The sequence below is a fragment of the Terrapene carolina genome, unplaced genomic scaffold (genome assembly GCF_002925995.2).
Source record: "Terrapene carolina triunguis isolate 2854851 unplaced genomic scaffold, T_m_triunguis-2.0 Scaffold137, whole genome shotgun sequence".
NCBI classification, from domain to species: domain Eukaryota; kingdom Metazoa; phylum Chordata; order Testudines; family Emydidae; genus Terrapene; species Terrapene triunguis.
The window spans coordinates 722,561-855,565 of NW_020664488.1; the positions used below are offsets into that span (position 1 = coordinate 722,561).

General features: G+C 54.5%; 1 protein-coding gene across 2 annotated transcripts; it reads left to right on the forward strand.

Moving 5' to 3' along the window:
- Window positions 1-28,537: 28,537 nt before the first annotated feature.
- Window positions 28,538-120,153, forward strand: KLF8 (Kruppel like factor 8). 2 transcript variants are annotated; one of them, XM_024219900.2, is made up of 6 exons: window positions 28,538-28,580; window positions 29,057-29,181; window positions 111,631-112,183; window positions 115,286-115,388; window positions 115,920-116,062; window positions 119,972-120,153. In XM_024219900.2, exons 2-6 carry the CDS (start codon window positions 29,155-29,157, stop codon window positions 120,151-120,153), a joined length of 1,008 nt encoding a protein of 335 aa, XP_024075668.1. In that variant the 5' UTR covers window positions 28,538-28,580; window positions 29,057-29,154. The 2 variants fall into 2 exon arrangements, with proteins under 2 accessions (XP_024075668.1, XP_024075667.1); XM_024219899.2 differs by lacking the exons at window positions 28,538-28,580; window positions 29,057-29,181 and adding an exon at window positions 94,384-94,945.
- The last annotated feature ends 12,852 nt before the right edge of the window (window positions 120,154-133,005 follow it).

The following is a 133,005-nucleotide window of genomic DNA, read 5'->3' on the forward strand; positions in this document are numbered from 1 at the left end:
GCCTTCCATGTCGTGAGCGCTTGGTGCCGATAAAGCTTCCTTTAACAGAAACCTGGAACTGCTTAAACGCTGAGGGTACATCCACACTGTACACTAAGCCCAGGCTATGACCCAAGTTTCAGCTCAAGCCCCCATTTGGTCCACACACAGATCAGTCTGACTCGGATCAGCAAGCACTCAGAACCCCTACAACCCCGCTGGAAGGGAGATGTGGTGGGCAGAACATAAATCTTGCTATGACTTGGGTCCAAGCCCTGTCATTTTGCAGTGTGCACCAGGAACAGCGGAAACCCCCTAAAACTGGGATCCACCAGGGCCTGAACTATAGCCCCACCCCCCATGCTGCTCCTTCCCCTGAGACCCCGTCCCCACACTGTCTCTTTCCCCAAGACCCTGCTCTCACACTGCCTCTTCCACCCATGACCCCACCCACTGCTTGCTCCTCTCTGCCCCCTCATCACAGTACCTGATCCCCCCCACAATCTTTACAGCTCTGCCCCCGCCTCCAACAGCTGTGTGAGGTAGTGCTCCCTGAGGCTCCATGGTCCCTATTGTACAGGTGGGAAACTGAGGCACAGGGTGGCTAAGGGACTTGCCGGTGGTAGAGCAGAGAACTGAACCCAGGTCCTCTAATTCCCACCCTACTACCCTAACCACTGGATCATCCTACTTCAGGACAGGAGATATCAATCACTCACTGTGTGACTGTACAGTGCCTGGCACAATGGGACCAGATCTGGGTCAGGCCTCTAGGTGCTACTGGAACATGAATACTACCAGCACTATCTAGGCAGCGACTAGCCAGGCCATCCATGATGTGGGTCAGTGGTTGCTGGCTTTGCTGCCTTTTGTTCCACTCCCGGCACATGATAGCCGGACAGCCACCAATTTCTGCTTTTGGGTTCTGCTTTCCTCCCCTGTCCAAGTCACACAAGAGCAACCCAGGGGGTTTGCATCTGATGAGTGGCCGCGGCTGGGAATTTCCAACTCAGCAGCCTCCGAGGTGAGAGCGTGCACGCAGCCGAAATGCAGAAGCACCCGCACCATTTCCTGGAGCCCTGCGCTCGGTGATGGCCCTTATTGGTAAATAACTCTTCACGCTGGAGCGGCTGTGGAATCAACGGGGGAGGGAAAGGAAACAAGGTCTCCACCACCCACAAACCCTCCAGGCTTTGGGGGAGTATCAAGGTGAATGAGGCAATTCCCACCAGACCACCCACCCACACATTTGCAGCTTATAAATAGATCAGTGTGGCTTGTTCCGCTGAGCTGGGGAGTCACTCCCCTCCCCTGTCTTCTAGCAATGCCGCAAGGGGAGGGAGGGACTGGAAGAGTCTTGGCCTTGTTTTTTATCTGTGTGTAGATATATATAAATACAGACACTTTGTATTCACATTTAACCCTTTCTGTCCTGTTCCTCCAGCTGTGTTTGGGCCCCGCCTCTTAAAGGGGAATGCCATTATTTCTTCTTGGGACCGGATGGACATTCAAGGCACTGCATTCTCTAGAGCTGATTCTCAATTACTCCAGTACTGCTTGGGGCAGGGAAGCCACCCTGTATTCTGGGCTGTGCAGGAGCCTACTCAGGCCCTGGTGCAAATTAGAGCAGCCTCAAGGCTGCGCTAACTTACACACCCTTTTCGTGGTCCCTATAAGCAGAGCTGGGAAAAGCCATAGTCCAGTGCATCCTGGCCATGTCCGCAATCCCCCCACCCCACTATGCCAGGGGCTGGTGCAGAGCCTTCATGCCAACTCTGTGCTGGTTGGGGACGTGCACCGGGGGATCCTTAGGGAGCCATCTCTGCCTACCTTACATTCCCTTTACACTGCTGGAGTGGCATAAAGGAGCCTCATATAACTGAGACTCAGTCCCTAGGCTTGTGGACCCAGAACTGCAAAGGTATTTAGGCACCTAACGCCCTTTGATTTCAATGGGAGTTAGGTGCCTAAATATCGCTTGAGTATCTGAGCCATGCTCCTTAGCACAATGCCCCTACGACCATCTCAGCTGCTATTCAGAGCACAGTTCAAATCTCCATGGATCTGTCCCACCTACTGGGATCCGAGCTTCCCATAATCCCAAGTGAGTGTTGCGAGGCTGTGTTGTGACAGTGATCATATGAGGGTGGCATGCCCATAGGCGACCAGGCATAGTCTGTATCATAAGATTCCAGGAGTGTTGCTGTGTGTGTCACTCTGAGGCCTAGAATGTCTGTTGAGTCAGTGTGAAGCGATGGAAACAGTTAGCAGCATGGCTGAGAGCTCTTTTTGTTCTGAATATCACCAGGTTCAGTCATCACTGGGATCACGGTCTGGGCTTTCAGCTACAGTATGGCTTGAGTCTATGCCATGCCCAGAGTCCTAGAGCACTGTGATATCACAGGTGACTCCACCAGGCACCACCCTGACTCTAGAGCTAATTTGGATGCAACACATTTCATTGGTTGTGTGAAGGAGGCTCTCCCAGATGATTGCTTGACCCAATTGCCACAGTTCCTGCAGCATGGCTTTCAGTTCCTACACTTCAAGCGCTGCACCCAGCTTCATGCAGTGCTAACACTTTGTGCCAATGCAGTTATTTTGTCCACTGTGGGAGAATTACCTCTCTGCAATCCAAGGCACAGAAGCAGCAAGACCTGATTCACAAGTTGCATGGTTGGAACTTGATCCCTAAGTCCCAGAGATCCCTAGGCAAGTCTTTCTATCCCACAACACATTGTGAAACATTCCCAGAAGGCACTGCACCAGATGGTTGCACATGGCACACTGGGATACCTATTCATGGTGCACCACACTTTGCGTCGACACGAGCACTCCTGGTGAGTACACGCAGTACCAAGTGTGCGATATGCTAACTGCAGCGGCTGTACGCCGATCTTAATTGTGTCACAGTCTGTAGTGTAGACGTGGCCTCAGAAATGCTGAGCAGCTGAAACTCCAGTGGATTTCAGTGGGCGCTAGTGAATGTGCAGCACTCCTGACAATCAGGTCCTTGACTAATGGCAGCTGTCGGTCCCCCACTGCATCCTGCAGCCCAATCCTCCCTGCTGCTCTCTCCTCCTACCTTCAGCTCTGGATTAGCCTCATCCCACCTGCCTCCAGAATCTGAACCCCAAGGCACAAAGCAGCTGATGGGATCCCGGACTGCAGCGAAGTGAGGTGAAGACCTCCTGGAAGTGGGAATTTCCCAGGGAGATCTAGGTCTGTGCTGAAGGCCAAACCACAGCTCCTCACACAGATTCAGACAGGGAAGTGGGTAGCTCACCTTGGAGCTGACACTAAATGTCTCTTGCATGCCAGAGCTCAGCAGAAGCCATGCTTTGCCAAAGCAAAGTTTCCCCCACGGCATGTGATCTGGCCTCGGTCTGAACAGAAACCAGGCAGGCTTCTCTGGAGTATTTCCAAAGGCAGTGACACAGAGGGGTGATTGTTAGCCGGTGTCGAGATGTTAACGAGTAATTGACGAGGGGACCCACACTTCATAGCCTGTATAGGCCAAGCTCGTGGCACATATTCTTTGTATCCCTCTGTTCCACCTGCACATGCTCCCCATGTGCCATCCTGCTGTCCCCCTCTATTTCAGGGACTCCCTGCAACTCCCCTACCCTATCCCCCATGCCAGGGGCTTTGTGTGTCCCCCATCTCTCCTTCTGTGTGCCCCTCCACCACATGCCAGGGACTCTGTTTTCTCCATGTACCCTTCCTCCATTCTCCTCCCCTGTGAGGGATTCTGTGTGCCCCCCATTTCCCCTTCCTCCCCGTGCCAAGGACTCTGCATTCCTCCTCTGCCCCCCCTGCCATTAAGGCTTGTCTATGCATGGAATTATTCCAGAATAGCCACTCCTGATTAACTCCATGTGTGGACGCTCTTATTCCAGAATAATGGTGCTTTGTTCCTATTCATCTTAGCCTGGTTCAGCGGGGGGAGGGAGGCATTCCTCAGTGGGTTATTACTTTGGAGTATAGTCAGTGCGAACTCAGAAGAGAGAGCCCCATTTTCTGGATCACCTGCCAGCCATCATCTGGCATAGGATTTCCCCTGGAGGTCTCCCATACCTATCCAAGGCCTGGCTGTGTACAGGGAGAACCTTAAGTGAAGGCACTGAGACCTGCTAGGAACTGGCATCCTGGATTAGACCAATAGTTTATCTTGCCCAGAGGCCCGGCTCTGACAGCAGACAGGCCCGGCTCTGACAGCAGACAGGCCCAGCTGTTTCAGAGGAAGGTGCAAGAAAGCCCCCGAAGGGAGTTATGGGATAACCTGTCCCCAGGGAAAGTTTCTTGCCAACCTCTCTTAGTCAGAGGTTGGGGCTTATGCCTTGAAGCAGGCGAGTTTATATCCCTTCCAAAACAATTGCTTTGTTAATCCTTCCTGTTATAACTCTGGATGTTCCTATTAGCCATATAAAAACCCATTCCTTTTTAGGGAGGATTCTGCTAAGCTTTTGGCCTCCAGGAGATCTTATGGCAATGAGCTCCATTTGCTAATTATGTACCGTGTTTAAACATCCATCCTTTAATCAGCTGCCGATTTGTTAGGAGCTTTACTGATCACAACTGCACTGCCTGGGGTAGCCATGCAGGATGGATTGCTCTCCCTAAATCCTGGCTCAATGAGCAGCAGGCTCAGTGTAAACCCAGAGGTAGATTCTTTGAGGGCTGGTAAACTCCCAATCAAGATTCTGGAAAGAACACTCCCTAGCTATTAGGTAGGAAGCATGGTCTACTAGGTAGGGCACTTAGCCAAGACTTCAGAGACCTGGGTTTTATTTGCAGCTCAGCCACATGTCCTCTGTGTGGCCTTGGACAAGTGAATTAAGCCACACAGTGGCCTTAGTTTCCTCATCTGTAATATGTGTACTTTCCTACCTCACCAGGCTGTTGAAAGGCTAAACTCCACTAATGGCCATACGGTGCTCAGCTGGTGATGGGGGATGGCTAGGTGTGATGGGTTCAGTCACAGAGACCTCCTTGGGACTGTCACCTGACGTGCTGAGATTACCTCTGAACCTGTTTTCCCTGCCAACTTGGGACTCCAGAACCCTGCCTTGTTGAGCCAGACACGTTAGCCTGCTGCAACACAGATCCAGGTCTGGTCCATGCCCCAAAAGCTGCAGACTTTAACCAAAAACTGCTCAGCAGGTCACCTATCTCCAGCACCCAGACACCCAGCTCTCAATGGGATGCAAACCCCAAATAAATCCGTTTTACTCTGTATAAAGCTTATACAGGGTGAACTCATAAATTGTCCGCCCTCTATAACACTGATAGAGAGATTTGCACAGCTTTTTGCTCCCCCAGGTATTAATCACTTACTCTGGGTTCATTAATAAACAAAAGTGATTTTATTAAATATAAAAAGTAGGATTTAAGTGGTTTCAAGTAATAACAGACAGAACAAAGTAAGTCACCAAGCAAAATAAAGCAAAAAACACACAAGTCTAAGCCTAATCTATTAAGAAACTGTTTACAGGTATCAAGTATCAGGCGGTAGCCGTATTAGTCTGTATCTACAAAAACAACAAGGAGTCTGGTGGCACCTTAAAGACTATCTGTTAGTCTTTAAGGTGCCACCAGACTCCTTGTTGTTTTTGTTTACAGGTAAAATCTCACCCTCAGAGATGTTCCAATAAGCTTCTTTCACAGACTAGACTCCTTCCTAGTCTGGGCCCAATCCTTTCCCCTGGTACAGTCCTTGTTAACAGACATCTTAGGTGGAAACTAGGGGTTTTCTCATGACTGGAAGCCCCTTTGTTCTGTTCCACCCCCTTTTATAGCTTTGTCACAAGGCAGGAATCTTTTGTCTCTCTGGGTCCCCACCCCTCCTTCTAAATGGAAAAGCACCAGGTTTAAGATGCATTCCAGTATCAGGTGACATGTTCACATGTCCTGCGAGACCCCAGCCTCCATTCTTCCAGGGCTGGCCTGCACGCACCCAGGAAGGTTTGCAAGTAAACAGACCATTTACAACCAATTGTCCTAGTCAATGGGAGCCATGAAGCTTCCAAACCACCATTAATGGCCCACACTTTGCATAATTGCAATAGGACCTCAGAGCTATATTTCATATTTCTAGCTTCAGATACAAGAAAGATACATACGTAGAAATAGGAGGAATATATTCAGTAGATTATAAGTTTTGTAATGATACTTTACAAGAGATCTTTTGCATAAAGCATATTCCAGTTACATCCTATTCACACTTATAAGCATATTTCCATAAAACATATGGAGTGGAATGTCACACTAGGTACCTAGGGAGATAGCCATTGCAATGCTAACCAGCTGTGACCACATCCCAAATGGGTAGGACTGGTTACAGAGGCTATACTAACTCCAAGCCCTACGTAACAGCACTCCCAGTCCCTCTGACAACAGGACCCTGGAGCAACGCAGCAGGTAAAACCACGCTGGATCTTCTGTAGGAGGAGATGACCAATGCAGTTGGTCGTGGAATGTGGAATCAATATAATTAGATTTAAAAATACCCCTAATTACACAACAGGCTTCAACTGTGTGGCTGTGTTTAAATTGGACTGGGAGACAGAAATAACTTTCTGGGAGATCAAGTCAATCTCTGCTGGGGATTCCCCCAAGCTAGGGGATTTTCCATCCCAGCGGCATTGGCTCTAGTAATGTCATCATTTTTAAAGCCTCTTCCAGACGCATGAAAAATACTGAATTAGATTAGACAGAAATCATAGGAACGGAACCTCATCAGACCAATCTGGTCTGGTATCTAGTCAGACCAGGGGGCCATCCAATGTGGAATTCCGCCTCTCACAGTGGCGCTGATACCTTTGGCACAAAACCTCCCAATTTCCCAACCAGGCATCTGGGCTGCTGTGTACTGCTGTGCTGGGGGGACTGGCAAGGGGGTTGTACATTCCTTCCTGACCTCCACCATTGAGATGGTCAGCTGATGATGCCCTGAAGCATCAGGCTCGTTCATCCCATTCTTAACATGAATATCTATAATGGTCTTTTTAGAAAAAAAATCCAGACACAGTATATGGCTCTATCACTTCCTCCGAATGAGCCAGACGCTCTTCAGGCCTCTGGCCTTGTCTGTATTGGGAATTACCAGCAATCAGTGGTCAGCACTGATATAGTTACACCTGTGTCTCTCCAAGCACAGACAAAGAAAACTGTGATTTGAACTGGCGGAGTTCCCTCCTGCTTGGAGCAGAAACAGTCTCTCACTATGTATCTGCAGAAAGCCTAGTGCAATGCAGTCCTAATGTCAGTTAATAAAAGGAGGATGCACTGATGCAGCTATGTCAGTTGCCAGTCACTGATTGCTGGACTCAGAGCAAGTTCCCAGTGTAGACAAGGCACCTACTGAGTACGTGCTGCCTGTAGGGGCATGTCCTTGGATTTCTTCTTACTGGTGGTGGATTTTATCATGGGAAACCCTCCCCCTCCCTCCACCAGGCAGCTTGGCCAAGGATGCAGCAGAGAGAGGGCCCTGAGGATGGCTTGTTCTTGGTAAGGACTGAACAGACTATTAAGCCAAAGGAAAGGCTGGAAAATTAGTTCTGAATTAAATGGTTACATGATGTTAAAAAACCAGACTCCACAAGGGGAGGGTTAAAGCAAAAACCCCAGTTGTGGGGCATATGTTTGACTGGGGCAGAAGGTAAACTGAGGCAGTAGATGGTCCTAATGCCAAACTGAGTAAACAGTAATGCCCATAATATTCACTGAGGAGTCTGTTATGGAGACAGTACCCTCCGCACTTGGTGATGTACAAGTGGAGTCTACACAACCCAGTACAGATGGGCCCCACTACATGTCTATTGGCATTAGATCAGCATGACATCTAGATGGCAAACACGTCTTGTCTTGCATTAATCACTTTAAAGAAGACAACCTATGAGTGGGTTTGTTTATAGGGATAGAAGTAGGGACCTCTGGATCTAAAAGTATGATTCTATTTCTTGTGCTGAAAACCCAGACCCATTAGCTTGGAGGCAGACTTGGGGCTTGTCTAAACAGGACAGGAAAATTAATCTGAATTAAATTTTAAAGTGGATTAGTTAAACTGTATTAAACCACTGTGTGGACTTTCTTACTTAGAATTTAAATGGCCATGATTCAGTTTAGCTGTATTCACTGAAATAAACTTAACTGAGAAAAGGCCACTTTAATTCTGAAAAAGAGTGTCCACACAGGTATAATAAGGTTTAACTAATCCACTTAAATTTACACCTTTAGTTAATTTGGATTAATTTTCCTGAGTGTCTCTGTGTAGACAGTCCTTATAAACATCTTTATAAAGTCCAGCCACTAAAGGGGAACAAAGACACAGGGGTCAGATGCTGGAACGCAGAGTCTCCCAAGGACCCCACCCCAACACCCATAACTGCTGTTGTCTATGCATGGAGGAGCAAGTGTGCGTCTCAAAGCTCCCATGAGCAGCTTTAGCTGATTCCTTTTTCACACAGCTCTTGGAAGTGATCTGCCAAGTAAGTTGTTTAGTTCTAACCATTTCTCCTTCCTGGGAACCCACTCCCACTTCTTGAATTGTGCCCCTGAAAGGTGAGCCACCAAATGTCTCCCTCTTTGCTCCCCTGAGACATCCCCTGAGACAATGTGGTAGCATCACTTTGGGTGTAACTTACACCCTGTTGAGATGATCAACATCTACTTGTTTGTCCAGCACACTCCAACAGGCTGTAGATGAGTTGTGTCAGATCCATCCATCCATCCAAGTAGCCCTTCCTGGCCACTCCCCCACCCCCATCTCAAACACCAGCTTTTTCTTTTTGAAATCTCTAATTCTGAGTGGTTGCCGGTGATGACCGCAAATCTGTGTTGTCCGAGCTCAGCAGAATTCCCCAGTTAGGCTATGTCTACACTACAGAATTAGGTCGGATTTATAGAAGCCGGTTTTATAGAAACCGGTTGTATGCAGCCGATTGTGTGTGTCCCCACCTAAAATGCTCTAAGTGCATGAAGTCGGCGGACCGCGTCCACAGTACCGAGGTTAGCGTCGACTTCCGGCGCATTGCACTATGGTACCTATCCCACAGTTCCCGGAGCCTCCGGCGCCCATTGGAATTATGGGTTGAGATCGCAATGCCCGGATGATGCAAAGCAGTGCCGCGAGGGGTTCTGGGTACATTGCGTCAGGCCCCTCCCCCGCCGTCACAGCAACGGCAGACAATAGATTCGCGCCTTTTTACCTGGGTTACCTGTGCAGACAACATACCACGCCAAGCATTGAGCCCGCTCAGCTCAGCTCACCGTCACCATATCTCTTCCGGGTGCCGGCAAACGTGGGACTGCATTGCTAAACAGCAGCAGCAGCTTACTGCCTTTTGGCGGTAGACGGTGCAGCATGACTGGTAGCCTTCATTGGCGATCTGGGTGCAGGCAGCCGTAGGGCTGCATTGCACCAGCCCCTTGCCTTTTGGTAGAAGATGGTATATTACGACTGGTAACCATCGTCATCGTACTGCAGTGGCTGTCGATCATGGGCACCCGGGCAGACAATGATGGTTATCAGTCGTAGTATGCTATTTTCTGCCAAGTGCCCAATATTGTCTGCTAAGCACCCAGAAGAGGCCGAGGGCTATCTGGGTGCTGGCAGACATGGGGCTGGCAGCCGTGGGGCTGCATTGCACCAGCCCCCTTGCCTTGATGATGATGGTTATCAGACGTATTATGCGCAGGATGGGGCAACATTGCTACACAGCAGCAACCCCTTGCCTTTTGGGCAGTAGATAGTATATTACGACTGGTATCCATCGTTGTCATACTGGGTATCAGATCGTGCAATAGACCTGAAGGCTAACTGCCAAGCGCCCAGTATTTGCTGCCAAGCACCCAGAAAATGCCAAGGGCTATCAGTCATGCTGCACCGTCGTCTTAAGATGTAAAAAATAGATTTATTCTGTATTCATTTGCTTCCCCCCCTTCCTCCTGCTAAACCCAGGCTTTTGAGTTCAATCTTTGGGGGGGGGGGCATTCTGTGTGACAGTTGTTTGTGTTTCTCCCTGATGCAAAGCCACCTTTCTTGATTTTAATTCCCTGTACCTGTACACCATGTCGTCACTCGCCCCTCCCTCCCTCCCTTCTTCCCCTGGTCCGTCAGATACTACTTTCGCGCCTTTTTTCAGACCAGACGCCATAGCCAGCACTGGGATCATGGAGCCCGCTCAGATCACCGCGGCAATTATGAGCACTATGAACACCACGCGCATTGTCCTGGAAAACATGCAGAGCCTCCTGGACATGCCAAAGCCAAACCAGGACCAGCTGAGGAGGAGGCGATTGCAGCGCGGCGACGATAGTGATGAGGAAATTGACATGGACCTCTCACAAGGCACAGGCCCCAGCAATGTGGAAATCATGGTGTTACTGGGGCAGGTTCATGCCGTGGACCGCCGATTCTGGGCCCGGGAAACAAGCACAGAGTGGTGGGACCGCATCGTGTTGCAGGTCTGGGACGATGCCCAGTGGCTGCGAAACTTTCGCATGCGTAAGGGCACTTTCATGGAACTTTGTGACTTGCTTTCCCCTGCCCTGAAGCGCCAGAATACCAGGATGAGAGCAGCCCTCACAGTGGAGAAGCGAGTGGCGATAGCCCTGTGGAAGCTTGCAACGCCAGACAGCTACCGGTCAGTCGGGAATCAATTTGGAGTGGGCAAATCTACTGTGGGGGCTGCTGTGATCCAAGTTGCCAGGGCAATGAGAGACCTGGTGATATCAAGGGTAGTGACTCTGGGAAACGTGCAGACCATAGTGGATGGCTTTGCTGCAATGGGATTCCCAAACTGTGGTGGGGCCATAGACGGAACCCATATCCCTATCTTGGCACCGGCGCACCAAGCCACCGACTACATAAACCGCAAGGGGTACTTTTCAATGCTGCTGCAAGCCCTGGTGGATCACAAGGGACGTTTCACCGACATCAACGTGGGCTGGCCGGGAAGGGTACATGATGCTCGCGTCTTCAGGCAGTCTCTTCTGTTTCGAAAGCTGGAGGAAGGGACTTTCTTCCCAGACCAGAAAATAACCGTTGGGGATGTTGAAATGCCTATCGTGATCCTTGGGGACCCAGCCTACCCCTTAATGCCATGGCTCATGAAGCCATACACAGGCAGCCTGGACAGCAGTCAGGACCTGTTCAACTACAGGCTGAGCAAGTGCCGAATGGTGGTGGAATGTGCATTTGGCCGTTTAAAAGCGCGCTGGCGCAGCTTACAGACTCGCTCAGACCTTAACGAAAAGAATCTCCCCATTGTTATTGCTACTTGCTGTGCGCTCCACAATATATGTGAAAGTAAGGGGGAGACATTTATGGCGGGGTGGGAGGTTGAGGCAAATCGCCTGGCCGCTGATTACGCGCAGCCAGACACCAGGGCGGTTAGAGGAGCACAGCAGGGCGCGGTGCGCATCAGAGAAGCGTTGAAAACCAGTTTTGTGACTGGCCAGGCTACGGAGTGAAACTTCTGTTTGTTGCTCCTTGATGAACCCTCTGCCCCTCCCCCACCACCCTGTTAACTCTACTTCCCTGCAAACCAACCACCCCACCCTCCCCTACTACCCTCCCCCCTTCGAGCACCACTTGCAGAGGCAATAAAGTCATTGATACTTCACATTCAGGCATTCTTTATTAATTCAGCACACAACTAGGGGGATAATTGGAAAGGTAGCCCGGGATGGGTGGGGGAGGAGGGAAGGAAAAGGACACACTCCAATTTAAAACTTTAAAACTTATTGCTATGGAAATCATCTAGGGTGGAGTGAGTGGGTGGCCGAAGGCCCCCCCACCGTGTTCTTGGGCGTCTGGGTGAGGAGGCAATGGGACTTGGGGAGGATGGCTGCTGGTTACAGAGGGGCTGTAGCGGCGGTCTCTGCTCCTGCTGCCTTTCCTGCAGCTCAACCATACGCAGGAGCATATCACTTTGATGCTCCAGCAGCCGGAGCATCGACTCTTGCTTTCTGATTACAAGTTGACGCCACCTCTCCTCTTCAGCCCGCGTTTCAGCACGCAACTTCTCATCTTCAGCACGCCACCTCTCCTCTCGCTCATATTGGGCTTTTTTAAAATCAGTCATTGACTGCCTCCACGCATTCAGCTGTGCTCTGTCAGCGTGGGAGGCAGTCTGAAGTTCAGTAAACATTTCGTCACGCGTCCTTCGCTTCCTTCTTCGAATATTCACTAGCCTCTGCGAAGGAGTAAGATTTGCAGCTGGTGGAGAAGGGAGAGGTTGTTAAAAAAGATACATTTTAGAGAACAATGGGTAGACTCTTTCACGTTAGATTTTGCTGTTCACAACATCACACAGCACATGTGCTTTCGTTACAAGGTCGCATTTTTCCTCTTATATTGAGAGTCTCCTGGTTTGGTGTGAGAGATCACTCACGCAGTGCCAGGACACAGATTTCAGCTTGCAGGCAGCCATGGTAAGACATATAGTCTTTGGGCTTTTTTAACCTTCTTAACATGTGGGGATGGTTTCAAACAGTTCTGCCCTCATTTCCCATACCAAGCACCCGTGCCATTTAAAATGGGTTTGCAATGTAAAAGGAGGGGATGCGATTTCAGGTTTAACATGCAGCACAAACCCAACTAACTCCCCTCCCCCACACACCCAATTCTCTGGGATGGTCACTTCACCCCTCCCCCCCACCGCGTGGTTAACAGCGGGGAATATTTCTGTTCAGCAGACCAGGAAGGGGCACCTCTGAATGTCCCCTTAATAAAATTGCCCCATTTTAACCAGGTGACCGTGAATGATATCACTCTCCTGAAGATAACAAAGAGCGATAAGGAATGGATGTTGTCTGCATGCCAGCAAACACCGGGACCATACGCTGCCATGCTTTGTTATGCAATGATTCCAGACTACGTGCTACTGGCCTGGCGTGGTAAAGTGTCCTACCATGGCGGACGGGATAAGGCAGCCCTCCCCAGAAACCTTTTGCAAAGGCTTTGGGATTACATGAAGGAGAGCTTTCTGGAGATGTCCCTGGAGGATTTCCGCTCCATCCCCATACACGTTAACAGACTTTTCCAGTAGCTGTACTGGCCGCGATTGCCAGGGCAAATTAATCATTAATCATTAAACACGCTTGTTTTTAAACTATGTGTAATTTTTGCAAAGGTACACTCACCAGAGGTCCCCTGTGTGCCCTCAGGGTCTTGGGTGAGTTCGGGGGTTACTGTTTCCAGGTCCAGGGTGACAAACATATCCTGGCTGTTGGGGTAACTGGTTTCTCCGCTTCCTTGCTGCTGTGAGCTATCTATGTTCTCTCCATCCTCATCTTCCTCGTCCGCCGAACCCGCTTCCCCGTTTGCAGAGAGGGACTCATAGAACACGCTTGGGCTAGTGGTGGCTGCACCCCCTAGAATGGCATGCAGCTCCGCGTAGTAGCGGCATGTTTGCGGCTCTGCCCCGGACCTTCCGTTTGCGTCTCTGACTTTGTGGTAGGCTTGCCTTAGCTCCTTAATTTTCACGCGGCACTGCCGCGCGTCCCTGTTATGGCCTCTGTCCTTCATGGCCTTGGAGATCTTTTCTAATGTTTTGCCGTTTCTTTTACTGTTTCGGAGTTCGGCGAGCACTGCTTCATCTCCCCAGATGGCGATCAGATCCTGTACCTCCCGTTCGGTCCAGGCTGGAGCTCTTCTGCGATCCTGGGACTGGGACTGGGACTCCATCATGGTTACCTGTGCTGATGGGCTCTGCATGGTCACCTGTGCTCTCCACGCTGAGCAAACAGGAAATGAAATTCAAACGTTCGCGGGGCTTTTCCTGTCTACCTGGCCAGTGCATCTGAGATGAGAGTGCTGTCCAGAGCGGTCACAATGAAGCACTGTGGGATAGCTCCCGGAGGCCAGTAATGTCGAATTCCGTCCACACTAACCCAATTCCGACCCCCTAAGGTCGATTTTATCGCTAATCCCCTTGTCGAGGTGGTGTTAGGAAACCGGTTTAAAGGGCCCTTTAAGTCGACAGAAAGGGCTTCGTAGTGTAAACGTGTCCAGGCTTAAGTCGATTTAACGTGGCTAAAGTCGACCTAAACTCGTAGTGTAGACCAGGCCTTACTCTCAGTCTCTGGGCTTGCCGTTGGAGGTCCAGCTCACACCACATGTTGGATGATGTCACTCCTTCCTCCACCATCCTAATTAAAATCACAATTCACAGAACAGAGGAAATGCCTGTCATAGCTGGGGGTGTGTGACATTCCCCTGACTGTTATCTGGACCGGTGATCTGCTAGGCCACTCCAATTCTTGACTCTGGGAGTGAGCCTTACCCTGCTGTGCTGTGAGAACCCCCATTCCTGGGCTGTTCATGCACAGCCTCTGGCATGTAACCTGCTTGGATTGTGCAACCAAATGACACCAGCCAATATCTCCGGTCCCAGACACAACCCTAGGAACCTCCGTCTTGCAGTGTCCAGTTATGCCCGCTGGATGCTGCAATCTTATATGAGTTTGTCAATTTAACAAAGAAATTGATATGCACCAGGCTTTTTATTCCAAGGGGAGTCTCTGAAACACTTCAAACCCAATGCACTGCTTCAGGTAAAATAAACAAACAGATTTATTAACTACAAAAGATAGATTTTAAGTGATTATAAGTCAAAGCACAACAAGTCAGATTTGGTCAAATGAAATAAAAGCAAAACGGTTTCTAAGCTGATCTTAACACTTTCAGTGTCCTTATAAACTTAGATGCTTCTCACCACAGGCTGGCTGGTTGCCCTTCAGCCAGGCTCTCCCCTTTGATCAGCACTTCAGTCGCTTGATGGTGGTGTCTGTAGATGGAGGTGGAAGAGAGAGAGAGAGCGTGGCAAACGTCTCTCCCTTTTATCATGTTTTTTCTTCTCTCTTGGCTTCCCACCCCACCCCCTTCAGAGTCAGGTGAGCATTATCTCATCGTCGTCCCTGACTGACCAAGGGAAGGGGGGGTGACTCACTCGAGAGTCCAACAGATCCTTTGTTGCTGCCTAGGCCAGTGTCCTTTGTTCCTGTGAGGCTGGGCTGGGTTTGTCCCATACATGCCCTGTTGAGGTGTGAACTGCCCCTCTGCTCCTGTACAGTTTTGCCAGGGCTTGTTTTAAGCCATGAGGACACGTTTTCAACCTCATAACTATATACATGAAATTACAACCTATAACATTACTATAACAACAATGCTCAATGCATCGTGAGCCTTCCGAAGACTCCCAACGTGACAAACTTTGCATTGTCATATTATAAGGATGAACATGGTGGTGTAGGGTGTTCCCTTGAAATACAGAGTGTCACAGGGTGAACCACAAGGCAGCATGTATGCATCTTTGTGGGGACATTCGGGGTATTCTGGGCACTGGGACAGTGACATTTGACTCTGCCTGTGTCGTTGCAACAAGGTTCTGATCTGGGGCTCTTCTCCAGTCTCTGCTTTCCTCACCCTTGCACCTTTGCTTTTGGCCAATGAAGCCTGTAGAGGTGTGGTTGCTGCATCCTCCCTACCCATTTTCTCTAGCACTGTCACCTCTCCCCAAGGTAGCGGTTGCCACCCTTACTGCCAATCCATATCGCAGGGCTGCAGGGAAACTATTTCTGCTCCAGCTGAAACATCCGTTACCAAGGAAACTACTTGCTCTGAGTGCTCCTTTCTCGGGAAATATATCCCCGCCAAGCTCTCTGGTTAATTATTGGCCTCAGGAAAAGAGATAGCATCTGCCCAGCTCCAGCTCAGATGCAGACCCTTGGGGGAGGTGGAGGGGGGGCGGGGTGCAATTCTGAATTCTTGTCACAAAATGAACCTCTGGTACCTGCCCTGTTTGGGAGGCCATGTTGTCTAGTGGTGACAGCCAGGTGGCCAGCTGTCAAGAGTCCTGGGTTCCATTCCCACTGACTCACCATGTGATTTTGGGCAAATCACTCCACCTCTCTGTACCTTAGTGAGCTCATTGGCAGAATTACTACATTCATTTAAACCCAGCGTTGTAGCAATTGGACACACTCAGTACAGTAATGCTGATGCTGCAGAGGGAATTTAAATGTCCACAGTCGCTTTTCAGCCTCATGGACAGTGGGATCTCCTCGCTAGCCCAGCGGCTCCTGGACTCCCTTATGTTCTGAACAACGCTGGTGACCCCCTGAGAATGGAAGGGCATTGTCGGGGCAGTGGGGGATGCCCTTGTGGAATGCTCTGTTAGCACTGATTCCAGGCCAGCATATGGCACATATCCTCCAGCAAGGGTTGACTGCTGGGATCTCCAAGCACAGTTCCAGGTGTATCATGGGCATTGGCACTGCCTCAGAAACATCCACTGTTGGAGACAGGAGACCGCACTAGAAGAACCACTGCCCTGCTCCAGAACAGCTGTGTGCCTATGCCCATCCTAGGTAAATCTATGTGGTTCAGATGCTAAAGCCAAGGAGGTAAGTCAGTAGCTAAGGACTGGGATACCCTATGTCATTGCAATGCACATGGTCTCTGCTAGGCCTGAGGTTACTCTCCTGGGATACGATGTCTGGGATATAGTTTCATGCACTTCTAAAGATAAACAGAAACCCAAACACATGGTATTACCCTGCCTGGCCCAGACCCCAGCTCTACTAGTGTCCGAGGATGCTGAAAAGCTACACCAGGCTCGCTCTGTTCTTGAAGCTGTGCTGCTCTCTAGTGGCCATGAGCATTAACGACAGCAGGAGACCTCCCCTGTGTGGAGATGGCTTGGTTAAGGACAAGAAGGAAAGAAGCTAAATGTGCCTTGGTCAGCCATTCCCAGGAGGCACAGGGCGCTGCCATGTCTAGCAGCAGAGCTTGCCTGTCCTGACCCATCACCATGTCTGGCGTAGGGAAGGGTCCAAACACCAGATCGGAATCCCCCTCCCCTGAATGTTGGGGAAATCCAGACCTGGATCCGGAACTAGATCTGACCTTTGCATTTCTGGCCATCTGAGCTCCACTGGGTCCAGATCTGCACTCCTTGACTAAGGGCCCATCGGTCCTAGCAGGCACGTCTTCGGGAGCTATTACACGGAGTTGTGTGCAGGGCCTTTCCTAACTAAGGAGGTAGAATACTCCTGCCCTCCCCTGGAGCTGGCAGGTGGCCCAGTAGAACCTGGGGTGAGCTCTGGGTGATGAAGGGCAGAAACCCTGACACTTGTGCTGAATGGTTGTGCTGTTTTTGAGGAATAACACCCCTCCACCCCCCGCCCATTGTACTGTAGAATGCAAAAGGGCCCAGGCGACAGGTTATAAACTTTCATGGCTAGGTGCTTGGGCTCAGGTGTGCCATTGGTCACATGTGGCTCTCAGTCTCTTCCTTTATCCTCACAAAACCGCTCCCTAGTTTATCACGGCTGCTGTTCTGTGCTCTGGACAGGTTTGCTGGGGCAGCCGGGCAGAAGGCCAGGCCTGGAAGAGCAGGGTCGAGGCTCCCACAGCCATCCAGCCGCAGAGTTGGGGCAGGCAGGAAGCTGAGAAGGAGGGGGAGTGCAGGGGAGTGCTGGGGTGGCTCACTGTGGCACATGCAGCTTCTGAACTGCACCTGGGATGTATGGGGATGATGTGGCTTTCCAGGGGGAGGATAGTAGGACAGAAGGTCTTAAAGGGAAGCCCAAGAGAGGAAGCCGGAGTTACCCTAGGAAGCAGGATGAGTTTGGACTCTAGCTCAGGGTCTTGTCTCCGCTGAGGATGGGTAAGGACTCGGGCCCAAATCCTCAAAGGTATTGAGGTGCCTAATTCCCCTTGATTTCAACCTTTGAGGATCTGGGCCTCAGTCTGCTCCGCAGGCCATCAAGCTGCAAGATGGAGCCTTTCATGTGCTTGTGAGCTGCGTGTGAACCGCAGCCTTTGCTGCTTCCTAGTTCATGGCCCTCCGCCCCCGGGATCCTGCAGTGAGGTGGCAACGCTGAACTTGTAACGGCACAACCATTTCCATGGCAACACCAGATACAATTGGAGCTCTCTGGTTGGCTGTCGGTGACATCACCTATGTGCAGTGCATGAATCTCCACATTTAGAGGGAGGTTTTCCCAAGTTGGCGCAACACGCCCGGCTTCTGCATGGCACGTGCTGATTTGCCAGGGTGTCTGCAGCCCAGTGCGGGTCTCTGTGTCTGGGATGCACAGAGCAGAGGAGGGCATTAGGAGGTGGGAATAAAGACAGTGTGGCAGGAGGAGGCCACAGACCCCTGTACAGAGATGGGCATGAACCTGCACCTGGATCCAAACCCACTGGAACCTCAGGGAAATTCAGATCTGCATGCAAACCGGGCAGCTATGTCCCATCTCTGGTTTCTGGGGCTGCTGAAGTGGGTACCTGGGCTCTTGAGAAAAACGTCATGCGCTGAGCCCAACTCATGTACTGTGACGGGTAGGGATGGGTGAAATGGATCAGTGAAAATAGTGCATGCCCCAAACGGGCCCCTTCCAGATGCCAGAGTCTGCAAACACAGGGAGGGGAACATGTGGCCTAAGAATTACATAGGGGGTTTCCAGGGGTTTGTTAGCCCTGGGCCATGGTTACCTTTATTCTCTCCTGGCTAATAATCACAGATGCATTCTCACATTCAGGACTAGTTACCTACAGGGCTGAGCATCAGGGGAGCTGAGGTGCCAATCTGGTCCCCATCACGATAGCATCACTTCACAGTCAACCAATGGATTTATCCTTGCAACACTCCCACCCCATGCTGCGCTATTATCCCCATCTTACAGACGGGCAACAGAGAGACTAAGGGACTCGCCCAAGGGCAGAGTAGGGAATTGAACCCAGGTCAGCACCCAAACCACTAGGCCATCCTTCCTCTCTACCTCCCTGTGCCAGGCGAGACCAGCATGCTGCTGTATTCATGCAGAGTCCACACTACAGGATGCAGAAAGGCAGAGAGCCTGAAATTCCTGCAGGCAATTTACAGAGTCTGTTTCCCTAGCATAAAGTGGGGAAATGGGACCTCAGCCCAGGGGTGCTGGAACAGGGAACCAGGGGGCCATGGCCCCCCACTTTTTATGGGTGGAAGAGCGAGTGATGAGCGGAAAGGGGTGGAGAGGAGCAAGCAGAGGCGGGGTCTTGGGGGAAAAGGCAGTGAGGGAGTGGTGTGGGGGCAGAGTCTTGGGGGAAGAGGTGGTGTGGGGGCAGAGTCTTGGGGGAAGGGGTGGTGTGGGGGCTCAGGGAGAAGGGATGGTGTGGAGGTGGGGCAGGGCCCCGGTTCAGGCACCTGTGGCCCCCCCACTTTTAGGATGCTTCCGCCTCTCCTCCCTCAGCCCTTCCCTGGGGATATTAAGAGGGCACAGGGACCGACTCGTCCTATATATCTGTGATGCCCTTAGAGTGGGGAAGGCACAATTGCTGAAACTGAATATTCCTGGCAAGACTATTGACTTTAAAATTGACTCAGGAGCTGATGTCACAGGACCATCACCTTGCCCGAAGTCATGTTCTGCTAAGCAGCAGTTCTGCAGAAAAGGACCTAGGGGTTACCGTGGACGAGAAGCTGGATATGAGTCAACAGTGTGCCCTTGTTGCCAAGAAGGCTAACGGCATTTTGGGTTGTATAAGTAGGGGCATTGCCAGCAGATTGAGAGACGTGATCGTTCCCCTCTATTCGACATTGGTGAGGCCTCACCTGGAGTACTGTGTCCAGTTTTGGGCCCCACACTACAAGAAGGATGTGGAAAAATTGGAAAGAGTCCAGCGGAGGGCAACAAAAATGATTAGGGGGCTGGAGCACATGAGTTATGAGGAGAGGCTGAAGGAACTGGGATTGTTTAGTCTGCAGAAGAGAAGAATGAGGGGGGATTTGATAGCTGCTTTCAACTACCTGAAAGGGGGTTCCAAAGAGGATGGATCTAGACTGTTCTCAGTGGTAGCAGATGACAGAACAAGGAGTAATGGTCTCAAGTTGCAGTGGGGGAGGTTTAGATAGGATATTAGGAAAAACTTTTTCACTAGGAAGGTTGTGAAGCACTGGAATGGGTTACCTAGGGAGGTGGTGGAATCTCCTTCCTTAGAGATTTTTAAGGTCAGGCTTGACAAAACCCTGGCTGGGATGATTTAGTTGGGATTAGGTCCTGCTTTGAGCAGGGGGTTGGACTAGATGACCTCCTGAGGTCCCTTCCAACCCTGATATTCTATGATTCTATGTGACCCAGCTCTGACTAGTCCTGGAGGTATTCTGAACTGCTTGGGCCAGTGTGCCACAGAAACAACTTACAAACACTTTGCATTCAGCTGTGCATCCAAACCGCTGGGGGATGGAAAATTGGGTTTCTGGCAAAGGGTGAATTTTTGCAGAAGGTGTTTGCTTGCCTGGAAATCTTCGGCCTTTCGTGGAAACAAGATTTTTCTGACAAAAAGCTGACAGTTTCCCTTGGGGAAACCCCCAATTTTCTGATCAGTCCTCTTTAGCAGTAATGAATTGCATGCTGACCTGATGGCATGGAGATGGGCACTTTAGGGTTTCTGAGGGAGAGCAAGGGCTGGCTCCTCGGTTGGTGTGAGTCGGGGTAGCTCCATGGGCCCTACATGAGTGGAATTCAACAGCACTGTCTATGGCTTCTCTCTAGATCTGTTTTCCTCATCTGTTGAGCTGGTTGGATTTCCCACCCGGTGCCCTCCCTGCAGAAGGCAGAGGCTGGGATTCTCCATGGGGGTTCCCTGAGGGCATGGAGGCTTGGTCACTTGCGTTAAAGCTTCCTCACTCAGGCCTCCAGATCCCATCAACCCTGTCAGCTAGGGCAACTGAGTCATCTCCATCAGGGTCCTGGGTGGAGACGATGCCCATCCAGCTCTGCTGCAGCCCATCACAAACAACGGGGACGGGGGCTCCCACAAATGCAGAGAACCCCAGGGAGCCACCAGATCAGGGTTTCCTTACTGGTGAGGCTTCTTAAGAGAAGAGATGAAGCATCTTCACCCAGCCTGGATACCGGCGTTCATTCTCCTTGTTTGCCTCTTCCCTCCATTTTGGATCCTGCCCCCGCCACTCCTCCTCCTTTGCCTCCTTGCTGTCCCACTCTCTGCCTTCAACCCAGAGCTCAACAGCCCCTGCACTCTCTGGCCCTGGTATAAATCAGGAGTGACTCCCGCTGGTGTAAATGGTAGAGTAAGAGCCTCTCAGCAGGTGAAGACTCTGTTTTTTAGTCCCACCTCTCTTCCCCATTCCCCATGTATTTGTGTCTTTTACCTTTTAAACTCTCCTCCCCCATCCGGCCCCAGTGCATTTGCACACTCCTGTGTTTCTCTTGTGCTATCTGATCATTAGCAAAAAGAATTTATAGCAACAGAGCAAAGCCAGGTGCTCTCTCTGCCCCTCCCTGCCCCACCCTTGCCCTTCCTCCAACCCCACAGCACAGACTAATCTCGCCCTCACCCAGGGCGTGGCGAGCTTGCTAGATAGCACCAGATCCCGGAGCAGCTGCACCAGACCCAAGGCTAAGTGGCTATGACAGGCTGGGCGTGGCACTGCCACAGCTGCCAGGGCATGGGGCTAGAGTGAGAAGCTTTCACTTCAAGAACAAATGGCAAACCAAGTGGTATGGGGAGGGGACAACAGTCAGAATACTTTTGCCCCGGCCTAGGTGGCACAGGCACTGACTTTTGTTTTTGCTGGTGGGTGCTCCTCTCTGCTCTCTTCTCTGCCCCCGTGTGAGTTGAGGGGAAGAGGCTGACTGGGAGGCAGGGCAGAGCATGGGCAGGGCCTCGAGGGAAGAGGAGGAGTGGGGATGGGGTGGAGTGCAGGTGGGGCCTCGGGTGTAAGGTTGCCAGGTGTCCGGTTTTCGACCGGAACACCTGGTTGAAAAGGGACCTTGGCAGCTCGGCCATTAAAAGTCCAGTTGGCGGCGCAGGCAGGCTCCCTACCCAACTCTGCATGACTCCCGGGAAGCTGCCGGCATCACGCTCTGGCTCTTAGGCAGCCAATGGGAGCTGAGGGGGCGGCCTGCAGGTGCGGGCAGTGCACACAGCTATGTGGTCGCACCTCTTCCTAGTAGCCGGTGGGAGATGTCACTGCTTCCCAGAAGCCGCATGAGGTAAATGCAGCCTGGAGCCTGCACCCCTCTCCCCCTCCTGCACCCCAACCCCCTGCCCCAGCCCAGATCCCCCTCCTGCACTGTGAACCCCTCAGTTCTGACCCCACCCCCAAGCCCACACCCCCAGCCGGAGCCCTCACCCCCTCCGGCATCCCAACCCCCTGCCTCAGCCCGGAACCCCCTCCCACAACCTGAACCTCTCATCTCCAGCCCTACCCAAGAGCCCACACCCCCAGCCGGAGCCCTCACCCCCTCCCGCACCCCAACCCCAACCTTGTGAAAATGAGTGAGTGAATGAGGGTTAGGCAGAATGAGCAATGGAGGGATAGTTCAGTGGTTTGAGCATTGGCCTGCTAAACCCAGGGTTGTTAGTTCAATCCTTAAGGGGGCCACTTAGGGATCTGGGGCAAAAATCTGTCTGGGGAGTGGGCCTACTTTGAGTAGGGGGTTGGACTAGATGACCTTCTGAGGTCCCTTCCAACCTTGATATTCTATGATTCGAGGGAGGGGGGATGGAGTGAGCGGGGGCGTAGCCTGCAAGAAGGGGTGGGGTGGGGCAAGGGTGTTCAGTTTTCTGCAAATAGAAAGTTGACAACCCTACTTGGGGGAAGACGCTGAGTGGGGGAAGAGCACGGGCAGGGCCTCGGGGGGAAGAGGCTGAGCAGGTGCAGGGCGGAGCGCGAGTGGGGCCTCGGGGGAAAGGCACGTGGATGTAGGCTCAGGACAGAGTGTGGGCGGGGCCTCGGGGAGGAAGAGGCTGAGCAGGGCAGAGCTGGGGGCAGGGCCATGGTCCATGCGCCGAGGCTCACAAAAGATTAAGCTGGCCCTGCAGGTGCTGAGTACTCCCTATTATTTTTCGGTGTGTGCATGAGCCCCAAAGTACCCACAGAGTCAGTGCCTATGCTAGGTGGTACATTCCAATAGGGTGGGGTAAGGGACCAATCTTACAACATTCCTCAGCAGATCAGTGGTCCAATTCGCCAGGTTTCCTGGCTCTGCCACTGAGCAGCACTGGAGGGTTCATGGTCAGGTGTATTATTTGTATTTCCATAGCGCTGAGCAGCCCTAGTCATGGAGCAAGTTTCCCTTGTGTTAGGCGCTGTACAGACATAGAACAAAAAGACAGCCCCTGCCCCCAAAGAGCTTGCAAGCTACGTATAAGATAAGCAACAACAGATGGATCCAGATAGATTGACTGGAGAGTACAAGACAACCCTGAGACACTCTTGGTCAGCATGACGGGCAGTGAGCTCAGCACGCCTGCAGCCTCACTCTTGTCAAGTTTTCTCTAGGTGTCACGGCAAAGGTGAATTCTAAGGAGGGGTTTGAAGGGATGATGAGGCAGCTTTGCAGAAGTGTATGGGGCGCTCCTCCCACACACAAAGGGGCCTGTTTGGAAATTTAACAAGCGGACAATGGAGGCTGCCATCATGGGCCCATCGGAAGTGAGCGTTGAGCGCACGTAGCCCCCTTCCCATTGCACCTGAGTGCAAAGCTGTCCCCAGGGGTGCCTCCCTCCTGACCCATGGCTGAGATCGCTACCATCGGCACCTGCCCTAGAGCACGAGGAGTGGGTCTCTGAGCCTAGCTGACCATGAATGCAGATCTGCTCTTGTGAGTGACAGGTCCTTTCTGGAATCAGCCCAAGCTATTGGTAGCAATGACTCCCTGCAGCAGGGAGTGTCCCATGTGAATGCTGTCCTCCTGAACGTGTCCCAGGGAGCTGACTCTGCCCGCCAGGAGGGGTGTGGGTCTCTTCACATTCTCACTGAACAACCCCTCCCCAATGCCCGCAGCCCCTGTTGTTGGGACATGGAAAGACCTGGAGTGAAGTGCAGGTCCCCTGCAAAGTGGTGCTGAGCACACAGCTGCACAGTAACTGGGGACTTTCACAGGCCATGATGTTGAAGATACGGTGTCCTAGGCTTTGTGGGACCTCTACGAATCTGTGACTTGAGTCATGAGCTTTATTAATCATGGCTATCCCCACAGCATGGACCCCTCCAAATCCCATATCATCCTACACCAGGCTCAGTGTAAAACCTGGGATGGCTTCACTAAGGGCCAAGATCTTCTTTGGTTGTTCCCAGTCAGGAATCTGGATGTGACATCTCCAAGTCTGGCTCATCCCACTGTTGCTGCTAGGATGCTGCCCTCACAAACACGGCTGGATCAGCAGGCCAAGAACACAAGATAGCTGATCTGGGGGGACAGGCTGGAAGGAAAGGGGAGTCTCTCACTCCAGACCCATGTTTGATCAACCTGCAAATATCATGCACTCTACTTACTGTTATGGCTGCATGGGGGGATTCGGAAGGTAGCACAGAGACCCACCCAAGAGCAGTAGAGGAACTTTCCTCCTTCAAAGCCATTTCAGTCCACTTGTTACTCTGCCCATTGCAGGCCCGGCCCATCTGAGTTGGCCTGCCTTTGTCAGACACACGTGCCCAAAGAGGGGAGCCATCAGATGAGCAGGCAACAGATGAACACAGGGTACCCCACAATCAGGGAGTGTGCTAAATGGAACCTCCCAACTAAGGTCTTCAACCATGCCCCCTGTGACTGTGATCTCAATAGACCCCAGGAGACTTTTCATAAACCTGTGGTGTAGGTAATACCATTGTCCTGCCTGGATTCTCTGTGTGATTATTACTTCTGTTGAGCTGAGATTCCCCCTTCAGTTTTACCTGGAGGATTTTTTATTTACTTCCCCTCTTGAAAATCATGGAGTGTCATTGCTGTGCTGCTATGCTCCACCCCCAGAAGTGGCTGCAGTTCAGTGCTTCATGCATCAAATGACTCCCTTTTGCATGCTGAAGGGGAGGTCTTCTGGCCAGTTAGTGCTCTGCCTTATTGTCCTGGCAGACGAAGTCCGCATCAGCGGAGATCTGGGTGAAGGAATGGGCCTGTTAATTACCCCAGGCAGGAGGATTTGGATGTTAAATGCAACCAAAGTTTCAATGGAGTCCAAGGGCAATATGCTGCATTAAGCGTCCGGTCCACTTAACAATAGTGTAGTGTTGGTGCCAATGCTTCCACCCAGTATCCATGGCCCATTCACTCCTTGGCCTCTCTACTGGTGTACCAAGAGAACTCCTTAGTGCCAGTAATTTTGTTATGGAGTCACCTGTCCCAGATCATTTCACATAAACTCCAAGCCGCTGCTAGATGGTCACGTCTTTAGGTCTCCATTCTCTATTGCCCAGGGCAGCAGCTGAACCAGTGATCTGGAGGTGAAAGGTTCTGTGTCCTATAGCCAATGACTGACTCCATAGTACACGGCCACTGAATGCAAATCTTTATATGAAAGGCTTGATAGAGGAATGACTGTGTCAAGTTCTCTGGCCTGTGTTATGCAGGAGGTCAGACTAGATGATCAGCATGGTTCCTTCCCATCTGAAATTCTATGAGTCTATGAAATTACAAGAAAAATTACAACAGTTTGCGGGGTTAAAAACATTTTCTCCTGCTGTGTCATAAACCCAGACAACACAGCCTGTTAGAGCTTGGTCACCATAAAGTGAGATGAGCTCCCGGTGTGACCTGGGGAGAATAGCTTACCTGCTCCTCTGAGCCTCAGTTTCCCCACTGACCACACCAAGAGAAAGGGGGAGCTGAGTTCCCACAGATCTGTAACATGTTCTGAGTTCACCAGAGGGTGAAACTGGAAGTGAAACTGACCATACAGCCCTGTCTGGCTTCCGCATCCCAGCCCAGCAGCTACAAAGAATAAACTCATGGTAGGAGCGAGAAGAGCGAGCTAGAGGAGTTTAAAGTGTGTTGGGCTTAATTACTAGCAGTGGCTGGTCCTGACATAGCCTGCTCCTACTTCTGAGTGCTTTGCACACAGCACTGAAAGCACCATGATTGACAGCAGTGCAGAGCATGGACAGATCTATATGCTGTTCAGCCTGACAGTGCCCCTTTAAGCCCTCACCACTCTTGCAAACTTCCTTAGAAAAGCAACTGAACAAGCACATCTCCAAAGGCCCAGGGTGTTTGCTCGCCTGGCCGGTTCCCCGAGCTCTCCTGGCTTCTCTTAGTGCGAGTTTCAGATGCTGGAAACACCCTTTGTAATGAAATGTGACTTGAGAAATGTATCCATGGCAACAATGAGCCCCCTCCCCTCACCCCACTCAGGGGCTCAAGGGCCTCCCCGCCCAGCCATGAGAAAGAACTGTTCCTAGGGGTGAGGCCAGCTTCCCCTCCCAGCCCCAGGAGCCAGAAACTGCACTGTCAGCAGCCACATCTGTTGCACCAGTGGGACAGGGTGAGAACTCCTTCCCCCCTCTACTCAGGAGCCAGATGCCAGGAGGACAGGGGAAGCAACCCAGCTGAGCCTGCACCTGTTTACCCAGGATCCAGACACCAATGAGACAGAGAGAGAACACTCCACCCTTCCACCCAGTATCCAGACACCAGTGGGTCAGGGGAGGTGGGCAGGAAGCTGGGGATGTGGACCAGTCGGACATTCCTGAGCCCTGCAGTTTCATCCCTGGACACCTCCTCAAAAGGACAGAGGTGGTCACAGAACAGAAGGGGCAGATGGGTCCCCTCTCCTGCCACTTCTTGTGGGCAGCCTCCTCCTCAGAGCCATTGCCAGCTGTCTGTCCATGCAGGCAAGCCAGCTGGCTGGGGAAGGAGAGCAGCCTTCAGAGCCCTGGGAACCTGTGATATCAGGAGTGATGGAGGGTGGAAGGGCCAGATCCAGAGGGAGGTGTGGAGAGGTCACCGGATAACTTGCAGGGGTGGCCATGCGGAGGAAGGACTATCCCACCCAAGATGGAAATAAGTGCCCCCCACTTACCCTTTGTCGAAAGGTAATCCCATGACCCAAGAGGACCTGTCTCATCTGATCTGGGTGGGCATTCCCTGTATGTCAGGGGTCAGGACCCCTCAGGGGGTCGCAAGATTATTACATGGAGGGTCACGAGCTGTCAGCCTCCACCCCAAACCCCGCTTTGCCTCCCGCATTTATAATGGTGTTAATATATAAAAAATATATAAAATATATAAAAAAGTGTTTTGAATTTATAAGGGGGGGTCGCACGCAGAGGATTGCTATGTGAAAGGGGTCACCAGTACAAAAGTTTGAGAACCACTGCTGTATGTTCTACCTCAAAGGCATGCTGTCATACCTCCTGGGCTGGGGTAAGCCCTCCTCTCGGCTAGATGGGAGACTTCTGAGGGAAACTCCCCTTGTCTTCCCCTTTCTGTGGTTCAGCTCCCATCTGTGAAAGGAGATTAATCCACCTCCAGGGGGGTTGGGAGGATAAAATCCATTGACTGTGCATGGCTCAGATTCTATGAGGATGATACCAATGTCTAGCTAATGGTGTCAGGGGGGTGGTGCTTCTGCCACCTTTCTGAGATGTAGAATTGAGGCGTCCTCAGTGGCTAATAATGATCCCTGGGCAATTAGCACCCAGATCCTCCATTGTGTGCTGGATGGATTCCAGTTTCGGTAGTTACATGCCACTTGAGTCAAGTGCCACCTGCCGTTTCAGGTGCTCGGTTGTCTCCTGCCTGAGACAACGGTTTTGCATGGAGCTTGCTTTCAAATAGCCACCAGGATGCACCCCGGAGGCAGGTGAAAGGAACACCTGCAAAGTGCCCTCTGCTGAAAGGGGCTACCATGGAAATCAAAGAGCTGCAGGAGAAGCCTTAGTCTTAGTACAGCTTTAACTAGAAAACCAGCTTTTAGCCCACAGGGAATTAATTCCCTCTGTCCTTCAGATAGGAGATAGATCGAGGTGCTTGGAGCAACTGTCCCTATTATTCCTCTGCAGATCTGATGGCAAGTGAATCATCTGCCAGGGATGTCTCAGTTGAACTGTCTGCTCCAGCAGAAAAACTAATAAAAGACCATATATGTCTAGCTTGGTCAAGAACAGTCGCATCTATAAGGGCACAAGAGCACTCAGGGGAGGCAAAGCAATTTTTGCATGGAGGGGGGGAATAAAAAACTCATCTGATCTAGGCAATTTATTTAGCTAGCGTGAGGGCACAAGGTTGCATGGGCCATACCGCACCAACCCACTGGGCTGGGGGGAGCCATTGGGAATCGCTGCCATCCAGCCGCTCTGCAGAGAGCAGCTCCCAAGCTAGCAAGGTGTGAGCGAGCAGCCGGGCTGTTCGAACGCAGGAGAAGCAGATGGAGCTAAAGGGCTGGAAAACAACGGCCCCTCCCTGGAGTTTGCAGACACCACCCATGAGCTGGGCACAGACCAGCTTCCTGCTCCTCCCACACCCAGCCCTGGCTTCTGCTCCGTCGCACATACCCCCTCCCCCCTTGAGAAGTGCGCTCTGTTAACGACCCAGATCGAGGCGGGGGGCTCTCCTTGGACACCCAGTTCCCCAAAGGGCGTGGGAGCAGAGTTCATTGTCCTGATCTAGGCTCAGCGGTGGAAAGTCTCTGGGCTCAGAAGTGGGCGTGGGGGGAGGAGGACGGTGTAGCCTTGGGGACCCACCCGCCCCCCAAATTCAGTGGGAGCCGCGTTCACCAGCCCGATGAAACTGAAAGAGGCCGAGCAAGGAGAACTAGCTGCTAGGGTGTTGCCGAGCCGCTCAGTCCGACTTGTGCACAGGAGGTAGGTGGAGTCAGGGAGGGAGTAGCAGCTCCATCCATGCAGCTCCCCCACCCCAAGGAATCACCCCCTACAGAGGCGATCAGGGGAAGGGGTGGGGGCTCCTTCCACCCGCCTCGGGAGGGTCCTGCAGCCTATGCGGACAGCGCTGGGCATTGGCCGTGTGGGCGGCCAAATAAGCCCACGGGGGAGCCCAAGTTGTGCATTGCAGCTTTAAAGGGGCTGATGATTGACAGGGCATGTAGCAGTGTATGGGGTGGAGCCGCTGGGTGGGGTCAGGGACAGGCAGCTGGTGAAAACGAAAAGAGAGAGAGGGGGGAAAAAACAACATTGCCCCCCCCAGCCCCGTCCTTGCCATCAGCAAACACAAGGCGAGGAAGAGGAGAGGGGGAAGAGGAGGAAGGCTGAGTGGGAGCAGAGCCTTTCCAAGAAGCCCAGAGCCTCCCCCACCCACCTACTCCACCCTCCCCTCCCTTCAGCACAGCTAAGCACCCAGAGCTCGCCCCGTGCCTGCCCGAGCCCAGGGGGAGGCAGAGGGAGGACCCCCCCGGAGCAAGCCCAGGGGGAGCAGGAGGAGATGCACTCCGAGGAGCAGAAAGAGAAAGTAAGTCCCTTTCATTTTGTCTGTGGTTCCCCCCCCCCATGTGGTCACAGGGTGGAGGGGGAGGATCCACCTTAGGAAACAGCCTCTTTCTTGCAGATCAGCGGGAGTGGGGGCTGCTTGCAAGCCTCAGTGTCCCCTGGGGAGCGGGGGAGGGCTGTGCACACCCAGCCAGGGCACGGGAGCCTCTACCGCCCCGCGCTCTCAGTCCTGCGGATCGGGGCGCTGCGAAGGGGGTTTGGTTTGGGGATTTTTTTTTTTAATGCAGTGGACAAGGCAAGGGCTCCATCTTGCCTGGCCTCTTAAAGGGGTAGTGCACCACTTGGGAGGGAAGGAGGGAGAAGTAGGTTGCGCTGGTTGGAAAGTCATTCCAGAAGCAGGGGAGAGGGAGTGGAAGCTCCGTTGGTGCAGAGTGAGATCTTTCCTTGCAGTCAGTGACATTGCTGGGCCTGCCCTGCACGGTAGAGTCTCCCTCTGCCCCAGGGGTGATCTGGGGTTCACTCTGAAGTGGGGAGTGCGCCCTGCCACGTTCCCTGCCCTCCCACCGTTTGAGCTGCAGATTTAGGAGACAGATTAACCATGCGTTGCGTGGTTTAACTGCTTCCTGACTGCTAGGCACCTATGTGTCTGCCTCTTGTTTGCTTTTGGAGTGCAATGTGGTAAAGCGTGTGCGTGGGTCGCTTATTGATCTGGGCAGTGGCCTGGCCTGACACCCTGGGGGCATGAGTTAGTCTGGCTAGGGTGTCTGGGCACAGAATTTCAGGAGCACAGGGTGGTGGCCACTTGCCCTCTTGGTGTAGATGGCTATTGCACGAGTTAGCTTTCAGTCTGGGTCTTTGCAGAGTGTGGCAGTCATGCTGGCAAAGCCAGGTGCCCCGGTCTTGGAGATGGAGCCAAGCTGAGGTGAGGGAGAGTGGTGCATATGGAACAGGTGCATCTCAATGGTATATCTTTCAGAGAGCTGGCTCTCTGCATCCTCTGAATTGAGGCCTGGGGATAGCAGTTTAAAGGATGTCAGTTGAAAGATGGGGGGAAAAAACTGACGTACATGTGTGAATAAATGTGGACTCTAGACACATCTCTTTTGGCTAAACACTGGTGGGAAAAGTACTGAGACATATTAGTAGAGAACATTTTATGTTTACATGCTGCCAATCAGTGCCTGGTCCATGTTCTGAAGAGCTTAGGTCCAGATTTTCAAAAGTGACTAGTGGCTTTTGGGTCACCAACTTGAGACTCTTGCAAAATGCTGAGCCACCTGCCCTCTGAAAATCAGTCCCCTTTCAGCTGGGCTCCCAGAATCACTAGTCACTTTTGGAAGCCTTGGTTTACAGTCTTTGTTCCAAATCCTGGAATGTGTTCAGAAAACTGGAGACTCATACAGCCATGTGTGTGCCGGTACTTGCAATGTTGTATAGTTCCACAGTTGGGGTCAACATGAGTTCAGACCTTCTTAACTAGACGTGTGGTCTAGTGGCTGGACTGAGACCTAGGAGCAAGTCACATATCCTCTCTGTACCACAGTTTCTCTATCCATAAAATAGGGACAATTGTTACCTCCTTGCCAGGGGGCTGATTGGGCAACGTAATTTAATTAAGTATTAGATGATGAAGGTGTTGTGTAAGCACATTATAGACAGTGCTGAAACTTTAGTTTTAGGGTTAACTTCTTGGAATTCTTCCATCACCTGGGTGGGGAGAGGGAGTTTGTACACAGAAGATTTGAATGGGATCAGAGGTGGGAAGCCTTCCTCCTTAGAAGAAGAGCATGGTGCCTGTTCTCGACTCATGCATCTGAAGATGATGTTCCATCCTAGTTCTAACAGTGTGTTGAAAGAGAAGTCTAAACTCCTGATGCAGCCTTTATGATCTCGGGGGCAAGTATCATTATCTCCATTTCACAGAGGAGTAGAGCCCTGCACTGGGATTCAGGAGATCTCGGGTCCATTCACAGCTCTGCCACAGACTCTCTGTGTGACCTTGAGCAAGTCAGTCTCCATGTGCCTCAGGTCCCTGTGGATGGTAACACTTCAGAGGGTGCTGAGGATCACCTCTTGGTACTATTTGGGTCTGGGTGCTTCACCACAACTGTATAAGTAGGCACAGAGAGATTGTGATTTGCCTCAGGATGCACAGGGACTCAGACTTCTGCAGTCCTTTTGGTCCACAGTGCTTCAGCTCCCAGTTAGGGACAGGTGGAACTAGTGTAAACAGGAACCAAAGAAATCTATATCCAGAGCAGTCTTAATTGCTGGAGAGCACAAAACTGGAATCCGGACTGCTGAGCCTGCTTGCCAGCATGTCGGATACTTGATGGTGTCTTTTGTGATCATTATGGATGTGTGTCTTGTTTGCACCAGTCGTCCTAGCCCAGTCACACCTGTCATCCCACCCTTTGTAATTCACATATACACCTCTGAAGACATTCCACTGTAGCATCCTGGGTTTGAATGAGGGACTTGCTACTAGGGTTTAGAATGGGTGTTACCAGAGTTGGTTTCAGTGACCCAGATTCCCTGGTTTGACTGGAACAGGTACATTTCTGAGCATAGTTGGCTCTTGGTGTATAGCGCTGTATTTGTTGGGTTAATTAAAAGGTGACTTGTAAAAGATTATGAAAGAAATAAAATTTTGGGCTCATGCCTTTTTTTTGCAGCTTTTTTGATGGAAGAAGGAGGTCAGCAAGTTGTATGTGTTTTTAATCTGTTCATTTTATTTTTACCTGTACAGCTTCCCTGGGTTTGCTGGAGGACTTGTTGGGAGATCTCAGAGATGGGCTCTATTCCATCTTCATTGAACAGATAGTGGATGTTTAATCTTTCACAAATACTTTTTCTCTAGAATATTAATTGGGCATAGAAGTTTAATGGGAGTCAACAAAAAACAAGGCTGTAAAACCTCTGCTGATCCCCTCCCCTCAGTTACTTGCCTTTCACACTTATGTGAGGTTGTCATTGCCCTGGTCCTCTCCAATCCTTGACGAATCTGCTCTAGGCAGTGATAGGTGCTGTGGTGGTAGCAAGGAGGTGGCTGGTCTATACTAGTTTCCCACAGTTGCTACTGTCAGTGAAGCTGTGCTAGGATGGTCACAGATGAACTGCTCTCCAGTCGTGTTATCTGCCTGGACATTTCCCAGTGGCACCTGTAACCTCCATTGGTTTTAACCCTCCTTCTTTCCTTGGTCATGCCAATCTGGTCAGGTGTCTTATCCATTCTTTTTCTACTCTAATCCTTCCACGTTTTACACTATCTGTTTTCCCCAATGTGACTGTCAAGCATCCTTCCAGCTGATATGCTGGGGTGGACATGTGTCTCCCAGTCTGGTTGGTTGGTACTGGCCTCCTGCATTCCGAATCCCACTCTCTAAATATGCATTTATTAGTCTTCACTGTCAGCTGCAGACACTCAGATCTTGCTCTCTGACTTCTAAGCATCGTGAAGCGTGGTTGCAAGAGGATGTGGCTTGCTTAATGAAATCCCCTCCATAGGAATTTGATTCTAATTCCCGGAATGCCATTGGCAAACAGGGCAGAACTGAGGCTTTTAAGTTGGTGTTTTGAGGAGCTAGGTTAGCCTTAAAATGGGTGCCCGATTTTATTTATCTCGACAATGTTTCTATCTGTGAAAGGGCTCATTCGGGAGATAGTATGGTCTAGTGGTTGGGGCAGTGGACTAGAACTTGACCTGGGTTCTATTCCCAAATCTGCCACTGACCTGCAGTGTGACCTTGGGCAAGTCATCTTCCCTCTCTGTGCTTTTGGGGCAAAACTGTCACTCACTGTGTCTGTACAGTGGCTAGGGGGGCAGTTGGGTGCTGCTTAGATACAAGTAATGGCTCTCATTTAGCAGGGCTGCCCAGTCATTTCCCCCAGAGACAGAAACCCAAGGAAAGCCTCTCAGTTAATAGAAATAGAGCCAATTCCAGCTCCCTTGGTTTTTTCAGAGGTTTTCTTCAAAGATCGATTGGGTGGCCTTTTTTAATCTCTCTGAAGAAGTCCTAAAAGGTACTGTGACAGGGAGCGAAATGTCCTTGAAAAACCTTACTGAATTAAAATATCTGTGGAGTCCAGTATATTAAATACAAAGTTGATGTATGAATGTGGGCTGGGATTGTATGTAACCTCTTGAGGGGGCAGATGGGATGTGAGCCCTGGGAAGTGTTAGGAACGTCAGAGGACTATACTGAGCTATGGGCCAGACAAGAATGGACTTTTGGACAGTGTCAAGTGGTTTGCCTGGGAATCTCTAGTGGGAGGGGAAGCGAATGTGAATTTTCACCTCTGGTTAGGCAAATGCCCAACCTTTTGAAGCTAATTCCTGAGGAGGGGTCCACTGCCTGCTGATTACCTGGCCCTGGAATCTGAAGATCGAAGGCCAAAGCTGAATGAAGGAAAGATTCATGGGGGTGCTAGTTCTGAGCTAAAACCATTCTGATCTTGTAACCACAGGGAAAACTCCTTGGTGGGGTTTGAAGGACCCGTGTTAGAGTTGGGGATGATTAATATGCGTGTAGGTTCTTTTACTGTTTTTAATACATTGTCTCTGTAATGCTTTCACCTTAAGAATAAACGTGCTCGGTTAGAAAGAGCTGTGTAGTAACACATAACCGAGGGCAATTACACTGTTCATAGCCTCTGCAGAGAAAGCAAAGTGCGGACGCTGGCCTGATTAGGCAGTTTGGCTTGCTGGGAATAACACATTGTAGGCAGGGAACTGTGCAACCTGGAAAAACCCCAGTCAGGAGGGGAGGGACATACTTCTCTGCCTAAGAGAGGTGATGCCTGGGGGGCCAGGAACCTAGAGTGGGTGCCCTCAAGCGACCATGGAGGGGGGACACAAGTGCAGTCACTCTGAATTGTGACAGGTTATTTTTTTATTTTTATATATATATATATATATATATGTGTGTGTGTATGTATGTTTGGAATATTGAGACTGTCAAATCTAGATTCTCTTAGTTTTTCTGGAGGACTCATGGTGCGGGGGGGGGGGAGGGGAATAGGTTGCTTGGAGATGTCTATTTTGAGTTCAGAGGAGCTGAATCTTTTCTTCCACCTGTGTTAGGCATTGGAGTTAAACAGGTAGTTTAAAAAAAAATATAAAAAAAATCCAGAGATTTAAACACTGCTCAGTCTCTTCCTCTCTGTTGCTCAACTTTCACTTTGTGGATTCGTGTGATGGGACTGCTTTTGTACTTCTCTATCACAGAGGCTTTCTGGGATAGACAAGACCTGAATGTCTAATATCTACCCTTCTCCGTTCTAAAGAAGCAAAACAAGGGCATAAGCCCAATTTTCCCGGGTCTCTTCAATAGCATTGCAAACCCTGGAGACTACACGTTCCAACAAGCAATGCTCCATCTTGATCTGTGCTGCCAGGGGCTGCATTGTAAAACTGGCACATGTTTGCAACAGATAAACCTTTTGAAAAACCCTGTGCCCATAGCACCATACCTATGGATTCATTCCTGGCGAGTGTAAATGCACATGGAAGTCGTCATTGGCTTGAATGGATTTAAATCAGTGTTTCTCAAACTGGGGTCGTCGCTTGTGTAGGGAAAGCCCCTGGCGGGCCGGGCCGGTTTGTTTACCTGCCCCGTCCGCAGGTCCGGCCGATCGCGGCTCCCACTGGCCGCGGTTCGCTGCTCCGGGCCAATGGGGGCTGTTGGAAGCGGCGTGGGCCGAGGGACATACTGGCCGCCGCTTCCAGCAGCTCCCATTTGCTTTCCCATCACAAGCGGCGACCCCAGTTTGAGAAACACTGATTTAAATGAAGGAGATCATCCCAAATGAGACCACTCTCAAGGCTGAGCTACTTGTTTAAGAATTAGATTGCTAGACGCAGTCTTGCCTAGCCTCATGTAGGCAGGAGAGGGAAGCTGGTATGAGAACCTTTGTTGAACTGCTGGCTACTCCTCCCAAGGCAGGTACCTCCTAGCCATCTGGATCTGTGGCTGCATGAACTGGAGCTGATGTTTGCTACAACATCTGGGGTATAATTCTTCCTCTGAGGTATGCCTTCTGGGACACGCCCAGCCTCTGTAGGCTTTAGGAACTGAGATCCTGAGCTTGTATTTTTTTTAACCTCTTCTCTGCATGGCTCCTTTGCAGTCTGTGGATGTTGAGCTATACCTGCTACATACCATGGCACTAGAAATGTAGCCACTTCCTCCTAAAGCATTTCACGCTCATTATATCCGAGAATTGCTTTGTACCTCACTGTGCAGCCACTTCTGGGATGGAGTCTGGTACCCAAGCGCCATAGGGATGGGCACACTGGAAATGTGTAAATATTATGGCAGCTTGGGGAAATGGCAGTGGAAAATGTGTGGCCAAGGGCCTGGGGGCAAATACTCTTACACAGCTGTTGATCTTGGATGTGCTGGCCTATTGTTCAGGGCATCCCAAGCTTTTTGAGGTCTCACTTGTGTAATGTGCATACAGGTTTCAGAAGGACTAAGAGCTGAACTGACCTTGTGGGGACTAGAACCTGTGGCTCCTGGGAGTCTCTGCATGCCATGCCTTAAGCTTGGGTCACTTAGGGCTTGCCTGTGCTATGGATTTTTGCACCAATGTAACTGCTGCAGGTCAAACCGTTAGTGAAAACACTGCATTGGTGATATATAGATCTTGCTCTGGTGTGGCTTATGCAGGTTTAAAACAGGTGCGAAACTCCCCGGTGCAGGCCAAATCCAAACTACCTCCTCCTGGAGGGAACAATCTGGCATGGGTCCCAGGCCATGGCCAAAGTGAACAAACAGGAAGCTTGTGTCTGACCCATGTGATGCTATGTTCTACGTGACCGTCACTGGCCAATGACGGCTGGTCTTGGCCAGTGCAGCCTCCAGGGGAGACACAGAGATTTCCAGCTGTTTCTTCTAAGCTTGTTGCTCCTTCCCTCCCCTCCACCCATCGGGCTCCCCACGTGAGCCCCGATTCTCCTTGAAGCATTGCTCTTCACTGGCTGGAGCAGCCCACCTCGGACCCTGCCCTCCGATTCCCCGCAGTGTGTCCATGTCGGAGTGGGCTGGAGTTCACGACCCCGGGATCCCTTGCTGGCATGCAGGGTAACACAGAACATGCCGTCCTGGGAAATCCGATCTCTGCTCTAAGCCTGCTGCCCTGTTTGCTCCGGGTCTTTTTTTTTTTTTAAGGGAGCTGAATGGAATTAGCCTCTGCCCCTCAACAAAAGGGCTCTTGTTGAGACATACCAGTGTGTGTCCATAGGGCCCAGTGCGTGCTGACTGGGGCTGGAGCGAAGGGAGCACCTTGGCTTTGCCAGAGATCACCGAAGGGGAACTGCGCTCTGTGGCTGGGTTTTCTCTCTGTGCTGCCCTGTCTCATCCTTGGGGATTCCCTGCCCCTTCCAGCCATTCCTAGTTGGTGCATGCTGAACTCCACAATCCCTGTGCATCAGTCGTGTCTGCAGGACCTGGGTCCTGGCCATTAGTTTGCTGCAACCCAGCAGTGGTTGCATATGCTTTTTTGCTCTGTCACCCCAAAATGGTGCCTCCTTTTTCTGTTTTGGAGACAGACTGGTATATAAATACACAGATCCGGTGTGACCTTGGGTAAAGGGGGCCACTTAGGATTCTTAAGCTCAACCTAATTTCTTTCTGGAGTGCCAGCCTATGGGAGAGTGGCTCTGTCTGGGGATTGGTCCTGCTTTGAGCAGGGGGTTGGACTAGATGACCTCCTGAGGTCCCTTCCAACCCTAATATTCTATGTATTCTATGTGAATCACTTAATCTCGTCGTGCCTCAGGTCCCCATCTTCTGCTTGTGGTTGTATCCCTTTCTCCCGTTCTGTCTTGTCGTCTTAGATTCTGTTCTGTATAGGTTCTTATACTGCGTTCATCACTGTAGTGTCTGAGCATCTGGGTTGTCGGCTCTTTGAGGCAGGAACTGCCTGACACTAGGGCCTGGTCTACACTAGGACTTTAATTCGGATTTAGCTGCCTTAATCCGAATTAACCCTTCACCCGTCCACACTACAGAGCCAGTTAATTCGAATTAAAGGGCCCTTTAAATCGATTTCTGTACTCCACCTCGACGAACGGAGTAGAGCCTAAATCGATTTTGTTAATTCGAATTAGGGTTAGTGTGGCCGCACACCACCGAATTAATGTGGTTTAAAACCGAATTAAGGTGCTTAGTGTGGCCGCGCACAATCGAATTTATACAACCTGTTTCCCAAATTCGAATTATCTAAATTCGGATTAATCCTGTAGTGTAGACATACCCTAGGTTTGTACAGCACGTAGCACAATGAGGCACTGATGTTGGCTGGGTTTACTAGACTAATATTTATTTTGGTTTTCTGTAGTGCCTAGGAGCCCCAGTCATGGACATGGAACAAAAGACAGTCCCTTCCCCCAAAGAACTCAGTCTAAGTAGTACCAACACTGTACTGCAGAATGCTCAGGTTAGGGAGGTGTAACCATTTGAAGGCAAATCAGATGAAGGTGCTGGCGGGTCCTGCTGGAGATATTCCGTCTCCTTAGACGTGAGAAGAAGCTCTTGGGGTCCTGGAGAGCAGAGTGGCTTTTGGGGATGTTACTGCTGAAATGCCCTCTCATTCATTCTTAGCAGCATGGGGCGGGGGGTTTCCTCTGGGGGGGGAAGGGGAAGACAGGCCCCAAACTGAAAGGGAAATTTAGACATGTTGTGAATATTTTGATTAGTTGGAAAATCCCCTGAACGAAATGAAAACCTTCCCGTTTCTTTGTCAGTCCGTGGCAAATCCGGACCCAGCTCTAGTTGAGGCGCGTTGGTGGGTAGCCTGCCTTGCCCCTGCTGCTCTGTCCCTGAGCTGTGGCTATAGGACATCGCTCTGCAGGACAGCTGGTCTCCGCCCACCATTCGCACTCTCCAATAGGCTGGCACTCCAGAAAGAAATTAGGTTGAGCTTAAGCTTCAGCAAAGGTGCTGGTTGGTCTCTTAGGGATGTCTTCATTACATAGTTAACGTGGACTCTTACCTGGATTTTAGTTCAGACCCTTTCCCTCCACTACAGTCCACATAGAAAACCTCTGACTTGGGTGTGGCGGTGCTTTAAGCCCCAGTTTGCTGACCCAGCTGGGGGATAGAACCTGGCTTCAGTTTAACTTGGGCTGGACCCTGCCCTCTTTGCAGCGAGGACACAAGCAAAAATCACTTAGGTGCTGGTACAGTTCTCCCCGGAGGACGGACAAAGTCTCCCACAATTGCCTGGGAAAGAATCCTGGAGTGTCTTAGCACGGAGCACCATGGGCCATGACTCACGCGGGCGAGTGCAAGAACAGGGAGAACGTGGTAGGTGGGTGGGCCTTTGCTATGGAGCGGCTTGCACCACGCTGGGCTAACCTGGTTGCGGATCAGCTGGGTTACATGTGCTGTGAAGACCTGTGTTTAGGCTAGGATTGGGAAGGTGTTAGCCAACATGTGTAGACAAGGCAGTGTGCCTTTTAACACACGTGTTAGTCAGGTAAACCCATATAATGCCTCCCAAACCTTAGTCTCAGCAAGGCCTTGCTGAGCAGGACAGTCACCATGGACAAGCTGTCACATTTCAAAGATGACTGGGTAACCTCTGCTCTGTCTGTGCCTGAGGCATAGGTGGATGTTCCTGGGCAGAATGGTCTCTTCCCGTTTCCAGCCACTCAGGGGGAATGCTCATGGAAGGGCACTTTGCAGAGAGGTGAGCGTTAACACCAGGCTTGGCCTGGCATATTTTTCCTCCTGCCATCAAATGAAACCTACAGGACTTGGTAACTGTCCAGCATGACTGTGCCCGTGCCCTCTGTACTGAGGCACTGGGCAAAGGCCACCTGGCTCCAGAATGGGGAAAGGCAGGGTGGATTGGTTGGATTCCAAATATCCCTACCCCCCCGCCCCTCTGCCCCGTCGCTTCACACCCAGACTGAACCCAGTTCAAACCTAGGAGGGGGGATAAGTAAACTCCATGAACTTCTCTGTTCATGAACTTTGCCCACCTTCATTTAGGGATCGCAAAGCACGTTTCAAAACATGACTATCCCCATGTTACAGATGAGGAAACCGAGGCACAACGAGGGGAAGAAACTTCTCCCAGGCTGTAGAGTGAGTACTTGGCAGAACCAGGCCTGCTAGCTTCCAAACCCACTAGGCAAGAGGGTCCCACAGTATTCGTCTCTGCTGCTCGGTGTCTGGCTGGGCTTGGAAATGCTTCTGCTCCCAAGACAGCAGCTCTTGCAGCCAGGTCAGATGCAGGAAGCAATGGAAGTAGCATAAAATATTTGCTTTCCTAAGCAAATTCCCCCCCCTGAATCAAGAGCTGGTGTGGCCCAGTGGCTAGGGCAGTGGTTCTCAAACTTTTGTACTGGTGACCCCTTTCACATAGGAAGCCTCTGAGTGCGACCACCCCTTATAAATTAAAAGCACTTTTTTATATATTTGACACTATTCTAAATGCTGGAGGCAAAGTGGAGTTTGGGGTGGAGGCTGACAGCTCGTGACCCCCCATGTAATAACTTCGCAACCCCCTCAGAGGTCGCAACCCCCAGTTTGAGACCCCCTGGGCTAGAGGATATGGCGGAGATTCAGGAGACATGGGTTCTTATCTCAGCTGTGCCTGCTGGGTGACTTTAGGCAAGTAACATCACCTCTCTGTGCCTCGATTTCTCCTCCCGTGCCCTGTCTGTATGGACTGTAAGCTCTATGGGGTGGGAATGTCTCTTACGCTGCCAGCAGGTACAGTGTTCTGCACAATGAGGCTCTGATCTTAGCTGGGAGCATCTAGGTGCGTCTGCGACACAAGTAAATAACAATGATTAATGTCCCAACCCTGTGACGCCTCCCTGAGAGAAGGCCAAACTCTGTCCCCGGTACCAACTGTACATGATTCCTATGCTGCACACCCGTGACTGTCTCTGGGCCTATCTGCAGCGGGCTACTCCAGGGCCTTTGCCAGCCTCTGCCTGAGCTGTTCATAGGCGTACGCAGCCTGTGTGACATTGAGAACTTGCAGCAGGCCCCCGTGGGGCTTGCAGATGTCCTTGGCGAAGGGGAACCCCAGCGGGGAGGCTGCTTCACTGTGCTCTGGCTCTTGCCACCGTGCCCGCCCCTTTACAACAAAGCACTTCATGCTGCAGGAGCTTTGGCATGGGGTGAAGAGGTGCTTCCTGCTGGCCAGCAGGGGGCGCTAGAGCTCCCAGTGCCACTCTGGGGCAGGGCTGGGTGTACCAATCCAGCTGGGTTCGTTGCCTCTGTGAAATATTGGGGCCAGGATCTCGGAGGATCTGACCCTTTGAGCAGAGCTGTATCCGTGTGTGGGTGTGTGTGTAGCCTAGATCCCAGCCTTGCAGTTCGAGTCATCTCCAAAATCCACCCATGTTGGTGTGAGATCCCAGCCAAACATAATGGCCTCAGCAGGGTTTCTGGAGTTGTTCGACCCAGGAGCGAAGGACCCAGGGGATTAGAAAAGGGACAGAGGGTCATTCAAGACTAGGTTGTGCCAGCCTGAGCCCACCAAGTTGCTGTGGCTGGGGGCGTGGGGATGGATTTGGTGGCCTCCGCCCAGTCTGCTGTGGAGAGGTGTCTGCCTCGTGGTTAACCCCTTGCTGGCTGTCTTGGCAGAGAGACCAAGGAGCTGGGTCTCACCTGGGGACGTGTACCCTGCCAGCTGTGCTGTATGATGATGTACCCCAGTAGCTCTCAAACTTTTTTACTGGTGACCCCTTTCACATAGCAAGCCTCTGAGTGCGACGACCCCCCCCCCCCATAAATTAAAAACACTTTTTTATATATTTAACACCATTATAAATGCTGGAGGCAAAGCAGGGTTTGGGGTGGATTTTGACAGCTCATGACCCCCCATGTAATCACCTCATGACCCCTTGAGGAGTCCCAACCCCCAGTTTGAGAACCCCTGATGTAGGGTCTCCTAAGCTCTTCATTGAGGACCTCTCGCTAGGGCTCTGCCCACTTCAACCTGGCCTCTTCCCAACCCTTGTGCTTTAGGGCACATGCTGCTGGCTCAGAGAGGGATTTGACACCTGGTGGGCTGGAGGCTGCCCCTTCCTCTGGTCAGAATTGGGGGGGATGGGGGGCAGCTGCTCTGATCTGATTGGGCCAAGTGGGCTTAGCCTCCTGCTCCTTACCGCCCCAGAGATGGGTATAAACTGGGGGCTTCCCCTCTCCCTTGTGCCGCTGCTGTTTCCCACTCAACCCCAGGCCCTGCACCGGGGGTGAGCGCCCTTCTCTGCTTCTGCAGCCACTCTTGGGGTCTGTCAGGCAGACGCGTGTGAGCTGCTGCTTATCCTGCCAACCCTGGGTCTGTGTCCGCTGTGCCATCCTCCCCACCCCCTCCCCAGCTGTCAGAGTTGAGCCTGGGCTGCTCTCTCCCCTCCACCTCCTCCCCAGCTGTCTTTTTGGGACCAAAAAAAAAGGGCAGATTTTCTGTGGCTCTGGAGCCAAAAGAAACCGTCCCCAGGAGAGCACCTGCCTGGGCCCCGTGCTCCCGCCCTCTCCTCCCAGCTGGGGATTAGCAGGGCTGGGCTGCTGAGGGGCCCTGCTGTTGGGCAGGGGTGTGGTAACCTGCTAACCACACCCAGCTGCGTCTCTGTGCCACAGCCCAGCGCAGGCCCCCCAGCTAGCATTGCACAATGGTCCCAGGTTCAGGAGGTGTAGCAGCCGACAGGGTCAGAGGATTAGGCCAAACAAACACAAAATCCAACACCCCCCCCCCCCCCCACCACCACCACCAAACAGCAGCTGCTCATTGCACAGCCCTGCAGCATGTTTGCCTTCCTCTCGCCTGTGGGCCCGGCTCTGGGCACAACAACTGCTCAGCTTCCGCAACTGGCAGCCTAGCTTCCTCCCCTCCTCCTCCCCCTGCTCCGCCCGAATTCTGGGAACGGGGGAGCAACTCATGGCCTTGTTCCCCCTGCCCCCCTCCAGGCACGGTCTCAGAAGTCATGCAGGGCTGTGGGGCGGCTGTGCTTTCCTCCTGTGTGTGGCCTTGCATCAAGGTACCTAATGCTGTTTCATAGCTAAAATTGTCCCTTCCAGGTATCACCATTGCTGGGCCAGTGCCCCCCAGCCAGCTGACTCGGAGCGTTCTTAGCATGTGGTTTCCTTCTACAAAGTCACCTGGCAGTGGTGAGACTGTGTTTATTGGCACTGTACAAATCCTGATCAGATCTGCTCCGTTCACACGTAACTGCTGCTGGCTTCTCTGTGCCTCACACTTTGCCAAAGTGCTTGCCAGCTGGGTTCTGCTGAAAGCTTGCTGTGTGAGTCACTTCCCCTCCCCGCACCTCAGTTTACCTACCAGTAAAATGGGATGGTAATGCTGGACCAGAATTGCAAAGTGCTGGACGAGAGATACCATAGAGTGCATGACTACCTGAGAACACAACCGATTGGTCTGGTCCCAAGTAGAGCACTAATAGAAAACCAACAGTGGAAGAAGGAAGGGTTGTGTGATGGTTTAACCACTGGACTGGCACATGCAAGTTCTAATTTCAGATTCCCTGAGTAACCCCAAGTCACTTAATATCTGTGCCTCAGTCTACCCATCTGTAAAATGGGGATAATACTACCTTTGGCTTGTCTGTTTAGATTGTAAACTCTCTGGGGTAGGGACTCTCTCATACAATGGGGCCCTGATCTGAACTGGGGACTTTTGTGATGCAATGAATGATTTAATTTGTAACCTAGGCCGTTTTACCAGGGTAATATAAGCCGTGTTTAGACTAGGATTTGCAGATGTGACATTAACATGTGTTAAATTAGTCTAGTCAGATTTTAGGGAAAGAAAGGTTCAATATGTTGCTAATTTGTTTTCTGTAAACAGTTCTTCAGAGCCCTGCATTAGCCATGTTGTGTGTAGTATAATCACACAATCAACTACACTAAAATCGTCCATACCTTAGTAGCCCATAATCTTAAATCCGATTTTAACTCCCTTCAGGAGCGCATTCCCTGGGATCACCTCCCTACCCTGCCTTTGTTCTGCATGTGGTCTTACCAGGACACGCCTCCATCTCCCCTTATCTCTGCCCCAGATCAGCCCTCATCCCTATATTAATCCGGCCTCTTTAGCACTCCCTTGTCCTTAATGCCCTCTCTGCTCAGTTGATCATGCTTTTAATTGCTGCTTCTAGGGTGTAACCTCTCCTGAGTGCATAGCCCTCCACTCACAGCAGCTATCCCTCACCTTTGGCCTGTGTGGACCATACACTATGAGTACGTGAATATTGGGTCCTCTCCTGGGAGCTGAATGACTGAGGTCTCCTCCCTCTGCGGCGCCTGTAACCTTCCCTTCTGCCTCGCCACCCTGCGCTGTGAGCCAATATTCTGTGACCTCTTTGTCTCCTTGGAACCTGCCTGTCCCCTCCCTCCTTTCAGTGCCGCTGCAGCTTCCCTTGGAAAGGAATCCTGGCACCAAACTACAAGTGCTGAGCCCATGGTAGTCCCTGCTGATCTCCATTCCTCCTTCAGTTCCCTTAGCCACCCCCATCATGTCCACTCCTCCTTACTCCAATGCCCCCACTCTCTCTTCTGCTTTGGCCATATTGTATGTGTCTGTCCCCATCACTGGCCCAAACCATCTGTGTGCTGTCTCCCCATCCACACCTGCTCCTCCTTCCAGCTGGCCCCTCAGCCACCTGCTCTGCCATTCCTGAGCCCCTCCTGCTGCTCGCTATCCCCTGTACAGCCTGCGCTTTGGCCTTCATAGCTCTGCCTGCGAGGAAATCTGGTTCTCGTGTCCCTCTTCCTGAGACTTCTCCCTAGGGTTCTCCCTTGCTGCTTTGCATCTGACACCATCTCTAGCACTCCCGTTGGGCAGCAGCCACCTCCGCAAACCACATCCCAAATCTTCCCTGCCTCCTCTCTGCTCCTGTCCTTCTGACATCTGCCACCCCCCTTTTTCAGAGACCGGGGGGTGTCAACTGGGAGCCTGAACCCCAAGCCCCGCTCTTCAGTGACAATGACCGGAGGATAGCTAATGGGATGCCAATTTTTAAAAAAGGCTCCAGAGAGATTCCCAGCAATTAGAGGCTGGTAAGCCTAACTTCAGTACCAGGCAGATTGGTTGAAACTATAGTAAAGAACAATTATCAGATACGTAGATGAACACTGTTTCTTGGAGAAGAGTCAGCATGGCTTTTGTAAAGGGAAATCCTGCCTCACCAATCTACTAGAATTCTTTGTGGGGGTCAACAAGCATGTGGACAAGGGGATCCAGTGGATAGAGTGAACTTAGACTTTCAAAAAGCCTTTGACAAGGTCCCTCACCAAAGGCTCTTAAGCAAAATAAACTGTCATGGGATAAGAGGGAAGGTCCTCTCATGGATCAGTAACTGGTTTAAAGATAGGAAATAAAAGGGTAGGAATAAATGCTCAGTTTTCAGAATGGAGAGAGGGAAATAGTGGTGTCCTCCAGGGGTCTGGACTGTGCTGTTCAATGTAGTCATAAATGATCTGGAAAAAGGAGTAAACAGTGAGGTGGCAAAATTTGCCGATGATACAAAACTACTCAAGATAGTTAAATCCAAAGCAGACTGAAGAGCTACAAAGGGATCTCACAAAACTGTGTGACTGGGCATCAAAGATGGCAGACAAAATTCAATGCTGATAAATGCAAAGTAATGCACATTGGAAAACATAATCCCAGCTATGCATACAAAATGATGGGGTCTAAATTAGCTGTTACCACTCAAGAAAGAGATCTTGGAGTAATTGCAGATAGTTCTCTGAAAACATCCACTCAACGTGCAGCAGCAGTCAAAAAAGCAAGCAGAATGTTGGGAATCATTAAGAAAGGGATAGATAATAAAACAAGAAATATCATATTGCTTCTATATAAATCCATGGTACACCCACATCTTGAATGCTGTGCGCAGATGTGGTCACCCCATCTCTAAAAAAGTATATTGGAACTGGAAAAGGTTCAGAAAAGGGAAACCAAAATGATTAGGGGTATGGAACGGCTGCCATATGAGGAGAGATGAATAAGACGGGGACTTTTTCACCTTAGAAAAGAGATGACTAAGGGGGGATATGGTAGAGGTCTATAAAATCATGACAGGTGTGGAGAAAGTAAATAAGGAAGTGTTATTTACTTCTCATAACACAAGAACTAGGGGTTACCACACAAAATTAATAGGCAGCAGGTTTAAAACAAACAAAAGGAAGTATTTTTTTCCACACAATGCACTGTCAATCTGTGGAACTCTTTGCCAGAGGATGGTGTGAAGGCCAAGACTGTAACAGGGTTAAAAAAAGAACTAGATAAATTCATGGGGGATAGATCCATCAATGGCTATTAGCCAGGATGGGAGGGATGGCGTCCCTAGCCTCTGTTTGCCGGGGGCTGGGAGTGGGCAACAGGGGATGGATCACCTGATGATTACCTGTTCTGTTCATTTCCTCTGGGACACCAGGCATTGGCCACTGTCGGAAGACAGGATACTGGGCTAAAGGGACCTTTGGTCTGACCCAGTATGGCCGTTCTTATGATGTGCCCAGACACATCAACTGCAGCAGGTCCCGCCTTGTACTAACCACACTGGTGCCAACCCTACCGGGCACTCCCTGCATTTCACCTCTAGTTTCTCCCAGTCTGTAACTTCCCCATCCACAGACACTGCTGTGCCTGGGATTTGATCTTCTCCTCCAGGATCCAGGGCTCAGGCCTCTTCAGTGCCTGGCCCTTGATTAAACTTCAGCACCACCACTGCCCTGAATCTGGATCAAGAAAGAGCCCGTCCCTCACAGCAAACTACTGCCAGATGAGCCGGGCAGCTTCCCCACTAGCCTCTCCCATTGCCAGAGGAGCAGGGATGCTTGCTCCTCCATCGCCAGTGGGGCAGGTATTCTACAGCTTCACCTCTGATTCCTGGTGGGGCTGGAGTGTTCCTCACCTCCCAGGTCTCCCACTACGTTGATGCTGAGGGGGTTCAGTTCTCCAGACCCAGCATGCACTGGGCTGAGCCATTCCACGCAGTGGCCGGGTCCCTCGTCCTCACTGCTGAGGTCATGCAGAGCAGTTGTCCTAAGGCCGTAGAGATCCCAGCGCCTCTAAGTCTGCCTCCCTCCGGGTCCGGAGGTGGTTTTTGACGCTGCTCCCCGGTGTTCAGGTTTCATTTCCTGCATGGGGTGAGGAAGTCCCCGCAAATGCATCCTCCCTTGAGTGTGTGAGGTGGGGGTGGGAGTGCATGGGGTGAGAGACAGCGTCCTGTGGTTTGCAGGCGTGTACGGCTGTGTAACGCATATGTGCTCATGGGGGAGGGCGATCTCGTTTTCTGTTTTGGATAATCAGCTGTTCCGGTGTATATCGTGCCTCTCATCTCCAAAGACACCCTCCCCCCCCATCTCACAGGCACCTGCTGCTGGGGTGGCTCTTCAACCATGCCCACATTTTGGTTAAGGAAACCAGGGCAAATCCACCCTGCTGTGAAAGGGCTCTCAGGTCACTAATGCCCTTGCAGTGGTGAGAACTTTGGTTTAAAAGCTCTCACCTCCCCAATCTCACCCCACTCAGCCCCATGCAAATAGCCTGGATCTTGGGGGACTTCTATCCGGGGAGGAGCAAGGACAGAGTCTCCCCATCCAAATCTGAACCTGTGGGTCCCGGGAGCTGAGATATTTGGAACCTGATGCACTTGGGGATCATGTATCTCAGGGCCTTGCTCGGCACTGGGGGAAAGAACCAGCATCTGTTGAGTGCATCCAGTCAGGCTGTAGGTCTGTAGAGAAGTAACCAAACATCCCTGGTGCTTTTTCACAGCCCTTGTCTAGACACAGGTGATCTTTCAAGGTAACTAATAGAAAGGGGGATTAAAGACACACTGGAATTTGAACTTCGCTGCTACAGAAAAGGCAGTGATATATAGTGGTTAGAGCAGGCATCAGGAGACCTGGGTTCTAATCTAAACCACCTTTGCTGCTGATTCAATGCACGTGATCTTGGGTAAGTCATTTCCCTTCTCCGTACCTCAGTTTCCCCATCTACAAAAGGTCATCCCTGTGTTACGAAGTGCTTTGAGATCCTTGGGTGAAAAGCTCTGTGTGAATGCACAGGACTGTTACAATATAACTTTTATATTTTATAGCATCTCTTGTGCAAATTCTGTCTCAGTCACTGGGTGATATCCCCCTCATAAAACTCCAGCCCACTGGGTTGCCCATCAGAAATCCTTATGGCCTATGTCTGGACCTGTCAGACACCAGTTGCAAGCTCATGATCTGTTCATAGAGGCTTTGGTTTTCCCTGTCTTCCCATTGATGACCTGTTGCCATGAGTGAGAGGAGAGGTCATGTGCGTTTCACACAACTCACCTGGGCCCACCTTTCCTTAGCACAGCCATTGATGGTAGCAGATCTTGTGGATGGAGTGGTGTTCTCTGCTGCCCCCTCATCCCGTCTCACTACCAGTACACAAGAGTGAGGAATAACGACTCTCCTGGGGCCCAAAGAGGTGGAATTAAAGGCATGAAAACACCACGCAGCCTAGCTACTGGCATGTAGGAAGAGACTCGCTGCATGGAGCAGCTGCAAGCCGTGGCTTGTTACTGATCACTTTGCCCCCTTCGTGGGACGAGCCCTTAGATCACATGGCCATATAGTAGAGAACAGAGGTGCTGAGACATTCAGAGGCCTTCAGATTCAAGTCCTAGGGCATCTGGTTTTACTCCAGTGGAGTCTGCCCCAGTTTTTGCCGTGAATTGCATCCCTCAGTACAGTGCAGCCGCAGGCCCTGTTGGTGCCTCTGCATCGCTGGCCGTAGCCACGTAGCTAGGAAATTTTCTCTGCAGTTGTGGGAAGAGCTGTAAATATTAAGAGTGGATCCTGGGTATGACTATGAAGCAAACAACCTCCTTCTGAGCCTAAACTCTCTTCCTCCCCTCTCCCCCAGCCCTGAGCCCCCTCTGCCAGCACAGGTGATTTTACGATAGCTCCTCATGGTTTTTTGGTACCAGTGTGGGGGGTTGATCCAGTGAAGGAATCTGTTATGGAGAAATAGCATTGGATCCCAGCTGGAGCTTTGTTTGAGGAAAGGATGCATCACAGCAGGGGGACAGCTTTTAGATGGGCTAATGCTTTAGTGCAAACAGGATACATTTCCTCTAGGGTAAATGTTTGCTACTACATTATAACACGAACAGATGAGTGAAAACAATGCAAGTAACATTCCACTAGTTTTCATGAAGTTTAAACATCTGAATACACTTTTACATTTACACTCATTTGGATCTATACTAATATGCAAGTGAACTGATCTGAATACTCTCCAGCATGACCTGGTGTGCCAGCATCACACCTGTATCTGCTCTAATGGGAGGGGCTATAGCAGAGCGCAGTGTCATGGAAGTCCCTGAGATGACTCTATAGGTATGTCTACACTGCAAAAAAAAAAAAAAAAAGCCCCACGGCAGCGAGTCTGAGTCCAGGTCGACTCACTTTGGCTCATAGGGCTCACGCGATGGGGCTTAAAACACCAGTGTAGGCGTTCCCACTCCAGTTGGAGCCCGGGCTCTGACACCTGGTGATAGGGAGGGTCTCAGGGCCTGGGCGCCAGCCTGAGCCGGAACCTCTACACTGCTATTTTTAGCCCCGTAGCATGAGCCCAAGTCAGTTAACCTGGGCTTGGAGCCTCATTGCTGTGGGTGTTCTTTGCAGTGTATGCATACGCTATGTGGCCTGTCTCCACAAACTTCCTATGGGTGTCAGCCAAGGCCTGGCCAGCCCTGCTAGAAGGGTGATGTTGGGCATTCCTGCCCCACATTGGATGGATGATGGTGTGTGGTGCATGTGCAACACCATGCACGCATCTGTAGAGTGTGTGAGGATAGGGAGGTTCTAGGCTGTCTGTGCTGCAAACACAGCGACTCAACCCTCACAGACCCTTCTCTGTTCCTGGGGGTCGGTGTAGTGGTCTAAGCAGCGGGTTTGGAATTTGCTGGTGTCACAGGTTCCGATCCCAGCAGGGCTGCCTCTTCCTTTTCAGGCTGATAAACTGGACCCCATGTGGCTGACTCTGAGTCTTTAGTGATTCCTGATAAACAGAAGTCCCTGGGTGGATATTTAAGCTCCCGGGACACACTTCCAAGGGCCATATCTGCATACATAAGAGAACCAGAAACTGGTTCAAAGACCTTTTTAATTCCCATGCTGCAAACCTTTCTGTGGACACTCTTTGCTTATGTCAATAAACCCAGTCCTAAAGAAGAGCTCTGTGTAAGCTCAAAAGCTTGTCTCTCTCACCAACTGAAGTTGGTCTAATAAAAGATATTACCTCACCCTCCTCGTCTCTTATGCAATTTAGTTTTCAGATCAATTTAGTTTAGAAGCCACATTTTAAAGCAAGATAGGTGTTGTGACAAAGTTCCTTTATCTTGGTGGGTCCTGCGCTTATTGGCAGATTTTCTTGCCTCAGAGATTCACCATGTGGGTTGGGGAACAGCCCAGAGACCTTCCCCTCTGGAAGAACCCACAGTCCAGGTCAATTGGGAGGAACCCAGGCCCGCCCTCTACTCCGGGTTCCAGCCCAGGGCCCTGTGGACTGCAGCTGTCTATAGTGCCTCCTGTAACAGCTGCATGACAGCTACAACTCCCTGGGCTACTTCCCCATGGCCTCCTCCAAACACCTTCCTTATTCTCACCACAGGACCTTCCTCCTGGTGTCTGATAACGCTTGTGCTCCTCAGTCCTCCAGCAGTACACCCTCTCACTCTCAGCTCCTCACACTCACACCACAAACTGAAGTGAGCTCCTTTTAAAACCCAGGTGCCCTGATTAGCCTGCCTTAATTGATTCTAGAAGCTTCTTCTTAATTGGCTCCAGGTGTCCTAATTAGCCTGCCTGCCTGAACTGGTTCTAGCAGGTTCCTGATTACTCTAGTGCAGCCCCTGTCCTGGTCACTCAGGGAACAGAAACCCTGTCTGACCTGGGACTAATAGATCACTCTTCTGTAGCCCTCTGGCCTGGAGGAAGGGAGGTAGGGGGCTGCTCCTCCTCTTTCTCTGCTACCTGCTTGCTGGCTGGCTGGCTGCTAGACCCACCCACACCCTTGGTTGTTGCTGCTCCAGCTACAGCCCCTTGGGGGGGGGCCTGCTGGCCCACTCCCCAGAGGAGGGGAGGGACAGACCCCAGCCATTGCTCCTGCTGCTGGGGATGCCACCACCACCTCCACCTGAGAAGGGTCCTTCCTGCTGGCCACCAGACTGCCGCCTGGAGCTGCTGCGTTTGCTGCTGGAGCCCTGAGGAGGAGAAGAGGACCATCTACCAGTGGGGGAGTGTGTAGGAATTCTACAGACCACCGTGGAGGGAGCCCTCCCGGACTGAGTAACTTTTGAACTGTGCTCTTGTGGTGGGGATCTAGACTGTATTTGTGGGGACACAAGGGGTGTGGCATGGAGCCTGCCCCCTGGTCCATCTGTGTGTCCCCCCCCCGATCCCCACCACCACCATCATCGTTGCCCCCTCCACCGCCCCCTCCGGCTACTCACCATCTGCCTCAAGCTCCTGCCTCTGGGACTCAGCTGTTCACCTAGGCTTGCCACGCCCTGTTGCCACCATTGGGCCTGATACAGCAGCCAGCCTAAACTGCCTTTCCTTTTTGTTACAAGTGCACGTGGGTGCACGTGCCCTCCCTCCTTTGGACTGACCCTCTCCCCCCAGCTTTACCCCTGCTACCTACCCATTTGCCCCTTGCAGCCTTTTGCCCCTCTCCCTTGCCCCAACCCCTCGCTAGCTCCAGTTTGTTTGCCTGCCCCGCCCTTTCCCTCTGCAGCCTTTCTTTGTTTGACCTGCCCCAGCCTCTGAAGCTAGCCCCGTGGTTCCCCTGCCCCATTCCCAGCCTGGTTGTTCCCTTCTCCCTGCGTCCCCTTGCCCTGATTAGCCCCTCCCCTCGTGTGCCCATGTCCCCTCCCATGCGCTTGTGCCTCTCCCCATTTTAGTTTGACCCTGTTTCACTGCACGCCCCTATGCAGTTATATCCCCCCTTCCTTGGTGCGACTAGAGGAGCTGGAAACCCTCTCCAAATCAGTGACTGACCCCTAGCCCTTGATAGCCCCCCCATCCAGCCCACCCCCTTTTTTGGTGCCCTCCTCCCCTGCCTGCAGCCTAGCGGGGAGGAGTGGTTGACCTGCTTCCCCCTTCCCTACCCCCCCTCCAGTGTTTGTTCTCCCCCGTCCTCATTATGGCAGGGGACGAGGCGAGTGGGACCCCTCGGGCAGACCCTGCTGCCCCTCCTCCACCCGCCCCACCATCGTCCCCCCCCTAGCCTCTACCTCAACCGCCGCTGCCGAGCCACCTGCTACCACCCCTGCTGGAACACCGGCGGGTAACAAGGTGACCTCAGCTGCTGCCACGTCCCTCGCCCCCTCTGACTCTGGGGGAGTCCCCCCAGCCGGCAGGAAGGGCCAGGGCACAAAGAAGGATAAAGGCCCCGCTAAAAAAACCAGGCCCTCCGGCCGCGGCGTCCCTCCCTGTTGTTCCCTCCACTAGCTCTGTGGGTGTCCCTCCCCCGGCCCCCAGGGCATACGCCCAGGTGGCGGCGGCCCCCCCACCTGCCGCTACGTCATCTCCCCCATCCACCGCCTCTGCTACCATCTATAGCGGCTGGGGCCCCTTCCCCACCTTGACTAGGAAGCACGGCGTCCGTTGTCTCCTGGTACCCGCCTCGCCCCACGTGGAGACCTACGTGCGGGCGTTGGCGAGAGTGGTGGGGCCCACGGCCATTGTGGCGGCCTCCAAGATGTACGGAAAGGTCGTCTTCTTCCTAGCATCGCAGGCCGCCGCCCAGGAGGCAGTGGAGAAGGGCCTGGCGGTGGGGGGCGTGTACGTCCCCCTGGAGCCGCTAGAAGACCTGGGCGCCCGACTGGTCCTGACTTCTGTCCCTCCCTTCCTTCCAAATGCCGCCCTGTTACCTGCCCTCTCTACCCTGGGAAGGCCAATCTCTGTGGTCAGCCCTCTCCCATTGGGCTGCAAAGACCCCGCCCTCCGTCATGTCCTCTCATTCCGCCGGCAGGTACAGTTACAACTGCCGCCGGCGGCACATGACGGTGAGGCGCTCGAGGGGTCCTTCTTGGTCCCCTACCAGGGGGCCCGCTACCGGGTGCATTATTCAACGGGGGAGGCCCAGTGCTACCTCTGCCGGGAGATGGGACATGTCCGGAGGGACTGCCCCTTGGCCCGGCACGGAGGGACATCCGGGACCCCCGAGCCCCGGGAGGGCGCCGGCCCCGTCATCGCCGGCGCCCCTAGCTGCCCGGCGCCCGAAGCCGCCCCTCCTCCTTTCCGGCCCACCAATGCTCCCTCCCGGGCCCAAGGGGTATCTCCCCCAGTGCGCCTAGATGAGCGGGAGGGCCCCGCCTCTGCCTCCTGCAATCTGGCGGGGCCTGTGGAGGAGGGTGAGGTAGGGATACCGCCAGGCATAGAAGAGGGCATGCCCCAGGGAGAATCCTCCCTCCTACATGCTACCCCACCATTACCTCCCCGAGTCCCTAAGCCTTCGCCCTTGCTCCCTGACCTAACACCTGTTAGCCAGGCCCCAGATGATGCCATGGAGGGCTGGTCCTTAGTACAGGGGAAGCGGGGCAAGCGGAAGGCTCGAGCTCCGCTCCTCCCATCTGATGCGGTAGCCCCCCGGAAAACCAGGAACGGGGGCACCGATGCTGCGCCTTCCGCTTTGCCCCCGGGTGGATTTTGTCCACCATTGCCGGCTGAGGAAGACGTGGCAACATCAGAGGATAGCACTGCCCCTCCTCCAGAGTCCTTTCCTATGAAAGCCCCTGATGGAGCCCCTCTCGCCCCCTTACAATCTGAAGCCCCTGCAAGCACCAAGGCGAGCGTCGCTTCGGGTGCTGGCGGGGAGAGCCCTGGGGTGGTGGACGGCGATCTCCCCTCCATTTATGAGGAGATCGAGGCCCTGGGTCTGACCCCGGTCACCCAGGGGGAGGACGACCCTCTGCCAGCGGGCCTCGATCTGAGCGACCTCGCCTCGGCCCCCCTTTCCCCATGTTCCGTCCCCTTACCCACTGCTTCCGCTTCCGCCTCCGAGGAGCCCCTGGACTCTTCCACCAACCCGGCTGCAGATGGCACCCCGCTAGCGGCCGCCGAGCCTCTTGAGGTGACGGCCAGTGTCATGCAACCGGGACCCGAGTCGCCTGGGGACTCTCTCATGGCTGAGGGGCAGCCGACCTCCTTTCCGGGTGGGGGTCCCATCGTTGATTCTCCACCTACGGATGCTGTGGCCTTACCATCTGCCTTGGAGCATGAGTCCGGCATCGCCGAGGGCCCACCTCCCTCCCCGTAAATCCCTGAGCCCATTTGCGGGGTGTTACCCCCCCACCCAATGGCCTGGCTGCTGGGACCCCCGATCCCAATATTGCCCCTTCCCCTGTCCCTATTCCTGATTCCAGCCCTACCCCTGACACTGACCCCGTCCCTGTCCCCTCCACTTCCCGTGATGCTTTTGCCGCCCCTGGGGCTGTCTCCTGCCTTATCCCAGAGGATGACCCCCAAGGAGCGGCCTTTGTTTTTCCCTGTCCCGACCCACCAGGAGCTGCTATTTTCCCTCTGCCGCCCCCCATTGAGCCAGGATCTGAGGCGGGCCACGTGGCGTCGGCCCATCGGACGCCACGTCGAGGGTCTGCCCCCTGCTTGCCCGTCTCGGTGGGCCACGGGGCTGTGACAGGAGCCCCACTGGGGGAAAGCCATAGATCAGTGACCCCACCCCCCCATACGCTGAGAGAGGAGCTACGGGCGTTCCTTGAGGACGTCCGTGGCTCCCGCAACAAGGTACAGCTTGCACTCCAGCGATGGGGGGATTTTCATCAGATCCTCCGGGCCGCGAGAGCCCTCATGGGGGAGGGTAAGAGGACCGGGAGGCAGGCCGCTGCGGCCTACCAAAGGGTCCGCCTCTTCCGTGACTCCTTAATCGCCCACGGGGTAGGTCACGGATTGTTGCGCGGCCCGACGGAGGCCGTGAGCGTCTCTGCCGGCGAGGATCCCCCCCAGCCCTCCTTATGGCACCGATCACCTTTGCAACATTAAACACCCGGGGCTGTAGGATGGGTCTCCGCAGGAGCCAGGTGCTCTCCTTCCTTCGGGAGGGGGGGTACTCTGTGATTTTCCTGCAGGAGACCCATACGGATCCGGCCGCTGAAGCTAGCTGGCGGCTGGAGTGGGGGGACAGGGTCTATTTTAGCCACCTCACAGTTTGTACGGCTGGAGTGGCGACCCTGTTCTCCCCCGACCTACGGCCCGAGGTGCTGGGGGTCGCCGAGGCTGTGCCAGGCCGCCTGCTGCACCTCCGGGTCCGCATGGAGGGGCTTGTGGTTAATCTAGTCAACGTTTACGCCCCGACATTGGGCCCGGAGAGGTTGTGTTTTTATCAGCAGGCGTCCGCCTTCCTCGGCACCTTGGATCCTCGCGAGTGCCTGGTCCTGGGCGGGGACTTTAACGCCACCCTTGAGGAACGGGACCGCTCGGGGACCGAGCAGCACCCGGCCGCCGCGGATGTCCTCCGGGAGATCGTCGAACATCACTCCCTGGTGGACGTCTGGCGCGACCACCACCCGGATGAGGTTTCGACATTCACTTTTGTCCGGGTGGAGGTCCATCGGTCATACCACTCCCGGTTGGACCGCATCTATATGTCATGCTTCCATCTTTCCCGGGCCCGCTCCTCCAGCATCCAGCCGGCCCCTTTTTCAGATCACCATCTAGCCACCGTGACAGCCTCTCTCTGCGCGGAGAGGCCGGGGCCGACCTATTGGCACTTTAATAATAGCTTGTTGGAGGATGTGGGCTTCGTGGCGTCCTTCCGGGAGTTCTGGCTGGCCTGGCGAGGGCAGCAGCGTGCCTTTCCCTCGGCGTGGCGGTGGTGGGACCTGGGGAAGGTGCGCGCCCGGCTCTTCTGCCGTGACTACACCCGGGGCGCCAGCCGACAGAGGGATGCGGCGATAGGGCAGTTGGAACGGGAGGTCTTAGAGCTGGAGAGGCGTCTGGCCGCCAGCCCCGGTGATCCATCCCTCTGCAGAGCGTGCCAGGAGAAGCAGGAAGAGCTCCGGACCCTCGAGGACCATCGGGCCCGAGGTGCCTTTGTTCGATCCCGCATCCGCCTCCTTCGGGAGATGGATCGCGGCTCCCGCTTCTTCTACGCCCTGGAGAAAAAGAGGGGGGCCAAGAAGCACGTCACCTGCCTTCTAGCAGAGGACGGCATCCCCCTCATGGATCCGGCGGAAATGTGCGGGAGGGCCAGGGCCTTCTACGCAGGCCTTTTCTCCCCGGATCCGACCGATCCTAACGCTTGCAGAATGCTCTGGGATGAACTCCCGGTGGTCAGCGTGGGCGACCGAGACCGGCTGGAGCTGCCTCTCACTCTGGCCGAGTTCTCGGAAGCCCTCCGCCGCATGCCCACCAATAAATCTCCGGGCATGGACGGGCTGACTGTGGAGTTCTACCGCGTGTTTTGAGACGTCCTCGGCCCGGACCTTGTCACCGTCTGGGCCGAGTCCTTGCAGGGCGGGGTCCTCCCTCTTTCGTGCAGGCGAGCCGTGCTCGCCTTATTGCCGAAGAAGGGGGACCTCCGTGATTTACGGAACTGGCGTCCCATCTCGCTCCTCAGCACGGACTATAAAATCGTAGCGAAGGCCATCTTGCTGCGGCTAGGGTCCGTGCTGGTGGACGTGATCCACCCAGACCAGACCTACACCGTCCCGGGCCGCACCATCTTCGACAACTTGTATCTGGTCCGGGACCTCTTGGAACTCGGGTGTAGGGGTGGTCTGTCATTCGCCCTCCTGTCCCTGGATCAGGAGAAGGCGTTCGACAGGGTGGACCACGGGTATCTCCTGGGCACTCTGCGAGCGTTTGGCTTCGGGCCCCAGTTTGTGGGTTTTCTCCAGGTGCTGTACGCCTCCGCAGAGTGTTTGGTCAGGCTCAACTGGACCCTGACCGAACCGGTCAGCTTCGGGCGAGGAGTACGTCAAGGGTGCCCCCTCTCGGGCCAGCTGTATGCTCTGGCGATCGAGCCCTTCCTCTGTCTCCTCCGTAGGAGGTTGGCAGGGTTGGTGCTGCGGGAGCCGGAGCTACGGCTCGTCCTGTCGGCGTACGCCGACGACATGCTCCTCGTGGTCCAGGACCCAGGCGGCTTGGTGCGGGTGGAGGCTTGCCAGACCATCTATTCGGCGGCCTCCTCCGCCCGGGTCAAGAGCTCTGGCCTGCTGGCAGGGGATGGGTGGCAGGCGAGCTCCCGCCCACCCACGCTTCAGGCCATCCGGTGGAGCGCGGGTCCACTGCTCTATCTCGGCGTTTACCTTTCTGCCTTGCATCCGTCTCCGCCGGAGACCTGGCTAGGTTTAGAGGGCAGGGTGTCGGAGCGGCTCCGGAAATGGACAGGACTGCTCCGGTGTCTCTCCCTTCGAGGGAGAGCACTGGTGCTCAATCAACTAGTCCTGTCCATGCTCTGGTACCGGCTCAACACCCTGGTCCCGGCCTCGGGCTTCCTGGCCACCCTCCGGACGTTGATTCTGGAGTTCTTTTGGTCAGGACTGCACTGGGTCTCTGCGGGGGTTCTCCATCTACCCCAGGAGGAGGGAGGGCAGGGCCTGAGGTATCTGCACGCTCAGGTCCACGTCTTTCGCCTCCAGGCCCTGCAGAGGCTCCTTTATGGTGCAGGTAGTCCGGCATGGAGCGTATTGGCGCACGCCTTCCTGCGCCACTTCCGAGGGCTCCGATATGACCGGCAGCTCCTTTGTCTCCATCCGAGAGGTCTTCCGCGAGGCCTCTCCGAGCTGCCGGTCTTCTACCAGGACCTCCTCCGGACCTGGAAACTGTCTTCAGTGACCAGGTCCGTGGCGGCCACCGTGGGGGCAGATCTCCTCGCGGAGCCCCTGCTACACTACCCCCAGCTTCATGTGCAGGTGGCGGAGTCCCCCATGGTGCGCCAGAGGTTGGTCCTAGCAGAAGTCACCAAAGTCGGAGACCTCCTGGACTACGACCGGGGAGACTGGCTGGATCCCCTGACGCTCGCTCAGCGCATGGGGCTCTCCAGACCTCGTACTCCCCGGCGCGTACTTCAGGAGGTGAGGGTCGCTTTGCCGCCCGCTGCTCGGGACTATCTCGACCGGGTCCTGCGAGAGGGCACGCCCCGCCCACCCTCCACTCCGAGCCCTCCAGACTTTTTCATCGAGCCCCTGCCCCGTGGACCCAACCAGCCGCCTCCCCGTCCATTCGCCATGAGCCGGCTGCACCATCTGCAGCCGGTTCTGTTCCGGACCGTGCCAAGGAAACATCTATACACGCTTGTGCTCCATGTTCTTCATGTCCTCACCCTCGCGTCCCGCCCCGATACGAAGTGGCGGACCTTCTGCCACCTCTGGAGGGTGAGGAACCCCGGTGGGCCAGTCTTTATTCTGCTCTGATCCCGAAGCCCACCGGGGACATCAGTTGGCGGCTCCTTCACGGAGCCGTGAGCACGGGCGTGTACTTGGTGCGGTTTACCCCTATCCCAAACACCTGCCCTTTTTGCGGCGTGAGGGAGACCCTGGTGCATGTTTACCTGGAGTGCGCCAGGCTGCAGCCCCTATTCGGGCTCCTCACGGATATTTTGTTAAGATTTTGGTTGCACTTTTCTCCACACCTTTTTATTTATACACACCCTATCCGTCGCCCCACAAAGTCGCGGGACCTCCTGGTCAACCTCCTTCTGGCCCTAGCGAAACTGGCCAGCTATAAAACCAGAGTGAGGAGGTTGGCCGATGGAGTTTCCTGTGACTGTGGGGCGTATTTCAGGTCCTCCGTTCTTTCACGTATCCGGGCAGAGTTCCTCTGGGCGGCGTCCACTGGCTCCCTTGACGCCTTCGAGGAGCAGTGGGCGCTGTCCGGGGTTCTCTGCTCGGTGTCCCCGTCTGGTTCGCTTCGTTTGACCCTTTGACCTCACTCCTGTCCCTGTTCTTTTATTAGTTGTCCCCCGTAATTTTTTGGTCTCCAGGTCCTGTGGACCCCCCCCTTAGGCTGGGGGGGTCCTTTAGCAGTGGGCGGGCTTTGCCTGCCCACTTCCTGAATCCCAATAGGTCTGGTCACTCAGGGAACAGAAAACTACTCATCCAGTGACCAGTATATTTGCCCTCTACCAGACTCCTGTACCCCACTGGTCTGGGTCTGTCACAGTGTCCATACAAGGATCTGCACCAGTTTAGAATCAGACCGGTTAATTAAACTGGTTTGGCGCTGTGAGTCGACTAGCCTAAGACGGTTTGCCCTGGGGGTCTTTCTCCAAACCTCCCCTCCCCATCCCCATAGGTGCTGTGTGATCTCTTACTCCAGAGGTGGCTGCATTTCACTAGTGCCATTGTGTATAGCTGGGAAGTGAGTTGGGGCCTTTGGAATTTATAAATGGAATCATTATTGCCACGTGGTGTTTGGGGTTAATGGGACACCGAGACACCTGCTGTTTCACCTCTTGGGTCCTGAGATGCCCACCTTCATTCTCTCCCCTACCCCAAAAGACTAGGGAGGACACCGGTTAAGCGGTCTTGCATCACGGGAGCAGCAGGGGCCATAGGTACAGTCTGTACATTGGATCTAACCCCTAACCAGTTCTTGTCGACAAATGGATCAGTTGCTCTGAACATTGCCCTTCCTTGTGTACTAATGCAGTGTGGAGTGTAATAAACCGGTGCCCCCATTCCCCCTGGCAGCTGCTCATTTTTCAGACCCCGTGCAAGGATATAAATTGTGGGTGCTGACCAGGAGTCTAGACAGCTAGAGAAGGTGCCATGATGAGCCAGTCTGAAAAGCCCAGGATGCATTAAATCGGGGTAGTGGGGACTTCCTGCTGGGCGATACATATGGCACATCTGCTGGAGCCTCGGTCCAGATCAATCCAGTTTCATCTGAGCCTTTAAGCTTTATAATGTGTCCAGTGAAGTCTCCCTGCAACGGCTTGCGTTTAGTGAGTGTATCACTGCTCCCTAGAGCCTGTGGGACAGCAGGTCCTGTAGTGGTGTTACTGACACAATGCTCCATGGCACTGAAGCCGGCCTTTGTGCAGGTGACTGTCCCCATGCATGGCACTGGGCTGTCAGTCCCAAGGACGTTCATGGGTTCTCCTGCAGAGGTGGCTGGTGGGACATGGGCTGATGTAGCTGTTGGGGGTGCCGGGGAGCTCACTGGGCAGGAGCTCTGTGGTTTTGTGCTGTAGGACATCTGCTGGTGTCTGGATTGTGTTATATTAGGTGATGGGGGAAGGGCAGTAAATGAACAGAGCTGCTTTCAATTTCTAAAGTGTGCACCATGGATCCATAGACCAAGATTAATCCATGGTGGATTCACTAACAAAATAACAATTAACTAATTGACCAGTGTCAGTCAATGGCCCTACCCCGAGACTTGAGGAGAACTCGGCAGCTATCTTAATGATGCTCCTATTCTAGCCATCCATCCTGAGGGGTATTTGGGAGGCACCCATCCCTAAGCTATTAATGACCCTGTTTAGGGAGCCCTAGAAGGGATCTCTGCTCTCTAAGCTTTTGCCGCTCCCCTCATCATAATCTTTGGTCTCTTTCCTCTGGTACCTTCTCATCGCCGACTCTTGTTTCAGCCTCTCTCTCTCCCCCCACCCGCGCCCAGAAAAAAAGAATCTCAACACCCCCCTCTCTCCCCCCCCCCGATGAACAGCTGCCCAAAGAGGGACCTGAGCTGGGAAGCTGTGCTGTTGCTATTGCGATCACACAGGGCTGCTTGCAGAGAGGATTCCACACTGGGTCTCTCCACATCAGCCTGGACACTGAAAGGTTGAGATTTGTGTGGCTGGCTGATGATTTTGGGGGGCCCAGCTTGAGACACCTGGGGTGGGGGTGGGGGAGTTGATTTTCAGACCGTGCTGAGCACCCGCCCTCTGGAAATCTGGTCTCTTTGAGGTGTCTCCTAACACTGAGACCCCCCAAAACTACAAGTCACTTTTGGGAACTATCAGCCAGACGTTTGTCCCCCAAGTATTATTTTGGGGCACATAAGAGCTCCCTCCATCTCGCCCATCTCACTCCTAGAACGGCAGTGCAGCGTGCGCTCGCTGTGCTAGGGGCTGCCAACTTTCTAACTGAAGAAAACCCAACACCGTGCTGCACCCCTGCCCCGCCCCTTTCCCCAAGGTCCCCTCCTGCTCATTCCATCCCCCCTCCCTCCATTGCTCGCTCTCCCCCACCCTCGCTAACTTGCTCATTTTCACTGGGCTGGGGCAGGGCTTTGGAGTAGGGCAAGGGGTGAGGGCTCTGGCTGGGAGTGCAGGCTCTAGGGTGGGGCCAGAAATGAGGGGTTTGGGATGCAGGAGAGGGCTGGGGCGGGGCCAAGGGGTTTGGAGTGTGGGAGGGGCTCTGGGCTGGGGCAGGGGGGTTGGGGTGCAGGAGGGGGTGAAGCTCCGGCTGGGGGTGCGGGCTCTGGGCTGGGGCTGAGGATGAGGGGCTTGGGGTGCAGGAGGGGGCTCAGGGTTGGGGCAGGGGGTTGCGGTGTGGGAGCGGGTGTGGGGTGCAGGCTCTGGGAGGGAGGCAGGGGCAGGGGGTTGGGGCACGGAAACGGGTGTGGGCTTCGGGTGGTGCTGACCTCCAACGGCCCCAGCATTTCCCGGGGACGGAAGTCCACGCGACTCCCAGGAAGCGGCAGCATGTTGCTCCGCTTCTAGGTGGAGGGGCGGCCAGGTGGGCTCCACGCGATGCCACCAGGCACCGCTCCGATCGCTGGCTCTGCAGCTCCCATTGGCCATGGCTATGGCATTCCCAGCCAAAATTAGGAACACATTCAGCCTGCTAGCCCCCTGTTGTCAGGAAGGTGAAGATTGTTGTGCCCACTTTACAGATGGGGCATGTGACCGGGATTAAGTGACTTGCCCAAGGCTGCAGGAGTCAGTAGCAGGGCTGGAACTAGTACCCAGGAGTTCTGGCTCCCGTGGCTATGCTTGGTCCTTTGGACAGTTCCCTCCCACGTGCCCCGGCTGGAGGTTGGAGAGAGAGGCGGAGATCTGTCCAATCCTTCTAAGGGGTCATTTCCCTCTTGCATCTGAACTCTGGCGTTGAGTTGGCAGCTGAGGGGAGCTGCCACTCAGCCTCCAGAGCCTGGCTGTGTGTGCTGGGAATGGAAAGTTGCCCTGTCTCTTGCTCTAGAGGCTGCCAGCTGCCTGCTCCTCTGCAGGTGGCGTGTTGGCCGGGGCGTTCCTAGCTCATGGAGGGGGTACCTACCTACAGCCCTGGCAGTTCCAAGAAACTGTCTACCCAGGAATTCTCTCTTTGCCCCGCCCATGCACAAAGCACCTGCTGTCAACTTCGGGAGGGGAGCGTAACGCCAGGGTGGGGTGGTATTTCAGCCACCGCTGAACTATGCAAACTCCTGTCTCTTCTCTCCCTGAAATTCCTCTTGAGCTGGGTCTGTCCCCCACCGCCCACCTGCTCTGGGCATCTCAGCAGCTCTCTGTCCCCTTCCGTGCCTCCTCTCTGGAGTCCCAAACATGAGATGGGCTGGTTTCTTCCTTAGTAGCTGCTCCTTCGCTCCTCTCTAGAGTGGTTAAGTGCCAAATGGTCCCTGCTGGCCCACCTGATCCGCCTTTGCTTTGCCCTCCCCCCTGCCCCGAAGGGGATCAGCCCCCTGGCATGGGGCGTTTTCCCAGCGGTGACAAGCGAGCGACTCTCCCCATGGCCCTCCCAGCTTGTGCTGCGGAAGGATTGTGTGCCTCGCTGGGCACTGTCCTCTGTGGGATTCCTGCCCAGGGCAGTACAGCCACTGGGTGCTCATTGGGTTGCTGAGCTGCACCGTCCTCGCCCTGGGGCCGTGGGATGTTAACGTGGGTCATGGACAGGCCTTTCCTGGTGAATCCCAGCACCCGCCAGCTACTGGGGCAAAGGGCCATTCTGTGCCACTGGTGAGAAATCCCATTCTTCTCCTTCCCACTCCCCGCAGGCCGTCTGGCCGGTTCCCCTCTGGTATTGAGACTGAGTGCCCTGGTCTCTTCCTGCTTGAAAGATCTGTTTGTTTGCAGCTGTTTACATCCCCAGCCCAGGGTTAGCCCTGTGACTGCTGCTCTGGGGAACGTGGCCCCATCAGCCACTTCTGCCAGGGGCCACCTTGCACCCTGGCTCTGCAGAAATTCTTGCTGGCTCTGGAGTCTGGGATGGGCCATGCACTAGTAAGGAGCAGCTGGCACTCTCATCCCAGCCCACATAGGGCTGGTGGGCATGAAGGCTGAGCTTCTTAGCGCATCACTGGGCTTCTTTCCATGGCGGTGATCTGGCGTGAGGTTCCAGATGCCCAAAGGCACTTGCTGACGTGCTCAGCCCTTCTCTGGGGGTCCTCGGTCTCCCTGGGGCGTTCACACCCTGGCTGCCATAGGAGGGGACAGTGGGTTATAGATACCTGCCCACTAAGAACTGGACTGAGATCCCTCCCACACCTCTCTCTGGGTTTCAGGCCCTCAGTAAGCCATGGACGGTGACAGTTCTTGGTTTGGGCTGGCTTCAAAGCATGACCTGCTGGTGAACAGCTCTGAGCCTTCTGATCCCTCCCCCTCATCTGTTTTGGCTTTAACCAGCCTCCCACCCCACCCCAAACCCCATTATCCTGCTGCTAGTGAGTTGGACACAGGGACTCGCCCATACTTATTTGTATTACCATCCTACGTAGGAGCCCCAGTGCATGGACCGAGACCCCATTGTGCTAGGCGCTGTACAGACACATCATCGGCACAGATAGCACGTTCCTGATTCATTGCAGCACATCACAGCATGCAGATGCATTGCAATCGTGGTGACAGCCACCTTTTGCTCGGTGACCGCCTCCTGTGGCCCCCCCAGCCCCCTCCCCACCCGGCCAGCTAACCTGGGTTAACGAAATGGGGCCCCTGTGCCTTTAAGAATAGGGTTAGTTTCCCATGGAGCAGGAGGCGGGCTCTTGTGACAGGCTTGGAAGGTCACAGCTGTGAGCTGGGGGGAACTAGGGGGGATCCCGACTGCAGTGTCGCTGTGCTTCTGCCTGAGACCCACCAGCCCGTCCTGCCCAGTGCAGGGCTGGGAACTCTCCTCCCTGACACATTCTCAGAGTGGGCACAAATCCAGCTCTTAAAGCACCAGGCGTGGCAGTGGGAGGCAGTCTCACAGGGGCCAGGCCTGCGGAGGCGACAGTTGCTGCTGGCCCTTTAAAACCCTCCTCCTGCTGGTGAACAGCTCTGTCACTTGGAAGCTCATGCCTTGAGTTTCTATAGAGCCTCCGTCTAAGCAGGGGTGGGGTGGGGTGGAAGGGGAGAGAGGCACTCTCCATAGCCACACCCAACCAGGACCTGGTGCAGGAGAGTACAGCAAGGGGGAGCTGCATGTCCTGGTGATGCTGCTTACCGAAAAGATGCCGTCAAGCTCGTTTGCCTGAAAATGGGCAGGAAATCATGGGCACTTCCCAGGCAGCCTCCAGCCCAGCATCCCCTCCCAAACGCCTCGCTAAAAATAGATTCCTACCTATTGGCTGGCCAGCTCATTGTCCCTGCTGTACAGGGGAAACTGAGACACAGAGATGTGCCATGACTTGCCCAAGGCCGCCCAGAGAGTCAGTGCCAGAGCTGGGAATCAAAGGCAGGAATCCTGATCCCACCCCCAGTTCCAACCACCAGATTCCCCTCCCCCCTTTTTTCCCCCATACCTTTAATGTCTGGCCTTGAAGAGACACCCTTTGCTCACACCACAGTGTCATCCCCCTGAGCCTCAGGGTAGAGGGTATCTGAGCGTGGAGGCTTTTGGCAAATGCTTGTTTTTGTTTTCCTGGGGACCATTATTCTGTTCTCTATGCCAGCCATCCCTTTGCAGATTTAAATTGGAAGTGCCCCTCTCCAAAGGGCTGTGTGTCCATTGTGAACAGCCGGATACCGTACCTTACTGCTCGCATCTGAACCTAGGGCCAGGGTTTGTTTACGTGAGACATGCAGGAAATGGGGGGAGTTCCCCTCTTGTGTGTAGGGCTGCAGCAGGGGCGGTTGGAATCCCAGGGCCAGTCTTACAGTATAGGGCGGGGGCAGTTGGAGGGGAGGGGAGGCTAATAGGATGCCTGGGTTCTGTTCCTTGCTTGGAGCAGGCGTCTGAGGTAGGGCACCTGGATTCTGTTCCTAGCTCTGCCATTGGATCACTTAGGCCAAAACTTTCAAAAGTGGCTGCTAATTCTGAGCAGACGCTGGCTCGGAGTGCCCCACCCTAAGCTCCCAGCAGCCTGATTCTTCTGCAGTGCTGAGCACCTGACGTTGGATGGATGTTCAGGGGCTGAGTACCCCTGAAAATTGATCCCTGGTGCCTTCCCCCAAAGAACGGGGACACTGAATGAGTAGGCACAAAAATGTCGACCTTGGCCTCCGTGCCTCAGTTCCCCCATCTCAATAACAAACATGGCTGACACTATGTAGAGGGCAGGGAAGGTGTGGTAAGGACTTAATTCATGTGCTTAAAGTGCTTTGGGGGGCTAGAGAATGGGGCACAGCATTAGGTTAATTTGAAGGGTAGATCACCCAGCAGGGTTTGGTTTTTGGTAAATTTCCTTCCTCTGCCTTAAAACGGGTAAGACTTCCAGGGTCACCCGCGGTGCCTCTAGACCTATGGGCCAGTGCCAGTCAGCAGCGCTCCATTGGCAGTCGATGGAGCTACACTAGCTTACACCAGCTGAGAATCTAGCACATGCTTTATGACCAGCAGAACAGTACCCATCTCTGGATCTGAGCTGAAGTCCCTGCAGTTCTGTTGCTGCCTTGCAGTCGAGGGGCTTGTATTTTAGGGAGGGATGCAGGTTCTGTGCTTGGCGAGGGCAGAGCTCCCCCCTGTCCTCCCTAGAGCCATTTGCTTTGACCTCTGGGAGCATTCGGGCTCTTCGGGCACGTAGATTGGGGATGGAGAAACCGGTGAGGGGTTTTGTCAGGACAGGCAGTGCCGGCTCCCCTCAGACCTGCGGGACACTTGGCTCAGCTCTTGCATATTTGATACCTGGTGTTATTGCAGAATGCCAGGGCAGCCTGCAGCAATATCAGCCCTTGAACACATGCTGCTGGGTGCAGTCACCTTTAGGCAGGGAACTTGGCCTGTGCGCCTCTGATCTGTAGCCCCCCTTCTATGCTAGGCCTGACACCCTGCACAGCACAGTGCTTCGAGAGCCCTGCTATTCTACTCCACCACTGTGGCCTGCAGAACCTCTGTCCCCCCACAGCTGGTATATAATAGCCAACAGATCCCTTTCAGCCATGAATATTTCAAGAGGATGGGGTGCTGCGTTCACGGCCCTGCCTGTTCACAGGGGGTAGGGATATGTGTTGCAGTGGGATGAGTGGCTGTTCTAGCCATGTGCGTGAAGCCCCATGTTTCTAAAGCTGATCTATTCCTGGGCTTGTCCCTGCAGGGAGCAGCAGGGAGCTCGGGTACCTGCTGGCCTCCTGATGCATGCAGCCGGCACGTGCTCCAGGTGTTCTGTGGCCATTTCTGCGTGCACCACTGCTGGCAGATGGAAACCCCATTAAATAGCTGTGTGTCTCTGAGCCCTGTAATTACCCAGTTGGTCGATTGTGGCATAGCTGGGAAGTGCCACGTGCTGATGGAGCTGGGAGTGGGGAGGGACTGACTATGGGGTGAAATGCAGGGTAACTCTGTGAGGTGGCACTCCCAATGAGCATGGGCTAGTGATCCGAGCAGGGGACCAGGGCTCGGGGACCCCGGTCTGTCCCTGTTGGATCAGTGGATTATGAGTTGGGAGATCCGGATTTGTTCCTGCCACTGACTTGCACTGTGACCTTGGTAGAGTCCCATAGCATCTTGGTGCCTCAGTTTCCCTGCAGGCATTGTGGCAGTAGGGATGATTTGGGGCCAAGTGCTCCAGATGGGCCTTGCCTCCCACGCTCTGGGGCAGAGGAGGGTGGCCCTGGTGGGAGAGGCAGGGCAGTGCTCTGGGAGCAAGACGTTGGCAAAGCTGGCATCTCCTGAGTTGTGCTCCTCTCCAGCTTGTGCTCTGGGGCCTGGGGAGTCAGGATGCTAGGAGTGTCACGTGCAGGGTGTCTGCTGTGCTCGGCGTAGTGCTGGAGGGGCATGTTTGGGCAGGCGGAGAGTTGGGCATAGTTGGCAGGCTTGAGAAGCGCCAGGGCTGGAATAGCAGGAGTGGCTGCAGGCCAGGATGAGGAGCATCGGCAGAGCTGGGGGAGGGAGGAGCCCAAGGCTGAGCTAGCAGGCCCGGCTGCAGTGGGTCGTTGGCAGAACTGTGTGTCTGGGGAGGAAAGGAGCCCAGGAGTAGAACAGCGGAGAAGATGTGGGTCAGGATTGAGGGGCATCGGTAGCCCTGAGGGGGAGCCCATGACTGGAGTAGCAGAGGAGGCTGCAGGTCAGGATGGAGGTGCATGGGCAGAATGCCCTACAGAACTCGCACCACACCCAGCAGCAGGGCAGGTTGAGTTTTAATGAGGTCTAATGTTTCTTGACTTGCATTCTGCAGTGACATCTGGTATCAAATATGCAAGGGCTGAGCCAACCAGAGTAGAAAACAGTGTCTGCAGGCTTGGGGGGAGCTGGAATAGTGAAGGATTGGCGGGGCTGTAGGTCAGGAGTGAGGGGCATCAGCAGAACTGCGGGTGCTGGGAGAGGCCAGGGCTGGGATCATGGAGGGGGCTTCGGGTTGGGATTAAGAGGCATCAGCAGAGCTCGGTGGGGAAGCCCACATGGCACCTTAGAAGGGACCTTCTATGAGCACATGCTGAAACACCAATTTCCCCAAAACCTCCCTCCATCACCGGTCAGGCCCCTTGCCCTGTCGGTCACTGCATCTGAGTGACCGGCTCCCCCCTGCTTTAGCCCCCGCGCCCATTAGCCCTGGATCCCGGCACACTGGCACGGCCAAGTGCCTCCTGTTCTGTATAACTGCCCTGAACTGGGTGTTTTCAGCCCCTGTCCTCCTGCAGTAGGGTCTTTTTGGAGACCCTGCAGCTGTGGAGCCCTGTGTCAAGGGCCATCCTGCTGTAGCACCAGGTTTGCCCCAGGAGGAACGATTCTGCCTGAACCCCAGGTACTTGGCTCAGTCCTTTCCCTGTGCAGTGTCCTGGCGCAGTCTTCCAGGGACTGTCACGTGGCCTCTATGGCACCGTCTTCACGGCATGTCGGCCAGCACGGAGGTGGCTCAATCCAGCAGTTCTTGTGGTGCCGGGAAAGGAAATCCAGCCAGTCAGGCCTCACTCTCCCCTCTAATCAGGAATGCGGCCCGAGCCAGTGAGTCAGGACTTGAATCCTGGGGTAGTTCTGGTCACGCTGCCATCTAGCCACACATCCACCCCCAGCCCCAATGCCAGAGGGGCTGCATGAACCTGCCTTGGCTGCTCCGGCCCTAGAACAGCTCACCTTTGAGGGTCAGTGCGGGTCAGAGGGCGACGCCAGTGCTCCTCAGTCACAGGGGCAAAATGAACAAGGAGAGGGGAAGAGAGATACTGCTGGGCCTGATTCTCTGCTTCCCCATTCCTGTGCATGGGGTGGTAACGGTGAGGAGTTACAGTGGCTGTAAGCCACCTTGCTGCTCCCTGTATGCAGGGCTGAATTGCTAACCTACATTGTGGGCCATAAAGTCAGAGCAGCCTCAAGGCTGCTCCAACTCCTGCTCTGCTCCCTATGGTCTGTGGGAAGCAGAGAACAGCTGCAGTGCAGTGCACTCTAGCCACACCAGGGCCTGGGAGCTGGGCCCTTTTGCCAGCACTACACTATCTGGGGAGGCCACACACACCAGGCGGGGAGGGGTATCTCAGCAGGCTGTTTCCACCACCTTCTTCTGCCAGAGTGACACAGAGGGGCCTGAATGTTCCTGGGAATCAGCCCCCCCACGTGCATGGAGGGAGATGACAACGTTGCTTTGCCACAGAGGTAGGGGAGGGAATATTCCCGTACGTGGGGGGGAGTTCTCCTGAGACAGCTGGACAGACAGAGGGATACGGGAGTCCTGACCCAGAGATGCTGAGGGAGGAGCAGATGTCCCCTCCCTGGGTTCGGGTCAGTGGAGTCGTTAATCTGCCCCACCCAGCCTGACATCTGAAAGCCCCAGGTCTGGGCAGGCCTGCCACTCCCAGGGGACTCTCCTCTGCATGTAATGAGGAGAAGCAGGTGCTGCCTGGAGCCTGAGGCCCTGACAGGTTGAGCTGCTGGGGCTGGGAGCTGCCAGTGGCAGGAGGATAGAGGGAGAGAGTGGCTTGTCCCTTTCTGTCTAGAGCCCAGCTGGAAAATTCCATCTGGAGGGCACTTGCCTCTTCCCACCCCCCAGATGGGGAGCATCCCCCGAGTCACTGAGACTTGGTGGTGGTGCCAGGCCCCAGGGAGAGGTATGGCTTTCTGAACCGCTTCCCATCCCCTCAATCAAATGGGCTGTCAGGGTGCATGCATCTCCCTCACCCCCTAAATCAGGGGTTCTTGGCCCCCAACACTTAGATCTGAAATACCACGGCTGGTGTGTGAGCAAATTCTCAGGGATGCTCCTCCTATCCCCCACGTTCACCCCCCTGCTCCATTCTGTGGAGCCTTCCTGGCTGAGACGTCCCATGGGTGAACTTGGAGATGATGCCATTGCGTGGAGTGCTGTATCCTTAATCCCTCCATGCAGGGGCTGGGGCCGACGATGTAGACCCCGCTTTGAGCCAGAGATCTGTGTTCCTGGATTCCTCGGACAGACCCCCAACCTCTCCATAAGCCAACGTGTCGAGCGATCATTCCTGGAGCCTGCACTCCTGAGCGTCCGGTTGTTGTGCGCCTGTTCTCCATACCCCTGCTTGAAAGTGGGCTAAGACCTGCACTGGAAGAGTCAATCCGGCCTTTGCCTGTCTATGCTGGGGGATTGCAGCAGCACACCTGCCCTGCGGGCTGCAGTGGGAAATGTGGCACTATGAGATGGCACTGAACCCTGGTGTAGACACCATGGAAAGTAGAGCTGGGAAGGGTTGTGCCCTACAGCCTGTTCTCCTGACCAGTGTCAGCAACTCAAGGGAGCCCCTTCCCATGGGAGGCTGTCACGCCCTGTGAGGGATCTCTCTCCTTCCATCTAAACTGACCCTTGTCCTGGCAGGCTGGTACGGCGCCTGGAGCTGCTCCGTGTTGGAGGCATCCCCCCACTTGCGCTCTGGGGCGAAGGGTGCTGTGGGGATGTAGACAGGTCACTAGTGCAGGACTGAGCTGGCTTCTATTGTCCAGGGCCCAAACCAGGCCTCCCATTGGCTATGGCTTTGCCATCCAGAGGGGCTGGCAGACGCCTTGGGGCCAGGAGTTTTCACCATGCCAAGTTGCCAGCTTTGGGGGCCATGCCCCCTGCCCTGGATTGGGCACCACCTGCCCTGCTCAGCCCTGGAGCCACCTGGAGGGATGGGGGATCCTTGAACTTCACTCCAGGCGGTGTTGGCATGGAGGGAGCAGTGCTGGGCAAGGTGCCCACGCTTCTGCTTCCCACAGTCCCCTCTGCGTCTTCCCTTAACCCTTCCTGGGCTGGTGCATTAGTGGCTGAGATCAAGGTGGAAGGACACTTGGCATCAGGCATGGGAGCCACAAGGGGCAGCTGGGGGATTGGCCCGTGGGGAGCAGATGATATCTTGGCTCCTCCCCCTTCGAGTTCTGGGGTCACGTGCATCCCTGGGGCCCCCATTCATTGCTGCTACGCCTTGGCTGGCGCCTTGGTCAAGGGCAGCTGGGATTTCCCTCTGGGGCAAGGGCCTGCTGTTGAGTAGTCTGAGTTGCTCCCCCTCCCCTGAGTGCAGCCCCAGGGACGCAGAAGTCCCTAGGCCCCACCTCCACATCTCCCCCTTCCCTGAGCCAGCCTCTCGTAGTCCAGGACTAGACCATTGAGCGCTGCTCCAGAAACAAGCTACAATGTGGTTACAATCAAGCAAGGCTGAGCTTCCCCCCGCCCCCTTGCTGAGCATTCCAGAGAACCGGTCCCCAGCTGGCCCAGGGAGCCAGCCCCAGGCCTGGCCTGGGTAGATTCTCCTGCCACCTTGTGCATGGTCGCACTGCACGGTTCTAGCCTTGGGCAGTCCGGGCATCTGGGGGTTAAGGCGGCAGCCCAGCACAGATGTCAGGCTGCAGGGAAGGAAGGGATGCTGGAGTAATCAGGGCCTCCCAGAAATAAAGCTGGGGGGAAGGGGCCAGAGCTCCATCTGCCATGAGTGCTCCTGGAAGCTAGAGCCCCAGGGGTTGGAGCTGGCCTTGGCTACAGGGAGGGGAGGAGGAGCGGGAGAGAGGGGGCCTCGGAGGTCTGTGCAGGGCTGTAGAAATGCATGGTTGAAATCCACCACAGGACCCCCTCGGACTGCACTGCCTGTGCCCTGGTCTCCGGAGACCCTAGGGGGCGGGGTGGTACAAGGGAGGGCCTTTGGAGACCCTGGGTTTAAATTCAGATCAGATCGCAAGTGGAGCAAGTTTTGTTGGCTGCATTTTTGTCTCTTTTGGCAGATTGTCTGTCTGCATCACAAAATAACCCTGGGGTACCTCTGGGTGGGATACAGGGGGGCTGCGGGTCGGGGGTGAGAGGCATCGGCAGAGCAGTGCAGGGGGGAAGCTAGCCCTGTCTGCTGGCCTCTGCTCAGCCCCTTGGCTCCATGTGCATCCAGCTCCCCCAGTTTTCAAATCAAAGAAGCAGCTGCAGTCACCTGAGCTGTCCTGGCGCCTGCCCAGATCCCACTGCGGGTGTGGGTCCCAGGGGTCCTGCCCTCTGGCCTCTGGGAGCTGAGCTTTTACCCAGGAGCCTGTGTGGTGGGACGGGGGAGGCTGCCTCCAGCAAGCCAGTCCTGGGGTAGGTGAGTGAGGCACCAGAGCAGCCTCCCCCATGGAAAGCTGGAGGGAGGTCAGCCCAGGCTGCAGGTGGCTGCTGATTCGAGGGGTGCAGGGGCAGGGTGGGTCCTGAGGATCTCAGCCCTGGTGCTGGTCTGTCCCCAGGGGCAGCTGGAATGTGGGAGCCCCGCACCGCCAGTGTGGCTGTCAGGAAAACCCCTGCCTCAGCCACAGCCCCTTCCCCGCCTCTCCGCCCCCTCCAAGGCACCTTGGGCACTTTGTCTCCAGCCTACACCTCTTGCTGACCCCAAAGTGATAAGGCCTGAGCCATGTGACTCTGGCTCTCCTTCCACTCCTGTTGTCCTGGTGACGTCCCCCTCCCCCACGTCACACACTTGCTCCCCCCATCTGTGCCCATAGTCACACACACAGGGGGCCTCATCTCTTCCCTTCCGGACAGACAGATGTGCTCCCCCACACACTGTCCACCCTCTTCCCCCCGGCTGCTGTTATGTTGAGTCCAGTCGTAGTCATCCAAATTAAAAAAAAAAAGGGGGGGGGGGGCGGGAGCTGCAAAATGAATGGCAGTAGCCCCTCTGCCCCCTTTTCCCGGGAGATTTCAGAGTGAGAGCCCAGTGGAAGGAGTGGGGTCTTGTGGGGAGATCCTGTGCATTAGTTCTGGGGGGAGAATGTTCGCTAGCAGGGTAGAGCAAGGATTCAGAGCCCTGGGTTCTTTACTGGCTCTGGGAGGGAATATCGGCTAGTGGTTAGAGCCAGGAGACCTGGCATCAGTTCGCTTTTCTGGGAAGGAGCGTGTCTGCTAGCTGGAGGAGAGGACTAGGAGTTGGGACCCCTGAATTCTATTCCCAGCTCTGCTATTGGCCTGCTAGGTGACCTTGGGCAAAACACCGCCCAGATCCGTACCTCAGTTGCCCCATCTGTATCCCAGGGATACCATTTGATCTGGGTTACCAGCTGTTTGTTTGCAAAGCACCAAGAGGGTGGGATAAAAGGAGTCCCATGCCAGCTGCTCTGCGTGTCTGGGAGCTTGCACTGCCGCTCGGCTCAGCCACGCCTGGGCTGTGAGGGAGCCAGGGTGCAGCTGGCAGCCTGAAACGGGCACGCCCGCTGGCTGATCCCTCGATCCCCACCCCCGCTCAGGCACTTACAGCTGCCTATTGTGCGACCACCGCCCCAGTGCCATGGTGACAAATGCCACTGTGTTGTGGTGAAGCCCCAGAGAGGTGCCCCTCATCCTGCTGCCTGGCGACACCCCGTCACCGCCCCGTGGATAATGCACCAGCTGGTCATTAGAGGTTGCCCACAAAGGAGAACCTGTGTAGGGTGCTGCTCCATCCGAGTGCCCTCAGCTCTTTAAGCCTAGGGACACGGATGCCCAGCACCTCTGGATCAGGCCATGGGGCAGGTAATGGAATGAGATGCAGCACAGCTAGGACCTCTGGGGAAGAATGGACAGTAGTGCAGGAAAAAGACTATGGGTGTCTGTCTTCGGCAGGTACACGCCCCCCCCCTTCCCGAGAGGGGGTTATGCTGAGTTTGGGCTTGAGCCCATGCCCCTCTGGCAGGTGGCTCTAGCCCGATGCCACGTCTGTCTCTCAGCATGGCTTTTTTCCTCACTGCGCTCTGCTGAGCTGTCTCTGGCTGATCCCTGGTAGTTTGGGGGAATTGCTGTCTCGTATTGGGGATGCTGGAACAGAAAATGTTTGTGGCTATGTCTACACTAGGACTTTTGTCGATAAAACTTTTCACATCCCTGACTGTCAAAAAACACCCCCCTGATGCTCTCCCGCTGACATATCTACTGTTGAGGGTTTGGGGGAGACAGAGAAGCAGCCGTGCTGTGGGAGATCTAGAGAGTGCATGGGGGTTCGTTCACAAAGGGTGCGGCACCAGAAACACTAGAGGTGGCATGTCATGTAGCAGGGGCTACCCCAGGGGATGGGCTGTGTGGCTGTAACCCCTCTCCCTGGGCTGTAGGCACCAGGTACACTGTGATGCTATATACACTAAGCCAGCTCTGGCGCCCCTCCTTACTTGGCTGGAGAGGATCACTTGACCCTCCCAGGGTACCCCCCCGATGGCGGAGCAAGGTAAGACGTGGGCTTGTGTTGATGAGTCCATCGTTTTGGGGGGAGTAAAGCGTGCAGCATCCACTCTTTGTGCTTCTTAATATCACTTGTTTTGTGCCTGAGCTGCTTTATCTTGAACAGACCTATTGTGGCAGGGGCTGTGATCTCCCCCGGTTGTCCAGTGTACCCATGTGCAGGCCACATAATAGTGGATCATTGGATGGGGGGAGGGGAGAGGGAAACTTAGAGGGAACCTGCGAAGCATTTTGCGGGGCAGGGAGCACAAGCCCAGTTTTTCCTTTTCCTTACAGTGTTGAAAGAAGGCCTCAATTTGGGGTGTCAATTTTTTTCTTTCTTGCTTTTTTTCCCCCTTCAGAACAATTTGGAATATCCGTTATGGCCTTGGGTGATGTGTTGGAGTGGCCTCAGGGATGTTTATTGTTAGATCGCTTCCCCCCACCTTCCCCTTTGAAGGGGCAGAGATGTTAGATCTTTAACAAATACTTCCTTTCTCCACAGTGTTTATTAGGCATTGGAATTAAATAGAAGCCAACACATGGTTTTAGAAAAAGTCCGACCAACAATCCCATCTCCTCACTTGGTGATGGCTCTTGTGATGTCATCACTTCACTAGATCTCCAGACTCCACAGTCTCTTAGGGTAGGCGGGACCAGAATTTCAAATGGGAACTTTTTTTAATGCCCTTCCCCCACCGCCCATCAAAAAGGAGCAGAAAAGGGCAGGTCCTCTTTAAGATGACTGATCCAGAGACTGGAATGCCTCTGATAGTTCAGAGATCTCTTTCCTCCCCGCTCCCCCATGCCCCCCATCTCTGTTCCCGTTTCCCCTGCCTCTTCCCTTATTGATTGCAAGCACCAGCTGGAAGGCCTGCCCCCGCAGGCAACCATGTGCAGGCGCGACTCCTTTGCAAGGCCTGGCATGCAGAGGCAGCCCTGGGTAGTGCTCGCAGCCTGCAGCGGCCGGGTTGGGTTGGGTTGGGAAGCAGCAACTCGGTGTGTTTTTCCACTGCTGGCAGCGTTGTGTCCAGGGTTATGGAGAGGTGGTGAGGCGGGTGTGTCCGTAAGGCGGGGTGGCTCCACACCCCACACTTACCTCTTGCCCGATTTAGCCTAATCTGCCTCTACTTGCATTCCTGAACCTCTCCCCTGGAGCGAGTGCACCCCACTGGGCCAGTGACGGGGTAGCTGCTGGATGGGTGGGACTTTGGGGAGAGAAGGGTGGTCTGGATGTCTAAGGGCAGGGTTGGGAGTCTGTGTGTCTGGGTTCAATTTCTGCTCTGGTGTATGACCGTCCCCTCTCCGTGCCTCAGTTTCCCCCTCGGGGGAACTGGGACAGTGGTGCTTGCCCACAGTGCAGGGGTTTGTGCAGCACCTTGAGGTGCTTGGATGGGAGTGGCTGAGGGAAAGGCGGGGTGTTATTGCAGCCAGACCCGGGGGAGTGGGAAACCATCCTGGCAAGGTGCTCCAGAGCTGGTGAGCGTCCTGATGTTCGGGTTTCCATGTGCTGACGCAGCATCGTGATGCTGACTGGGCCCTGGAGGGCAGTGTTTAAACAGGCACTCGTGCTAGTTTGGGGGTGGGGTGAGGGCTGGCCAGTCTTGTACCTTCCAGGGGACGGTAATCTGAAATCCCAACACTTCCTCTGCTATCACACTGGCTGTAGCAGGCTGACAGTCCCCCACTTTGTTAGCAGGTGCGAATTCTGAGGGAGGTACCTCATAAACCCCCCTCCCACTCTGGGTTACTAGGGAAGAGAAGATTTAGGGATGGGCTGAGCAGCCCTGAGAGAGGAAGCCTTGCAGCTGTGTCTGGGGAGCAGGCTAGAGCCACATGCTGGTATCTTCGTGTTGCTTTGACAAAGCCAAGCCTAGCAGGGGGCAATGTGGAGAGCAGGTTGGGGGGGGAATGGGCTGTCCCATTCTCTGACTCTCCTCTCCCAGCATGCTCTTGGGCACCTTGCCGTGTGAATCATTACCTTGCCCTTGAAGTCTCTTGTGCCCCAGGGATTGGGGGGGCTCTTGTGACAGTAGCTGAACTGCCCAGCTGGGCTAGGATTGTGGCTGCTGTTTGCCTCCCATGGCATGCGGGGGTGGCGATGGGTTCTCAGCCCTGCCTCAAGAACCCTCCCCACTTTAATTTACACTGCTCCCCCCCCCTTTATTTCCCTCCCTCGGGCCCTCTCAGTCCACCTAACATGCATTGCCTGGTGGGGGGATCTTCGGGACCAGGGCTCCTTTATCTCCTTGGGCAGCTGCCCTAGGAGTGGAGATTGCGCCTCTCAGGGCTTGGGGATTGACCCCTGAGCTGTCTACATGGTACTGTGTAGGCCCCAGGCTCGTCCAGAAAGGAGTGTGGGTGTGGGTGAGGTGCCGGCACTTATCAAGCCCTAAACTGTAGGGGAAAATGACAGGAGTTTCAAGCCAAATTACCCATCCCTCCTCTAATCTAATGGGAAGGGCAGGCGCGGCTGGTGGGGGTGGGTGGTGGCTGGGTGGAGTGGCCTGTATGTAGATGGGTTAAGCTCTGCTGCCATGACACCAACGCCCTTCCCCGCCTCCCTCCCCCTGCCACTGCCTGCGGAAAAAGCTATAAAAAGAACATATTTAAAGTGACACCATTGTGATAAAAATTGGAGAGAGGGATTTTAAAACTTCCACCATGCCGTTCCCCTCCATCTGCAGGAGCACAGGGCAGGCTGGCCGGCTTGTGTGTCGGTCCCAGCTTGCTCTGTGCTGGGGTGTGACTCAGAAGCCAGGCTGGTCAGTTTCACTCTCTGCTCCCTGGTCTGTAGGTGATTTGGTTGTATACAGGTTGTCAGCATTGTAGGGGTTTCTCCCCCATTCCCCCAAAAGACGTATATCTTCCCCCACCCCCTTCCAGCTTTAATTCTCATGGCTGCGAGGATGTCTAGGTGTCCCAGAAAGCCAGGGAGTCTGGGAATAGTCACTGTGGGACTAGTGGGAGCATTGTCCTACTGCATACGGGTCCCCCTCCCCTGTTTGGGATTTCCGTCCTCTCAGGGCTAGGCTATGCTTGGCCCCCAGTCTCTCTCTCTCTGGAACACCCCATGCTGCTGTCCCTGGGGCTGGAGGGGGGCAGGGCAACATGAGCCGTGGCAGCTTCCAACCACAGGGGTGTAAAACACCCTTTCCCTGCCTGCCCCTGAGGCCTGGCCCGGCTCCAGCTCCCAACCCGGGTGCAGAAGGTGCTCGCTCCTGAGGGATTCCTAGCCCCTTCCAGAGTTGCCGTCTCAGCAGAGACGGTTATGAACAACCTCCCATGGGGGAGTGAGGCATGGATGGGGTGGGCCTGGGCCCCCTGAAGATGGGGGTTCCTAATAGCGGGGTCAGCCAGGCAGGGCCAGATTAACCTTTTGTGAGCCTGGCGCCAAATATATTTGTGGGCTCCCATGGAGGCAATGGAGAATGTTGCAGGGACGTAAGTCCCCAGAGCGAGGGGCCAGCCAGAGGCAATGGAGCATAGCATGGCAGGGGTGGCCCCGCTCTGCCCCGGCCCATGGAGGGCCAGGGCCGGCTCCAGGCACCAGCGGAGGAAGCACGTGCCTGAGGCGGCACATGCTAAGGGGCAACATTCCGTCTATTCTTGGGGCGGCACAGTCCGAGCGGGTTTTTTTTTTTTTTTTTTGCTTCAGCAGTTCGGGCAGCTTTTTTTGCTGGGGGTGGCAAAAATGGTAGAGCCGGCCCTGGCGAGGGCACAGTTTACAAACCAGCAGTTGCCAGACGCACAGTGGCCCCGTCGGCCCTGTACTGCCAGCGTGCCACTTTCCCTCAGGGGCTGGCCCATGCCGTGCCACACAGCCCCCCCCCCCCCCCCACCCCCGCACCCCCCCCCCCCAATTCCCTGTGGCCAGAGCCCCCCTGGACCTACTATGTCCAGCACCCCCCCACATATGCATAGCACCCTGCACAACACCACCCTTGCCCAGTGCCCCCCTGCCCACAGCCCCACCACAACTGCCCAGCACCCCCCACAGAACCCCCACTGCCTAGTGCCTCAACACACACATCTTCCCCACCACCTCCCAGCCCAGCACCCCCTAGAGACCCACTCCTCAGCCCCTGCCTCCCGGCCACACCCAGTCTGCCGGGCTGAGCCGGCAGCGCAGCCAGGGCTGGTCCCAGGGCCGGGAATCGCTCCGGCCCCTTGGGAGTGGCACGATCAGCCAGGCCAAGGCCTGCCCTGGCTGGGCTCTCTCAAGACGCACTTGCCTGGAGGGGCCCAGGCAAGCCCCCCACACTGTCATCCGCCCCGCCCCCCATCCCCACCTGGCTGAGACTGCCCAGGCTTCTGCACCAGTCCCAGGCAGCTCAGCTCTGGGGAGATAGATGGGGAGCCACAGGTGATGGGAAGCAGAGACTGCCCGGAGCCAAAGGTGCACTGGGTCCAGCCAGGGGGCTGAGAGGAGCCGGCAGGTGGGGCCAGGCGGTGGAGAGGATCCCTCGGCCTGAGGAGCAAATGATGGGGGGGGGGGGGAGCCAACGGGCTGATGGGGTCTCAGGACCCAGTGCAAGCGGAGCAGGCTGGGGCCCCTTCTGAGCATCGGCCCAGCTCCATGGAGCCATTGGCGCCATTGTAAACCTGGAACTGCAGCCAGGTGGCTGGGTAGTGTGGTGCCTTATAGCGGGATGCTGGGAGGTGCGTTGCAGCATGGTGTGGTGCCGGGGCAGGTGGAGGGAGGAGAGGCTGGGAAGGGTTTGATGAGGCACAGCCCCTGCCCACTCAGTGTGGCCCTCTGTCCCTCTCCGGTGGTGGCTGGGCCACATACAGAGGATGATGAGCCAACTACAGTGTGGGTAGCAGAGCCTGGTCTCTTAGCTCAGGCTCGTGCTGTAAGATGCAGAGGTGTCAGGTCTGGTCTTGGCTGCCAACAACCCATCTAGTGGTACTGCACTGGCATAGCGGGGCAGGCGGCACACTCTTTCTCACTCTGGTTTGCCATCCAGGTATTGAGTTCCCCCCTTTTATTTGGGCACATTCTTTGTCTCTGTTTCCTGGCTCACCGCAGCCTCCGTTAACCCTTTGTACTGAGGATCAGGCTTTCCCAGCGCCCTGCAGGATTTTGTCTGAGCACCAGGTTCACTTGATCGGCAGTCCAAAAGGACAAAGCATGCCTGTTCAGATTGGCTGCAGCCCTCCTTCCCAGCTGGAGCCAAAGTAGCTAAGGCCAAAGTTCAGCTGGAATTGACTGACTTAATGCTGCTCTGATCTGAGCCTTGGGAAGGGAAACCTTGGGGCCAGATTGAGACTCTATAGACCTGTTTCCAGGTTTATCAGACAGTCCGGTCAGAATCCCAGCTTTCTTTTTTTTTTTAATTGTTTTCTAGCTCTCCTATTTGCAAAGTGAATCTTTAAAACCTGACCGTGATGTAATTGACACAGTGATGTCTGCCTGAATCTGAGGAGAGCCTGGCACAATTACTCTTGGGGGAGGAGGGTAGGGAAGAGTGTAACTGACGCAGTGACCTCTGCCTGAGCCTGCAGACAGTCTCCAACAGAGGGTGGAGCAGCAGTCACTAGAACCAGGGAAGACATCTGGCCCCCTGAGCAGTCTGGGCCCCTGCCATCAAAGGCGCTGTCTTTCTAAGTTGCCAGGGGGTGCTCGACCCCCACACCACCCCAGCCCTCCCCCCGCTCCACCCCTTCCCCCAACCCCCCACCCCCACCCTGCCTCTCCCCACCCTGCCCCATTCTGCCCCTCCCCCAAGCACGCCCAACCCTTGCTCCTCCCCCTCCCCCCCAGTGCCTCCTGCATGCCATGGAACAGCTGATCACGGTGGGCGGGAGGCACTGGGGGAGGACCTGGTCGGGGGGCTGCCAGTGGGTGCCTGCCATTGTCTGAGATTTGGCCTTACATTCTCAGATGACTGAGTGCACAGCACAGACACACGGTCAAGGGCATGTATGGGCTAGGGAAAACCGTTGTGTTTTCAAATTGGTTAAAACACATTAGATAATCTATGTGATTTTACATGGGACTTGGTGCAGACAGGACAAGTCACAGGAAATAAAAGTGGTAGCTGGTTGTGGCCAACCCCGGAGAGTGGGGGGAACGGGGAGAAGAGTATTACTAAATCTCACTAATTAACATGCTTTATGATTATTATTTGTATTCTAGTAGGGCCTGGAGGCCCCACTGTGCTGGGTACTGCACATCCATCCAGTGCCCTAGTCGCTGGCCCACACTCCTTTCCCCTTCATATATCTACTGGTTTCAGAGTGGCGTTGGCATTCTGCTCATGGACGTCCCTTCTCCTGCAGCCCCCGAAGTGGGTTTGCTCTCTGCCGCCATGATTAAGTCTGTGTAAATGACAATGCAAATTAGGCACCTCCCAGAGGCTCCTGGCAAGCTCCCAGCATGGCCCTTGTTCGTGCACCACTGGACCAAAGGAATGAGTGGCCCAAAGTGACACTTGGATTCTCTGTCCAGCACAGCTGGGAGCCCTAAGCTTTGCTTGTGCTCTGAGTTACTCCACAGCCATGAATGATAAACTCTGTGTGAGGACTAGTGGGTGGGGGTGCATACATATAATCTCACAGAGGGGTTAGCTGTGTTCCACTGGTTGAACTATGTTCTGCTTGCTCCTATTCAATCAACATTGCAGGAGCATTGTTCACTTCCTGTTCTAACCTGTTGTGCAGAGTTTCTGTGGCTGTTAAACAGCTGTTATATTCCCCCACCCTAGAGGTGGCTGCATTTCCCCCCCTGCTCCCTGTCCCCTGACTGCCCCAAACCCTATCCACACCCCCGCCCCCTGACAGGCCCCTCTGGACTCCCACGCTTATCCAACCCCATTCCCCGTCCCCTGACTGCCCCCCCCCAAGAACCTCCGCCCCATCCAATCCCCCTGCTCCCTGTCCCCTGACTGCCCCCCGGAACCCCCGGCCCCTTATCCAACCCCCCAGCCCCGGCCCCCTTACCATGCCGCTCAGAGCAGCATGTCTGGCAGCCACGCCTCTTGGCCGGAGCCAGACACGCTGCTGCGCTGTCCTGCAGGAGCGCGCAGCCCCGCCGCCCAGAATGCTGCCCGCGCGGCAGCGTGGCTGCAGGGGAGGGGGGACAGCAGGGGAGGGACCAGGAGCTAGCTTCCCTGTCCGGGAGCTCAAGGGCCAGGCAGGACAGGCCCGCGGGCCGTAGTTTGCCCACCTCTGGGTTAACTGATTTCTTTATAGCAGGGGTGACCACCTGTCTTGCTTGATGTATTTATGTGGCCCACGTGGCACATTCAGCTTCTTGAAATCTAAGCCCTTTTGTTTTTTTTGTTTTTTTAAAGTACATTTCTAGACATTGAGGTTAGAAACAGAATCTTCTAAACGTGAACCCAAGTGTAAACTGATGGCAGTGATGTCTGCCTGAGTCTGCAGACAGCCTGAAGCAGTGACCCAGAGGGGAGAATTCCCCTGCCTCCAGTAATTGTAGTTGGAATGTTAACTCTGGAACCTAATTATGTAAATTTGGCACAAGCATTAATTGCTGATCATTTTAGCAATGGACAGGAGTGTGCGTGAAGCCTGTAATGGAGTAGGGGCGGAGATGGAATTGGGAGTTGCTGCAGGGAGGGAAATGAAGAGGGAAGAACCAAAGTGATCAAAAGATGGGGAAGAGGGAGAGAAACAGAGAAAGGAGTATGGGGTTGGGGGGAAGAAAAGGAACTCAGGGTATGGTTACTACATGGAGGCGTATTCTACTCTTGATCTTTGAGCAAACCTCCCCCAGACATCAGTGAGGAGGAAATTGACCAGAATACCTCTTCTAGAATAGCTCCACATGGGGACAGTCTGTTCTGGAATAAATGACTGTATCCAGAATAATTACTCTGCTTTGGAAGTGTACTAACTATATTCTGGAATAAAGTGACTCCCTTGAGAACTATTCCACAATAACTCTTCAGGTCAATTCCCCCATGTAGACAAGCCCTCAGGTGTCTAGAGCAGGATTTGGAAGGGGGGTTAGCCAGCACATGTTAACATCCCAAATTTAACCCCAAAGTTAGGTCTTGTAAAAACAAGTTGTTTCAAGACTGACCATCACTAGAAATGTCTCTGTGACTTAGTTTCTCAACATTCAAATGGCCACTTATTGAAAACAATAAAAATTGGGGTCTTGCAGCAGTCTAGTGCAGTGGTCCCCAACGTGGTGCCCGCGGGCGCCCGCCGGGGCATCTATGTGCGCCCGCGTACTGGCCGGCGGACGAGCATCGATTTTCGGCGGCATTTCGGCATCGACGCCTCTGGATGACGCTGCTTGTCGGCGGCATTTCGGCGGCGACGCCTATTGACGTTGCTGCTTCTTGGTGGCATTTTGGCGGATGCTCGTCCGCTGGCCACGGTCCGCGGTGGCTCATCGTCTGGCACCCGCCAGACGGAAAAGGTTGGGGACCACTGGTCTAGTGTGTAGCAACGTGAAACTGACAAGCTTATTTTCATTGCCTGGGCTGCTTGAACTGCAAGACGTAAACACACTGTCTAAATATTGGAGCCACAAGGTGGGGGAGGCAATATCTTCGAATGGACCAATTTCTGTTTGTGAGAGAGACAGACCTTGGTCCAGTCAAAGATATTACCTCTCCCACCTTGTCTCTCTGATATCCTGGGACCAACATGGCTACACCAATGCTACAGAGTAGACTCCCTAGTTTGCTATAATCTAAAGTGGCATTAATTCCACACATAAGGAGATGTCTTAATAAAATATGTCACCAAATTCTGCCCTCTTACGTCTTAGCGGCCTGGTTCTGGCAGGATCGAGGACAGTCTCTCTCTGTTTTGTTGGATGATGTTGTTATTTTTGTTGTTGTGACCCAGATGCTTAGCTGCTGTAAATTGGTGCTAGCTGACTTCAAGGGAGCAATGCTCCTTTACCCAGCTGAGGATCTGGCCCAGCGGAGGCTGCGTCGGGGTGTGCTGGGGGGGTGTTGGCTGTGCCAAGGTTGCCTCTTGCACCCATCTTCTGCCCTCCTTGGCACTAACTAAAATCGAAGAGGTAAAGGGCATCCCTTGGTGGTGTGCGAGAGGGGTTTTGCTTGCGGAGGAGGGAGGGAGAGGCTGAGCTGGGAGGAAATTCCTGCAGAAGGTGTGGACGTTTAAGAGGCAGGGTGTGTCTCCTTTCTGCAGAGCACAGCCCGGCTCTCATGAAATCCGTGAGGGCTGCCCAGATATCTGCAGCTCCCAGCTGTGCCCGGGAATAGAGGCGAGGCCCCAATGGAGCCAGGAGGGGAGTCAGATGGCTGCTTTCCCACGGCTCGGTCCCCTGTGCCGGAATGGCGTGAGGCTGGCGCCCTCCCCTCCACACAGGGAGTCTTTGACTCTTTAGTGGGAGAGGGAGGGGCCCTCGCCACAGGCATTGCAGCAGCTTCCTTGCCCGATTTCCCCCCCCCCTCCCCCGAGGGAGGGGATGGGCGGGGGTGGGCAGGGAGGAAGCCAGGGAGCGGCTCTGCAGAGCAGGCGGGGCGGTTACAGCCCAACAATCCGATTACTAGACTGTATCCAATTAATTCCTAGCCATTTACAGACATTTTTACCCAGCGCCCCCCTCTAATCCAGTTAGATTTCGCCAATTACTGGAGGTGTTTGGTCTGGAGCAAATCAAGAGCCTCCCTCTAACGTGAAGGCTAATGGAGGGGTGCTGGGGCTGAGCCTCAGGGGCCCAGGTCCTCAGCCCGGGCATCTGACTCAGAAGTTAGGTGCCTAAATACCTGAGGATCTGGGCCTGGCTCCCAAGGGCTGCAGTTAGATGGGAGTCCTGTTACAGTTGCTCATGTCCCAGGTGCCCCTTTGACTGGTCCTGCCCTGTGACCCGACTGCACTGGGTCCCGGTTGCCACTGGCATCTCTGGTCCCTGCTCCATTTTCCCCTGCATCTCTAACCCTTGTTCCATGTCCCTGTGACTCAGCTGCCCATTCCCCCTGGCTCCCCTTTGCCCGTGAGGCCTGACCCCACTCCATTCCCATGTGATGTCTCCGCTCCGTTTCTGAAGGCCGGGGGCTGCTTGTTCTCCAGGGAGTGAATTTCCTACCTTCTCAACTCGATCTCATTTCATTTAAGTCACGCCAGTTTCTGGCCTCCACAGGATGAGGGGGGCCTGCCCCAGGCAGGGAGCCAGGGGAGAACAGCCATGTTCTGCTGCTTTCCTTGGCTGCAGGGGCCCTGCAGCAGGGTGTGCGTTGGGGTGGGAGGCACAGGGCAATAGGCCGGATCCAGCTTGCGAGCAGCGCAGCCCACCCACGCCCTGGGCCGTGTGGATGGTGTTGTGGGGGGCGACCCAGGGGTCTCTCCAAAGAAGTATTCAGTTTGGGGATGCAGAGCTGAAACTACAGCCAGGATGAAGGGAAAAGCATCCATTTGCAGTACTGAAGACAGCCAGTAATGGACAGTGGGTGGGCGTCTTCCCATTGGGTGGCTCCCTTTTACCTCTAATAAATACAGTGCCCCAGTGCTCCAGGCTCGATCCTGATCCCCTCCAGCCCCGCAGCAAGGGGCAGGAACCCCACTGGCAATGGAGGTAAGGCAGCCTATAACTAGACCTGGGCCCTAGGTCTCACCACCTGTCTGGGGTTGTTACTCTTTCTAAGGAGAAGCTGTGTTTGTCTTCTCTGATGTAGCACAGCCTGGTGGGGCTCCAAGGGAGGTGGCTGCTGGCTATGGCCGTGAAAGCATCAGTTCCTGCTGGGGTTCTAGGAGCACCAGCATGGGCAAGCCCAGTCTGTGCTCGGAGGCCACTGTAGAATAGTGTCTGGCAGCTCAGACACGGCTCTCCCAGCCCGTGCTGGAGGAGATCACGTTCGAAGCCTTCTGGTGCCAAGGCGGCTCCTTCCTGTGCCAATCTCGGTCCTTTCCTCCTAGGCTTTCACCGTGCTTTAGCGAGGCAGGTTAGTGTTATTTTTTTTGTCCTGATGTTCTAGATTTGTGGGGTGAGGGTGGGGGAGACACTGGGACTGAGGGCGGAAGTGACTTGCCTGAGGTCAAACAGAGTTGTTTGCAGAGCAGGAAGTAGGACCCAGGTGTCCTGGATCCCAGTGCCCGGCTCTAACGAGCTTGGTTTTGGCTGTAGGTGGTCGTGGCCTGGGGAGTCCTGGCAGAGGACGGCTTACCTGAAATCCACCTATGCTGACGTGGTCCTTGATGATGAAAAGTGGCCTTTTGGCTTCCTTGAACAGACCCTTTGTGCTAGTGGGGCATGCAAACGCCATGGGAGACCATGGCAGATTGGCATCAGCAAGGCGGGCAAAGCCTAGCGCTTGGCCTAGTTGCCATGAAGTGGGATTATTTCCTGCCCGCACCTCTGTGTCTGGATTACCCCTTCCAACCAGGGACGCTGTCACCAGCAGTGCAGAGGGATAAGAGATGGAGGTGGGTGTGGGGAAGATTTCACTGATCCTCCGGTGAAAACGGGGACGTTGGAAAGCAAGAGTTTTTCATTGCAAAGACCCTTCCAGGCCTCCTTCATTGTCAAGCAGCAAAAGACGAAGCGGGTTGGTCTCCAGTGTTGCCCTGTATCTTTTGGAGGCCATTGGTGGGTTTGCAGTACCATCTGGAGCCATAAAAAAAAGTCCATGCCCTTTTTGAGAAACTTGATGGAAAGAACCATCTTTGCCCCACTGCCACCTGGGTAGCTAACAGCTGAGTAGCCCTGGCCAAGCTGAGCATGGGGGAGCTGGCTACACTAGCCATGGGATAAAGGATCTGGATGCAGACTAGGTTAGCCAGTGACTGCTCAGCTGTATTCTCTCCCTCCAGCCTGCTCTCCTCCTGGACCTGCCAGTGGAAACTGCCTGGGGTCCAGCCTCGACAGACCTTTCAGAGAGCAGCAAGTCAGGCTGGGCTCGAGCTGGCTCAGCCGGGCGTAATGGGGTGGGATGGGCGTTTGGCTGCAGGAGAGGTTCCCCACTGAAGGGGTGGGTGGTGGTGGTGGGGGGTTGCTGATGGAAACAGCCTTTTGAGAGGCAGCGCAGATGCCCAGCAAAGAGGGGGAGGAAGGGGTTGGTTTCGACTGCCACTGAACCCGGAGAAAATGAGTCTTTTGTTTGCTGTTGCTGTAACCGCTGAGCGCTCACCCGATCCCCACTCTCTGCTGGAGTCACAAGAGCAACTCCGCAGCCTTAGAGCAGGAGTCAGAGGAAGTTCAACCGGATTTCATCCCTGAGCGGAAACGCAGCCGGCGAGGCGCCCAGAGCCCTGCGTGGTGGCCCTAGCGCTACAGTGTTTGTAAGGTCTGCGCTTCAGGGGCTGGCACCCCACCCCAGTGGCTGGAGGCCCTCCAGGGTAATGCTGCCTTGGGAGGTGCAGGGAGCTCAGCTTGGCTCGTCAGTATAAGAAGTTATAGAGCAGCATCTCTGTGACGTAGGCTGAACAAATAAAGGGGGTCTAATGCCTGCCCTCTGGCTCCATGGGGGAAACTTGCTTGGGGCCTCTGTCCAGCTCAGCTGGGGAGGGGATCAGTGGGAGCTGCCCTTTCTCCCTCCGGTCAGGGAGAGGGCAGCCCTGAAGGCAGCTGTTTCCCGACCCTTGCCTGCTGCCATGGCTCAGCCTCCATCTCTCTGGCTCTGCACTGAGCTGGGCAGAAGCATCAGAGCAGCCCTCTTTCCATACAGTGGGAGGGCCTGGCTCTCCTCCCTGGGCCCCGGTGTAAATCAGGAGCGACTCCACTGTTTGCCAGTGCAGTTCTACAGGTGTAACCCCCCCAGGAGATCAATATCAGGCAGAGGCTGTGCTGTACATTAACCCTAGTCTCCCCTCCCTCCCTGCTCCCAACTGCTGGTCCCCTCCCCCTACACCCATCCTGCCTCCTGCAGTTTAACCCTTTCTCTTCTCTCTGGACAATAGCCCCAGCCCAGCCCTGTCCCTCCTCACAATTGTAGGTTCTCTCCCACTGCCCCTAGCCAGACCATCCCCCACAGCCATTCAGTTCCCTAGCTGCCAGGCCTCCTTACAGCCCCCTGGGTAAAAGCCTGAGCAGTCCCTCCCACCAGGCCTGACAAAAATGCTGCCAGGTGGGGCCCAGCTGGAAATCCAGCAGCAGGGGGAGGGATCTTAGATCAGAGATAAAGCACCTCAACGGGTGGCTGTCAATGAGGACAAGGCTGGATTGGGCATGGGGGGAAGGAGACTGTGCTGAGACCCTCCCCTTCTGGAGGAAGAGCCCACAGGTGCTGAAAGGGGAGGGGTAGGGAGTCTGAGATCATGGGAAAAGACTGTGCTGTGGAGGAGATGAAGAATGGCCTGGCCTACTGGGAATAAGCAAAGGGGGGATGAGAGGGGCTGCCACTTAAGAAGTGATGCCTTAGTGGGGCACTGCTGCTCCCATGGCAGTGTGCTCCCCCCCCTTTTGGTTTTATAGTTCATGTGCTAAGGCACCCCATGGTGTCTTGGAGCCTGGCTCTACAGCCTCTTCCTGCAAGGCCGGTTTAAGGCGGCAGGAGCGTTTCACTCTCCCCTCTGAAGTTTGCCCTGGAAACAGGAGCAGAAGGTAGGCTGTCCCTTATAAGGGCTTGTCCACACGGGATGTTATAGTGGTGTAAGGTAAGGTGTGATTTTCAACTCCTGTAGTCACACCAGTCTAACACCCGGGTGGACACACTCATTATCAGGGTCTCCTTTTTCTGGTTTCACTTAAACCCTTCCAAAGCAACAGTGGCTAACCTGGAAAAAGGCCCCTCTGATACCACCTGGTATCCACAAGGGGATCGGGGGTGTCATGCTGATGTATAACTAGAACTGTCTAGTTAGACTGGTATAACTCCTCTGCAGACAAACCCTTATACTAGCAAGTTATATAGCTTTAACTATCCTGGGGTACAGTGCACTCAAGGAGCTGAGAACCCTCTTGGGGTGGGGCAGTAGATGTTGAGGAGTAGTCCCACACACAACCTTAAGGCCTGGCCTACGCTTAAAACCCCCCATCAATGGAAGAATGCTACCGTTATTCAGGGAGGTAGTGTTCCTACAGCAGTGGAAACACTCTCTCTGGTGTTGAAAGCATCTACACGCTATGGGGTTATGCTGGTGTAGCTATGCCGACATAGCTATGCTGGTATAATCTCCGTAGTGTAGACACATCCTGAAATATAGGGCAGAACCAAGTTTCAGGCATCTCCCAGTGCTCTGGAGTAATGAGTGAGGTCTAAGGTCACTGTAATGACTAGAGCTGTGACTCAGTGCTCAGCAATAGCACCCACATGGTTCTGGTCTTTAGCACTGAGGGATGATAACTCCATCCCATTCAGAAGGGCCTTTTCTGTTGGACAGCAGCCACCTGGGCAGACAGAAAAGCCCTTGGATTAACATCTAGATAGGTAGGTTATGTGTCACACCCTTAGCATTCTAAGAGTTCTGATTTGCTGAGGCAGGATCACATGACTGCACGTTGTTTTGCCTTGTTCCCTTCCTTTAATTGATCCATAATCTTTGAGCTATTGACTAGGTGGCATTGAGGAAGACAATGGAGGTGCCTCCCTATGGGATAATCCCCATTTTTCATCCCATGATGCAGCACCTTTGGCAAAGAAATCCACTCTGCTAGGGTGCAGGGGGTCGGGGTCTGTGTCAGGCAGCATGTAGGGCTGGCCCATGCTGAGTTAAAGCAGGTGTCACCCCTGTAATGCTACAGCCAGCATGGTCCTGAGGATAGATACAACCTCTGTTGGCCTGTGCCCTTGTGTAAGGTTATCCCAGAGGGTGGGGTTGGCAGTGTTTTTCCTGTGGGCTGTTTTTTTCCGCTGGGTACAGGATGCTGTTCTGAGGCAGTGGGGAGTGGCTGGCAGAAGGGTGGACAGTGATGTCCCTGTCTTGTTGGCTGAAAATTGCTCAGGAGGCTGAGCAGTGCTGTGGGAGGTGGTGGTGGAAAACAGGCAACAAAAGGAAACAAAGGCAGGCCACCCAAAGGAGGCGCATGGGTGCTGGAGGTGCAGGCCAGTGTCCCTAGGGGGGCGGGATGTGGTTGAGTGTGTCCGGCTGGTTTGCACACTGCCAGGGATGCTCCCTGTGGCATTGCCAGTCTTACGCTGCCTATGCAGCAGCGGGCTCCTCTCTAACTAGCCTTATTGGGTCCAGTTGTCTGGAAAGCGCTAATGGCCCAGAGCAAAAGGGCATGTTAAAGGAGACGTTTTCACCAGTGCAGCCCTGCATGGGGTGGGGGGTGATGGGATGGATTAGGAGCGTGCACGCTGGCCTAGAAAGAGAGTTGGGGAGCTAGCTGTGTTTTAAACATGGCGCCACCAGCTAAGGATGCGGCACACATCATGAAGTAGGGGGCTAAACTGCATCTAAAACTGGGGTCATCAATAAGCAGACTGCCAGTCAAATCCAGACTGCCAGACGCTTTTGAACGTACCCTGAAATCTTTTCTTTTACTTATCATTTTTTAAATTATTATTTTCTCTGGAGTCTGGACCTTGACTGTACCTTGACAAAAAATAATTGACTACCCCTGATCTAAAACCACTTCTCTAGCTTAGGCCCTTTGCGTGGGTTTGATGCCATTTCGGCTAGCGGCAGGTGAGCCGGGGATCTGTGTGAGTAGGGGACCCCTGATGCCGCTGTAGATGGGGAGTGCACGCAGGCGTGACTGCCTTGGAAAGCTGTTTGTAAAACTAATGAACACAGCCTCAGGGACAATTCCCCGCAAAGGCCCTTTGCCTGGCCGGTGGGATGTATGGATGCTATAGGCTCCCCTCATTAAGTGGCCAGGCCCCCTCCCTATAGTCCCCATAGATGGGCACACATAGTAAGCCCAGCATGAAGCTAATGAACCTCCCCCAAAATAGGAATGTGCTTTCATCCCTTTCAGCGCTCTCCCCACCCCCGCCCGGGGGACAGGAGACCAGGAGGGATGGGGCTCGGCAAGGATTGGCGAGGGTTGGGAGGTGCAGGAAGTGGGTGTGCCCACGGCTCAGTGGGAGCAGGATGGGAATTGGCCACTGACCTCAAGCAAAGGTGAGGGTGTGGTAGGGTGACCAGATGTCACGATTTTATAGGGACAGTCCCAATTTTTGGATCTTTTTCTTATATAGGCTCCTATTACCCCCCACCCCCATCCCGATTTTTCACATTTGCTGTCTGGTCACCCTAGGGTGGGGAGCTTGTGCTGCCAGGGCCCCTCCTCCGCTGTCTGGAGGGGCAAGAGAGCAACTGGAATGTGCCCTGCTCTGTACAGAGATGCTGCTGCAGAGGGGGTGGGAGGATCTCTGCTTGGGCAGAGCAGATATTTGAATGGTCACACAAGCCTACTCCATGCCAGAGTCCTTGGGGAGCACTCGGCCCAGCACAGACGGGGCCCGGGCATCTTTACCCTTAGATCCACTGCCAGAAACGAGTGGCATGGTGATAAAAGCACTGATGCCCTGTCTCTGCTAGAGCTGGGCAAGCTGCAGTCCTGGGAGGCTTCACTACAGCCTGAGAACACATGTTGGAGGGGAAGTTACTCTGATGATGTGCTCCAAGGGTCCCAGCCACGTGAGGATCTCAAAGCATGTTGCCAAGGAAGGGTCACAGTGTAACTGTTCCATTTTAGAGATGGGGGAAACTGAGACATGGGGAGTGCCTGGGGTTAGAACCCCAGTGATTCTGCTTCTTTACTAAGAGGGATATGTAGCCCATCAAGAAGATGTCTTAATGGGCCAGCTGTTATAGGATCAGACTCCCTGGGGGTGTTTCCTATTGATTAATGTGATTTTAGTCTCTGCACAGGAGTATATACTTATTCCAGTTTATTTAAAACGTGCCGCTCCATGGCTCTCGGTGCATGTCCAAGCATATTTCCCAGCCCGAGCGGGATGTGTTGCAGCTCGTGATTCGAGCAGTGGCTCCCCAGAGCTGCGATAGCAGGGAGGGTGCAGGGCGGGATTGAGGGCCGGGGCAGAGCTGTGTAAGGGCTCAGTGCTGGCATAGCAAGGGCTGCAGGATGACAGTTACTCGGCTGATGGCCCCACTTCAGCAATGGGTTAGGGCTAAGATGGCAGGAGGTTTTGCTGGGGGTCCCTCTCTGTAGCCTTAGGCCCCTCTTGGATGGATTTGGGGCTCCTGCAGCAGACGTAGATGAAGCAGCCTCGACCTGGCAGGGAACCCCGGCTGCACACATCTCAGCACTTCATGGGCCAAGACTATAATGCAGGACAGGGATTTGGCCCCGAGCCCTTCCTTGGGCGTGGGTTGTTTAAGGGCCACAGCAGCTGGTGTCAGTGACTCTTCATCTCAGCATAGTCTTGTCTTGCACCCCTTGCTTGCGGTTGAGTGGGGGGGGGGAGGGTGCGTAGGAAATGAGCCCCACTTGGGGTTGCGTGCAAGATGTGCCCATGTCCATTCCCGGGAGGGTGTAGCAGGGCGAGGAGGGGAATACGCCCAGTCGCGGGTATGGATGAGGACATGCCTAGAGCTTTCAATGTGCCCACACCCATTTACGAGCAGGGTGGGGTCAGAGAGTGCCCATTCTAGTGGGGATGGGAGCTCTGCAGAGCAGAGAAGCTGACCACACCCATTTGCTGGGGAAGAGGGTGGGGCTGTGGGCATGCTATGAGTTCCCTCATGATTAGTCTGGAGATGCTCAGAAGGGTTCCATTTGGGTATGGGTGAATTCCCTCCCCCATGTCTCTGCAGGGACTCTGGGCTCTCAGAGGAATGAAGTGGGCCCAATCATGGGAAACTGCTGGGGCATAGATGGCTCGTGGTAGTTGTGCCTGACCTAAACTCAGCCAAGCCAAGGCCTTTTGTCTTTAGGAAACTGGATAACTTTAAATCTAGGATCAGTCTGATTACCTGTGGCTGGCTTGGGGAAAGGAGGCATCCGTGATCTAAATAGCCTGATCCTACATAAACCAGAACAAATCTGCTTTCCCAGCATATCGAGGTAGCTCCCAGCCTTTGGGTTGGGTTCCTAATACCCCCCAAAATCATGGAGATGATCATGGCAGCGGGCTGGTGACATGGAGGGGTCATTGGTTTGGGAATGGGCATCGCCACATGGGCCAGGCATTTTCTAGTTAAAGGGATCACAAGGGAACAGAGTGACCTGTCAGTGGGAAGTAGTGCCCACTGCATCTTTGGATCCGATTTTATCCCTCACAGCTCAATGCCTCCTGAGGCCACCAGCTTCTACCGTGTTTCCCCGAAAGTAAGACATCCCCCGAAAATAAGACCTACTTCCAGTTTTGCCTCTCGCTGTAATATAAGGCATCCCCCAAAAATAAGACCTCCCCGCTAATAAGGCCACCCCGGAATATAAGGCCCCGAAGCTCCAGGAAAAATAAGACCTCCCCTGAAAATAAGACCTAGCGCATCTTTGGGAGCAAAAATTAATATAAGACACTGTCTTATTTTCAGGGAAACAGGGTACTCTCCATATGGCTGGCCCTGGCTGTCTGCCAAGAGAAGCAGACAGAGGTGTGTTGTGTGGCCTTTCTATTGGAGACCTAGTTGCCCAGCTGGCAGAATAAGCAAGGAATGGAGTTCCAGCCCCCCGTCCCCCACTCTTCCCTACCAACCCCAACCTCTCATGTCAGCAGCTATGGGATTTATTTCTCCTTGTCACTAGAGATGGGCCCCCAACCAAATCCGCTGCTTCCAAAGACCCCAGGCTTCTCAGCTGGCCCTTCGCCGTCCGGCAGCCTGGCCCTGGATCGGGGTACCCAGGACCTAGGGCCGGTTTGGGTGCTGCTCCAGCCGTTGCCACTCGCACAGCTCCGGCCCCTTGCTGTGCCCTTTGTGGGCCCGGCATGGCCCTGGCCCAGCCCAGTGGTGCCTGGTTCCGCAGGAGGCGGCTGCCAGGGCTGCGCTGGCGTTCCAGGCCGGAGCCTCTGCGCCAGCCCTGGTGACGTGGGTGAATAGCGGTGCCGGGGGAACACAGGCTCCTCTCTATTCTGCCTTCCCCCACCCCAAGCCTCCTGCCCAGCTGGAGCTCCAGAGGGTTTTGTTTGTTCAGCTTGGGAGCTGGGAGGGTGGAGTCAGGGAGGCCTTTCGTTCCCCTGCCTCGCCCACCCCAGAGCCAGGGCAGGGCTCCGCTGGAGCCAGCCTGGGCTGGAGAAATAGCCCCGTCAGCAGCAGCAGCCAGGGCCCCCCAGCACAGTGTCTGGCTCCACACCTCTCAGCTGCTCTGCGTTAGGCCACGCTTGGTTTAACCCTTGCCTACCACCCCCATCTGCCTCTTTCAGCCCATCAGGAGGGGCAGAGGCTGCCTTTGGAACCAAGTCACTGAGCTGGCCTCAGGCCAGGGTGGCATGGCGGGGGTTAAAACTAGATAGCAGCAGGGGCGCTGGAGCCTGGGAGAGTGGGAGTGGAGCAGGGTGTGGGTGTAATGGGAAGGGGTTATGAGGGTATGTGCTTTGGGGAGAGGTCAGTGTATGCAGGTGCAGTGAGATTGTGTGGAATAGAGGTGCAGTGAGGTGCCAGGGGAATATCAGCGTGGGGGTAGGTGGGGGGGTGTCAGTGCAATGTGGGGTGGTGTAGGGAGGTTCAGTGGGGCATGGGGGGGTTCAACATGGTGCTGTTGTAGGGGGTGTGTCTGCAGCGGGGGTGTTGGGAGGTGCAATGGGGTGTCAGGGGTTCAGCGTGGTGCTGTGGTAGGGGGTGTGTCAGTGCAGTGAGGGGGTGTTTGTAGGGAGGTGCAGTGGGGTGTCAGGGGGGTTCAGCATGGTGCTGTTGTAGAGGGTGTGTCAGTGCAAAGAGGGCATTGCAAGTAGGTGGAATGGGGTGTCGAGGGTTCAGTGTGGTGGTGTAGGGGGGGTGTCAGTGCAGTGTGTGTGGGGGGTTGTAGTTAGGTGCAGTGGGGTGTCTCAGGAGCGTTCAGCCTAGGGAGGTGTGTAGGGCGGGGGGGAGAGGCATTGTCTTCCCTACAGCTTCCGAGCCTATATCTGTTTGGGGTGTGATCACCTCCAGATGTAGCTCGTGTCCACACACGTATTTACTGTCCTAGTTTCCACCCTGTATCCCCCTTGCCAGCTGCCTCAGCTTGGCGCATCCTTGGCTTCCAGCTTGGCCCACTGTCCATTTGTGCTGGGAACAGACTCCCCTAACGGTACCTGTGCCACCAGCTCGGCTCTTCCTCCCTCCCTGCTGTGTGCACTAGGCAGCCCAGGGGTGCTTTGCGGGCGCAGGGACAGAGCGGCCCAGACTTTCCCAGCATGCCCTGCTGCCAGCACGGCTCAGCCATGGGTGCCAGGCAGAAGCAACTCTCTCAAGCTGTGCGTGTCGCGGTCGGGTCAAAGGAGCGTTGCCAGCTGGCTGCTGAAACGCTGTTGTGCTCGTAGCACAGACAGGCCCGAAAATCCGGCTGATTTGGGTGGGCTGGGCAGTAGCCTTTGGTAGCCGACTCTCGGCTGGGAGGCAGGCTGCATGCCCAACGGGTTGGCATAAGCTGTCTGCTCCGCTGAGGCAGGCCAGCCCCAGCTGTTTGATTTTAAGACACTGCAGTCCTGCCTCTTAAGAAGCTTCCTTGGTGTAAGTCAATTAGAAATGGTGCTGGCTCAATGCTGTCTGCTATTGGGCCCTCTCCCCTGCCCCAGGCTTCAGGGAAGGGTGGACTAGGGGGAGTTCCCTCATCACCCCATCCCACAGGGAGCCCTGAAGGGTCCTGCCTTTTGGGGTCTTAGCCAGGGCGCGGTTAAAGGGGAAGGTTTGCATGTGTGAATCTCTCTCTTGCCCCGCTCTGGCTTGGTGTGCGTGGCCTGCACGTGGTTGGAAGGGAAGGTTGGGGGTGTCCCAGGGCCATCCCCCCCTTAGCACAAGCCCTGAGGGGAATCTCCTAGCCAGACGTGCATTGGACTGCCTTTCTGCTAGGAGGGGAGGCTGCAGACCTACAGGTTCCCCCCCTTCCCTGGGGGACAGTGTGCAGCAGATCTCTCTCTTTTAAGGGGAGACTTTGATTACTCCTCCTGTCAATCCCCTCCCCTGTCTGTCCCCTTGCGGGGAGCACACCATGACCTCCCCGTCCTTGCTGGATCTCGCGCACTCGCCGTTGCCATGGCGAGCATTGTGTCTAAATATTGCAACCAGTTGTCAGGCTGCCTTTCCCTGCCTGCCCCTTCCTGGCTTCCGAAGCGCCGGGTGCTCGCTGGCGGAACGACCCACTTTGCTGCGGCTCCTGCGTGGGTGCCAAGGGATGGAGGCTGGGGGAAGGAGTCGAACACTGCTCCGCGAGGCCTCCCCACCTGGGGACGGGCGAACTGACATGCTTTGGCGGCAGGGGAGGAGCCGACAGCCGCAGGCTTGGCTTGGCACTCAGCCCCTCCCTTCCCTCCCCTCTCTGCAGCCCGTCCCTTTTAAGGAGCTCCACCCAGGGTCAGGCCAGGGTGGAGCTGTCAGACTATTCACACCTCACAGCTCAGGACTGGCAGGCTAGACACGCCAGCAGCAGGCAGCTCTTTATTCAGAGAGAGACTCCTCTGTGGAGGAGCAGAGCTCTCTGACTGCTTCATGGGTGTGCGTCTCTGTGGAAGGCTGAAGGCGTGGGCCTGTGCAGACCCCAACGTGAACGTTTATCGATAATAAGGAGCCGCTATCGGCCACATCTCTCCCTTTTTTTTTTTTTTAAATTCCCCTTCCTCGTTCTTCCATTCACCGGAGAGGCGTGTGGGGCAGAGACTTGGCTGAGGATCTAGGGACCTCGACAGCGTGCCAAGTTGCCAGGCGTATAGGCCGGAGGAGGTGAGGGAGAACGGGGGACTCACCCTGACCGCCAGTCGGCAGAGCCCTGGGTTTTGCAGGAAGACCCTGACTGCACCCGCCCGGGCTGGTATCCCACCTCCTTTGCCTGCTCCCAGCCGCCAGGAACGGGAGCGTCGTGCAGACCTCGCGCGTGGTGAGGGGCAGCCGTCTAAAGCCCGGCTCAGGAGCATGATCCTCCCCGCAGACAGCATGAGCGCCGTGCAGTACCGGAGGAGCCCACCGCGCGCCGGCTGGGCGGTAAGTGGCTGGCTGGTTCTCTGGCAGGGGGCCATGATGCTCCCCTTGGGGCAGGCGACAATGCTGGGGAGGCATTTTCCACTCTTGTGCTCCAGGGCTGCATGGTGTAAGCGAGCTACTTCCTGGGGGATCAGGATATCTCCCCAAGCCCCCCATTTCATCCAAGCCCTCGCCGGGTACATCCCCGATCCTGCCCTTCTCCTTTTTAACAGCCTTTATCTCCCCACCATTCACACATCCACCAGTCCCAGGCATGGCCCCAGTTATCCCTCCCCCACTCTGCCATAGCAGCCCTGGAGAGGAGGGGGGCGCCCACTGGGCCTTAAAGCCATGGGATGGGGGTGGGGCAGCTTTGCCTTGCTCAGCCCTGGAGGGCTCTGAGTCTCAGTCTCCTTTGGACTCCGAGGGCGGGCGGGTGTGTGCAGAGAGGGGGATGGGTGTGCGCCTGTCTCCTCCCCCAAAGCCGGTGCATGGGAGGCCAAAGCAGAAAGACCTCCAGGGGGCTGCAAGGCCAGAGGCAGCAGGGTGCCCTGCCCCTTTAAGAGAGGGCTGGGACCTGGGGAACCTTTAAGGAGCAGATGGGAGAACAATTTGTGGCTTGTGCACTGCTCCTTTAAGGAGGGGAGGAGGAGGAAGGTGTGCCGCACCCACTCGCCTCCCCTGCTTTTTAAGAGCCTGATGCCCTCAGCCGACACTGGGTGGCAGCAGCAGGAGGGAGGCCTGGCAGGGAGAAGGGGTGTTTGGGCTGGATTCCAGGTTTCGTTATGGTCCAGGATATGTACACACCTCCCTCCGCAGGGGTCCCCCAGTGTGGATGGGAGGTTTGCACAGAGACCAAGGGGGACTCGCGGCCTCACATGGTTATTGTTGCATTGTGCATCACGCAGTGGGGGATCTGCTCCCCATCAGAGCGCTGCCACTGTGCCTTTGTCTCTTTCTTTCCCTCGCCCTCTCCTCTGTTTTCCCTTCTGCATTTCCTTCCCTGCAGCAGCTCCCAGTTCCCACCTCTGGAGGGCACCACTCCCCCCCCCCCCCCCCCCCCCGCATTTCCCGTTCCATCCGGCAGTGGAATAGCGAATATTGACGTAGAAGTGTTGTCATTCGGCCTTAAAGCTGACACCCCAGTGAGATTAGTAGGGGGCAGGGCTGTTCACCCCTTGGAGTTATTGTTTAAGGCTGTCTGCAGACTCAGGCAGACCTTGTGCCTTCTTTGTGCACTCGGGCCCCATTTTATCTCTGCAGCCAGGAGGGCTAGAAACATACTTTAAATGAACCCCACAATTCTGCACAGTCTGAACATGCGTCATGTGGGCCACACCAATACTGCACGAGGGCTGGATCTGGCCTGCGGGCTGCATGTTGGATACCCCTGGTGTAGAAAGAGTCAGGGACCTCCCTGCTGCTAAAGCCCTTGGGAAGGAGGGGATAAAAGAATGTTTCTTTCTCCTGAGTGATACCCCTAACTGCTCCCAAGAAGCCCTTCTCTGTGCTGCCCCCCAGCCGGACAGACCAGTCTGGGGAGCCCTGGGAAGGACCCTCCTGGGAGTATACACAAGCAATGCTGGGCTGTTATTTATGTCCTGTGTCTGTTCTCACTTGTGAGATCATTGAGGATGAGGATGGGGCTAATGGGAGGATCTGCGGTGCCCCTGTGGGACAGGCCATGTGTGAAGTCTCCCGACTTCAGATCTCCCCTTCCCACCAGAGCCCTTCTGGGCTCCGCGCTGAGTCCCCAGCTCCACCAGAAGCCATTCCCAGCTGCTTTGAGTCCCAAAGAAAGTGTGTCCTTGGCTATGGTTTGGTCAGGGATGGGATTGGGGCCTCTCTCCCCATGGTCATTAGAGTTTGTCCTATCCTGGTTAGGCGGGACGGAGATCCATCAGCAGCTGGTGGATCTCTGCTGAGCCCGGTGGGAAATGGGGCCAGGTGTTCCCAGCTGGCAGCAGTGGTGGAGCCCAGTGCTGTCTCTCTAGGTCAGAACTTCAGCCGGGACTGGTATATGGGAAGCCTGAGCTGTCCCTGTGCCGTGGAGACACGGAGGGCTTGAGGCTCCAGCGTTGTCACTGAAAGCCTGCCAGGCCTTTCCCATGCCCTCTCCCCCGTGGTATCGCCTGGCGATCGCCAGGTAAGCTGAGCCTGCTGTGGAGCCGAATGCTGGGTCTGTGCAAAGCTGTTTCCCAAGGCAGAATCCTGAGCCCTTTGTGTTTTATGAACTACTCCTAATGCTGAGTGTCATCCCATTGTGGCCTCCACAGCTTCTCCACCAGAACTCGACCAGCACCTGATTACATGGAAAGGCAATGTCAGGACAGTGCTAAGAGGACAGGATGAAAATAAACTTGCCTTAAAGCAGTGGGTGCAGCTGTTTGGATACATTTCCCCCCCCCCCCTTGTGTTTATCTCTTCTCTGGGGGCCAGGAGCTTTGCATTCATTAGTAACCAAATCTCCCCATGTTGCCTGAAAGCCCTGCTGCTCCAATCTCTCCAGGTTCCCATATGCACTTCCCCCTCCACTTTGGTGTCCTCTGCAAATCTGGTTACTGCTGAGTCAAGGAAAACCAGATGAAATCCATAGGGACCTCGGGGCTCTGAGTTCTGCTGATTCGGGACCCCCCAAGTGTCTTTGGCTGGGCTACTAACAACTAGCAGGAAGCTTCCTCTGTAGCTAACAGTGCTGCCCTTTAAATGATCATTCCTGGGCCATCAAAGTTCCAACACCATTGAGGGGAATGGGGCAGTTCACAGCTCTCAGAGCTATTGTCTCAGGCTCTCTGCAGACATAGGGCATGTCCACACTTAAACCACTGCGCGGCTGTAGACACTCCCATCAGGAGAGATGGCAGTAGCCTAGTGCTGTCTACACTGGGGTAACTATGGTGTGGATTTTACACATTCCTGATCGATGTAGTTATGCCGACCCAATTTTCTAGTGTAGACCAGGCCTGTGCTAACTCGACTCAAACCAGGTGTAAACTGATTGAAGTGTGCGCACATTAGGCGGATGCAGTGGTTAGGCTGCAATTGATTAATCAGTACAGCCTTTGCTGTCTAGACATGGCCTTACTTACTTTAGTGCAAACTGAAATTCTGGAGCATCAGATGAAAACTTGGCAGAGATACTGGGATGGTCAGTCTAACCCCAGAGTTACAAATCCCATCATACTAACCCTAACACGGGGGTTTATTCCAGCTTTGCTAACCACAGCTACATAGTGTCTCCCTACATTTCCCCAGCAGTTTCAACTGGATATGGGATTGTTGGGCAATTGCTAGGATCATCGGGGTAGATCTTACTTAACTCCCTGCCATTGCAGGGGCCTCGGCATTGGTGCACATTGGTCCCTCCTGTTTTCTGCCCATGGGCTGCAGTACTTCGGTTGAATTCTGGGTATTGGGCTTGATGTGATATACAGCGGGTCAGACTGGATGATCTGACACTCTCTGTTCCAGCACTTCCTGTCCTGAACTCTTGTTGAATGTTGCTGTTGAACAGTGGCCACGTTTCACTCCAGAGGTGGCTGCATTCTGTGTGTGGAATGGCCCTTGGGGATGAGCTCTAAAGAAATGTAAGCTTCTGTGGCTTTGAGCGTGATGCCTGAATCTCTGCTGGATGCCAGTGAGAGGGAATGTGGGGAATGAGGCTGTTGTTGCAGGCGGTGCGAATCCTACGTCTCATAGGGAGTTTTGGGGTATAGTATGTTAATGCAGCTCCTATGTTTTTTTTCCCCCCCTTGGTGCTGTTTGTGTGTGGGGGTGGGGGGAGGAGAAAGGTGCTGCTGAAGCAGACTGGAGAGGCAATTCCATTCCATGGGCCTCATCTCTTGCTTTAGGAAGGAGTCAGGGCTTTGAAGTGCATGGGTGTGGGACAGTAGGTTTGGCTCTGTGTCAGGTCTGGTGTGCTCTTCTCTGCTGTGCATGGATCCGCCTCCTGCGTCCCCAAGGAAATAGCGAGAATGAGCTAGGAAACTCTCATCTCGGCTGAGCTCGGATACCCCAGCAATGAGCATGTTATAAATTAGGGTTACCATATTTCAACACTGAAAAAAGAGGACACTACATGGGGGCCCCGGCCCCGCCCCAACTCCGCCCCTTCCCCTGACCCCATTCCAACCCCTTCCCCAAAGTCCCCGCCCCAACTCCGCCCCCTCCCCTGAGCACCCCGCATTCCCCCTCCACCCTCCCGCCCCCCGGGCTCCGGCTGCTGCTGCGCTGGGGAAGTTGCTTCGGCCCCTGCCGTGGTGGAGAGCGGCGGGAGCTGGGAAAGTTGGAGCCCGGGGAGGAGGCGGCTGCGCTCTCGGATGCTGCCCACCGCCTCTGAGCCCTGGCAGATCGGGGGAGTTGTTAGTTTTGCTGCAGCCACTCGCACTCGGGGTCCCCCGAGCGTCTTTTGCCTGAGCGCTACCAGCTTCATGGCTTCCCCAGCGCAGCAGCAGCCGGAGCCCGGGGAGGCGGCGGCTGCGTGCTCGGATGCCGCCCGCCCCCTCTGTGCCCCAGCAGATCGCCGGAGTTGTAAGTTTTGCTGCAGCCACTCGCACTCGGGGTCCCCTTACCATGCCTCCTTATTTTCCCGGATATGTTCGGCTTTTTGGAAATTCCTCCCGGACGGGGATTTGAGGACCAATAAGCCGGACATGTCCGGGAAAATCCAGACGTATGGTAACCCTATATAAATACACTGCTAGGATTCTGCAGACTGGATTTCAAGCCCCGCATTGATGCTCAGGACCTGTGGTGTGTTTGTGCCGGGCCTGTGGAATGCTTTGGTGGAAATTGCTGGCCTCCAGTGCTGTTAGCCTCCAGTATAAAGGGCTTTGCTGCATCTTGGCTTGTAGTTTCCTGACATCTCCATGTCTGCTGATCCCTGGGATCTGAGAGTGCTCGCGATGTTTCCTGCTTTGGAGCCACTTCTGAATGCAACCCTTCGCTTGGTTCCCATGACCTTTGACCCTTGGTGCTGGGAGCCTGGGATCTCCCTCCTGTGAGGCCTCCTTGCCCTTCTTGGAACCTGGGGTGACCATTAGCCTCATGGTAAGGTCATTGAAGCTGGTGCTGGTTGGAAGGCTGGACTGGGCTGCTAGTTTGCTACCAGCTGTTGTAGGACATCTTGTGGGGGTCCTTCTAGATGGGTTTTCTATGGGGTCTCTGTATCTTGCCCGTGGGATCAATGTGCTCTGTTGGCTTTGTCCACACTAAGCATCTGTACTCCGAATTCCCCACCGTTGCTAACACCTGGTTCAAATCCCCCAGAAGTAGCAATGATAGGAGCCCTAATATACCTTAGGCACTTGCATCTTTCTGGCTGTAGTGCAGACAGAGCCCTGGGGCTGTTTGCTAACTGCTGCGTTGCATAGTGCACTGTGGGTCACTGCCGAAGGGGACAGCTGGACCCCAGTCACCCCGGTCCCGTGGAGTCACAGGGCCACATGGCAATGCAGTGAGGCAGCACAACAGCAGGATAACATGGTGTTGACCGCACAGGGATTTCCAGACCCTCTTCATGCCAGGTGAGCTCCTGCTTGCTGGACAGAAGCCTGGCTGGCAGCCCTTTGCGTTGCCCCCCTCCATGCCTCCCGGCCACTGCGTCAGGGATTGGGTCTGGGGTCCATTGCTGTTCATTTGCGACTGATCGAATGTTAAAAGCAGCTCCCCTTCTCGCTCATTTGAGGGGCATTGGGCTCCCCATTCACACTTTCCCAGGGAGGTTGAGGCAGGTTTGTAGGTGATCCTTCCCTTCAAAGGAGCCTGCTGGGTTCCTGACCTGGGGCTCGAGGACAGGTTCCCAGTCCTCCATTTCTGGGGCTGTGGGGACACAGCTTGCTCAGTGGCAGGCTGAGGACTGTTATAATAAGCCTGTGTTGTCTAGGAATTCATTGTCCCGTTCCACAGCCTCCCAGGGCCACATGCCGTGACTAATTGGTAGCGACTGTGATACTCCAACAGCACAGATCACTACCAGGGAGCTCAAGGAGAATCTCCTTTTGCTGATAATGTCTAGGGACTATGACACACACTTGGGCAGCTCTGACTATATCTGGTAGTGGTGCTCAAACACGGCCTGGACATTTGGGTCAATAACCAGGGAATGGTACCCCTAAATCAGAGGCCCCCAGGGGAGGGCTGCAGGATTCCTATGCTGCTTTGGAGTCCCCTAGTGGTTAAAAACTGATGGTTTCTGGCACGTGCATCCCACTTGCTGGTTGAAAGCTACAGCTCCTTGTAGCCCATGGCAACTTCCTATCTAACCCCTCTCCTGCTGCGCTGAGCCGCAGGTGGGGTGGGAGATGGTGCTCGCGGCTGATGAGGCTGATGATTTCAGATTTAGCTGACCTAGGTTGCTGTTCCGCAGCCACGCATGCGCAGCCATTCTGGCTGGATTTCCAGGTGATTGCAAGGAAATGTCAAACCAGCATATCTTGGTTCTCGCACATCACCTAATCCCCACAGGGATCTGTGCACCAAGAGGCAGTGAATAGCTGTGCTTTAACTGGAGAGCACATGCTCTTTTGAGGGCTCAATTCAGCTTCCTTTGACATCCGTGCCCAATCTTCCGTTGACTCCAGTGGTAGCCAGTTGGGGCCATCACTCCTTTTTTCTTTTTCTTTTTTTTCTTATGGGACGGTGGTTTAAAAAAAAAAATCTTCCTTCAGTAAACTGCAGAGTGGGATCTAAACCCTCCTGCTTCAGAGCATAACCGCGGGGGCTGGGAGGAAATATCATGTAGGGGCACGTTCTCCCATAACTGTCTCTTGCGGGGTATCTTGCACATCTCTCTGAAGCATCCGTTACTGGTTACTGTCAGAGACAGGATACCGGGCTGGGTGGACTCATTGGTCTGATCCAGTCTGGCACTTCCTATGCTCCTGGTATTCCTGCTAACAGGTTAGATGATTTGCAACAAAATAGCTTTAACCATGGATTTCCTTTTAATGGCTGAGGCAGCTGGCTTCAATTTCAACCATCAGGCACTTTGGAACAGGGCTGGTCAGTTTCACGTTCCCTCTCCAGTCTGTTTCCCTCTGACCATAGCCCAAAGCTTCGATATTTGGAATCCCAGCCAGGGAATTTTTAAATTCACTCACTGCTCAAGGGGAAAGAAATACCCTTAGAACTTAAACTCACAAAATCCTATCCATATATGTTTGTGTTAAGTAAGCTTCCTAAGCGTTAACAGCTCATACCACTGGGTCTTGAAAGGCTCTGCTCCTGCCAACTTCCCTTTGCGTAGGTAGATCTGCTCTGTGTTTGGATTCTGCCTGGGTTGAACAGAACGAGCCTGACTGCCCCTTCGCCCCAGACTCAATCCGTAACTCCTCACACACACACCCCTTGTCCCCACTGCTCTTTGTATATTTCATGCTGCTTCCTCCCAGCTCCTGAACATGCAGAAATACCCCAAGAGAGGCTGAGCTTGTGAGACTTCCAGCCTGGTTCTGCAGGCCCAAATGACTATGTGAGTTCAGACTGGTATATCATCGGGGGCATCTCTGGATCCTTTCAGTGGTGGCCCCTTGCTGTTCCACTGAGAGTTGGCCTGCATTGGCCGTGTGCTGTCCCTGGTGGACCAGAGCAGTAATGCCTGATTGACTACAACAGCTTGCTTCCACTCTTGGACCCAGCCTCTGTTCTCTCCAGCTTGGAGGCTGGTGGGGGTGATGCACTGAGCCCCTGGCGGTAGAGGGGGCAGAGAGTTGCGTGGGGCAGCTTACTCAGTGATGTGCAGAGCAGTGTGTGCAGGAAAGAGTTAACAGGGAGGGGACGGGGGGTGCTCTGTGGAATCCCATCCTGGTGTCTGGTTTTGGAGAAGGATGTGAAGCGAAAGGCCTGACAGCAACTGTTGTGGATGGTTTTGTCAGAGACACCTGCACTGCGCAGAGCGGGACTGACAGGAGAGGCAGGGCTGGCTGGGAGATAAAAGGCTTGGGGGGAGCTGGGGGGCCTGGATCAAAGGGAAATCTGTGCTCCGCCTGGGTGTGGAAAGCAGATGGGAAGGGAAGCAGAGGGATGGCTGAATGAGGCCATAAATCTCAAGGGGTGTCGGATAGGCTGTGGCGGGGAAGGGCTCTGTCGGGTGGATCAGCCAGTTTGTAGACTAGGGGGTGGGTGGCTTGAACCGGGGGGCTTTTAACCCCCCTGGGATTCAAGCCCAGCTCTGTCTGTAACTGCTGGGGGGAGGCAAGGCCTGCAGAGCACAGCTAATCCCTAGCCTGGCTGATGCCCTAAGTGGAGCCTGGGGCTGCACATAGCCGGTGGGGCTAACGTGGCTGCCAGAGGGAGGGGGAGGGGAGAGGCAAGCAGCCAGGCGAGCTCTCAACAGGATCTCTGTGTGGGTGGCTCCGCTCAGGGAGTGACAGCCGTGGGTTGGGCCCGCCTCGGCTTGCCTGCCAAAGGAAGGATTTGTTTTGTCACCAGGCCGGCTGCAAGGGCTTGGGCCGCGGCCTGGCAGCGCATCAGAACTGCCCAGGACACTGCACCTATCCAGAGCAGTGGCCTGTATGGCCAGGGTCCTGGGCGCGTGGAGGTGACAGTGACAGGGATTGGGGGAGGGCAGTTCATGCACGTGAAGTCAGGGCAGGGCTAGGGTGTGAGTCTGACCGTCTCATCCCAGCGCCCACCCTCACCCCCCCGCCCATTTGGGATCTGAAGAGAGGGCTGCATCTGAGCCTCTGGCTCCCCCGGCGATGCCTCCCCTCCCAGCCATGCCCACAGCCCTTGCAAACTTTTGGGTGGCTGGCACGCATCCTGCTCCTCCCCCCACCTGGGCATCAGCCGCCAGCACTCCTGGGCTCTATGCTAGGTGGTGACAACTTCTGCCGCCACTGAGTCCCTGCTGCTTCCTGGTTCTCAGCCAAGCTGGGGGTAAAACCAGTTCCACCCCCGGCTCCCAATCCAGCCTCCTGGCCGCAGATCCCTTCTTCCCTGGGACGGTGACCTCCCCTCACAACCCAGCCACCTTATGGTGCAACTCACCCCTGTGCCTGAAGGGTTAATGTAGTGCCTGAGGTTAATCCCCCCCCAGATTCCTGACATCCCGTGGGCAGTCCCCATCCTGCTGGCCAAGGGCTGGGTGTGGCTCTCTTGTGTTCCTCAGCATACTGGTAAACTATTGCACCCAGGGAGATGCTCAGCACAGCTTTGCCTAGAATCAGATAGTGAACTCCCACCTCTCCCCACTCCCCTCTTGCCAGCCAGACCCGCCCACTGCGGAGGGCATCTCTGTGTCACGTAGCCGGGCTGTGGGGCCCTCTCGCAGCTCCAGAGGCGCACAGCGCTGACTGCCCCACTGAATCTTGTGGGGGAGACGTATGGGCACCCCCTAGTGAGCAGGGAGGGGATATCACTTCTCTTGTATCTCCTGTGGGAGGGGCAGCTGGGTGCCCCTCTCCTAGGAGTCGAATTGGCCTGGGCGGGAGCCCTCATCCTCTCTCATCGCAGCACCCCCTCACAGCCAGCGACCAGCAAACGTCCCGCAAGCTCCATGAGGGTCGTCTCCTTGCGGGCCAACCCCACTGGCCCATCTCTTGGGCCTGCAGGGACGATGAACCGACCCAGCGCTCTCCCCATCCGCCTCTCTGGGGCTTGGCCCACGCTCAGGCTGCAGGGCCCAGCCGGTTCGTCTTGTACTCGAAGCCAGTGTGCCCAGCCTTGGGACGCTGTGGCTGCCTATCAGAAGGGGGTGGCAACCCTGGTCTGTTGGGGGGCCCCCCACGCCGCATGGCTGAGGTTACTTTGGAAGCAGCCAAGTAAATGTTTATGGGAGCCTCAGAATAGAGCCCAGGGTTCTGAGCCCAGCTCGCCCTTGGTCCACCCAGGGACCCCCTGATTGCTGTCAGGGGGCAGCTGAGCACCCCACTAGCTCACCCTTGCTGCTCTGGGCTGTGATTGGCCATGTCCTTTAACCCTTCGGGCTGGGGACAGGATCCCCCCTGCAGCCCTAAGGTGTAACCACAGGGTCAACAAGGTGGGTGGCTTGGTGGGGCTGAGAGGGAGGGGTTGGATCTGCCCCAGTGACCTCTGGCCGTTCTGCAGGGGGATGGAGTGTGGACATGTGAGCTGCTCCCTGGGCTCAGCCGTGATCTAGTTCTCATGGCAACCTGCAGGCCTGTTCTATGTCTTGGGGGTGTGCTGGGGGGGCTTTTTGTTCCTTCTCTCCCTCCCACTCCCCCCCACCCATTCCCCAGTGGAGGCTCAGCGTGCGTGAGCTCCATCTGCTGCCTCTCCCCAGCCCAGGCCCTGCAATGGAGCACAATGCCCAGGGCGGGCTGGCATCCAGAGCCAGTGGGGCAGGAGTCTGGCTGCATAGGAGTGGGGCTGGTGTTTGTATGATGCAGACCCCCCCCTCCATTGCTCCGAAGGTGCACAAACAGCCATCTGCCCCTTGCTCGGGGCCTGCACTACAGTCTGAGGCGGTGGGTCAGTGCCCTGGCTTTCTGCCTTCAGTGATCAAGGCTCACATCCTAGCTGAGGTCCTGCATGAAATCCTTCGTGGCAGCCTCGTCACTGTCCCTGCAAAGCCACTCTGCAGGCTGGCCCGGTTCCCCAGTTCTGATCCAGAGGCTCGGGTGTTGATTGGCAGGGGGTCTTGTCTGGAGTGAGCTGCATAGGGGTCAGGACTGGACCTGCACTCCCAACCAGCTAGTCTAGATCAAGTGGTGGCAAAGAGCTATCTGTGGGGAGCCCAGGACTACCAGGGCTGGGGTGAGATGGGAGTGGGGGTGTGGGTTGGGATTGAGGGGCAGCGGACAGCAGTGCGAGGCAAAGAAGCGCAGGACTGGAATAGTAAGGGGTGATGCGAGTTAGGACTGAGGTTCATTAGGAGACCTTTCACATTCCTAAGGCCCAGCAATGCAGGTACTAGCCTGCCATGAGATGAACCATGCCAGCCGCACTCATGGCACAGAAATGCCCTAATCAGGACACTTCTGGGGCCCTGTTAGCATCATGCCATGTTAGCCGTGGAGATCTACTAGAAGGCCCTGTTCTTCAGTAGCCTGGTCCTGCCTCAAGTGGGGGGCAGCTGGGTTCTCTGGCTTGGAGCCAGGGCACCCAGCTCTTCTGGTAAGCTCTCAGCACTTGGACTCCTGGATCAGGCAGAGAATACATTCTCCTGGCTACTATCAGGGCTGGTTCCAGACTGCACTTGGCTGAGGGGCATTGCTAGGCAAAGGGTGGGGGAGGAGCTGTTCTTTCAAAAGTGAATGCAGCAGTGCTGGTGAAAGGCCCCCGGATGCCAGCGCTGGAGGCCTCTGTATCCCCAGAACGGGGACAGGCTGGGTGATGCTGGCTCCTCCCTGCCCACCCTGATCTAGAGGGGAGCTCCATCTCCAGGGCCTCACCATGCTTCTGCTGAGGCTGCCAATAGCTTGTGGTGTTCAGGGGGAGGCAGGTTCGTGCCCATTATTTAATGTTCCCTATGGCATAAAATCCCAGCACCCCCTTCTTGAGTCACCTCCTCCAAACCCCCAGGACTCCTTCCTCCCTAGTGTCAAGCCATTCTGTGCCACCTCCCAGCTGAGCAGGGGTTGTCTCCATCTCCCTCCCTCTCCCAGCGTTACCCTTTCCCACCTCATAGAATCATAGAATATCAGGGTTGGAAGGGACCTCAGGAGGTCATCTAGTCCAACCCCCTGCTCAAAGCAGGACCAATTCCCAACTAAATCATCCCAGCCAGGGCTTTGTCAAGCCTGACCTTAAAAACCTCTAAGGAAGGAGATTCCACCACCTCCCTAGGTAACCCATTCCAGTGCTTCACCACCCTCCTAGTGAAATAGTGTTTCTTAATATCCAACCTAGACCTCCCCCACTGCAACTTGAGACCATTACTCCTTGTTCTGTCCCTCTGGTTCTTCCTTTGCAGTTCAACCTCTGCCAAAGGGCTGGGAGTGAGTTGCTACTGGTAGAAAAGCCAGCAAGCAGGATGGAGGAGCCTTGATCTGTGCCCCATATTACTGCTGCTGTCCCGAATCTGTCCATGCTTTGGGGAGGGAGTGCATCCGTCCATACAGAGGATTTACTGAGCGTAATCCCTCTGCCAAGCTTCCCCCCCCGCCCCCCCCCCCCCCCCCCCGCCGACCCACTCTCGCTGAACAGGACCAGACGGCACATCAGAAATCAAGGGAGAAGTGTCCTGAGGACTGTGCTTCTGGGATGTCTGATGTTTTGGGCGTGGCGGGGCTGTGGTTAGGGCCCAGGCTGGGAGCGGGAAGGCCTGGGCTGTATTCCCAGATCAGCCCTGGAGTCGCCGTGTGACCTTGGCTTGTCAGTCACCTCTCTGTGCCTTGGTTACCATGTGTGTAAAAGGCGGACAGGGCGTGTCAGTGTATGCCAGGGGTGTGGAGAGGGGCGGGTCAATGACTGTTTATGAAGAGTGCTCTCCTCCAATGGAAGTGCCAGGTATTTCCGTGTCACCGCATAGGGAATCATGGGATTAGATTGCTCTGTGGAAACAGACATACCTGCATTTCAAGCCGAGGGCCTCAAAGCATTTCCCAAATGTTAATTAAACCTCACGCCACCTCCTGACAGGCAGCTGAGTATCACCTGACCCATTTTACAGGTGGGGAAACTGAGGCACAGAGTGAGTCACACAATGACTGACTGAGGCAGGGATAGAACTCAGGAGTCCTGACTCCAAGCCCATCTGCACCAACCAGAAAATAACACCACCTTCCTCTCCCCTGCTGGCTTGAACTGGGAGCAGTGTGACTCCGTGGATGTGGTGGCTGGGTCTGGGAGCCCTCGTCCATGGTGTTACAGCTCATTCTTGGACGCTCTCAGTATGTTCCTGCATTCTTTACAGGCTGCCCTGGAGTCTTAGGGCTCTGTGGCCTGATCCTGGGAGGTGCTGAGTGTTTCTTGCTGCCATTCAAGTCAGTGGTAGTTGAGAGTGTTCAGCCCTTGAGAGACCAGTAGCGCTAGGTGCCTATGATTTTGCACCCTGTTTTCTATCTTGGGCAGAAGCAGACAGACCTGGGTACCATTCCAGTGGGGCTCAGGAGAGCCCCATAGCACAAGATCCTCCATCCCCCCAGTGAAGAGGGTATCTGGAGTCCAGTTCCCTCACCCACGGGCAGCCAGCACTGTGATGACCAGGCGCGATCCTTAGCCCACACTTGGCATATTGGCGTTGCACATTGGTCCCAAGCTGGTGTCAACGAATGCTCCAGTCAGAAGCGACATGTTGTTACTCATTGTCTCTGCTCCCCTGGTCTCTCTGTCGCTCCCTGGCCTCCCAAGGGGTTCCCCATCAGCTTGGCATGGCAGGAGATGACATTTCTAACCATCAGGCCTGGGATCAGAAAATCCACTCAGCTTCTCTGCTGTACGGCGAGCCGGGAGCTGCAATCGGCTGCAATGGTGTTGATGATACACGAGGTTGACTAGAATGCAGGCCGCTGTCTTGGCTTTGCCGAGCGAACAGGAATAGCAACTTGTTTGTGTCAGAAGCAGATCTGACTCAAGGAGCGAATGACTCTCTGACGCTAGCTGCCCTTTAAACAAAATCCACACTCGTGCTAGCCTTACTCCCGCAGCGTTACATAACCCACAGGCTGATGGCTGAAGGTCACTGGGAGTGGAAGGTGTCCAATAGTGCTCTGCAATCACACCTAGAGCGTTCCAGAGAGCAGCTTGTGGGGAAACTGAAAAATCACCCTTTTCTTGTCCTACTCATCAAATAGCTAAGCACTAGGCTAGGCAGCCTTTTCTGGATGCTTACGGCATAAGATGCCGCTATGTAGAGGTGTGCAGTGCAGCACCCATCCCGAATGTAGCTCGTCCGTGTCAGTCACTCCAGTGGCTAACTCAGCACTGAAGGGATGACTTACTGATTGAAGCATCAAGTGTGAACTGCTTTGTTTCCCTTCAATGGTTGGTTCAGATCCTGGCAGAGTCAAGTCAGCCAAACTAAACTTCCCAGGTGCATCAGTGGCGTTCCACCACGTTTTGCTGGGTTGGGTGGAATTTTTTCAGATGAGACCTTCGTCACCTGGGTCCTTTCCGCTCTGCATGATATTCAGAATTCCCTAGCCCTCTGTGGTTGCCCCTATATCCTTGGTAACACACTTCTGGTCTCTCTTCCCATCTTTGTGCTGCGTTTTCATTGGCTGCTACTCTGAACCCCAGAAGTGGCTGCATTTGCTGCCTGTGTATAGTGGGGCCCTTTGGGATGAGAGGCTGTGACACACATGGCAATTTCCTGTAGTATCCTTGGAAAAACCTTATTGGATTAAGTTCAAGTACCTTTTGAGTCTCTTCTAGTAGTTGCAAAGGTTAAGTATTATTATGGGCCTGGATAGTCCAAGGACTATACTGAACAATGTGGCAGACACGAATGAAGTGGTTTTGCTGGGAAATTTCTAGGGGGAGATGAATGCAAATTCCCTACTCCCGGTTATGCACAACCCCAGTCTTTTGCAATGGGTGGACCTCTGTCTGCTGATCACCTGTTACATGAGGCTAAGATCAAAGGACAGACTGAACTGTTCTGGTTCTGATTGAGGACTGTTGTACACTTGTAACCACAGGAAAAACCTTGTGTTGGGGTTTGAAGGGCTAATTCCTACCAGAGCCCTTCTTGGAGTTGGGGGTGAGCTCTGGTAAGCATGTGTATAGGTTCTTTACTGTTTTTAAGACGTGGTCTCTGTGATACTTTCACCTTAAGAATAAATGTGCTTGCTTAGAGCTGCATGGTAGCTTGTGATTGCTTGCTCTCCGAAGAGCTGGAATTGCCAGCAAAGAGCAGATGCTGGCCTGTTCAGGCAGTCTGGCTTGTTCAGAATATCCCAGTGCAGGCAGGGAGCTGTGCAGCCTGGAAAACCCTGGCCAGGAGGGAGTGAGATGCGGGTCTGCACCCAAGAGTGGGGATGGCTGAGGAGCTTAACAGGTGGGGGCCCTGGCTACAGGTGCAGTTGGCCTGGATTGTGACAGAGGCGTTGTATAAGATGAGCTGATTGCATGTTGCAGCATGTGGCAGTCTCCCTACTGGAGAGAGTTGTGGAGCCATCCCCACGCCCTGCAGCAGGCCTAGCCGGGGAACCAGGTTGCACTGGCGGGTGGGCGGGGAGTCTCGTTTTCTGATTGCCTTTGGTCAGCGTGTCCAGCACATTGATCTCGAAGGCCAGGGCTTCGGAGCTGCCTGGTGCTGTGCTTCCTCTCCCCACCGCCTCGTCTGCTCTAGAGTGGCAGGGGAGGGAGGGTCTGGCTGCAGATTGAAGTCATCCCTCTCCCCCTCCTCTCCTGCCTTTTCTCCCCACACCAGGAAGCTCAGTAAAGTGGCACCTGGAGCAGCATCCGTGGAGTGTTTGTCGAGTGTTTTAGCAAGTGCTTTGAAGCAGTGAGTGCAAGAGAGAATCATTGACTCACATCAGGAGCCTAAAGCCTATTGGCCCTCCGCCAGCTCTGTGTGGCTGCTCCACCCGGCTGGCTCCGGGTCCCAATGCTCAAGTTCCAAATGGCTCATCCCATGACCCAGATTCACTCCTTGTCCCCCCCCCCAATCTGGGATCCCTTCCCTGCATGAACACAGGCACACACGCAGTGAATGACTCTTGTGGTTGTGTCCCATCCCCTGGCTGAGGGGACGCCAGACCGGCTGGGTGCATTGGAAGGATCATTCCATTGGAACTGGCGGGGCGGGGGTTCTTTCCTTTTAAAAACGAAATGCAGAAAAAGCCAGAATAGGAATTTCTCAAGTTTACCCCTTGAAGGCTGCTGTTTCCCATGCCGTGTTCCTGAGGGAGGTCAAGTATGTTGGTGGGCATGTGGGTAATGCTAGCCTTCCGGAAGCGCAAGGGTTAATGCAAGAGTTCTTCCGCCCACGCCAAGGCATGTCTGGGGCTGCGTCATAACACGGCAGGGTGAATGTCTCCGGCATCTGCTCCCCCTTCTAATCCAGCGTGGCGCTTGGCAGTGAGATGCCCATGCCCACAGTGTGGTCTGAGCACAGCACTGGGAGCCAGGACTCCGGCGCTCCCTCCCAACTTTGCCAGTGATTCATTGTGACCAACAGGAAACCTTCACTGGTCCTTTGTGCCTCAGTTTCCCTATCTCTAAGACGGGGGTGATGGCCTCTGCCTCCCCAGATGCTCCGATGCTGCAGAGAGGAGGGCCATGGCAGTACCTGGACAGATGGGTGTTGGGAGGCTGAGCTCAGTTGTGTGTCTGATGGCTGCAGTCCAGCTCCCTCCTGTCCCTGTGCAGTGAGTCAGCACCAGGGGGAGACGCTAGCGATCTGCCAGCGAAATTACCTGGAAGAAGTGGTTGGCTCCAGCTACCTCACCATCCCCTCCTCTGCGCAGAGCCAGCGCCCTGTGTGTCTCTGTTCATGACTAGCTATAGTGCTGGGATGCATTTCCCGAGAGCCCCTTGGCCCTGCTGGGTGGAGCTTATGTCATGCTGGGCAATGCGGCCAAGTGGATGGGGAACTAGCTTGGGAATCTGGAGACTTGGGTTCAGTTCCTAGATCTGCTGGGTGACCTTGGGAAAGTCGCTTCCCCCTTTCTGTGCCTCAATTTCCCCATGAGTAAAATGGGGGACAGTGGGATTTCCCTCCCTCCCAGGATGTGGAGCAGTTTCCCCCTTCCCAGTTGCTGCAGTGCCTCCCAGTGGAGGGCTTGGGAAGTGCCATGTGCTGGCCTCACTCAGTCCACACCCCAGTGCCCTCATTGTTGATCTCTTGTCTCTCCCAGGCTGCAGGCTCAGTCCAGAGTAAGGTGCTGCCCAAGATGAGCTCCTCATCGCTGCTGGAGGACAGCTCCATAGATCCCCCGGTGCTGCTGACCGACATCAAGACAGAGCCCCCCGAAGAGCTGCTGGCCAGCGACTGCAACCAGCCCCAGGCCGAGCCAGTGGACCTGTCACTCAACAAGCCCAAGGTGTCGCTGCAGTCCTCCACCCTGCTGCCCTCCTCCATCAGGTCCTCGCCCATGCTGGTGGCGCCGCCCATCCAGGCCCCCGTGGTCTCCATGTCACCCACGGGGCTGGGCTCTTCTTCTGCCATCCCCGCTGTGCTGTCTCCTGGCTCCATCCTGGCCTCCACGCAAGGCAGCGGGGGCCAGCAGATCCTGCACGTCATCCACACAATCCCCTCGGTCAACCTGCCCAGCAAGATGGGCAACTTGCAGACCATCCCAGTGGTGGTGCAGTCCCTACCCGTGGTCTACACCACGATGCCCACAGACGGGGTCACCGCTGCCATCACCGTGCCCCTCATCGGCGGCGATGGCAAGAACGCCGGATCCGGTAAGGGCTCACTTCCCCTCCCCGGGGCTGTGGGTTGGGATTGAGGAGTGTTGGCAGAGCTGTGTGTGCGGGGCTGTGGGTCAGGATTTGAGGAGCATCAGCAGAGATCGGTGAGTAGGGGAGCCCAGAGCAGGAACCACTGAGAGATGGGAGAGGGGGGTTGTGGGTAAGGCTTGGGGAGCCCAGGGTGAAGCAGCAGTTTGGGATTTGAGGGGTATTGGCAGAGCTGTGGAGGGATACCAGAACTGGCCCAGCTACGGACAGATTGGACCATGGAGACTGGACCCCTGGAGGTGGGATCCTTCTTGGGCAGGGCTGAAGCACGTTGGCTGGAGGCACCATGTGGGAAGATTGCCCTGCCGCTGACCCAGTTCCATGGCAGAGCTGTCCATCTGGTACCTTTCACAAGGGCTAGCGTCATAAGGCAGCAGCCAAGCCAGGGCTTCATAAGGTCCTGTTGGCTCTGCTCCCAGAGCGTGATGAAGCCCATCTGTCTGGGTGTGGGAGGAAGCCTGGTGTGCCGGCACTGCTGTAATGGGCAGGCATCATGTGGTGCCCAGCGGGCAAACGCCTTGCCTCCTTGCTTCGCCTGTAGGTGCATGACGCTGCATGATGCTCCCCTGACCCCAAGTGGCCAGTTGTGGTAGTGGCAGGTGGGCTGTCCCTTCTCCATGGGCTCTGAGTTCAAACCAGGCAAGAGGGAGCCACTCCCTGGGAGCAGGACTGAGTGTCTAACTTCATGTTCCAGCCGGGCTTGTTTGTGTCAGCCGTGCCGGGTGCTCAGTCACTTCCCAGGAAATGCAGCATGTGCTTGGGAAGGCGCAGCCCGGCCTGGCAATCAGAGAGGCTGTTGGGTGTCCTGGCTGCACTAGCGTAGTTGGGATCTGCTCCGCTGGCCCCTCTCTGGCCAGAGCCCTGGGTGTCTGTGTGAGTCCCATCTCAGATTTCCCCCCCGCCCTGCCAGCTGATGGGGTGGGGAGGAGAGTGTGTGTGGGAGGTTCTCCCTAAAAGCCTGGCTCAGTTGACTTCTTCCCTGTTCTTTGAGAGCCCTGGCTGCCCTGGAGCTGCTCTCTGGGGATATGGGGTGGCACTCAGCTCCTGGCAGGAGCACTTCAGTGTGCCTGGGACTGATGGGATTGGTCGGGAGGGGCAAGGGGTGCTCCCCAGTTGCAGGAAAGGGGTGGGTTTGCAGCCACACTTTCACAGGTGGTCCTTGACTCTGGTTGCCTCAGTGCTTGGGAACCTGGCTTGGGGCCCCTTAGCGTGTCCAACAGGGCCCTGTGAAACCGGATACCCAGAATTCAGGACCACCTGTGGAGGATGGAGGGGAGGTACTGAATGGGCTATTTCCTGGCTAAGTGTGTTGGGGGCAGGGTGGTGGTCCTGTTTGGGGGAGGGAGGGGAGTTTTCCCAGTTGGGAGATGAATATGATTCCTACTGGAGGAAGGGAGTTTCCCTATTCTGCACGTGCGCGCACACACACACACACACACACACATGCTGTGGGTTGGGCGGGATCCTACACACACACGCGCACACACACACGCACGCACTCTGTGGGTTGGGCGGGATAGCTCTCTGTTTGGGGGATGGGTGTGATTCCTGTCAGAGGCTGGGGAGGGGGTGGGATTGGGATGGGTCCCAGCTCTGTGTGTGTTGGGGGTGGGTTTGATTCCCAGCTGGCTGAGCAGAACTGGTAGGCGTTGGGTGGTTCCCAGCTGCGGGGAGGGGATCAGCCACCCCTCACAACTGCCTGGCAGGCCCCACTCTCCCCCATCTGTTCCAGTTCTCATGCTGCGCCCATCACCTTGGGCTCAGTGCCTGTCTCTTTCCCACACTGCTTGGAGCTGCATGGCAGAGCTGGGATTTCTGCCTGGGGGGACTGTGTGGGGGCAGGCCCCCCAGTGCCGGGGAGCCGCCTGGCTCTGCGGTCGAGTTGCCGTGAGTCAGTCATGGGAGGAGGCTGTCTGTCTGCCCTCCATCCTGGGGAGTGGGGGAAGGGGGGCAGTTTGGCAGGCTGTCTTCTCCCTCGCCGCAGGGTGGGGTCCTGACCTCCCCTCCCAGGCCCCCCCCCGCGGCTGGCTCCAAGGCTGCTCTGGTTCCAGTTAGACTGGCTCCCCCCACTCCCAGCACTTCCTGCCTCCCATCCGGCAAGCAAAGAACTCCCAGGCGCTTCCTGTCGGAGGCCCTGGCTGGTTCCCCTCTGGCCAGGGACACGTGTGGAAGTTGGGGGGGCGGGAGTAGCTGAAATGAACCAGGAGCAGGGGGAGGGGGAGTCTTTATGATGGCTGCACCTACGCTCCAGTGCCTTGCCCAGGGGGTGAGGAGGGGATAAGGTGGTGGGGCTGGACCTGGGTCGTGGGGTTTGGATCTGGGTCTCAGGGATGGGGCGGGGGAGAACTGTTGGGCCCCATACCTGCCCAGGCTGCCAACCCCCTCCCCCAACCCCATCAGCTGTGCCAGGTATCCTGCTCTGGGGTGCGAGCTGGACCCTGTCCAGCTCTGTGACCGCCTCCTGTGCTGGGCGTGTCGAAGGCCCCGCTGTCCCCTCAGAGCAAGGGTAGGCCTGTCTCAGCCCACTACAAGTGTCTGGTGGGGGCTGAGATGCTGCCAACCCACTGCTAGCTTGGGGTGCTGCCTCCCACTGGACAGATCAGCAGGTTTTTCCCCGGAGCTGGGGTGAGCTGGGCTCTGGGGCTGGGTGCAGTGCTGTGGGCTCAGGCTGGGAACCTTCCCCACTGCCCCAATTGCCCTGTCTGTCCAGTCCCCCGCACCCCATCCAATGCCATCCCCCTGCCATGCCAGGCAGCTCTCTTGTGCTGCTGGCTCATAACCCTGTGACTGGGCAAGGGGCAGGAGACGTGGGTTCAGAGGGGGCTCAGGGCTCCGGTGCTGGGGGGGCCAATGTCACTGACAGCTCTGGGCAGGGGTGAGGCGACCAATCCCTGCAGCCCAGGGGAAGGACCCTGTGGGTTCTGGGTCAGGGAGGGGAGCGTTATCCCATGGTGCACTGGCTTTGGTCCCTGGGCGGAGCTGGGGACAGAGCAAGGTGACGTGGCTCTGGGTCTGTCTCTGGTTTCAGTGAGTCTCTTTCCTCCCCAGTGAAAATTGACCCCAGCTCCATGTACCCCCTGGAGATGAACAGCGACAGCGAGGACAGTGTCACAGAGAGCAGCTCAGCCCCCTTCCAGGACCTGCAGAGAGAGTGAGTGGCAGCCACACACTGCCCTGGACTATGGCTAGGGTGGGCCCACTTCTTGGTGCTAGCGCTGGGGTTGGCGCCCGCGTAGCACAGGGCTGGGGGGCGGAGGAAGCAGAGCTTGCCTATTGGGCCTGTCCCTCCTCTGCCAAGACCCTGCAGCAGCAGCAATGATGTGGGTGCCCTGGCAGCATCACTGCCCTCCGGTCTCAGCATTCCAACGCCACATCCGCCTGTAATGACGATGGGCACCTCCCAGCAGGGGAGAGAGTGAGTATCAGCTTCCCCTCCCCCACGTTGATGAGGCTGCACAAAGCTGCTTCATAAATGACTGCCCAGGGCACTGGCATGGTGATACCTACCATAGCCAGATTCCACCCCCACAATGGGTAAGGCTAGCCCTGGGGTGGGGGGATGGTTCCCTGGTTGCCACGAGTCAGGCCTAGTCTGCTGCAAGGGGCTGTGCCAGCCCAGAGGGAGAGGGTGGGGCCCCCAGGAACCCAGCGCTGGGTGACACTGCTGTCTCCCCCTGCCCAGGTCGCGGTCGCCTGTGACCCGGATGCAGCGGGCTGAGTCCCCCGACTTGAAGAAGAGGCGGATTCACCAGTGTGACTTCGAGGGCTGCAACAAGGTGTACACGAAAAGCTCCCACCTCAAAGCACACAGGAGGATACATACAGGTAGGGCTGGGCGGGGCAGCCTGTGGCACACTGCTGCCAGCCCAGGGTGGCTACACCCCAGAGCCGTCCCACCGCCCAACTGGGGGACCTCGGTGCTGTGGGGGAGGACGACGACTCCCACACGGGCCCATCGCCCCCCACGGACTTTCTGCTCACCATAGCAGAGACCAAGGCGTGGCTGGGCCATGGACGCTGAGGTCCCCTTACCACTAGAGACAGGATAAGGTCAGCAGGGCAGAACCTTGCCCTGCCAGGGCCCGTGCTGACTCTGCTCAGTGGAGGGGCTGCTGTAGGGCTGACCTTGCGCCAGCGCTGAATTGGCTCCAGTACAATCCATGAGTGGCAGTGTCTGATGGATTGAGATTCCCTGCCCCACCAGGGCAGGGGTAGTTGGGTACCAGCACAAAGGTAGCTGCACTGGGAGCTGGTGTGTCCCTTCCTACACAGTGCACTTGGGCTGGGATCCCCAGAGGAGGCAGAGGGTGGGCAGTGCTGTGGGGTAACAGGGAACTCACAACTCAGTTTGGCTTATTTTTGTTCACCTTGGCTTAACTCCAATGGCTAGTGAACTGTTTGGAGAAAGGACTTCTCTTAAAAGGCCAGCAACCCTGCTCCTTTTGTGAGCTCTCCAGCCTGAGAGAGAGCACGGCTGAGACCCCCACCAAGTCCTCCTACGAAACCAGATATGCCCTAGTTCAGCGTTTCTGGGACTCCTCTGTGATCATGCCCTGCATCTCCAAGACCCTGAGCTCCTCTCCACCTTGGCTTCGTGCCTCTCTGTGTGCCCGGCTCGGAAGGCGCAGGGGCATGCCCTGTAGCCGAGAGAGCCCGAATGCCCAGTGACTCCAGTCCAGGGTTCTCAGTTTGGGAAGCTGTGAGCCATGTGCAACCTTCTCCAGACTACACTGGTGGGGAGCTTTTTAATTAGAAGGCAATTCCAGCTGCCAGCCCTCAGGGTTAATTGCGAAAGGAGCCATGCTGCTCCGGGCTCACAAAAACCCACCCACAATCTGTGCAGGCCCTGACTCTCTCTGCGTATGGTTCTGTCCTTGCTCTGCTTGCATGGGTGTGTAGTTCTCAGATGACCACCAGGGGGTAGACATCTCCCTTCTGGACACAGCTTCCAGGTGCTGGGTCCTCATTTGATTTGAATGCGTGGCCTTGAAAGCTGAGGGTTGAGGGTGAGAAGATTCATATGCTCTGGGGGCTAGAGGAGCTTTGTGACTGGGTGCCATGGGCTTCCAGATGAGCTGCTGGAGCAGGCTAACTGGGACATATGGCATGTCATACTGAAGGGATATTGTGCTGGATCCTCTAAGGCATTTAGGCACCTAAGTCCTATCGGAATCAATGTCTTTGAGGCTCATGGCCATTAGTGCGTTTTGCTGATCATGATCCCCCGAGGCTGATCCCTGCTCTGCTTCATGGGACACACACACACACACACAGAGTGCTGTCCCTCCTGGCTGCTGCATCTGGTCCTGCCCAGCGAGGCTGTAATATATAGGGCTACGTACAGTGCAGCGAGAGGACTCACGCCCTCTCCATACCCTCCACTTGACAGGCTCAGCTCGGGATAGAGGGTGGTAAATACACTTCTCCCTGGACTGCAGAAATCAGGGGGCTGTTCAGCCATCCATCCATCTCCTCACCTTGCCCTGATCTCAGGGCAGCGCCCCCCGCAGTTCAACAGCTGATCCCTGCATACAGGAAAGCCTGCATACTCTCAAGGGCGGATGGATCCCCCCCCCAAATTAGTTGTTCAGTAGGATCAAGGGGTCCCCCAAACTCTGAATGGGGTTTTATGGGTGTAACTGAAGGCAGGATTGGGACCACTATCCTGTAATCCCTGAGGCACACGGATGAAAGATCCATTCCTTTAGAGAGCCATCAGGAACACCGCATTATAATAATCCATCTGACCACGAGATGGCACCATTTCTCCACGCAAATCCAGCTGAAGCTGACAAGGCCGTTTGTGCCAAGATTTAGAAAGCCTGCCTGCTCCCAGTCAGACTGAGGCAGGGATTGCACTGCTTGATCCTTTCTGTCTTAGGTATTTCTCTGGTCCACATCACTGCAGCATCTGACCAGATCACTGTCTTTACAGCACCCGAGCGCTGTAGGGCAGTGCTGTTATCCCCATTGTACAGAGGGGGAAATTGAGGCACAGAGTGGCTAAGTACCTTGCCCACGGTCACACAGGAAATCAATGGCAGAGCAGGGAATTGAAGCTGGCTGGGCCACAGCCCAGGCTAGTGCCAGCCTTCCTCTCCAACTTCTAATGAGACTCTCTGCAAGCATCCAGAACTAGCCGCTCTTCAACTGAACCCACTTCAGCGAAGGCAGGCAGAATGCGAGTGTAGCTGTTAAAACCAACAGGGAGAGCTGTGGGATAGAGGGAAGGGACGGAGTCTAACCTGAATAGACAGCACCATGGGGGGCGTGGAGTAGAGGACCTTCCTGCACTGGCCAAGGGATGGCTAATCAACAGGTCTCTTCTGTCCCGGATTTCTCTGGCCCTAACAAGGAAAACCTGCCTCCCCAGTTGCTCTGCTCCGTGCATTATCTTCCCAGTGAACTGAGTCCAGTTCTAGGTCTCTGTCTACACAGCCATAGCCCCTTGGGTGCGATTACATCTATTGATCATGCCATGTGTTTTAGCAAACAGTGCATTTTGAACTTTGTGGGGAATTCTGAAAGTGTTCCTTAGCACTGTTTCTTTTTCATATCCCCCTGCCTGAAAGCTGCTTTGTCTCAGTATCATGAGCCCAGCTGGAGAGAGAGAAAACAAATACAGTTCTAAACCTCCTAAATAATCGAAAATAACCATTTCTATACAAAAGGACGTCGCCCTGCTCTCCAGCCCACCCGTTTCATACCATGGGAGAGGGGCTGTGAACAGCACTCGGATGCTCTGAAATGCTTGCGTGGTATGTGCATAACCCCTGCAGCTGAGGGGCATTTAACTCCGATGTCCTGTTGCTCCCATCTCTGCCCTGATAATCTAACAACACTCACAACAGTATCCTAGTAACCCATCCCCTTACCCACCCACACAGGTATCCTAGCAACCCAGGCCAGTATCCTAGCAGCCCCTCCGGTATCCTAGCAACTCCTCCAGCCCCTTGTCTCATGGAAGCTCATCCCCGCCCCCCACTTACGCCAGCAATAATAACAACCCTCTGCAGGGGTACATGGCTCCTTCAAGCCGAGGATTGCCTAGGTCTTGACAGAGCCTCCTGGTGTCTCAGATACCTCTTCAGGTTTAGACTCCAGCTGGCAAACCTACAGCATGAGGTGACGGAAATGCCAGCCCAGAGGCATTCCAAGATGGTTATAGCAGTTTTTATTGTGGATTGTTTTTTATGTTATTATTACACCTGCTTAATGTCAATGACTAAATAACATTTTGGAGAAGGGAAGTTTCTGTTAAAGGTTCAAAAGCCTCCTCCCTTCCACCAAGCCACAGCGTGCTCCGATTGCTTGTACCTCCCTGAGGTCTTCCAACAGAGCCAGGAGAGAGCAGACGTTCCTGGTGCTTCTCAGGAGAAAAAGAGGCAGGGCCTGTGTCCTTACCATGTGACTGTGCAGCAAGGATGAGGCCCTGATCTGGGTAAATGCCTGTGGGTGCTACTGTAATGCACCTAATAAATAACTGAGATCAGGCATTATTACTAATTAAGAGCCTACAGGCCTTAATATCTGATCTTGGTTAAGGCTTGTATGTGCTGCTGTGGTGCCCCTAGTAAGTTATAATGCCTCATCTCTGCTGAGGGCCATAGGTGATACCATAATGCACCTAATAGATACTGCCTGATTTGGACTGAGGCCGGTGGGTGCTGCCATAATAGGTAGAAGTTTGATGTGTGCCCAAGCACTGAGCTGTCCCCTCTGCTCCCTGTGTAGGAGAGAAGCCGTACAAATGCACCTGGGAAGGCTGCACCTGGAAGTTTGCCCGCTCCGACGAGCTCACCCGGCATTTCCGCAAGCACACGGGCATCAAGCCCTTCCGCTGCTCAGACTGTGACCGCAGCTTCTCGCGCTCGGACCACCTGGCCCTGCACCGCCGGCGGCACATCATGATGTGAGGGGGGGGGGGGGGGGGGGCTCCAGCTCCTCCACCACCCCCGGCCGCCCACCCCCGCCTCACCGGCCACGGCGAAGAGACTGCGAGACGGGAGGCACCGTCCCCAGCTTGATTCAGCCTGGCAGCAGGCTGGATGCCAGCTTGGCACCTGTGGCTGCCCACACGTGAGAAAGCAGACCTCCTACCATGCACACGAGGGGTAGAAAGAGGCTCTGGAGAGATGCCCTGCTCCCTCTCTTCTGTTCACCTCCCCTTCCTTCAGTGGCTGGAAAGCCCCAGGATTCCTTGAAATGGCACCCAGCTCCTCATCTGGCTTCGATTTTTTTGCACATTGCCTCCCCCTCCTGGGTCAGGAAACACAGAGGATGTCCGGCACGTGTGTGCACAGCCCCAGCTTGTCCCAGCGCGACCCTGGCCTTCGCGAGCGAATCAGACTGGCCGGACGGCATCGCTGCTAGCAGAAGGCTGCTGCTGGGGGTTGGATTGGGGGTTTGGCTCATGGCTAGGGGCTGGCTGTCTCCTACCAACGGGCTGATGCAATAGGACTCTGTTCTGGTGAAGCTGGCACTGCCGCCTCTCCTGTTCCACGACACGTCATACGTGGCTTGTCCTAGCTGGTCCGTTGGACTCCCTGAGCTCCCGAGGCACTGCTGGCATTGGAGAGCCCGCCTGGACTTGGCTTGATCTTTCTCTTTTATGAACACGTGGGTAACTGGCCGTTAACGAAGAGGCCTCATTATGTGAGGACAAGGGGTTTGTGGTGTTACCTGAGGAGGGAGGGCCCGAGGAACAAAGAAAAGGGAAAACTTTGCGGAACATGGAACTGTGATGATTTTATCTGATTTTAGGGGTGGGTGGGTTGGGGACCCTGAATTCTGCCCATGCTGCAGGGCCAAGGAATAGGACAGTAGATGCATTTCTAACTTAAACCTAGCAGCCTGGACACGGACTGTTGCATTTTTCTATTGCTCATCTGGCCTGCAGAGGCTGAGCCGGCACTGCACTCTGGGTGGACTCACGGGGACTCTGTACTGGATCGTTTTGGACTTGATCTTGGGGGGCTGACGGGGTGGCCACAGGGCTGGAAATATGTCCGTGCACAGTTGATTTTTTTTTTTTTTTTAAATTGCTTTTCCCCTTCCCTTCTGCAGGGGCGGAGCTAAGAACCTGATGCCTTTCCAGATGCTCCTTTTTGTGTCTCCATTTTTCTTTCTGATGGATTTGAGTTTGGCAAATGCAGGGATGGAGTGCACCTGCCAGACAGCATCTGTGCTGCCCTCGGGAAAGGGGGCGAGTGCAGTGGCTGGAATTGGTGAGGGGAGGGAGCCGGGAAGGAGAAGATCGTCAAGATGAGGCAAACTGGATCCTCGTTCTGCCACCAGCCTGGGCTAGGGATGTGGTGTTCCAGCTAAAGCCAAGAATCTGCCAGCAATCCTGGTATTGACACGATGTATATGCTGAAGGGGAGAGACTGGGGAGTCCCGTTAAATGTTTGGTGCTGCCCCTGGCTCTGCTTATCACATTGTTTCCCCTTTGCTTCCCAATCCAGCTCAGCACTGAGTTCATGTAGGCCCCCCAACTGCATTTCACTGGGCAGATTCTCTTTCTTCCTCGCTTCCCTTTCATTTAAGAAGGCTCTTGATCCATAGGTGCCAATTCTGTGGGTGCCCCTGGGCTCAAGCACCCACTGAAAAAAATAGAGGGTGCCCAGCAGCTGCAGGTCCTGATGAATCTTTTGTGGGCCCTGGCGCCTGGACCATGGCCCCCACCTGTGCTCCACCCCCTGTTCCACCCCTGCTCCGCCCTGAGGCCCCGCCCTCTCTTGGCCCCCCCCCCCCCCCCTCCCACGCGACTAGCCGCCAGGGAGGGGGGGGGCGGAGAGGAGCACCCACCCGCAAAAACAAAAGTCAGTGCCTGTGTTTTGATCAACTCGCCACCCACTGCAGCTCCTTCACGCCTCTGTGGAACCTGGAGCCAGTCCATAGCAGGGGAGGAAGAGGCATGTGGCCGCTATCTGTCTGTGGGTTGTGCAGCGAGATCCCAAGCCCTGCCTCTGATGCAGGCCAGCCCCCCTATGAAATGATCTCCCTAGGCATTGCCCCTTCCTCCAAGGGCGTGAACAAGTCCTCCTGCATGAGGGCAAATCCCACAGGGCCTGCTGCCCTTTCCAGAGCTTGAAGCTGCAGGATGAGGTTCCAGATGGGCTGGTATTTGAAATTCCATTTGGGTCACTTTGCAGCTGGCAGCTCCATGGGGAAGTACATTTATTTCATCCGAACTTCAATCCTCAGCCTACCAGGAACACAGATCTGCCTGGACTTTTCCCATCCCCCACACTCCTGTTACCTGGGTGTTCTCAGTGTTGCCAACTCTGGCTGTTTTGGGTGTTTTTCTTAAAGCTGCAGGACCTGGACTCAGGTGACAATCTCAGCTTTCATTGAAAAGCAAAGGTTTTCCGACCTTCCTGGTTGTGGAGCAAACTTTGAACATGTGACCTCTAAAGGCTCCGAGAGAGAAAAAAGCCCCCCAACTGTTTTATAAAAATCTCATGATTTTTAAATCAATCTCATGAATTTTTATGGAGAAGGGGATTTGACTCATGATTTTTGAACGCTCAGGGTTGGCAATACTGAGATGAGATCTGGGAAGCTGACAGGCTGTGTGTTTTGATTTTAATTTCTTCAATCTGCTGTTTCCCGAGCGTCAGTGCAAAACACACACATGCACACACGCAACAGAGCACAACAAGAAAGCGAGGAGGGCAAGAGACGTCAAACGGAACGTTAGCTCCCCTCTGTCTGAGCAGGGCAGGCTTTGCTTTGGGATTTTTACCATGAAATTTTAAAATCTTGAGCTGTGAGATATTTGTACAAAACTGTTTGACGTTTTTCTACATGGGAATAATATGGAAAGTAGATGCATTTTATTGGTGTGTGTCTTGCTTTTAAAAAGAGTTTTTTTATCTTTTGGTTGGTGGGAGGCAAAAGGCTGTAGTTTCAATCCTACATAAAAACAAATCCCCCTTTCCTGGTTCTCAGCATGATCTCTATAAAGGGAAGAAGTTGTCAACTACAGTTTTGGGTTCCAAAATTTAGATTTCAGCCCTCCCAACCCCAAATAAATAAATAAAAAAGGCTTTTACAAAACTTAAGAGCAATAGACCTATTTCTATGGAGTTTTAACAATATAATTCTAAAGAAAATAGCATTTACATTTAGAATTTGGAAGTAGACATTTGAAAATTTCTTTAAACAAATAAGACCCTCCCTTGAAGTGTTTGCAGCCCAAACATTGCAGGGCTGGGAACCCAGAAGTGAAAGGACTGCAAGCAGAAGTGAAACTGACCTCTTGGGTTGGCAGTGTTGAGACAGGGAGAACTGTAGACTGCCTGCAGACTCAAACGATATGGGAAAGAATGGGATGCTTCAAATTGTCTTCGGATACCATGATCCGAGATGGTGTTAGTAGCCAAGACTATATTATTAATAGAGCTGGTTTTGTGAAAAAGTTTTGAAATTGTTTTCTTTTTGCAAGGCTCAAAATGAACCCATTTATTTTCACTATTCTTCTCCCCCGCCCCTTAATTTGTCTTTTTTCAACAAACTCATTTTTTCCCCATTCCTATTGAAAATGGCAGGGGTGAGGAAAAGAAGGGGGACAGAAGAAAAGAAGGAGAAAAGTAAAAGTAGAAAAACAATACATTTCAAATAAAACATTCATGAAAAGTTTCCAGAACAATTTTTGCACATGCACAAATTTTTGGGATGCAAAAAAATTGTGACCAGCTCTAATACACGAACATTGAAAGATGGTGTTATTGATGCCTGAGTCGGTTCTTAGCCTTGCTCAGTTGCTCTATTCCACCCTCCTCTCCTTAAACTACTAACCAGCTGCCTGCTGGATTCAGTAGCTAGGAGAGAATGCAAGGACAAACTGCTGGAGGCTTCACTGCCTCGTCTACACTATGAAAAATAAAATAACCAGAAGTCTGATTTTCAAAGTAGTCCCCAAGCCCACCCCTGCTCCCATGGATTTCAGTTGAGTTGTGGGTGCTCAGAATCTCAGACAACTGGGCCCTACGGGCCAGGGCCCAGATCCTCCAAAGTCTTTAGGTGCTTTACTCTTATTGAAATCAATGGGCATTAGGTCCCTAAATACCTTGGCAGTCTGGGCCCAGATCCTCAGCTGGTGTCAATGGTCGTAGTTCCGTGGAAGTCAATAGACCACTGACAGTTTTACGCCGGCAGAGGATTTGGCCCTTTGGGTATGTCTACACTGTGATTAAAAACCTACGGCACCGAGTCTCAGAGCCCACCCCCCTCGTGGGGTCTCAGAGCCCAGGCTCCAGCCCTAATGTCTACACCGTAATTGTATAGCTCTGCAGCCTGACCTCCATGAGCCCGAGTCAGCTGACCCAGGCCAGCTGCAGCCGTGTCATGGGCCTTTTACTGCAGTGTAGACTGGGTGTGTTTAAACTGTTGTGAAATATGGTTTGCTTCAGTGCGGATTGGTTTTTTGCCTCTTTACCCCGAGGTGAGGGAGGAAAAGTTAAGGCCCCAGGTTCTTGTCTAGATATTTACCACGGTTAGAACTGAGTTCCTTGCCCTGATTATAACCGTGGGGTTTTTCTGTGCCACGTGGGGACAAAAATACCCGAGTCAAGATTTTCAAAAGTCACTTTGGGTGCCTCAATTTTTAGGTGACCAGCTTCAGACTCCTTTTAAAGGGGCCTGATTTCCGGAGGGCAGGTTTTGAGCACTTCCAAGCCCCTTTAAGCTGTCTCAAGTTGGAGCCTCCCCAAAATCACCCTGTTTCCAACACACACGGGCCCAAATCAGGCTTCCCAGCACTGTTTTGAAACTTGGTTATGTTTGTAGACAGGGCATGCAGGAGTGTAGATGGGTGCAGTTTAGGGCATCGTCTGTTGGCACGCCTGAACAATCAGACCATGCTTTCTCCCAATTTAAAGCCCAACGGGGGTACTTAATTTCTGCTTCCGCTTTCACACGGCTCAGAAGGGAAAATGCTATGGAGGGGGATGAGGCAAACCTGGCGCTTGCTCAGTGGCTGAGTGAGCTGGGGTTGAGCAGGTCTCCTGCATCTTCTGATCCAGTACTGTGTCTCTGACTCAATGGATACACGACCCGGAAACTAGAGCTCACAGAGGTGTGAACTGCCTCGCCCATCCATGGACCGTTAACTCTGAAGTGATGACTCATTCAGTGTCAGCATCTGTGAACAATGTCAGTGCTGGTTACTTGAGCTGCAGAAACATCCAGCCACAATGGGGTTGTGGGTGCAGGCTGAGCAAAGCCCTCAGTACTCCCATCCTACCCCGTCCCACCACGGAAATTGGGTGAGGGCTGGAGCTTTGGGGATCACACTCTTCACATATCATGATCCAAATGTGAGTTGCATGCGATGGGACAATGGCTTGAACAGGGGCAGATCTCCTTGGGCCCAGATCCTCCCAGGCATTTAGGATCAATGGGAGTTAGGCGCCTAAACACCTATGAGGATCTGGGCCTTTCTCCAACTTTCACTTGGTAAGACAGTGCTCTCTAGTGGTTAGAGCAGAAATGCAGGGCTCAGGACTCCTGGGTTCTATTCCCAGCTCTGCCGCAGATGTGCGGTGTGACCTTGGGCAAGTCATTTTTTTCTCTGTGCCTCAGTTTCCCCCATCTGTCAAATGGGGATAATAATACTTAACCTACCTCACAGGGGTGTTGTGAGGCTTCCTTTGATGTTTGCAAAGTGCTTTGAGATCCTCGGATGAAAGGTGCTATGAAGTGCAAAGTATTATTATTATTTTATTTTAAAATATTAAATAACTTATAACGAAGTGCGCGCGTGCCATGGGCTTGTGTGGGCTGCAGGCGATGTGAAGGCTGCAATGATGGATGCTTAGTTCAAGTGGCGTGCGATGCCATTCGAAACCCTCGCCTTTCCAGCTGTGCATCATGCCGGCTTCCTGGGTCTGGTGCTTCCCAGACAGCTGAGACGCTGCAATGGGACTCCCACCCCCAGCAGCTCAGACCTGCTTCCCCAGACCTGCCCCACTAGCTGCTTCTGGCATCATCTGCCCTGAGAGAAGCACCTCACTGAGCTTGCCTTCAGCTGGGGGGTGCTTACTGTAAATCTGGCCTCTCGCTGTTCTCTGTCAAGTACCCTTTTGCCCTAGTTGTTGGCATCTGGGGGGGGGTATGTAAATCAGCTCCCCACATTCTCGGGTTTTGCTCTTATTTTTGGATCAAACCGAAACCGCTCTTCCCCCACCTCCAGTTGGGTTGTGTTCCCAGCCCCGCCTGGGAGATCCTCTTGGCCCTACTGGTGTGGCATTTAATGTGTGTTTGTTACTAACTAACGATCAGAGAGTTAATGGCACCAGTGGAACATGCTGGGAACGGAGATTTGGCTGGCTCTGTGTTGTTGCAACACCGGTTGAGTTTTCTGTTCATGGCTAGTTCTTTCCCTGCTCACTGTGGATTTGTTTTAGCTGATCTCGATCTCTGCGTCCTTTCTGCTGCTGCTCCTTATCTTTCCCTGGATCCATTATTTTAGTGATGTGTCATACGGACGCAACCCCACCCTGCAAACGGTAAGTTCAGTAGTGGCTCCGAGCTAGATCCTAGCCCTACAGAAAGACTGATTGGAAAAGCAAAAGCCTGCAGTAGGTTCGCATGGCCAAGCAATCGCTCCTTCCCCCTGCCCCCAACCCTCTTTTGGGGCCTTGCTCTCCTACAGCCCAGAGAAGATGAAGTGGTTTGGATGGGACGATTGTTGTGACCCTGTGTATTGAGTGATCTTATCCAGTTTGATTGTTGTACTGTTGTTGTTGTTTTTTTAATAATAAAATGGTATTTTAAACTTGGGAACATCTTTTTATTTTTCCTTCCAATGGGATCTTAGCCCTTATATCCCCAGCTGCTGGGATCTACTTCTATAGAAGTACAGGGACTCCAAAGTTAGGGGCACATCGATCACACCTGCACTGCCTGAGTATCCTCCCAGCATGGACTAAGCTCCCAAAGTCCTGTCCTAGCATGCCTTGGGCACAGCACAAACCCTGGGAAAGAGGCCCTGGGAACTGGCTGCCCCTTTGATAGTTTCAAATGAAGTCGGAATACCCCCACCCCGATCAGGCTGCCGATGGCTTCATTTTCCACAGAGGGCAGGAATTTCATTTCCAAATGCCTTTCTGGCTTCAGGCCTTCATCCTGAGACGTACTGAACATCTGTTAGTTATTGTACAGTAGTTTTCTAGAGGCTTCCCTCAGGACCGTCATGGTAGGTACTAAACATACACATGGCAAGCAAGTCCCTGCTTCAAAGGGCTTACAGGCTAACTAGGCAAGACAGGTGGAGGCTAGGAAGGGAAACTGAGGCACAGAGCAGGGAAGGTCACACAGTAGGTCAGCGGCAGAGCTCTCCTGAGTCCCAGGCCAGGACTCTACCAAGTGGCGCATGCTGCTTCTCCCAGTAACGTCAGTGGAAGCTGAGGGCACTCCACGCCGGGTAGGTCTTGGGCCCGCTGTTGCCGACACTAGGATATCAGCTCATTCAGAGGAGCCCCCAGGACTGAGCACCTACAACTCCCATGGATGTCCATGAGAGTGCAGCCTGAGCAGAGACGCGGGGATTTGGCTGCTTCCCCTTTGGGGACAATCTAGGCCAAGCCAACCTCCATCCCTTTACAGAGACCAACCTGCTGTCTGACCCCCATCTCACGTCCCACATGACTGCCTATAATTCCCCCTCCCCTGTTCCCACTGGGGCATTCTAGCAGTGATGGGATGGAGACTGGGCCTCCCTGTCCTGTAGTGTCAGGAGTCCCATGTGCTCCCGCTGCCTTTCCCTGTCTCCTCCAGCCCTGTAAGGCAGGCTGCTCCATGGCAGGGCAATCCGGCCTAACGCAGGGCTTGCTGCTCTTCACGGCTGTTCCACAGGCAGGCTGGGCACCGACTCTGGCAGCGTCTTCATTCCTGCAGGAAGTCAAGATGAAGTAGCATTTACAGCACCTTCCGGCTCTTTGCAGCTGTTGAGGACTCTGGGACACCACTAGCCTCTGCTCTGAGGGTCTGTCGGCACCACAGCTACAGCCAGGGCTGGAGACCGGCTTGCAGCATGGTTGTCTGCTGTCCCCATCCCAACACTGCCCCATCGTCTAGCAAGGCTGGAGTGTACAGGCTTGGCCTACACCAAGATTTTGAAAAATGGTCCACCAGCGCTCCTGCCAGTGGGAGTGGTGTAGGGGGCTGGGGGATGTTTGCACACCATGCTGTCTGATCCTATGCAGAGCAGGCTTCGATGGTATGGTGGTACCTGGGAGGCACAGGGACTTTTCACCCTTCCAGCTATGGCTGGCGCTGAGCTGCCAGGAGTCACACTGGTAAACTTGGAGAGGGGGGGGGGGATCTAAGAGTAGGCAAGGCCAAAGTGTCTTTGAACTTCAGACAGGCCATCGTTTGGGGACATGATTAACATCCCCTCTATGCTATGAAAGGGGGCAAGGGATATCACTGATTGTAACAGAGATGGAGCCAGTTGTTTTCCAATCTCCTCTCCCGTGAACCAAGCCAGATGGAGAGAAATATGCAGCCTAAAAATGATCAATACATCTAGTCCCATTCTCTGCAGATCCATTTCTCTCTCCCTTCCTTACAGCCGAGCCCTGAGTCCAGGGCACCTGTTTTCACTAGGCATGTCCCATCCCATATGCCCTGGGTATGAAACCCTGTTTGGCAAAATTAGCTTAAAAGCTGAGATAGACCCGAACCCTCAAAGCCTGGATCTGAATGTGGTGAACTTTGAATTCAAGAGCCCACCTGTATTTAAATGTGGGTTAGGCCAAGTCCCATCAAACCAGGCTTTGGCCTGTGCCTGTCGAGCACAGGCTAGACAAAGCATCAGAGGCGTGAAGGTCTGGAACAGCCTTCCAAGGAGAGCGGGAGGGAGAACCTAACTGGCTTCAGGACTGAGTGTGATAAGTTTATGGAGGGGATGGTAGGACTAGACTACTTACAACGGCATGTAGCTGATCTGTGACTGCTAGCAGCAAATATCTTCAACAGCTGGTAATGGGACACTTTATGGGGAAGGCTCTGAGTTACTACAGAGAATTATTTCATAGGGGGCTGCCTGGTGGGTCTTGCCCACATGCTCAGGGTCTAACTGATCGCCATATTTGGAATTGTCCCTCAGGTCAGCTTGGCAGAGACCCGGGAGGGGTTTGCCTTCCTCTGCAGCATGGGGGCAGGGGTCACTTGCAGGTTTAAATGAGAGTAAATGGTGGATTCTCTGTAACTTGAAGTCTTTAAACCATGATTTGAGGACTTTGGTAACTCAGCCAGAGGTTAGGGGTCTATTTCAGGAGTGGGAGGTTCTGTGGCCTGTGATGTGCAGGAGGTCAGATTAGATGATCATGATGGTCCCTTCTGACAAAGTCTATGAGATTCTAAACAATTCAGTCCGATGTGCTCTGGCTATGGGAGGGGAAATACAACCCCAGACCTGCTCTGGCGGCTCTGTCTCAGCACAGAAGGGACCAAACGGTCTGAATGTTGCAGAAGTTTTTGCCATAAATATCCTATGAAATGGGCAGGTTCTTTTAAACGCTTCTGATCCCTGTGCCCAACACTGGGATAATTAATGATCATTCTTTGCCCATCTCTAAGGGCTTTTCATCAGTGGATCTCAACGCACTTCACAGATTAAACAATAACTTGCAACATTCAGTAGTCCACTATGGGGGACTATGGCAGATCTTTAACCTCACATGCAGCACTGGTTACCTGGGATGCAGTGTTATCCCTATTTTACGGAGAGGGAAGCTGAGGCAGGGGGAGCTCAAGTCACTTTCCCCAGGACCTAGAGGGAGTCGGTGTCACACCTGGGATTAGAACATGGGGCATCCTTGCAGCCCACTAGACAACATTTCTGTGCAGCACTCTGGCTGCTCAGGTGTTGGGTTGGCTTCAGCATCCCACTCCCAGCCCCCCCCTCAGTGCCACGTAACAACACCAGAGGTGGGCTGGGGGGCGATTTCCCCAGGAACCTGCCAGCCGAGTGCTTATGAGGCTGAAGCTGCTGGTGGCTGATGCTAGTGTGACTTGAAAGACCCCATCCCTGCAAGGGCGGAGCCGGCTGCCTTGGCACAGGTGGGTGGGAGGGGCTGGGTGGGGGTACTGAAGGCAGAGCTCTTACCACTAGGCAAACTGTCCAGCCTGAGACCCAACTGAAATGAGGCTAATGGGGGCAGGCTAGGCCTAGCTCCAGCTGCAAAAGGTTTACACCCCAAGTCTCAATCATGCCCAGTGATTTGTGGGTGCATCAGTTCCAGGGGGGTGTGCGCCTTTCAGAAGTACCATGCAACCCACGTGCACAGTGATTACAACTGGATCCAGGGTTTCTCCATGCTTTTTAAAATCCGGCTCAAGGTGGCTTGTAGCATTGCTCCCAAACCTCTGGCCACAGGTAACTGTGCTGGCTCTAAGGTGTGACTGATGGTGGTAGCAGCAGGGGAGGGTGTGCGGCCAGCGAGAAGTGTCCAGCATATCCTTAGCGATTCTGGGAAAAGCTCCTCCACCCCGGAGGAGCGGGGTGTTTGTGCTGGGCTGCTTGGTTAGGAATGTCTGTGCTTGTTTATACAGAAGAGATATTTTGTGTGTGTTTCATAGCAAGAGGTCCAGTGCCCTCTGTGGACACTGCCATGGGCCCTCCTTGAAACTGCTTCAGCCTGGTGAGGAGAAGGGCTGGGGCTGGAGTCAGGCCCGGACTCAGAAACAAACCAAATATTCAGGATTCCAAAGAAGTCCTTGAAAGCCCTTACAGATAAGAGAAAAGGGTCGTACCAGCGGCCAGCCAAGTGCAGCACAGACACACATGGCTATTGCTGTGGCTGCAGCCAGAAGGGGCCTAGCATAGCTTGGCAGGGGGATGCAAAGTGGCAGGAGAGGCCTTACTGTTGAGCTGGCTGGCTGGCTGGCTGTGTCAGATCCGTGCTCCAGCTGCCAGTGGCTGCAAAAGGCTGATACAGGAACCCAGGACCAGCCAGGCCCCTCTGCCATGTACATTGGCCAAACCGGACAGTCTCTACGCAAAAGAATAAATGGACACAAATCTGACATCAGGAATCATAACATTCAAAAACCAGTAGGAGAACACTTCAATCTCCCTGGTCACTCAATAATAGACCTAAAAGTGGTAATTCTTCAACAAAAACCCCTCAAAAACAGACTCCAACGTGAAACTGCAGAACTGGAATTAATTTGCAAACTGGACACCATCAGATTAGGCCTGAATAAAGACTGGGAGTGGTTGGGTCAGTACAAAACCTAAACCTAATTTTCCCCAATAGTAATTTCCCCTACTGTTACTCACACCTTCTTGTCAACTGTTTGAAATGGGCCATTCTAATTACTAGTACTTAAGTTATTTTTCCTCCCTTGGTATCCTGCTGTTAATTGAATTGTTTCCTTAGACTGACCTCACACTTGGTAAGGCAACTCCCATCCTTTCATGTATTTATACCTGCTCCTGTATTTTCCACTCCATGCATCTGATGAAGTGGGTTCTAGCCTATGAAAGCTTATGCCCAAATACATTCGTTAGTCTCTAAGGTGCCACAAGGACTCCTTGTTGTTGTTGTTGTTTTTTAAAATGGGCTGTTTCCACAGGCTCTCTAGCCAGGAACCACATTTGCTTGAGGCATGGTGTTGAGGCCCCTCCCTATAGACTGGGTCTGGCTGGCTTAAGGTCTTGATCTAGCCCCAAGATGCATCCAGCTTCTGCAGAATGCACACTTTTGCTTAAAAACCCCCAGCTACATTTCAATGCAAATGGAAGCCAAATGTAACTGATACAGTGATGTGGGCCGACAGCCTGAAACAAGAGCTCAGAGAAATACATACTTTCCTCTTTCAGCTTGATTAGGGTGCTAATTCTTAAGCTTAGCAGTGACACTTTAAGCACCAGGTTTTCAAACACTTTAGGTGAGTATCAGTGCGACCCTTTCCTCAGAGATACTGGCAGGGCGCCCAATTGGGTTGATCCAGTAGATAGGCTGAGTCGACTTCTCTCCCAGTGGGTAGAGTCCATGAACTCCTTTTTGGGGTCAGTTCTTCTGAAAACAGGTTCTTCATGTCCAGCATTGCTCCCTGTTGACGTTATGGAACAGAACCGCTCTGGCTGGGACACAAGAACCGCTCTCATCCCAGGCAGTCAGGGCCTCTACAGGAATCACTGACTGTTAGCAGTCTAGGCCTAACAAATGCTGAATCTCCTGACATATCCCTGACCCTGACTAGTTCCTTGGTGTGTCTCCTGGACCAACTTTCCCATCATGTATCTCAAAGCACTTTACCATCTGTTCAGTGTGGTGTGATCAGGACACCATTTGCAGTGGTCCAAAACTGAGAGAACTTTATTGGGCCAACAAATTTATGAACAATGTTGCACACTCTGCACCAGCAGATGGCGCTCTTTACATTAACTAAGCCAGGGGTGGCCAACCTGAGGCTGAGAAGGAGCCAGAATTTACGAATGTACATTTCCAAAGAGCCACAGTAATATAGGGTTACCATATGTGGAGTGTCCCAAAAGAGGACACTCCACGGGGCCCCGGCTCCGCCCCCCGCCCCGCCCACGCCCCCGCCCAAACTCCGCCCCCTCCCCCAAAGTCCCCGCCCCAACTCCGCCCCCTCCCCTGCTTCCCGCGAACATTTGATTCGCGGGAAGCAGGCAGCAGGTAAGGGGGGGGAGGGAGGTGAGGCGAGGCGGCGCGGTGCGGCGCGGGCCAGCCCCCGGCCGAGCACCCCCCGGCCGCCCAGCTCCGCCGGCGGCCCGGTGCACCCCC

Coding starts and splice junctions, on each gene's coding strand:
- KLF8 (XM_024219899.2), top strand. CDS start 94,877: ATGATCCTCCCCGCAGACAGCATGAGCGCCGTGCAGTACCGGAGGAGC. Junction 94,946..111,630: donor CACCGCGCGCCGGCTGGGCG/GTAAGTGGCTGG, acceptor TGTCTCTCCCAG/GCTGCAGGCTCAGTCCAGAG. Junction 115,389..115,919: donor TTCCAGGACCTGCAGAGAGA/GTGAGTGGCAGC, acceptor CCCCCTGCCCAG/GTCGCGGTCGCCTGTGACCC.